This window comes from Vulpes vulpes, chromosome 10 (assembly GCF_048418805.1).
Source record: "Vulpes vulpes isolate BD-2025 chromosome 10, VulVul3, whole genome shotgun sequence".
NCBI classification, from domain to species: domain Eukaryota; kingdom Metazoa; phylum Chordata; class Mammalia; order Carnivora; family Canidae; genus Vulpes; species Vulpes vulpes.
In genome coordinates this window covers 43698285-43836470 of record NC_132789.1, presented here as the reverse complement: position 1 = coordinate 43836470, position 138186 = coordinate 43698285, and the positions used below count along the sequence as shown (strand labels likewise).

At 53.4% G+C, this 138186-nt stretch overlaps 5 protein-coding genes and 1 long non-coding RNA gene across 12 annotated transcripts in view; 1 reads left to right on the top strand and 5 right to left on the bottom strand.

Annotated features, from left to right (window-relative positions):
• STK40 (serine/threonine kinase 40) overlaps positions 1 to 28423 on the bottom strand; it is a 39730-nt gene extending 11307 nt beyond the window's left edge. The window contains exons 1-6 of one of the 2 annotated variants that reach the window (XM_025991741.2): positions 27539 to 28423; positions 6775 to 6894; positions 5228 to 5313; positions 4714 to 4857; positions 2453 to 2680; positions 1612 to 1664 (exon numbers count right to left, since the gene is read on the bottom strand). In XM_025991741.2, the coding sequence (XP_025847526.1) occupies positions 1612 to 1664; positions 2453 to 2680; positions 4714 to 4857; positions 5228 to 5313; positions 6775 to 6894; positions 27539 to 27545 (638 nt within the window). In that variant the 5' untranslated portion in view covers positions 27546 to 28423. Of the gene's footprint in view, positions 1 to 1611; positions 1665 to 2452; positions 2681 to 4713; positions 4858 to 5227; positions 5314 to 6774; positions 6895 to 27114; positions 27295 to 27538 lie in introns of those variants that run through there. The other variant, XM_025991742.2, reaches the window with a different exon arrangement.
• Positions 12547 to 13642, top strand: LOC112914676 (uncharacterized). Its single transcript, XR_003233914.2, has 2 exons — positions 12547 to 13150; positions 13481 to 13642. It is a non-coding gene; the product is annotated as an uncharacterized lncRNA (long non-coding RNA).
• A 5337-nt stretch (positions 28424 to 33760) lies between the features above and the next one.
• On the bottom strand, positions 33761 to 36505 carry LSM10 (LSM10, U7 small nuclear RNA associated). Of its 2 annotated transcripts, XM_025991740.2 has the most exons (3): positions 36275 to 36443; positions 34763 to 34867; positions 33761 to 34660 (listed from the first exon to the last, which is right to left on the bottom strand). In XM_025991740.2, the coding sequence occupies exon 3, from the start codon at positions 34634 to 34636 to the stop codon at positions 34265 to 34267; it is 372 nt and encodes a 123-aa protein (XP_025847525.1). In that variant the 5' UTR covers positions 34637 to 34660; positions 34763 to 34867; positions 36275 to 36443; the 3' UTR covers positions 33761 to 34264. The 2 variants fall into 2 exon arrangements, with proteins under 2 accessions (XP_025847525.1, XP_025847524.1); XM_025991739.2 differs by lacking the exon at positions 34763 to 34867 and having other exon boundaries at positions 36275 to 36505.
• Positions 36506 to 43504: 6999 nt separating this feature from the next.
• OSCP1 (organic solute carrier partner 1) lies at positions 43505 to 77442 on the bottom strand. 4 transcript variants are annotated; one of them, XM_072723810.1, is made up of 12 exons: positions 77037 to 77177; positions 72272 to 72492; positions 71022 to 71051; positions 65941 to 66095; positions 61422 to 61589; positions 60942 to 61022; positions 51611 to 51714; positions 51023 to 51151; positions 49942 to 50011; positions 47978 to 48117; positions 46951 to 47014; positions 43505 to 46730 (listed from the first exon to the last, which is right to left on the bottom strand). In XM_072723810.1, exons 4-12 carry the CDS (start codon positions 66070 to 66072, stop codon positions 46614 to 46616), a joined length of 1005 nt encoding a protein of 334 aa, XP_072579911.1. In that variant the 5' UTR covers positions 66073 to 66095; positions 71022 to 71051; positions 72272 to 72492; positions 77037 to 77177; the 3' UTR covers positions 43505 to 46613. The 4 variants fall into 4 exon arrangements, with proteins under 4 accessions (XP_072579911.1, XP_025847520.1, XP_025847521.1 ...); XM_025991735.2 differs by lacking the exon at positions 72272 to 72492 and having other exon boundaries at positions 77037 to 77442; XM_025991736.2 differs by lacking the exons at positions 71022 to 71051; positions 72272 to 72492 and having other exon boundaries at positions 77037 to 77292.
• A 2984-nt stretch (positions 77443 to 80426) lies between these two features.
• Positions 80427 to 88526, bottom strand: MRPS15 (mitochondrial ribosomal protein S15). Its single transcript, XM_072723809.1, has 8 exons — positions 88121 to 88526; positions 87963 to 88007; positions 86172 to 86244; positions 85340 to 85388; positions 84772 to 84856; positions 83561 to 83619; positions 82095 to 82286; positions 80427 to 81844 (listed from the first exon to the last, which is right to left on the bottom strand). Exons 1-8 carry the CDS (start codon positions 88509 to 88511, stop codon positions 81710 to 81712), a joined length of 1029 nt encoding a protein of 342 aa, XP_072579910.1. The 5' UTR covers positions 88512 to 88526; the 3' UTR covers positions 80427 to 81709.
• A 1381-nt stretch (positions 88527 to 89907) lies between these two features.
• On the bottom strand, positions 89908 to 103575 carry CSF3R (colony stimulating factor 3 receptor). 2 transcript variants are annotated; one of them, XM_072723808.1, is made up of 17 exons: positions 103438 to 103575; positions 102344 to 102398; positions 100429 to 100635; positions 97932 to 98228; positions 96897 to 97020; positions 96547 to 96734; positions 95688 to 95857; positions 95422 to 95575; positions 95251 to 95330; positions 94637 to 94844; positions 93746 to 93934; positions 93239 to 93340; positions 92502 to 92651; positions 92247 to 92387; positions 91917 to 92010; positions 91574 to 91655; positions 89908 to 91152 (listed from the first exon to the last, which is right to left on the bottom strand). In XM_072723808.1, exons 3-17 carry the CDS (start codon positions 100493 to 100495, stop codon positions 90673 to 90675), a joined length of 2526 nt encoding a protein of 841 aa, XP_072579909.1. In that variant the 5' UTR covers positions 100496 to 100635; positions 102344 to 102398; positions 103438 to 103575; the 3' UTR covers positions 89908 to 90672. The 2 variants fall into 2 exon arrangements, with proteins under 2 accessions (XP_072579909.1, XP_025847519.1); XM_025991734.2 differs by having other exon boundaries at positions 100429 to 100512.
• Positions 103576 to 138186: the final 34611 nt, after the last annotated feature.

The following is a 138186-nucleotide window of genomic DNA, read 5'->3' as shown; positions in this document are numbered from 1 at the left end:
AGGGGTCAGGTTTTCAGGGCTTCACTTTCTCCAGCTGGCAAATCTTGACTCACCCTTCAGGGAACTGACTCAGACGGCCAGTCTCTGCCCTCACCCGCGGGCCCCCAGCCAGGGCTTTCTGGTCGACACCCCGTCGCACGGGGGCTCTGGGAGACTGTGTCCACGGCACAGGTGCCAGGTGGTGTTGGCAGGAGGGTGGGGATGGGCCGAGCTGCTGGGTGGGGCGGCACCCTCCCCCTGGCATCTCAGGCTGGCCCCCCACACCCTCCCCAGGGCCTAGCTCCCTGCAGCTGCTTCTCCTCCCAGGCCCCTCCTGAGCCGGTGCCACATCATGGAGCAAGTCACTACCACACCACTTCTGCCGTGAGATGGGGGCCTGCCCTCCGCGAGCCCTTGGACCCACTTCTACACCTGGAGGCGAGGGGCTGGCAAGGGTGAGCGGGCCAGGGACGGGGGTTGGCGGCGAGCCTGTCCCAGCTCTGCATCCTAGGGTCGTGGGGGTGCTTGCTGGCTGTCCTGGGCCCCCTCCCCTGGGGGGGGGGGTGACCTGACTGTCTGAGGGTGCTAGGGTGAGCCGCCCAGAGCCCCTCCAAGATCAATGCACTGTCTCCCTCGTGTCACACTGATGGCTTCTGACCCCTCGCAGCCGCACCCTTTTCCAGGAAGCCTCCTTAGCCACAGGAAGCTGCCCTGGCCAAGACTACCCCACCCTGGCCCGGGCACAGCCTGCAGTCTGAGGCTGGTTGCAGTGGGGGGCCAGGGCCATGCGCCCCATTTGCCTCAATCTGGGACATGTGAAGGGCCCTCTGGCTCTCAGGTTTCCAGACCGAGGCCCCACTGTGGCTGCCCCACAGCTGCACTTCTCCCTTGGCCCGATCCCACCCTTCTCCCTGACAGCATTTCCTGGTCAACCTTTTCTTTCTTTTTTTCTTTTTTTAAAGATTTTACGTATTTATTCATGAGAGACAGAGAGAGAGAAAGGCAGAGACACAAGCAGAGAGAGAAGGGGGCTGGCTCTGTGCAGGGAGCCCGACGTGGGACTCGATCCCAGGACCCTGGGGTCATGCCCTGAGCCCAAGGCAGACGCTCAACCACGGAGCCACCCAGGTGCCCATGGTCAACCTTCTGCACACACACCTCAGAGTCTGGTTCCTGGAACCCGACCTCTGACGAGGCCTCATTTTGCTCACCCATCATTCCTTCACTCACTGAGCCCCCACCAGACACATCAAATGAGTGGCCCAAGGAGGGTCTCTGGAATCCTTCCCAGAGCTCCCTTTCTGCGGCCTGCGACCTTTAGGACTCCCCTTCTCCTTCTTCTTTTTCTAAATAGGCTCCTCACCCAGCATGGCACCCGACGTGGAGCATGAACTCATGACCCTGAGATCACAACGCGAGCCGAGCTCAAGAGTCAGACACTCAACTGACAGAGCCACTCAGAAGGCTCTAAGATGCCCCTTCTAAGCAAGCACCCTATTCCCATGCGGCAAAGGGCAGAGGCAGGCATCCCATCCCCCACCCCTGGGATTTCCGGGGGACCTGGGGGCGCTGGGTAGTTGTGGCAGGTAGCCTGTGCCAGCCCCGAGGTTACGTCGTCGAAGAGACTCTTACCTTTTATTGAGCACCATGTTCCCAAGCTTCAGGTCCCTGTGCACGATGTTTTTCTGGAAGAGCAACAGGCACATGGTTTGGACCGGGGAGGACAGAGCCCGGGTGGGGCCCAACCTGTCGCAAATGGGCTCTCCGGGTGTTTGGAAAGGCAGGGAAGGCTCTGTCTCGTCGGCTCAGGCCTGGACTGGTCAGCCACCCGAGGCCTCCCCAACCACAGCTAGGGATGGGGCAACAGGTGAGCCCAGGCGGTCTCCGCCCCTCCCGGGGTGGCTTCCCCAGCTTTCTCCCCTCAGGGCAGCAGCTGGTGGGGAAAACCAGTCCTCGCTCCGCCTCCAGCAAACATCCTGACAAAAAAGCCACTAGCATCTGCCTGGATCTGCTGTCAGAGAGGAACCGTCACAGCTCTGGTACCCGAGGAGTACAGGCTCTGCCCAAGGAGCCCCGTGCCCAGAAGAGGCCCCGGTTCTCCTCCCCTGTACCTTGGGATGCCTGACACCCCAACCCTAGGAGGAGCTCAGAGACAGGCGGGGGCTGCCCCGAGGCCTCACCGTCATCCCCTCTGCTGGGAGGCTATGGGGCAGCCTCTGGACAGCCGGGCAGCTGCCTCCTGGGCCCTGCTGGGCCACCTGGGCAGCCCTGTGCCTCAGGTCACCCAGCTACTTTCCTGCAGGCTGCTGCGGCTGCGCAGCACACCAGGAGAGGTTGCGGGGCCGGAGCTGCTTGCACTGAGCAGCAGCACAAGGGTGGCCTTCCACGGCCGCAGGGCCTGGAGGCCTCTCTGTCACCGGGAGCCGGGACAGGCCAGCCAGCGGTGGAGGACGTGCAGAAGGGCAGACGTCACCTGGTGCAGGGCCTCCACGACGCGCACCACGTCGTAAAAGATGACCACGGTCTCCCGCTCACTGAGCCGCTTCTCCTTGATGACATAGTGCTGCAGGTTGATCAGGTCGGCGGTCTTGTCGCTGAAGTCGTGGGCACAGAGGCAGTCGAGGACAAGGCAGATGCGCTTCTTCATCTTCTTAACCATCCGGCTGGATTCCGTGTCCTCAACAATTTCACAGGTGCGGTCCTGCGAGGCAGGGGGAAGACCAGGGCTTGGCTGGGGCCGGCGGCGCTGGGGGCTCAGGACGCCCCCCCCCCACCCAGGGAGTTGGAAGCCTGGGGCCTGGACCCGGGGTCCACTGCGGAACACCCCGCTTCCTCCGTGCCAGGGCCTGGCCCAGCCAGGGCCTCATGTTAAATGCCTCGTGATCTGGTCCTGATGCACGGGTTTTGGATTGGGGCTGAGCATGAAATGCCAAAGGGACCCCTGAGCCCAGGGTGCGGGTGGCAAGCCCAGAGCTTCCAGTCGTGACCCAGGTCCCGAGATAATAGAAGTCAGGTGTCCCATGGGTCCAAGACAACTGCTTTCACATGGACGCAGGACCCCTGGGCAGCCGCGAACCGTGGGTCTGTTGGGGTTCAGGCTCCGGCTTGTTCCAGCTGTGGGACAGGGGGCAGTTCACCTCACTTCTCTAAGTCTTTGGTCCCTCGTCTGTCAAAGGGAGCTAGCACCCTCCCTCACAGGCTGTCCAGAGAAGACAGCAACCCGTGCCTGTGCTCAGGATGTGGGTCCTGCCACCAGCATGTGCTGGACCCATTTTCCTTGCCAAAAAGATATTTCTTTTTCTTTTCTTTCTTTCATTCTTTTTTTTTTTTTAAATTTTATTTATTCATGAGAGACACACACAGAGAGAGAGGCAGAGACACAGGCAGAGGGAGGAACAGGCTCAATGCAGGGAGCATGATGTGGGACTTGATCCCCGGGACTCCAGGATCACGCCCTGGGCCAAAGGCAGGCGCTAAACCACTGAGCCACCCAGGGATCCCCATCTTTTTTTTTTTTTTAAGATTTTTAAGAAAGTAATCTCTACACCAAATGTGGGGCCTAAACCTACAACCCCTACTGATGAGCCAGCTCAGGGAGATGCTCAGTGTCATCCCCAGCAGACCGACGCTTGGCTCTGGGGGACTGCGGGGGGCTCTAACCACCCACGTTCTGTTATCCAAGATGATACGGGGGGCGGGGGGCAAGCTCTGGCAGGCGTCAGAGATGAAGCACTGTGGACTCCCCATCACCTTCGGTGTGGTTTCACGTGGAAGGGAAACACTGATTCTCAGAGTTGCCTCTAATCTCACACCTAACTATAAAGCCCTTGGTAGGGCGTGTGGGGTCGGGGTGGGTTGGGTTGCATTTTCCCTCAATTTTACCAAAGAACTCAAGCTGATGGGCAGGTAAGTGCAATGAGCACGTATGGACAGCTCGGGCCGCGCACAGGCCTGCTCACCCTCCCAAGCACCCTGGGAGTGAGCGAGGCAGGCATCTGTCACTGCCTCCATTCTACGGATGAGGAACCTGAGGCCTGGGGACCGGACGTGACTTGCCCCACGTCACACAGCCTGAATCTGGGGCCGCCGGCACTGAACCTCTGTGCCTCCTGAGTGCGGGTCCATCTGGCGAGAGTGGCCCTGGCCAGCAGGTTTAGCTGGGGGCCCCGTGGAAGCTCTGCTGGGGGCCTGAGCGGGAGGCCTCCCGGGCGCCCTGACGCGGGCCTTCCTCATTTCTGGAGACACCATGTCGGTTCAGCCCCAAGGAGGGCTCTTCAGGCTGGGAGTTATTCACTAGTGCCTTCCCTACGGGACCTGGGAATCCGGGCACACTGGGCAGGGGGCTCGGGGATACTTCTCAACAGCTGGTATGCCTGGGCAGGCCGGAGGATGGCTGGCACCCAAACCAGGGATCCACGGGTGGCCCTCAGGGCACGTCCCTCCTTATCACCCCTCCCACCCTGGCCTGGCCCACTCCTGACACGAAAGGAAAGGGCCCGGGGGTTGACATAACGTCATGCTTTCTCCCTTTCTGAGGAAAGTAGGGCCCAGGCATTGACATAACGTCATGCTTTCCCCCTTTCTGAGGAAAGTGGCCCTGCCAAGAAAGGGGCACTCCCGGCAGGCCTGACCTCCAGCCCCCCACCCAGGAGGTCCTGGTGTACCCGGACCCGGCATGCCGGGCGGGCTGCTGGAGGGACCCACCCCCCCGGGGATGGCCCCTCTGCCACTCACCTGGAAGAGCCCGTGGTGGTGAACCACGCCGTCCTGCGTGTGGAGGAGGGAGAGCAGAGAGTACTCGGTGTGTAACAGCATCTTGCCTTGCCTCTCCTCCTGGCTCTCTATTCCTTGGTCCCCCCTCTCCTCAAGGGTGAGGATCTTTAGGGAGGCACACACGCAAAAAGACCAAAAATCAAAAAAAAAAAAAAAAAATCCTGACTTTACAAAGCAGAATGACTAAAACAGGATGAGCCAGGGCGGCGGGAGGGGGGTGGTGCTCAGGTCTGGTATATGACACCTGCACGCACGCTCGCACGGGCACGCACAACGTGCAGGGCTTTTCTCAACGTGACAGCAGTGTGACTCTCGCTCATCGAGCTCTCGAAATCAGGCGTGTTCGCAGCGAGACTGCGTGAGCCCGAGCGAGCGCTTCCTGGGAAGAAATGCTGCTACTCTGGTTCGCAGGCGGTGTGGGTGTGAAGCTGGGGAGGGGAGAGCAGCCGGCGGCCACCCGGGGCGCCTCACTCACCTTCAGCTGATAGAAATCGTCCGTGCCGTCCTTCCTCGCCAAACACTGCACGATGCTGGGCACCGGGGAGTTGCCCAGGCGAGGGCCTACGGCACACAGAGCTGAGCTCACTTCTCCCCCCCGCGTCTCGTGGACTACGTGGTCTTTCTGCACCCCCCACAGCGGCTCACGGCCACCGAGCTGCCCCCACCCCCAGGTCTCCCGGGGGATCCCCACGGTCTACCCTCCAAACACGGAGGAGTGTGCACGACCCCCCAAGGTCCTCAAACATCGGGGTCTCCGACAGGGGTGTGCACCGGCACCTGAGGAGCACGTGTTCACAGAAGGAGGCCCAGCGGCCACCTGGAGCCTGAGTCGGCACCTCCAGGGCGGGGCGGGGGGGGCGGGGGTGCTACAGCTTTGGTGAGACCCCCCGCAGCGTGGGGTGGCCGCCGGGCGCCCCTTGGACAGGCCGGGGAGCTTCTGTACTTTGGAGATGTCTATGTTCCTTGTCCCTTGCCAGTGTCCCACCCGGGGCTCAGAGCAGAAGTCACGTGAGGTCACTATGTCACTTCACGGTGCATCACAGCTCTTAACATACAGCCAAGGGCCAGTAGGACTTGGTTCCTGCCCACCTCCCTGGTTACGTCCCCCCCGTGGCCATGCTCCACGGGGCACCTGCGTACTAACTTGGGAAGCGCTTTCCTGCCTCTGGGCCTTCGCCTTTGCGCTTCCTTCTGTGTGGAATGCTTTTCCCCTGCATTCCCCATGGCTGGCTGCTCTGCAGCTGTCAGCCCAAACCTCTGTCCTCGGACAGGCCTTCCGGGTCTCACATGGTCTTGTTTACCTCCTTCAAGGCCCTTACGGCCCTGCTGGTGACCCTGTGCGTTGTTTACCCTGTTCCTTTCCCCCACTAGCCTCTTAAGTTCTGTGCGGGCAGGAACTGGTCTGTCCCGTCCATGGCTGCACCCCTAGCGAACAGCCTAGGCCCGGCGCATGGCCGATGCCACCCTGTGTCCCTGAGTCTGAGACGCCGCCCCAGAGCAAAACTCACACCGGGTCTCCGGCTGATGGAAGGGTCAGGGTCCTCAGAGCCCACTTCACCCCTGCACCCTGAGCATAGCAACCCCGGTTCGTGGGGCCTCCAAGGCCTATGGCTCTTGTGGACCACGGGGCACACCCAACTCCACAGGGTTTCTGTGCCTTATATAAGAAGTCTGGAGGGTTGCACCAGACGCCGGGTGGAATGAACTGTGCCCTCCAAGGATGGCCAGAGGAGTGCCTTGGATTCTGATGCAGCTCGTGTGCCTCCCCTGTGCGGCATGGGGGGCGGGTGCAAACGGGGTGCTCTGGGGGAAGAAACAGCCTAGCTCTCGGCTGGAGCTGGTCGGGGCTGGGGAGGCTACAGCAACAACGGCCGCTCGGGCGCAGCAGGACCTTGAGGCTTCAGGTCCCCCACGGGCACAGCGGGACCACACTCAGAGCAGCAGGGCTCGGGCCACCCCACACTGGGGGCTGTGGCACTCCCCCTGCACCTGCCCCCCGCGCCCCAGCCCCCGGAGGCTTACCCAGGATGAACGGTCCAGCTCTCTTTGCATTATTTCCGGAAATGCCACCTCCTAGAGCCTTGGCCCTGGCCGACGTTTCCCCAGCTCCTCTGTCCGATGCTCTCCGCTTCATTCTCAGCTCTAGATAAGAAGAGGAGGCCTCCTCACTGAGCAAGGCAGCAAGTTTCCCCACGCGAACCCAGCCTGCGAGCCTCTGACTTGGGGATGCGTCACACAGCTGCGGCTGCTGTTCTCCACCTCCCCCTACTCCCGGAGGAGCATCGAAGGTTCCCAGTGACAAAGAGCCACAGCTCCTTTCCTGGCATTAATCAGGGGCTCGGGGTGGGGTGGGGGGCGTCCTTCCAGGCAGCATATACTGGCTACCGAGGTGGGCAGCCAGCCTGCGTTAACGGGGCCGGTCAAAGGCAGAGGGGACGACGCTGGCTTTGTGCAGAAGCAAACTGGGGTCCCCAAGGGACCACCCCAGAGACAGAGGAGACATGGCCGGGAAGCTGTTCCCAACGCGAGGCCTTCCCCCAAAGTACCTGCAGCTGCGTGGCCTGAAGTAGTGAATCCTGGGCCCTGTGCGCCCCCACTGATCCCTGGGGCACTGCAGGGAGGGGGCCGGGGACTTGTCTGCCCCCCGAGTGGGAGCGGATGGCTGCCTGAGGGTCTCCTCCCTCAAACTCCCCTGATGAACACCCATAAAGTGTCAGTGGGGGGGCGGATTTACTTTTTCTTCCCTTTCTCCTATTTTCAACTTTTTCTTTACTTTGAAAGAAGACACATTGTACATTTAAGAGCTGGTGAAAGGATGCTGATGGAGGTCACTGAGTGCCTGGGTCTCCCGGAAATCCCTGTCCCCTCCAGGGTTAAGATAAAAGATGGACACAGAAGCCAGGTTCTAAAACATAACCTCTGGATGTGGAGTAAATACGACAAGAGAGTTGCTCCTTTCAGTTACCTACAATTCAGGGCTCGCAGAGGCCGTGTCCTGGATGTGGGGCAGGGACACGGAGGGACACAGAGGAGATCCACACAGGGAAGGCAGAGGGCCACGGGGCTGCTGGGGGAAGGCCAGCTGCCCAGCCCTGAGGAGGGCCCTTGGGCTTCAGGCAGCTCAGGGAAAACTTCCCCGCGGAGGGGATGGTGGCGTGGGCCGTGGGAGGGGCAGGCCACTCCAGGCAGGAGGACCTGCTGAGCGAACCCGTCACAGGGAAGCAAAGGCAAGTAAGCAACAATCTCCAAGGACTTTGTGTTGCTGGCAGGAACAGCACGAAGCAGGGAGGGGTGGCAAGACGTGACCCAGAGGGAGGGACAAGGGTGGGATATAGGGGACCTGATGGCCAAGTTAGGAGTGTAGCTTGGGGACACTGAACCATAAACTTCTATAATTTTTTTTCTTTGTAGAGAAGTAACTAGCATTCCCTGCAGTAACATTAGAAAATGCAGATAAGCAAAAATAAGAACACAAGGTACCCATAATCTCAGCATTCAGATGTAGTCACTGTTAACATTCGGGCAGGCTTTCCTGTATGTCTACGTGTGCGCGCTTCTAGTGTTCATTATTACAAACATTTGGACCACACTGTGATACCATTTTGTAAGCTTCCTTTTCTCCCACCTAAAATACATGATGAGGGTGAATTTTACGGTAGGGGAAATATATCTCAGTAAGGCTGTAAAAAAAAAATCATTAACATCCCATCCCTACATGACAATATCCTGCAACATTACCTGAAATACCTACGCAGTCTCCCTGGTAAGAACAGATCATAATTTAATGGTCCACACACCTATCAGGGACACCCGGATTTTTTCTTTTTTTCATCCATCCATCCATTTTTTTTTTTTAAGTAGGTTCCATGCCCAGTGTGGGGCCCGATGTGGGGCTTGAACCCACGGCCCTGAGATCAAGGCCTGCGCTGAGATCAAGAGTCGGATGTTTAACTGACTGAGCCCCCAGGCACCCCTTTTCTATTCTTTATTAACTGTTACTCACAGACATCTTGACATACTTGTCTCCCTTCCTCAGGACAGATTCCAAGAAGGGAACCACCAGGTCAAATAGAACCCACACTTCCAAAGGTATCTGACATACACTGTGAAGCTGCGCTCAGAGAGGCTGTGCCCATTTATAACCCCTCTTCCTCATTTCTAGAAACTGCCAATTGATGGGTAATAAAAAGAATTATTGTGGTTTAAATACTCAATTCCTTCACTATTCATGATGCTGAACTTGTTTCACAGACTTACTGGTTGTATATATTATTTCTCTATGAATTTCCAGTTTATTTATTATTTTAAAAAGATTTTATATATTCATGACACAGAGAGAGGCAGAGACACAGGCAGAGAGAGAAGCAGGCTCCATGCACAGGGAGCCCGACGTGGGATTCGATCCCGGGTCTCCAGGATAGCGCCCTGGGCCAAAAGCAGGCGCCAAACCGCTGTACCACCCAGGGATCCCCGGATGAAGATTTTCTTAATGTTTTAATATTTTGTTAATTTATTATTATTATTAAATGTATTATTATTATTTTGGGGGGGGGATGGAGGGGCATAGGGAGAGAGAGAGAATCTTAAGCAGGTTCCACACCCAGAATGGAGCCTAACACAGGGCTCCATACAATCCTGAGATCATGACCTGAGCCAGAATCAAGAGTTGGATGCTGAGCAACCCGGGTGGCTCAGTGGTTTAGCGCCGCCTTCAGCCCAGGGCCTGAGCCTGGAGACCTGGGATCAAGTCCCACATCAGGATCCCTGCACGGACCCTGCTTCTCCCTCTGCCTGTGTCTCTGCCTCTCTCTCTCTCTGTGTCTCTCATGAATAAATGAATAAAATCTTAAAAAAAAAATAAAATAAAAAAATTAGAGTTGGATGCTCAACCGACTGAGCCACTGAGATATCCCCCTAATTTTTTAAAAAAATTATTTTTAAAAATAATGTCTACCCCCAAAGTGAGGCTTGAACCCATGACCCCGAGATCAAGAGTCACATGCTCTACTGACTGAGCCAGCCAGACACCCCAACATTTTGCTAATTAAGAAAAGGCTTAAGTGTTTACATCGTCAAATAGTTCTCTTTTCCTTTAGTTTTGCTGTTATTCCTGGGAGGTCGCCCCTTCCTACTCTGAGACAGGTGCATATTCGCTAGTTAGCTGAAGTCCCCACGGGCTGCCATCCTGGCGCTCATCCTCAGGCCGGGAGATGGGCTCCGGCGGTGACACGGCAAGCAGGAGAGCCGGCCTGGCACACCTCCGTCCCATCTCCCAGGCTCGCCTCTTGTTGAGACCCCATGCGTTCTCAGAATCGTGCCCCCGAGTTCACCTGAGAGTAACGAGGACCTTGTCCCTCAGTTGGCGTGACAGGCCCCATGACTTCTGCCAAAGGGGCTTACGGCGGAAGCGGTTCAAAGTCATTCATACAAAAGCAGGGAAGAAAAAAACTGCTTCTAGACAAATCTTAAGAAGCTGGGCAGCAATGTGTCCAGAACAGCGTTCCCTCCCTTTGCCTGCTTAGCTTCTACTCATCCTTCTCTATTTAAACATCCCCTCCTCAGAGCAGCCTGCCCTGATACCTCTCCCAGCGCTGGGTCCCAGTTACCCTCACTATCATGGAATTTCCACTCATAGCCCTTTCCGTGTTTTGTGACCATGTATTTGTGTGTTCACACGCTTAATGTCTTTCCCCACCACTAGACTAGAAGTCTCACGAGGAAAAAATATCATGTGTCTGAAGCCCCTGCACCCCCAGCTCCTGGCCCAGCAGGTGCTCCAGGAGCGGCTGGACGCCCCCACTCCGGGTGGCGGTGGTTCTCACCGAGTTGGCAGGCCTGGGCCCCTCCTGACACAGAAGCCAGTTTCTGACCCTGCTCGCCATCTTCCCTGGAGCACTACGCCCCCCTCGTGCTGGTTCCCTGGAGAGCACCATGGAGCCTCCAGCGTGTCTGTGTAGACGCTGCCTGGACGCCTCCGCGCAGGCATGGTCTAGACAACAGTTTGTCGGGAGCAGCTGCAGCACAGACAATGAGTGGGCTCGGCCTGACCCCACCCACCCCACTCAGGATTCAGCTCAAGCAAATGGCTCGGGAACTGCTCCAAAATGTAGGCTGACAGAAGGATGGGAGCAGACAGGCAGGGAGAGGGAGAGATGCTGGCAGGGGAAGCGGTAGCGAGGCTGTCTCCCTTCCTGAACACGCAGGGCTGGGGGAGCAAAGGAAGCAGAGTGAAGAGGCAGGCCTGGCAAGTGGAAGCTGCTACAGGCTCGCCAGAGGTGTGAGCAGAGACAAACCCCCAGGGGACAGGCCCTCCTGCCCCCCACCCCCTGCTGACGCACACGGAGGGGATGCCCCACCCTCAAACCATCCTGGTGGGTCCCCTTCCAGAGACACACCTGTAAGTGGTCCCCTAGTGCTCCCACAGGGGAGGCTGCTTGGAGGGATCCCGGCCTCATGGTGAGACCTGCCAAGGAAAAGGTCTGGCTACCCTGGTCTAGGAGGCCTTGGGGCCAGGCCCCTCCAAACACACTGGTCCTCAGGCTGAGATGAAGGGCCCTGGCCCAGTCTGGCTACAGGGCAGCCATGTGCCTGGGTGTTTCCTGGGCCTCCAGCTCAGCTCTGCAGGAACTCAGCCATCCTGGCTTGGAAGTCTCTGGAGCTTTAATCTGTCAACTACTCCGTGTGCTACCCTCCTAAGTTAGCACCAGCTCCCTTAGAACCTGCACTCACCAGGAAGCTCAGTGAGGCAACAATAGGGGTGAAGGGAGGAGGCTAGAACCAGCCTGGCGCCCCCCCCGCCCCCCATCTGCCAGCTGTGGGCCTCCATCCTCAAAGCTGAGGGTTCACTTGCTGGGCCCAGCTGGGGAGTGAGTCAAGGGCCTGGGCGCTGGAGGGCCAAAGCTCTGTGACAGCCACCGTGCCTGCCCAGAGGAGGGGGATGCCTGCCGTACTGTCAATTTGGGGTTAAGGTCACTTCAACCCAAAGCTGCTGGGCGATAGGAGCCCAGCTTTGCCAGATGGCAATGAAGGCTGGGCTGTTAGCAACACATAAGTTTCCAAGGCCTGTGATGCCTAATCCAGGGGTGCAGTGTGGCATGTACAGCACAGCTGGGCAGGGGAGGGCCACGCAGGACATGGTTCAACATGGTGGACGTACGTCAACCACGGAAGGAGGTGGGCAGCAAAGAGAGATGGTGCCGGGCCCCCAGCCCCACCCCGCCCAGCTCGGCCTTCCCTCTGATCCACCCCCTACAAAGCAGCTGGACCCTGGCCGGACCAAGGAGAGGCCCATAGCTGGCACCCAGGAGTATCTCCTCCACAGAGGTACCCGACGCCCCGGGCAAGGACACACATGCGGAGCCAGAGCGAGCCTCCCACCTCCATAGGCACGAGGGGCCGTGATGGAACCAGCCCTCTGTGCAGAAAGTTCTGCACTCAACCCCACCTGGGCTTCCTGCTGCAACCTCCGGGGTCCTGGAGAGGTGGGTGACCCTGTACACCGAACCAGGGAAGGCAGGGGGCAAGGTCAGTCTGCGCAAGGAGCCAGCAGCAGACCCCGGCCCGGTGCGCTGCTTGCTGTGTGTGTCTGCATGCGTACAATGACAGTGGCAGCTGGTAGCCACAAGGCGTCAGCAGCTTCCAATGGAGCCAAAGGACTGTGTCTACACTGCAGGGTCAGGCTGAGCCGATTGGGTCAAGATTCAAGCTGGCCCTGTCAGCAGCCCCAGCACCCACCCCCATGTTTCCTGGCTCTGTCAAGACAAAATAAAACCAACCAACCAACCAACAAAAAGTCCCCAAGTGGTGCAGACTCTGTCTTGTGGACTTTACCTCTGGCCGGGCCTCCTGAAGGCAGGGACCCTGCACCTCTGCTCAGCTCACATGCACCTGGAAGTGAGCACGGAGCTCCCCCCATCTCTGGCCTCGACATGAGGGGCCACACGCGTGGCCACACGTGTGTCCAGACCCACACCAGACCCCAGGAGGGAGCAAAGAGTCTCGGCTGAGAGGACACTGGACACTAAGGGAGCACAATGATATGGTTAGAAGAACTGGCCTCGGGCTTCTTCACAGCGCAACATAGACAAAACCGTTTGTACGACACTTGGGAGTACAGGAGCAGGGGCCCCCGGCCGTCCTGCGCTGGCCCTGTCACCTTCAGCCTGAAGGGATCACCATCTTGATCCACATAACCCACGCTGGCTGGGAACCTCTGAGTCAGAGCAAGCGTTCTGGAGCAAGCCAGTCCCGGTTCCAAGGCCAGCACCGTCACTTGGTGGTGATAAGATCTCGGGCAAGTTCCTTGTTCAGCATCTACAGAATACAGAGCACAACACCTACCTTCCGAGGCTGGGCCAAGGATGAAGTAATGACCCACGCAGAGCACCTACCGGCACACGTAAGCACTTGGTAGCTCATGCTACTACCAGCTTAATTAAACGCAGCAGCTATTTCTGCTGCCCACAGGGAAGGGGACTGTTACTCACTAGGCACTAAGGGGGGTGGGGGGAGGCAGACCAAAGAGGGCACCTGAACCTGCCACTGGGCTCTGGGCCTGGAGGCCAGGGGGCTCTGATGGCCAGCTTCAGCGACAAGCTCGGCTCAGTGTGGGGAGGGGAGGCGGCCCAGAGGGCTAGCCAGCGGGGCTGGGGAGGAGGGGGGGAGGGGGTACGGGGCGGCAGGAGAGGGCAGACGCACCCAGCATCTCACGCTCTTGCTCTGCTCACAGGTCTGGGGGAAAGCAGAGGCTGGAGCACCAGCTGGCAGCTATCGACCTGGGCCACAGCAAGGGACTGCCCGGGAGCCCGAGATGAAGACCTGGTGCCTCTAGGCCGGCATGTGCACTTGACAAAATGATTGAATTGTCTAATTAAAGGATCTGTGGAACTCACTGTATCGATAGCTCGATTTTTTTTTTTTTAAAAGCACATTGTGGCCTTAACCAAATGGTCCAAGTTACTATCACCAATAACAGAACTGACATCATATTACGCTGGATAGAACACTGACTTACGTTATTTGGCCCCAAGTACAGCCCGACTGTGGTCCTGAGACGAACACAAACTGAGGAACACAAAACAGGCCTGTACCCTTCAAACCAATAGAGACGGATGAAGACTGAGGAGCCAGTCCAGATTAATGGAGATCAAAGACGTAAGACAAGCAAATGCCGCGTGTGATCGTGGGGTGGGGGAGGCATAAAGGATATGGCTGGGCAGCTGACAAAATCTAGATACAGACCGTACGGATGTTACATTTCCTGGATTTGAAAACTGCACTGTGGCTACGTGGGGAGCAGCTGCTTGCTCTTAGGTGACAGGTGCTGAAGGGTTTGGGGGTGAAGGGTCACGATGCCTGCAATGGACTCAGGTCAGACGGGAGAAAGTGCAAGCTGCTGGGGAGAGCAGCTCCAAGGCCCTGGAGGAGTCACGGATTCAAAGGGACTCCTTGCGGGCGCCAGTGCACAGTGGCAGGATGGGGGGGGGGCTCATCCTTGTTGGGCGGAGCCAGGCCCACAGGACAGCAGTTGGGTCCTGAATGCCACCCCCCACCCCACAGGGGGCTGGAGAGCATCCGTGCAATGCCCAGGTCTGCCACCTGGTGGCGTCTTTCTGCAGCTCCCGTTCCAAGGGTTCTCCCTGACTCAGGTGTGTGGGGGCGACCTCGCTCTCCCTGGTTGATGGGGAAGGATGCAGGGCCACAGGACCACTCCGTAGAAGCCCCCAGCTCAGCTACCTTGGTAACTGGGGCCTGGACCTTGCACTTTCTCCTCTGCTCCGGGACCTGGGCCTGCAGTGGCTCCATCTGTCTCCGCGGTGGGGGTGCCTTTCTGGTCTACAGGGGGAAGCCCTAACCCCTCCGGGAGCCGGGCCGGACCCAGGCTACCTGTCCAGCCTCACCAAGTGACACAGTTCCCGGAGTGTGCCGGGAACACACTTGCCCTGCCCCCGCTCCTGGCTGGCTCATCTTCTTCCTCAGTCCTCACTGCAGCAAGGCCTTTCCTCCTCCAGCAGCCGGGACACCTGCGTGTACCTCTGTCCCCTCCCGTTGTCCCTGTCCGGGAACCACTGCTTTATCTGACTTCCCCAACGCCAAGGGAGCAACTCCAATTCACAGCTGCTTCCCTGCACCCTGCCCAGGGCCTGGCACACTGCTGAAGGGGAAGACCGAGTGTAGAACTGTTTATTAGGTACCCAGAATGCATTAAAGCCATACCGGCGGGGCGCCTGGGTGGCTCAGTCAGTTAAATGTCTGCCTTCAGCTCGGGTGCTCAGGTCATGATGTCACAGTCCTGGGAACCAGCCTGCTTCTCCCTCTCCCTCTGCGCACCCCACCCCCTCGGGTGCACAGTCTCTCTCCCCTTGTCAACTAAATAAAATCTTAAAAAAAAAAAAAAAAAAGAAGCCATATTGGGGCAGGGGACGGAGATCACCCAGGTAGAGGCCAGGGTTGGAGTGGGGTCCAGAAGGAAGGAGGGATGGACTACCACCAGCTCATGGCAGGAGACATAGTCCGGGATCAGAGAGACAGGAGATCACAGCTATAGGTCACTGGGCTGCAAGAATGCTGGGAATCATATGTCCAGGCAAAGTCCCATGTCAGAAATGCTGGGATGCCTGGGGCAGGGAGGGTTCCAGGCTGGCTGATCGCCAGGTGTTGTGTTTAGACAGTGTCTGCTGCCAGAGAGCAGCCTCCACGGAGGAGTGACTCTCATTCACAGTGCGCCTGAGGCTTGGGCCCAACCTCTCACTGGCAAAGGGGCAGGCTGGCCCCCTTTTGGCTGAATCTGGCAAAAAGATCTGCTTTCCTGCAGCAAGATGTGGGCACATGTGAATGATGGCGTGGCCTGCCCCCTCACGCCAGCGACGGGTCCTCTGGGTCACTCCAGGCTCATAGTGGGAAGGTCCTTCTACTGGTCAGATATAGTCCCAGCACTCCTGCTGCCCCCAGAGAAGAGGGGCTCTGGCTCAATTCCGAACGCTATCTGACTACCCCTGGAAAGAAGCGCCAAGGCCTGAAGTGAGCAGTGTGAAATCTGAATACATGACCCAACTGAGATCAGCTTTGTAGACCAGACCCCTCCATACTAGAGGTCTGCCAATTCCCCCGAAGATTCCCTAGACTCATTCCTGAACGGTGAATTTTGGACTCAGAGCCCCCAGAGGAGGCCCTGAGGCTTTTGCACACAGCTCTCTCGCTTACAAGGCACTTTCCAGGGGCACCTGGGTGGCTCAGTCAGCTGGGCATCTGCCTTTGGCTCAGGTCATGATCTCGGGGTCCTGGGATGGAGCCCCAGCATCAGACTCCTGGCTCAGCACGGAGTCTCCTTCTCCCTCCCCCTCTGCCATTCCCCCTGCTTGAGCTCATCGGCTTGATCTCTCTGTCAAATAAACAAATAAAATCTAAAACAAAGCACTTTCCAAGACATGATTGTAACTGATCCCCCTACCCTCACCCCACCGCTACCACTACCAAACATAGCATTTTCTAGAAAAAGAAACTGAGACTCGAAGATACTGAGAACTGCCTAAAGTTACCTGACCAGTTGCACAAAGAGGGGGGATGTGGACACAGGTTTCCCATATTTTTTCTACTTGACCACACTGCTTCGACTGCTCCTTCCCACCTGATGATGGCTACGGTCCTAGGAAAGTCAACCGCAGAGAGGACCCTCTGAATTTCCTTATAAGCAATCATTCTCCTGGAATCGAGGAGCTGCTTCAGCCCCCAAGCAGGTCTCTTTGGAGAGAGGGGCCGACTTGAGGCGGGGTCACTGACATATCCTGCCACCACCCAAGTTAGTGACCCAGTGACTCACATGCAGGTGTTTCTGACAGTGCTCCCACCTTCCCTATAGACCTGCTCTCCAACCACAAAGTCAAGTCAGGGAGCCACGAGGGATTAGCAGCCCAGGGAACCAAGTGTTTCAGACCACAGACCGGTGACCCAGATGCCAGTTGGGAGAGCAGGATGGATTTGGAGGTCAAGGAGGTCTGGGTTCAAAGTCCAGCTTCTATCACTCACTTGCTCTGCTTCCCTGAACGAGTCACCTACCCTCTGTGAGAGCGAAGCCTAGGCACCCTGGCCAGCTTACCAGGCCCAGAGGAGGCTGCCTGAGGCCTGTTCTCTTCTACTCCTGCCAGCTGGAGGGAAGGGGGCTGTTTGTCAGCTTTTCCTTTTAGTTTTCATGACAACCACCCCCAAAGTAGGCCCGAACCTTGTCCCTGGGAGCCTGAAGGCTATAAGGAGCCTCTCCAGGAGCCCACTAGAAGCCATTTGCTTCTGAGCTCAGGATAGAGCTGGGGGATGGGGAGGCGGATTAGTAATCCCTTGGCTTCAGCCAGGACTCCCTGATGACAAAGATTCATGCATGCGCTGTCATCTTCACTGTTCCAAAACAGTGTGATGATTTTGCTCATTTTTAAAATGCAGGATATGTATAGCTCCAATTTGTCAAGAATACATAACATCACATCATTCCCTAAACGTCGTGCTTTACTGCCTCGGGGGTACCGAGTGAAGCGGCTGCTTCTAACCGAGCCAGCATTGCCCAGGGTGAACCCCACCCCCTGGAGCCCTTCTGCGCTCAGGCATGTGGGAGAGTACCTGCAGCAGCCAGAGAGGAAGTGACTCAGCCCAGTGGGAAGTGGGAGGGGCGGTCAGAGAGAGGGCCCTGGGCCCAGCCTGCTCCCCCTCAGCACATCCGCCCCAGACCCGTCCTCTGTCCCCGCCTCTCCCCAGCAGGCCTACAGTGTGGCCAGCACAGCAGTCCTGGGGGCCCCAGGGGCTCTGTGACCCCAAGGCTCGGCTCGCGGGAAGCCCAGCGCGTCTGCAGTTCGGAGGTCTAGCTCTGGTCTCCTTTAGGAGGCAAGATTCACATACAAGGAGATTATGTAATCAGTGATGTCCCTCTTCACCCCGCTGCCCTAAGGAAGTCCCCACAGGGCTCCTCTGTGGCCTCCATGTGGCTTGTGGGGGAGGGGCAGGGGAGGGGGGGAGAGCCTGGAGGCCAGAGGCCCCTGGCCAGAAGCATGTGTTCCCCAGTGGCTCTGGGAGAGAGGGCTCCAGGGTTGTGCACAGAGGTGGGCCCGGGGCCCCTCTGGAGAAAAGACAAGTGGAAGAGAAACCAGTCCCTGCAGATGAGACGAAGGGCTTCACCAGCAGCTCCTCTGAAAGCCACCAGAGCAGAATCCAGGGCAGCAGCGCCAGCCCCGCCACCAGCTCACCCCTCCCAAAGGCCTCCGGAAGCAGCTGATGTGACAACAAATAATCCGTCACTGTGTGTGGGTGTCAGAGGAGGAAGGGACAGACTTAATAGCTCTTTCTTGGGCCATGCTGCTCTGGTATCTCCCATCCAGAGAAGGAGCCTAGGGATGCAGCCAAGCACCCTGGCCTGGGAGAGATTCCTGGTGGCCCCGCAGCTCTGTGGGGGTGGGGGGTGGGGGGGGCCTCTGCCTCGTGCAGTGAGCCCAGACCAAGTCACCAACAGCCCTCCCCGGTCATGCCAGCCTGCCCTGCTCTAAGGGGACCCCCCCCCAATCAAACCATCAGTGACTGCCTTGCGCAGTGACTCAGCCAGGGAACCAGGCCTGCTGCAGAGTCCCACATGGGGATCGGGTTCTTGCCGCCCACGATGGCCCAAATCACGCAAGGAGAAAAGAGCAAGTAACTGAAGAAAGGCTGGCGGAGTGTGAGAGCCGTGTTTGTATCCACCGTGCAACCTGAACACGTTTCTCCGGCCGCTCACCTAGTGGGGAGGGACTGCGCGGCCCCACGCGGGGTTCCCTGAGGACTGCTGGGAGCCTGCGTGGGGGAGGCGCTAGACAAATGCTGAGTTTCCTTCCTTCCACCCCAGATTTCCAGAGCGACAGACAGGAAAGCCTGAGCCAGGCCCAGGTACATGTGATTCCTCTCGCTTTATACTGTTGTTGTTGTCGTCATTGTTGCTTTGCAGGGAGCGGGTGTGCAGAGGGAGATGGAGAATCTTAAGCAGGCCCCATGCCCAGCCCGGAGCTCAATTTCATGACCCTTGAGACCATGACCTGAGCCGAAGTCAAGAGTCGGATGCTTAACCGACTGAGCCACCCAGGCACCCCTCTCTTTTTATACTGTTTTTAACAGCAAAAATCACTATACCACCATCCCGTAAGAAAGGTAAAAGGTAATTTTTTTAAAAGATTTTATTAAAAAAAAAAAAGATTTTATTTATACACGAGAGACACAGAGAGAGAGACAGAGACACAGGCAGAGGGAGAAGCAGGCTCCATGCAGGGAGCCCGATGTGGGACTCGATCCCGGGTCTTCAGGACCATGCCCTGGGCTGAAGGCAGGGGCTCAACTGTGGAGCCACCCAGGAATCCCAAGAAAGGTAATTTGGACTGGGGTCAGCAAACTGCCTTTCCTTAACTGCCTCTATAAGAAATTAAATTCAATTAAATTTCACAATTTTGACAATGAACAATACAGTTCACAAAGGCTGCTGGCTGGGGCTGCTCGGAGAGACAGGACTGCAGACGCTGATGGCAGGCACGGCAGGCACAGAGCCCCTCGGGGAGCCATTCAGAGGGTAGGCCTACACCAGGATCTCACCTGTTCTGAGCCTCCAAGAGGCCAGTCAGGGCCAATGCTGAGGTCCACGAGCCACCAACGACAGACACTCGGGGCATGCAAAAGCATGCTCATCACATGCCTGTGTCTCTTGAGAGGGTTAGCTCCTAGGAGCAAGGCCTGGGCCTGGGCCATTTCAGAATCCCCTGCACAGGCTTGGCAGGTATGCAGAAAGTATCTGTTGAGAGCTACCAAAAGCCAATAAAGTAAAAGAAAACACAGGCCTCGAGCCCAGCCCTTCATTTCTAGGGACTTACCCGACACATATACCCACACAAGTTCACAAAGATAAATGTGCTCAACAAGGGTCCCTGTAGAACCATGTGTAGCCGCAAAAAACCACAAAAGATAAAACCTCAAAAATCAAAACTCTCTCTCTCTCACACACACACACAGATATCCAGAGAGGAAACACTCTAAATGTCCACCAAGAAAGGACTGGTTCACTACATCACGTTCCATCCCATGGAATACTGTGCAGCCTAGAATTTGAGGTCAGCACCTATGACAAAGATGCCTAGGATATATTACGGTTAAAAAAAAAAAAAGCAAACCAGTACTATTTGTATAATATGATCCCATTTGGGTAAAGGAAAAAAGACAATACACACCCTCAAATAGGCAAAGGAAATTTCTAGAAGAAACTCAACGGTGGATACCTCCAGGCAGGATGCGGGGCCCAAGGAGGGGAGGGAGAGTTTTATTTTATATTCTTCTAAAATTTTTTTTTTTTTTTTTTTTTTTTTTTTATTTATGATAGTCACACAGAGAGAGAGAGAGAGAGGCAGAGACACAGGCGGAGGGAGAAGCAGGCTCCATGCACAGGGAGCCCGATGTGGGATTCGATCCCGGGTCTCCAGGATCGCGCCGTGGGCCAAAGGCAGGCGCCAAACCGCTGCGCCACCCAGGGATCCCTTATATTCTTCTATATGCTTAACTATCTCACCATACACTACTATAACAATACACATTTTTTTAAATCTAAAATTTAAAAAAAAAAAAATAAAATAAAATAAAAATTTTTTTAACCCACTAGAATTGTTAAGAGTAGTAACGGGCTCAAGGGAAGACTCAGGTGAGGGAGCACGACACGAGACACGTGTGGAAGTGGAGGTGTCCCGAGTGTCCCAGCCTGGCCACCTCTGCGAGGCTGCGTCAGCAGAGTCTGGCAAAGGGACAAGACCACCGCTCCTGGTCCTCCTAGGCTGTCTCAGGGAGCTCGCAGACATGCCTATAAGGAACCTCCTGCTTGCCAGCAGGTACCCACATAGGCTGGGGGGACCACCAAAACGTTCACCCTGGAGACCTGGAAGCTGGCTCTGGACACCTCTTTCAGAACACGCACAGACCCGCTAGCAAAGAGGTTACAGGACCTGGATCCTGACAGTACACCAGGCACTAGGCTGGACCTGCCACAGACAATAGCACCTGCTGTCTCACCCCATTACTATCTGAGGGGCAAGGAGCATTGTGTTCATTTTACAGAGGCGACAAGATGAAGACAGGCAGTGACTTGCTCAAGGTCACTCAGCTAGCGAGTGGCGGACGTGGGTTGAAGCCAGGTATGATCGGAGCTTAGGCCCTTCACTTCTAGGTCTTATGGCTGAAGGTCTCCTTCCCCACTACCCACAGGGCAGGAGGGCGGGGGACCTGCCTCCCAGAAGCGGCAGTTCCATTCTTCTGGCAATGAAGGGACTGCTTCAGCTTTGCCAAAGACCCTTCCAGCTCCACAACGCCGTGAGTCCAAGATTCCATGTGGGCTGGACTCCTCGGGGCCAGAGCTGGCCCAGCATGAACGGCATGACCCGGACTCCAGAGTGACACAAGTGTAGGCTGGAAGTCTGGCTCTGCTCCTGCTGGTTGTGAAGCAGCGGGCAGGTTACATAGCCCCTCTGGGCCTGGGGGTCCTCCTCTATAAAACAGAGGCAGCCCTGAGAACTCCTTCAATTCTGAGAAATATTCAGCATGTACTGCGCAGTACTTAGCAAAGGACCTGGAAGGTGGTGGTAATCTGCCTTTTCTGGCTGGTTTCCTTCCTGTTCCTTCAGGAGGGACGTTGGGAGAGCGGTCAGGAGAGAACGCACCCTGTAGAACTCACTCCCTACACGTAACTCCAGGAGCTCCAAACCTACTGCAAAAAGTAGCTGGACTCTTCCTCTCTGGAGCTGGAAGATGCCAGAAACGGGGTTCCAAAAGCTCCTCAGGATTTTGGGCTAGCTGGCCAGTCCTAAGGTCTCCCAAGGACCCAAGCTTCTCCTAGAAGTACCTGCTGTTCCCTCATCACACCCCAAACTAGCTCTGGCCCAAATCCAAAGACAAATGACATGACAGGCCCATCAGTCCTGCTCTTGCCAATCTCCGCTACAATGTCGAGGCCCCCTTTCCTTCCTCCTGGTTGCTTGGGTCACAGACTTCTCAAAAGCTAAACATCTTCTCTTTTGCCAAGTAGGTGGCAGTCTGTAAACATACTTAGAGGGGATGGCTTCATTCTGAATGACAAGAGCCCTTCTCAGTTTTCTCTGGGGCTTTCCAACAAACAGTTCCTCTGAAATCGTCAGGTCTGTGTATTACTGGGCTGTGTGAGCTCTGGGGAGCCTGAACTCATTCCCAGGGCAGACTGCCATGAAGAGGATGCCCACCACGGGGCTGTGGCCTCTTCAGGGGTCAGGGGTCCTCAGTGCCCCCTCAGGAAGGGGCACCTCAACCCAAAAGGATACCTTTGTTTGCTGGAGCAAAATCAGAGTGCTCCAGGTTACTAAAAGGGGACTTATAAATTCTTTAACAAGTAAAAATAATAAAATGTACTCTCTTTGAAGCAGCAGCCTCTCTTCTAGAATCCAGCAGATTCCCAAAGATCCCTAAGGTGGGCAAAATCATACGCATGCAGATGGTCACTACAGCTCTGTTTGGAGAGCAAAAGACAGAATGACCGAAGTTCATTCGAAGTTCATTCAGAGCTTGCTGAATAAATCATACACGCTCATAATGAAAAATGACCCAAACATCCACGGGCCAGAATGGAATCACCTCTAGGGCAGTAAGTAAATCAGAGTAAGCAGTACCATCCTCTCCCCTCCCAGATCTTATTACTGATCCTGGGAGGATATGCAGGGTTGCTGTGGGTCCTGGGCCACCCACAAGGCTCCAGTCTCACCTGAGCAGGTGCAGGAGGAAGAAATGCTCTTGTTTCAGGCCACTTTCTCTTCTACCTTCTTTACCCCACAAACCCAAGGACAAATCCTGTGAAAATCTCCGCAAGTTCCAAAGGGCTTGTTTGGAACCCCATCCCCCAGCACATCCTCTCCACAGCAAGTCAGATTCCGGTCTAGCTCTGTATTCCCACTGGGCTCGAGGGGACAAAGCCATGGGGGCAGCTCCTTCTCACCTCTCTGGTGGCTCTGAGTCCTAGCTGGCCTCTGGCAGACACCTCTCCTTGAGAAGAGGGATGAAGTGCCAACCCACCTTAGGAAGTCAGCTCAATCTCAAGTTCTCCTCTCAGATAAGATCTCCAGGGAGCACTGGGACAGCCCTCTCTCCCTCCCCTGAGGGTGAGCTGCCCTCCAGGACCCCATCAGCTCCAGCAGCGTGGAGGAGAGCCGCTCTGTAGGGCCGTCTGAAGACTGCAGAAATCATAGGAGCTTTCCAGTTGAGTTTCTGAAGCAGTGCACAAGGTCACCTTCCTGGGCAAATCTGGGCAGAGGACAGGTGAGGGAAGGGAAGCTGCCTTTCCCCCAGGTGCTGACTCAGGCATCTGGGAGGGAAGCCTGGCCCGAAGCTGGACAGGGTGCCACAGACTCAGTAATTGATCCTCTCCCGTGAGACGCGCTCAGGTCTTACTGAATGGAGCCGGCAGATGTGACTGGCCACTGTCTTCTAAGCCACCCTACCTCTGCACTGTCATTCGCTGTCACCCAAACCAGAAACCTCCCGGTCACCTGCCATCGCTGCTCCTCCATCAACCATCACTTCCAAATGTTGCCGGAGTCCAGCTGATTCCTCCCCAAGCAGCTCCGATCTCCACCCTTCCTCTCCATCCCAACGGCCTCTGCCCTGACCCAGGCCTGTTCTAGCATTCGCTCTGATTATCACAACAGCCTCCCACTGGACTCCAGACTCACTCTCTCTAGCCCACCCTTCCCCTGCAGCTAGAGGGCTCTTGGGAAGATGCAGATCTTCTCAAGATGCAGAATGAGAAGTTCAAGCATCTTAGACTGGCACCTGCCTCCCCAGCACATCATGCGGCCAGGTCCCTTCACTCTGTGCTAGAGCCCCTGTGGCTCCTAAAGCTGCACACACACCAGCACGCACCCAGGCCTGTGCCAGGCTGCTCCCCTGCCTGGGGTGCCTTGGGGGCGCTCGGAAAACTCTACTCACTCTTTGGGAGCCAGTTAAGCTCTAAGTACCCTCCAAAGTTCTCCCCAATCTGCTCCTCCCTCTTGGCCCCACTACCTGCTACGCGGACTTCTGCAAGAGACTTGCCAAACTTTGCAAGTGTTAAGTGGTTAGGAGGCTGCTTCATCCCTGCTGGACCACAAGTTCCTCTGGGGCAGGGGCTGCCTCCCCGTTCTCCTTCTGCCTCTGGCACCCAGCACACCCCCAGCCACAGATGGGGGCTCATGTGTGTGCAACGCGGGGCTCCGGATCTCGAGCTACTACACACATCAATGTGTGTGATGCTTCTCGATGATACTGATTCAAACACCAGGCAAGGGTCACTAATAGGGGACATACACAGAAGAAACTCAATACCTTCTCTCTTGTGAATACTTTAAAATATGATTTTTTTTTTCTCAGCACTCCTTCTATTTAAAAAAAAAAAATGGTTCTTTTAAAGAGCTGAGCTGAATCATCCACATGGCTCCCATACAGACTGGGTAAACTCCCCACAGATTTCCTTTTCAGAAAGAATACAATAAAATGCTGTGATCTTGTGATCCCTCAGGACACTTCTCTGACAGCTCAATGGGATGCAGTTCCAGTTGAGACTAATTGCTTCAGGTCTTTCTTGGAAGTTCTTTCTTACAGTCTGTAATAACACTTAGCAAGTGTTTCTTGCTCAGTGTGTGCTAGATGTTCAACCTGCAGCATCTTGCTCAATCCTCCCCACTGCCCTTCTAGGGAGGGACCTTACTGGCCCCACTTTACAGAGGAGAAAGCTGGGCATGGAGAGAAGTCACTCTAGTGACCAGTGGGGCTGGGACTGGAACTCAGACGTGTCTTACTGCAGAGCCAGACAGGCTCTTAATGACAAGTCTGCTGCCTTCCCAGGTTGAATGAAGGACATGGGGGAGCAAGCGCAGCACCCCCGAAGACAAGCCTGCTGAGAGGGTAGCAGCCTTACCTCCCCAGCTGCTCAAGTGACCTGCGACCCCAGGAAGAGAGAGGCATGCACACCAAGCACTTCTGTGTTAGGCTGAGGAGCTCAGAGCCACGCAGGGAGCTCGACACCTGCCACCCTTTGCATACGGTGCTTGCTCAGCAAAGGTCCACCACCTTGGCACCAACTCTCCCCGCTCAGGGGCCCGCAGTGGCCTCTTGAGAGGACTCCAGTCCTTTAGCTCCCCCCTCCTCTTCCCTCCTCTGCTGGAGTTGACTCCAGATGGAACATTTGAAAATACGGATCCAGTCATATCACTCCTCTGCTTGAAAACCTTTTCACTGCCCTTGGCATAAAGTCCTAACTTGTTAACGCGGCATTTCCTCATCAGCCTAGATTGTCTTACCTTGCACCAGGCTGACTTGCATACCACCACACAGTACAGTCTGAGGTTTCTGGAATAAACTACGGGTGTACTCAGGGGTGCCTGGTCAGCTCTGTCGGTGGAGCCCACAACTGTTGATCTTGGAGTCCTGAGTTTGAGCCCCATACTGGGTGCAGAGATTACTTACATAAAACTAATTAAAACTTTCAATCTAAAAAACAAACTATGCGTGTAGTTGTCTCTAAGCAGAACACCTTACCCCTTCATTCCTATTGGCTAAGCCTTCCCCTCCTTCTAGACACAGCTCCAGCGTCATCACTCTTGCCAAGCCTTCCCAGGACCCCCCCCCGCCCCCCGCACCCAGGCTGGGCTCCCACAGCCCTCTGTGCCTGCTGCTTCTAGCTTTTTTAGCTTCCTTACACCTTATTTCCACTACTTGTTTATAGGTCAGTCTCCTTTAAGCAGACCACAGGCTTCTTGAAATAAGAATAATAGGGATCTCTGGGCGGCTCAGCGGTTTAGCACCTGCCTTCAGTCCAGGCCCTGATCCTGGAGACCCAGGATCGAGTTCCGCGTCGGGCTCCCTGCAAGGAGCCTGCATCTCCCTCTGCCTGTGTCTCTGCCCCCCCCCCCATGTCTATCATGAATAAATAAATAAAATCATTAAAAAAATAATAGCTAACATGTATCATGTGACCGACATGGTTCTGTGTGTTTGGAATGTATTAACTTTTTTTTTTTTTTTAAGATTTTATTTTAAAGTGATCTCTACATCCAGTGTGGGGCTTGAACTCACAACCCTGAGATCAGGAGCCATGAGCTCAGGGTGCCTCGATGAAGCATCTGCCTTCGGCTCAGGTCACGATCCCAGGGTCCTGGGATGGAGCCCCTTGCATGGGACTCCCTGCTCAGCGTGGCAGCCTGCTTCTCCCTGTCCCTCCACCTGCCGCTCCCCCTACTTGCTCACACACATTCTCTCTTTCAAATAAAATAAAATCATTAAAAAAAAAAAACAACTCTTTAAAAAAAAAGAGTTGCAAGCTCCACTGACCAAGCCAGCCAGGCACCCCTACCTGTATTAACCTACTCTTCCGCAAAAACTCTTGTGTTATTACCCCCGTTTGACCCATGAGGACGCGGCGGCACAGAGAGGTCCTACCAGGCGCCTACTGTCACACAGCTAGAAGGCTGCAGCGCCAGGATCTGAACTCAGGGAGTCAAGGCTCCAAAATCCACTCTTCAGCACCGTAGCAGGGGGTACCTGCCTCTCCAGGCGAGGACACCGTTGCTGTCATGTGCGGGAATGAATGAATAAATGAGGCCTACCTCCACAAACCACCGGCCTGGCAGGGGGGTCCGGGGCCCTGCAGCGGCTCACCGGCACTGTTTACAAACAGGGTTCCATGTGGCCTTACAATGGCAGACGCTGCTCCCCCTTCCCTCCTGCACAACCACGCCAGGGGGGAAAGAAATGTGCGCAGCCCCGAGCGCCTACCTTCTTCCCCACGGCTCTCGCCGCCGCCCAGCGAAGCCAACCGGGTTCTCCCGTGACTTAGAGCAAAGTCTATCCCGCCGCCAAAGGGCAGCTGTCATCTCTCTTCCTTCCGCCAACAAACGGGCATCGAACCTCGGGAGTGGGGGGTTGGCAGCGGCTGCGGCGGCGGGGATGGGAGAGATGGGAGACGCCAAGCTCTCACCTGCCGGCCCCACGGGGTGGCCCAGCCAGCGGCGCGGAGATGGGCGGGCCCGGGCGGGCTCGGCAAGTGAGGCTGCCCCCGCGGCGTGGCCCCTCCCGGCCCCGGCCGCACCTGAGCGCCTCCCCCATGCCAGGTGCCCCCGGCGACCGCGGGAAGCCCCGGGAGCCCCGGGGTGTCTTCTGGGGGAAACCCGGCTGAGCCCGAAGGCCGAGCCCTGGCGCACCTGCCGAGCGGCCCCGGGCGAGGCTGGCAGGCGGCACCCGGGTCCCCGCGGCCCGAGACGCGCAGCCCCAGCAGACCGGGCGGCGCTCGGGCTGCCCCGGGGCCCCCGCCCGCCCCGCGACCCCCGCCCTCACCTTCCCCCGGTGCTCAGCGCTGCTCGCCCATAGTCCGTAGCCCGGAGCCGGGACTGCTCGGCGCTCCGTCCCGGGGGGGCCGGGGCCGGGCCGGGGGCGTGGGAGCCGCTCACCGCCGCCTCCCAGCGCAGCCGCCGGAGCCGCCGCCGCCGCCGCCTCCCTCCATGGCTGCGGCGCCGCCACCTGACAACGGAAGTGACGCACCGCCCCCTCCTCTCGGGCCGGAGCCGCAGCCCCACCCCTCGCCGCGGGCCCCGCCCCCTCGCCCGGGGCTGCGGCCTCCGGATTGGGGCGCCATCTTGAGGCCGGGCGGAAGCCTTCGGGCGGGAGGCCGGAATCCGGAGCGCCGATTGGCTTGGGGCGGGGCCTGGGCCAAACACTGCGAAACGATTGGAGGTCGAGACCCTGGGGGGGCGGTACTCACCGCTCATCTGTGTCTGCCGCGAGGCTGGGACGCACACACCGCCCCCGCCCAGACTCCGCGGGACCTCGCGCGCCCTACGCCCGCCCCGCCGGCCTGGGAGAAGCCTCCCGCTGTTGGCGGGTCGGCCGGTTGCGGCGTATTTGTTAGAAAAGTGGCTCCTCCTCGATCCCCATTTCTCGGTTTCTGGAGCTCTGGGCGGAAAGCGCTGCAGCTGGGGGTCAATAAAGCGACAGGGATTCCTGTCCCAGCCCCTCACAGTGTGTTTCGCGCTGGACCCCTCTCGCCCGTGTAGCGACCCCGCTTCCACTCGAAGATCCCTGCAGCCTCGCCCGAGGAGGTTTACAGTCGGGAGGTCCCATTAACGATTCCAGCCCTGTAACCTCTCAGCCCCTCCTGCGGCAGTTTCGGTCCCTTTCTCCTCCTCCTCCTCCAGCAACCACGCCCTCCATGAATCAGCTTCTTGCACCAGCAGATGAGCCCTTTAAAGGGATTGCATCAGGCGGGTGACTCACTGGGGCCCTCTGAGCCTGGCTTCCCTCCTCTGGCATCCAGAAGCAGCTAGAAGGGCTCGGTGGCAGCGGCGCCGGTGACCGTGGCCCCACTCCTTTGTCTCGGGGTGTGCGCCAGTGTGCGGGCCGCGTGCGACTGTAACTCTCGGGTGTCCTTCCAGCTGCCGCCTGCGTCACGCGGTATCCGAGTGTGGGCGCCCGTCCCCGAGCCTCTGTGCGCTGCTGGGTTTTCCTAGGGGCGTGTGGCCCGGTGCTTCCGTGTCTGTGCACTTGTCATCCCCACGCAGGCAGTGCCAGGGCAGGAGGATGGGTGTGAGTTAAGTCTGGCTGCCTCCTCCCGTGTCCACCTCTTTGTCTCTCTGAATGCCTGGTGGGTGAGCTGCTAAGTGACTTCAGGAATCAGAACGGCTCCCTGCTGTTGTGTCACATGCTGCGTTCCGCACTCGAGAGGCCTCAGTGTTGGGAGTCTGTTTGCAGAAGCAGCAGCCGACAGAGCTCTGAGAGGGGAGGTGTCCTCTCCTGAGACACACAGCCAGTGACCGCGGGGCTGCGATCTGAACCAAGTCTGGCAGATGCCAGGAAGGTTAGATCTGAGTCCTTGCTGTGTCTCTCACAAGCCGAGTGGCTCTGAGTAAGTTCCCTGACCTGGCCATTGGGTCAAAATAGGGATCCCTTTTTGGGATCACTGCGAGGACCCCGTGGGGATGCAAACAGCTTCTCGAAGGCCGGCCAGACAGAGTGCTCACTTGCACTCTTGTTCAGGGCTTCAGGAAAGCTCGGCGCTGGAAGGCAGGGACAAAGCAACCAGGCCGCGCGGCCCCCCAGCTTCTGTCTCTGACAAAGGGAAAAGCCTAGGGATTCCGGAAGCCCCGACGCTGCCAGGAACGGGTTTTGGGTTTTCCAGAGCTCTCTAATTGTCAGCTAGATGAATCACTTGGAGCTGACACCACCATCCCCGGCCCCCAGACACTTTTAGTTGCTTCACAATATAGGATTTTAACAAAGAAGAGGAGGAGGGAGAAAAAGAGGGGAGAAGAGGTAATGAATAGAAACAAAAGGTGCCAGCCAGAGGAAGTGGAAGACTGTCGTCCTGACACCAACCCGAGGAGACTGGCTGCACCGCACACACACACACACGCGCACACACACACACACACACACGCGCGCGCTTGCGCACACACGGTGACACATGTTCCTGCTGCCGGCTGGCTCTCCAACTTCGGGCACCCTGGCAGATGGCACTGCCATAACAAAGTGACGCCTGTCACAACAGCAGGGATGCTTGCTTGATGAGGTCTAGGCAGATCCACCTGTCACAGAAGGAGAGGGAGAAACCTTCAGCCCTGAGTTGCTTCCTCCGGCGTCTGTAACCAGCACGCGGGCCTTCCTGCTGCCTCTGGCTTCTCCTTGTGGCCAAGCCCCTGGCCCGGCACGGCCAAGTTTTGGGTGCCAGCCCCACACCCAGGGGTACCGCCACCGAGATGCGCCGCTGTGGGGCGTCGGGAGCACTGGGAAGCAGGGCAGTGCAGTCGCAAAGGTTTGAGTCCTGCACACTTGGGTTCAGATCCTTACTGCGCTGTCCCCTCCCTGGCTCCTGGGTCTTGAGGTCTTGAGCAAGTCACTTAGCCTCTCTGGGCCTGGTGGCCCCTGTAACATGAGGCTCCCTTCCCTTTCTCCTTTCCTTCCCCTTCCCCTCCCCTCCTCTCCCTTTCCCCTTCCCTTCCCTTCCCCTCCCTTTTTACTTCCCCTCCCCTTCCCTCCCATTCCCCTTCCCTTCCCTTTCTCCTTCCCCTCTCTTTCTCCTTCCCTTTCCCTCCCCTCCCCTCCCCTTCCCTTCCCCTTCTGTTTCCTCAGCTGTAGAATGTGGAGTTAGATTGGATCAGTGGTTCCCAATCTTCTCCCTGTCAAAGCTTCTCTTAGTATTTCCCTCCACACAAGCCTCGTGTTTGGTAAGATTTTGTCTCCCATACAACCTACATCAAGTCATTTCTTCCTTTTTATTGACTATAAGCCTCGTTTTATTGATGCTAGGGCTTGCGATAGGAGCAAGCCAGCATGACCTCTGACGGCTCTGCTAGTGTAATTCCAGCCCGAGGCAGAGGACACACCGGCTTGGTCACCCTTCACGTGCGTTGCCGTGTGCGGTTTCTCTGGGTCCTTTCTGCAACATTGACGGGAGCTCAAGGGACCTCAGCTGCCCTTGGGCAGGGGCCCTTCAACTGGGAATGCCAGACTAGAACTCCGCGGGCTGGATGCTCTTGTCCCTGTCCCCCAGGGAGCTCTGAACTTGGAGCTGTGCACCCACCCTGGCTGTCCTCTCGCCTGAGTGAAAGACACCCCCTGCGCTCTACTCTCTAGGAGGGCAGGCCAAGATGGGACCCACCGGGGCCACCTGAGCCATCAGAATTTCTGGGGGCTCTCTTATCAACAGGGCCACCCATGTCGGCATACACTTGTGCTTGAGCAAAGGCCACGGCCACGAGCAGCAAAACCCCACGTCCAGCGGGGCGTTAACATTTGGAAATATGTTTTTGGGCAGCCTGGGTGGCTCAGCGATTTAGCACCACCTTTGGCCCAGTGTGTGATCCTGGGATGGAGTCCCATGTCAGGCTCCCTGCATGGAGCCTGCTTCTGCCTGTGTCTGTTCCTCTATGTGTATGTGTGTGTGTGTCTCATGAATAAATAAATAAATAGAAAATTTTTTTAAAGGAAATGTTTTCATCTTTCCCTGGGTGTCCCTCCCTTCCCTTATGCGGACAGTCAGGTTACTCTGCCTTTGCGACTTTGACTTTGGGAAATAAACCATACAGCAGAACACAGAGCTCATTTTTAGCTTCTGAATTCCAAAAAGCCTAGTCTTCAGGGAGGAATGGAAAGAATTTCTGTGCACCTACAAATTGAGAAAACTGTGCCACAAGGGGGATCCGGGAGACTGAGACTTGGGGTGGGGGAATGGGGTGGTCCCTGAGAATAGATGGGCTTCTCCTCAGCCTGGGGGCTAGAGGGGGTCAGCCGGGTCTCGGGCCTGGGCAGCACCAGGGCTGGGCTCCTGCCCCAGGGGTGCCAGCAAGTAACAAAACCCTGTGAAGAAACAGCTGCATGCTGCATTTGGGCGCACACGGCCTAACCAGGCCAGGAGCCAAAGAGTTTCCTGGGCCAAATACGGGCTGGAAAAGTAGGCTAAACATCTGAACGCCGAGAGGGGCGTGGGTTACTCCTGCAGAGGTGTCAGGTCAGGACACCTCAGCGGCAGCCTGGGCAGGCTGACCACAAAAGGCCAGACCACCAGGCGACCACCTTCCCCACGCAGGCCCCCTGGAAGGGATATGCGCTAGAATCTAGGGAAGGGGCGAGCTCCGCATGGGCAGCATTGAGTTTCCGCTACTCTGGCTGAATGGGCTGAAGCAGGAGCTCGGTGGAGTTACGACGAATTCAAGTTCTATTTCTCATGCACTGGAAACTGGGACCAGCTACACTCCTCATCCTCAAGGCCTGGTATCGTTTGCCCCAGCCCCATCCCCTTCCCTAGCCTCATCTGCCTCTCTCCCCTCCCATGGTCACAGTGGTCCACCCCCAGGGCTCCCACCCCAGGACCTTTGCACTGGCAGTTTCTTTTTGCCTTCTCTTGGCTCTTTAAACGGCAGCCTCCTCCTCGGTTTACATTTTGCTTCTTCAGACCACACTTTCCAGAATAAAACCACCTCTGTGTTCTCTCTCAGGTACCTTGTTTATTTCCTTCACGACATCTGGAAGAATTACCTTTTTTTTTTTTTCCACTTAAAAAAAAAAATTGTCCGTTTCCCCCCGTGAAACGCCAGCTTCGCACGGGCAGGACTCTGGTCCATCCAGATGTTCTGGGACTAGAGATGCATAGTGGAGTGGACGGTGGGCAGCAGTTGGGGAAATCGGCTCGCCCCCGGCTGGTGGGCGCTGTGCGCCCCCACTCTTCCTGGGCCCCGGCAGCCTGTGCCAGCAATCTAGGACCAGGTGCCAAAAGACCTGATCTCTAGGGCTTGAAGATTTGGCTGCGCTCTATGCCGGGGGTTCACCGTCAGTGTGTCTCAGGCGGCCTGTCTTCCCTCCTCCTACTCCATCCTTCCGATGCGTCACGTAGGGAGGACTGTGGGCCTGTGGGGCCTGCCGCGCGGTGCTTATGGAATCAGGACTCGGTGCTGGGGTCTCAGCCGTCCACGCTAGCCTGACGGCTTCCCTCCCCGGGCGGGGGCGGGGTTCCCTCCCCGGCCGGGGGCGGGGTTCCCTCCTGCTCCACTGAGGCTGCAGAAGCCGCTGGCACACCATTGACAGGAGCTGAACCTCTGCTTCAGCTCCAGACCAAACCCCCAGCATAAGCCCTCTGCAAGTTCGGAAACATCTGCAGGCAGTAGGGGGGGGAACGCCTGCAGTGGGTGCCGCTGTGGGACTCACTCCAGACAGGGTGGCCCTCCCTGCCTCTTGCAAGTGTGCCGACCTCTCCACGGCGGGGACCTCTTTTCCGTGTCTGCCCTCTGGTCTCTCTGAGCGGCCGTCACCTTGTGGTGTCGCTGCCCTGAACTGTGGCTGTCAGAGGGGCCTGGAAATTCCAGACTTGGTTTGTTTTTTTTTTCATACTTGTTTTCACCCCGCGAGGACCCACTGTTCTCTCCTAAAGGCAAAGGCCAAGTCTCAGGGACTTTGGGGACCTCTAGGCCGGGACATCAGCAGCATACAACAGAATCGTGGGGTGTGGGAGGGTGCATGGGGGTTAGCGAGGCAGGTTCCTGGGGTGATTCTGCATCACATCTAGGGAAGGGGGAGCCAGCAAAGAGGCGCTTCCAGACACATCCTGGTTGGTTCTGATGAGGTGGCCCAAGGACAACACTCGGACAAAGACCAGGAGGGAAGGTGACCTTTTGGGCAGCTGGTGCCCAAGCGGACAATCCTCTCAAGTCTCCCCGGAGAGGTGAAAGGCCTGCCTTACTCAGGACTCTAGGGCGGCAATTCTCAGGCTGGATTTCAGCTCGTTGGTCCTTGACCACCTCCTCTGCTAGACCGTAAGCCCCCCTCCGAAGGGACCAATCTAACTCGACAGCATGTGCTCCGCAGGCCTGGCACACGGCCACCAGGCCACTGCTCTGTGGATGTTCGAAGAGGGCACAGCCGCTTTCGTTGAGATGGTTGTTGCCCAAGGCAGGACTCGTATGGCAGCAAGGCAGCGATGACAGGGACTTGAGTCCTACCCCCGAGAGCCCCTTCTCTGAGGACCCCCAAACTCCTCAGAACCAAAGCCAGGTTTCTGGCTGTTGGGTGGCCCCCTGGAGGGCCCAGGATCAGCTCAAGCTCTCTGGTTCCGGAAAGAGCAGGGAGGCGAGCAGCCTCTTCACCAGGGAATCTGAACAGAAGGGCCACTTCCCATCCGGCCAGACTGATGCACTCACAATTCTCAAACTTTTGCTGCCTATTAGTATCACCTGAGAGACTTACGAGAATCCCAATGCCCAGGCGACACCCCATACCGATGAAATCTGAACGGCTGATGGCGGGGCAGGCAGACTGCAACGTGCGGCCAAGTCTGCGCACCACTGCGCTTCTGCGGAGGACCCACACGGAGCCCAGCACGCATCAGGGAAAGCATGAGGCATGGACTTGTTTGCATCCAAGTTTTATCAGAAAGCAAACACAATTAGAGACAGCACGACACTCCAGGGTGGCTTCAGTGGAGCACACTTAAAAAAAATTTTTTTTAAAGATTTTATTTATTTATTTAAGACGGAGAGAGAGACAGAGAGAAAGGGTACACAGAGGGAGAGGGAGAAGCAGACTCCCAGATGAGCAGGGAGCCCCAACGTGAGGCTTGATCCCAGGACCCCGGGGATCATGACCTGAGCTGAAGGCAGACGCTCAACCAACTGAGCCACCCAGGCACCCCACGCTGGATACACTTGATAATCCTCACTGGGAGAGGGCTGAAGACTATTTGGCAGAGTCCCTAAATCAGTAAATCAGATTCCGACGTAAACGATCAAGGCCACGGATAGGTAAGTAGGATCCCAGAGACAGTCTAGGAGATGGGACCCGGTGAAAGGCAGCTGTGACAGGGGGTGTCTGTGGGAGACACCGGTTTCTGGGCTGGCCCCGCTCACTCTCTCTCTGGGCTCAGAACAGGGAGGGTAGCAGGCAGTTGACTCAGTAGAACTCTGGGGAAACCTGTGCGGGGACAGGGGCTCGCTGGGGAAGAGGCTCATTTATACTTTTTGGAGGGAAATTCGCGCCGGCCTTGGCCCTTGCTGCCGAAGTTGCGCACCCGGTGGATGACCTGCAGCTGCTGCTCAATTGTCGCCGTGATGTTCACATCATCGGGGATGTGGACATAACGGACATTACGGCCCGTCACGAAGAGGTCGTCCAGCTCGACCTGGTGGCCCCAGCGGTCCGTGTAGGTGACGTTGGCCAGGCGGATGTTCATGAAGGCATCGACGTTGTCTATGCGGCCGCGGGCCACGCTCTCGTCCCGCAAGTCCACGGTGGTCACCTGGCCCTGAAGGCCCTGCAGCAGGATAATGAGGCTGTTCTCGGAGATGGTCCGCTCCTTCACGGAGTGGCTCACGGCCATTCTTCCACACCAAAGGGCCGGCAGCTGTGGGAGAAGGAGCACACAGATGGGGGCTGGAGCAGGTCGGGGGCAAGGGCCAAGTCACCTCCGCCAGGCTCTAGCACAGACTTCTCCAAGTCGGCCTACCTCCCCAGTTTCTGCGTCTGTAGAACACCCTTTGGTGCCAGCTGATTCGGGTACACATGGCACAGAATCCTTACGCTACGCGGCAAGGCAAGAATTATAGTCATTCTATAAATGAGGAAAACATGACCAAGAGATGTTAAGGGACTTGCCCATGGTCACACAGTTGACAAGTGGAGCTGCCGGGCTTCAAACCTACCGCTGCTACCCAACCCTCAACCCTCACTGCACAGTCAGAGTCACCTGGTGAGTTTCTACCCGCCGCCACCGCCCCCCCACCCCGCCCCAGAGGTTCTGATTCATTTGGTCAGGGGTGGGGCCCGGCTGCCTGACTTTCAGTTCCCCCAAGTAATTCTGATGTGTGTCCAAGTATGAGAACTGCCGCTCTACAGGGCGTAGCTTACACCCTGGCGACTCAAAGTCCGGTCCGAGGGGCAGCGCCTTCACCGGGGCACCTGTCAGGAATGCAGAATCTCGGCTCTCACCCTGCATGGGCCGCAGAATCTTGCACTTTATCGTGACCCCTGCATCAATCACTAGTTGCCCTCCGACCTTAGTGGGCCTTGGAATCACCGGAGCACCTGTCAAAGTGCAGGATGCTGGGCCTCCGACCCAGATGCAAACTTGGTAAGGGTGTGGTGGAGCCCAATCATGCTCGTCTCTAACGTGTTCTCTGTTAACACGGATACTGCTGGCCTAGGGCCCATGCTCCCAGGATGACTGGTTTACACCAGGCGGCTGTCATCCATGTAAGTGCAAATTCTGGTGAATTGAGAGAAACCCCCGTCACCACCCACCAGGGCAGCGTATCCAGCACACAGGTTTTGAGGGCAGAGAGAAATCGGTTGGACTCCTCACTCCACCCACAAAGTCGGCCAACTGCAGGACAGTTAGTTAACATCTCTGAACCGGTTTGCACGGACGGAGATCAAGAGAGTCTCCCCACACGCAATGCCCTCGCTTTCACTACCTCCCCGGGCTGCATCAAAACGACTGGTCCCGGAAGACCTCGCCCAGTCGCTGCGCAGGGCAGGGCGGCGTGAAGCCTGGGGCACCGCAGGGATCTCACCCCCGCTTCGCCCGAAGGCGCACCGGCCGAGGTCCGGGTCAGGGTTGCCCGGTGGCTGCACAGGGGCCCACCCGGCTTGAGGCCAGGCTGTGCCCCACTCCCCAGGAGGGTGGCCTGGGCGAGCTGCTCAGCTCCCTCAAGCCACGGGGAGGGGGGAGGACCCCGTGCTCCCAGGGCGGTGGGGGTGGACGCGGGGAGATGAGAAGGGGGAGGCCCCCATGCTCCGGGGGGTGGGGTGGGGCGGGGAGGGGGAGGCTCCCGTGCTCCCGGGAGGTGGGGTGGGGCGGGGAGGGGGAGGCTCCCGTGCTCCCGGGGGGTGGGGCGGGGAGGGGGAGGCCCCCGTGCTCCGGGGGGGTGGTGTGGGCGCGGGGAGACGGGCTTCCCCACACACCCGGCGCCCCGCGCGCGCCCCGCCGCTCTCCCGGACTCGGGGCTCCAGGACCCACCGGCACCGCAATCCCTCCGCTTCCCGGGCCGCCTCGCCGCCCGAGCTAGCAGCCGCCTGGCGAGGCCGCCAGCTGCTGGCCGCGGGCTCCGGAAGCCATGGCAACAGCTGCGCCGCGCAGGCCTCTCGGAGCACAGGGAGCGTGGCCGACGCAGGCCCGCGGCCGCCGCGGCGCGCCCGGAACTACAATCCCCAGAATGCCTCGCGGGCGGCGTGCTCACGCTCGGGCGACCGCGCGCCTGCGCCGTGCGCGGGTGGGGTGGGGAGGGGGCGGTCCTCCCGGGCCGGAGTGGTCCATCCTCCCGGAGCCTCCGCCGCCCTGCGCGGCCCGGTGGGCTCCCGACTCCCTGCGGCGGCCCAGGACGCTGGCTTCCGGATCTGGGGACCCGTACGTCTACTTGGGGGCGGGCGTCCGTGAGAAAACCAGCAGGAAAGTGAAGATACGTGAACAGTCCTTCGGAGCATTAAAATAGGGAGGTTAGGGGGCGTGACCCCTGAGGCCCGGGTCGAGTCCCGCGTCGGGCTCCCTGCATGGAGCCTGCTTCTCCCTCTGCCTGGGTCTCTGTATCTCTCATGAATAAATAAATAAAATCTTTAAAAAAATAAAATAGGGAGATGAGGGTGATGGGATGGGTGGCTTTTTATGGGATGACCAGGAGTGTCCTGAGGAGGTGACAGCTGAGCTGAGGTCGATGGCATGGAGACAACCTTGTGCAAACCAGGGGAGGAGCAGGTGATCAGAGGGGACGGGGTGTGCAAAGGCCCGGGTTGCACGTGCGCTCGCCCATCTCGGAAAGCGGAGAAGCCGGTAAGCACGCTGGCAAGCCGGGAGGTGGGCGGGCAGGTGAGAGCCCGAGCACCTGCGGCCCCGCCAGCCCGGCTGCGGGCTTTGGATCTCCCGGTTAGGGACGCCGGGCCCGGCTGCGGATCTCCCTGCTAACGGACTTTCCACGGGTGACTCGTCTATTACTAGAAAAGTGCAAAGATGGGTTATTAAGGGGTGGGGAGAGGGTTGACGTCACCTGATTTACCTTTTTTTTTTTTTTTTTTAAGATTTTAATTATTTATTCATTGGACATACACACAGAGAGGCAGAGGCCCAGGCAGAGGGAGGCTCCCGTGCAGGGAGCCGAACACAGGCCTCGATCCCGTGTCTCCAGGGTCAGGACCTGAACCCAAGGCAGAGGCTTAACCACTGAGCCACCCCGGCATCCCCGATTTCCATTTTTCAAAGGTCACTCTACAGCCTTGGTGAAAGCCTCAATTTCCTGTTTTCGTTTTCTTTTCTTTTCTTTTTTTTTTTTTTAAAGGTAATGTCTGTCTCAGAGAATTGACCTTCATTCCTATGTGAAAGCACCTGGCTCCACAAAGAGGAAGGCTTGTTTCATTCCTTCACTCTCTCCTTCATTGATTTCCAGTTCCTCCAGGAGCCTTTACCTTTTCCAGAGGATCATAGTTGGTCTCTTCGCATCCTACAAATAGAAACTGCCTCTGTCCTCCCTGCAAGCTGCCCTTGTGGTTCTCCTTTTTCTGACTTCATATCTGTGCGAGGCTGGGTTTTCTTTTACTTCAACCAAAACAGTAGGTCACAAGGGCTGAATGCAGAAGCAGATATGATAATCTGGCTGACTTCCATTATGACAGGCATTACAGAGATTTGCAAAAACATAAAACAGTGTCACTCTTCTCATCAAATTTTTTCTTTTGGAAAAAAAAGTATTTTTAAAAGATTTTATTAAAAAAATAAAAGATTTTATTTATTTATTCATGAGAGACAGAGAGAGGCAGAGACACAGGCAGAGGGGAAAGCAGGCTCCATGCAGGGAGCTTGATGCGGGACTCGATCCCGGGTCTCCAGGACCATGCTCTGGGCTGAAGGCGGCGCTAAACTGCTGAGCTACCCAGGCTGCCCTGGAAAAAATATTTTTATATAAAAATATGTTAATGGGTCTATTATTGTTATTGTTGTTATTTTATTTTATTTTTTCAGGATTTTATTTGAGAGAGCATGTGGGGGTAGAGGGACACAGGGAGAAGGAGACTCCCCACTGAGCAGGGAGCCCAATGTGGGGCTGGATCCCAGGACCCTGAGATCGTGACTTGAGCTGAAGGCAGATACTTAACTGATTAAGCCATCCAGGGGCCCCTATTGTTATCATTTAAAAATGAATTAATATTAAAATTTTATTTCAACTTAATGTATGTGTGAGATATATATCATAACAAATGCTTTTTGGGTTTTTCTGTAATTTTCAAGAGTTTAAGGGATTTCTGAGATCAGAAAGTTTGAGAACTGTTAGTCTATCCTGAGGGCTCTCATCTACTCACCTCACTATAATCTGGCTTCTGCTCCCAACACCCCACTAACTTCTCTGGCAGGGGTAACTGATGGTCCTTGCTCATAAGGAAACCTCTCTCTCCCCTCAGTCCTTCATTATCCTTCTTAGTGCTTGACTATATTGACCATTTTCCTCCTTGGTAGTTTTTTTTTTCCCCTGGGGCATTGTATCATTTGGCTTCACAGATTTCTGATTGTGTCTTCATCTCCCTCCCTCTTTCTCTCTCTCAGCCCCATTTCATTCTCCTGCTCACTAACATGTGTGCCTTCTCTGGGGCTCTGTTCCCAGCCTCGAGCTCTACTTGGTCAAATCTCCACTGCCTGCTACTACATACTGAGCTCCATGTCTAACTTACCAGCCCAGACTGATCTATGGAACTCTGTTTTCCAACTCTCTGTTGCTTATTCCCACACGTCTTAGTGCTTGAAAGTCAGCATGTCTACGAGGCAGATTAGGTCCTTCCTAAATTTGTCATTGCTCTAAATTTTCCCATTCTGTAGCTGCTACCATTTTTCAGCTACTCAAATAGGGCATCTTGAATAAGCATAGCTCTGATTGTTTCTTGATTCCCTACACCCGTCAGTCACGGAGCCCTGCAAATTCTTGGAAGAAGGGCCTCCCACCCTTCACTTGCCTTTTCTTTCTGACTGCCGCCAAACCAGTTGAGACCTTCTCTCAGTTGATTCATTATAAAAACCATATTACTGGTCTTTGTGTCTCACGATCCTTAGCCAACAGATTCAAAGTATAGTTATGATATTATTTACCTGCTAAGAAAACTTTTGATTCACAAGTAGAATAAAGGTTCCAGTGCTGACATTGATCTGATTCCAACTCACATTCCAGCTGGATCTCTTTCAGGTTCTCTACTCTTCCAACCAGCATTTCTTAAATCATGGCATGGGAACAAGTTGCTTTAACGAAAGGCTTTGTTTCACAGAATCAAAAGTGGAGCTCGGAAATCTGCACATCCAATCATGAACGCTCAATTTTGAGATCCAGTGCCCTCCTCTCTAGTTAGACCTACCTGCTCAAAAACTCAGACAAGTCCCGCACTCTTGCCTCTGCCTTTGCTGTCTTGCTGCAAAGGCTTGGATCCTCTCTTGTTTATCTTTGGATGTTAAGTCCAATCCCTCTGTCAAAGCCTGCCTCAATTGCCATACCTTTCTGAAGTCTTCACTGATTATCCCATTTGGGAGGGATGTCTCTCCCTTAACCCCATAACATACTGCTCGCTGTATTTTTGCTTGTCCTCTGCAGATTCAGCATCCAGTGAGAGGGATCTGAATGAAGATGGTGGCAGTAGGAAGGGAAAGAAGGGCTGAATATTAAAAGAAGGAAACAAGCTAATCAGACTCCCTGAAGACTGATTAGATCTCGAGTTGGAATGGGAGGAGGAGGAATCAATGACTAACATTTTTTTTTTAAGGTTTATTTACTGGGGCAGCTGGGTGACTCAGTCGGTTGAGTGTCTGCCTTCGGCTCAGGTCATGATCCTGGGGTCCAGGCTCCCTGCTCAGTGGGGAGTCTGCTTCTCCCTTTTCCCTCTGTTGCTCCCCCTGCTTGTGCTCTCTCTCTCAAATAAATGGATAGATTTATTTATTCGAGAGAAAGAGTGTACACGCTCGAGAAAGAGTGTACACGCTCGAGGGCAGGGGCAGATGGAGAGGAAGAGAGAAAAACCTCAAGCAGATTCCCCACTGAGATCATGACCTGAGATGAAATCAAGAGTTAGATGCTTAACTGACTGAGCCACCCAGACATACCTAAAATAGTTTTTTAATTTTTTTTATTTAAAAAAAATTTTTTTTATTTATTTATGATAGAGAGAGAGAGAGAGAGAGGCAGAGACACAGGCAGAGGGAGAAGCAGGCTCCATGCACCGGGAGCCCAATGTGGGATTCGATCCCGGGTCTCCAGGATCGCGCCCCGGGCCAAAGGCAGGCGCCAAACCGCTGCGCCACCCAGGGATCCCCTAAAATAGTTTTTTAAAAAAGATTTTACTTATCTGAGAGAGAGAGAGAGAGAGAGGGCAGAGAGAGGGAGAAGCAGGCGCCCCACTGAGCAGAAAGCCCCTCGATCCCAGCCACTCAGATGCCCCAAGAATTTTTTTTAAGTTCATTTTTTTAGTAACATCTATACCCAGCGTGGGGCTCAAACTCACAACCCCCAGATCAAGAGCCAGCCAGGAGCCCCTCAGTGATTTAAATTTTTTTAACTCTGGGTATTTAGAGAGATAGTGGAATGACCCTGTGGGGGATATCTCATTTTTTTGGCTACTCAGCCACATTTGGGGAAGTCTGACATTCTATGCATTTCAGTGGGAAGTGGGGGTTCTGCTTTGGATGATTTAAGGGCCAGATATGATCTCTGATGCATGTCAGCTATGGCTGTGGGCTTGTGACCTAAACTCAGGCATTATCGGGCCCTAAATCCAGAGCAAGTGACACAAACCAGCAGGGACTGTTTAGGTTCCATCCTGGTGTCTGCACCGCTGAGGCCTCATGGCTGGGGCTGCTGCTGGGGCTGGAGTCCTCTGCGGTGCTGTCAGCCTCCCTTGGCTCCTGGCTGTTCTCCCACATTTCCTGTCTTCCTGACAACTGTGAATTGCCTGAAGCCCTTTTAAGTAGATTTTCTCTAGTTAAGTAGCCAGAATTGGTTTCTTTCTTTTTTTTTTTTCAACCAAAAACCTCACCTAGTACTGGGCCCACTTGAACTGTTTTGATTTCAGGAGCCTGGCATTTTCCTGGTCACTTTAGATGAGCGGTTATGGCTCAGTTTCCAATCATCAGAGGATCACAGAATCCCAAGAGGGTAATTCCCAGGTCACTTGCTCCAACTCGGCACCCAGGGCCCAAGCCCCGCTCCAGTCACTTGCTCCCAGGCGTTTGACTCCATCGTTAGCATGTTTTTGGTGACTCTTACCCATTGCTTCTAGTTCCTTTCTATGGAAAACTATCCCAGTCTGCATTATATTTAAAGATTTCTGGGGGATCCCTGGGTGGCTCAGCAGTTTGGTGCCTGCCTTCGGCTCAGGGCTTGACCCTGGAGTCCCGGGATCAATTCCCGCATTGGGCTCCCTGCATGGAGTCTGTTTCTGTCTCCCTCTGTCTCTCTCCGTGTCTCTCATGAGTGAAAAATAAAATCTTTAAAAAAATTAAAAAAAATAATAAAGATTTCTTTATGTTAGAGAGACAGGGAGAGAGAGCATGCTTGAGCTGGGTGGGGGGCAGAGGGAGAGGGGAGGCAGCCTCCTTGCTGAGCACGGAGCCCCACTCAGGGCTCCATGTCATGACCCTGAGATCCCGACTGGAGCCGAAACCAGAAGTCAGATGTTAACTGACTGAGCCACCCAGGTGCCCCTGTGTTATATTTAATTTTAGAAGTTTAGGACAGCTCGGGTGGCTCAGTAGTTTAGTGCCACCTTCGGCCCAGGGTGTGATCCTGGAGACCCAGGATTGAGTCCCACGTCAGGCTCCCTGCATGGAGCCTGCTTCTCCCTCTGCCTGTGTCTCTGCCTCTCTGTCTCTCTCATGAATAAATAAAATCTTAAAAAAAAAAAAAAAAAGTTTAGCCTTTTGAAAGCGAAGAAAATGTACCAAATAAGTAAAAATGTTGTGGGTGTTGGACATGGAGTAATGAGGTGATGCAGGTGATCGCAAGGAAACTGAGCCTGCAGTCCCGGTGAGGAGGGGCCATAGTAATAGTTGAAAAGAACAGTCTGTTGGGAAGAAAGTGATGCCAACACTTCTGGGTGCTGCAGGGCGCATGAGGGCCTGTGGTCTGTGGGGAGAGAAGCCAGGGGCGAAATAGGGACCAGGTGGCAACTGACTGGCCATTTTTAAAAAGATTTTATTTACTTGAGAGAGATTGAGAGAGAGTGAGCATGGGATGGGGGTGAAGGGAGAGGGGGAGCAGACTCCCTGCTGAGCGTGGAGCCTGCCCTGGGGCTCCAACCCAGGGCCCTGGGGTCGTGACCCGAGCCGCAGGCAGACGCCCAACCGATTGAGCCACCCAGGCCGCCCCTTGACAAGACTTCTAAAACTGGCTACAGCACCATCTGCACCACGCAGGGCACTTCTCAGTCAAGAGCCACTGAGGCAGGGAGGGGAGACGTGGTCAGAAGGGAGGAGGGGAGCCACCGTGGTCACGGGGGAGAGGGAGAGAGTTTTAGGCAGAAAATGGACTTAGGCCGGGCCAGGAGCTTTCCAAAGGCCCAGGGGCCTGGGGAGGAGAGCAGGCCTTTGCGTGGGGCCGAGTTGCACAGCCCGCACAGCCCACAGAGAAGGCAGCAGGGGCCTGCGTAGTGACTCTAGTGACCGGAGCTGGAGGAGGGGCTGGGGGCAGGCGGCCAGGAAGCCGACGGAGAGGAGCAAGGACGGCCTGTAGAAGCGGAGGCCCCAGCTGTGGGAGGAGTGGGTGGGCTGGGAGTTCGTCCTCCGCAGGTTGGGATTCAAGTCTCAGGTGCAGAAGGAAGGTGTGACGGAGGGGAGGAAGGGTACAGGTAAGCGGTGTGCTGAAGTGGGCAGGGGATGAGGGCAAGCACACGAAGAAGCTGTACCTGAAGCTGAGAGGTAGGTCTTCAGGACAGGACATCTAGGGGCAGCCCAGGTGGCTCAGCGGTTTGGTGCCGCCTTCGGCCCAGGGCATGATCCTGGAGACCCGGGATCGAGTCTCACGTCAGGCTCCCTGCATGGAGCCTGTTTCTCCCTCTGCCTGTGTCTCTGCCTGTCTCTCTCTCTCTGTCTCGCGTGAATAAATAAATAAGACCTTTAAAAAAAGAAAAAAAAAAGGACAGGACATCTAGGACGACCACCTGCTGCAGGTCGGGGGGTCCTTGGCTGACACCATGGCTCCCCCTTGAAGACCCGAGAAAACAATGGCCCCAAAGCTTCAAAAGGAAGTTAGAGAGCTTTATAAAGACAACCGAGGGCAGAGTGATCAGAGGCTAACGAGGGCAGAGTGATCAGAGGCTAACGTGGGCCTCTAGGATTTAGGAGTCCTGGGTCTGTGCTGGCGGTGTGGCTTCCTCATGACTGATGCAGTTGGGGTTTCGTGGAATTTGGGGAACTGACAAAGGAGGTAATGCTGTTTGTGTCAGCAGAGGCACTGCTGGTAGTGCGTGTGTGCGTGTGCGTGTGCGCGAGTACTGGATGGGGTTGTTGATCAAATCATCCAGAGTAATTTCCGTTGGCGCTGGATTCCAAGGATTTTGACATTCACATTTGAAAAGGGGGAGTTCGGATCTGAGAACTCGCTTCACACCCAGTCACAAAGCTATTAGGGGAGGATCCAACTGTGATGGGGTTTCCTTAATGCAACCCCCCCTCCCAACACCTCCTCTAACCCCCTCTACCGCCAGCTGTCTAGGAACCCGGCCTGAAGAGCCAAGGCCTTGTTACCCAAGGCTCAACACAAAGGGAGTGAAGGTGAAGTAGAGGTTGTAGGAATTTTCAGAGCTTAACTCGGGTCTTTAGGATGAGGTACTATGGCAAATCAGTATGTTTTCTGAAGTTTGCGCTTCTCTTTCTGTGGTTTCCCGTGGCTTCGGTTGGCCTCTGTCCTGGATAAGCCAGGGATAAGCCAGTACAAGTGGCTGAGGGAGTGTGACCCTGTTTAGACCTGGGGATCTCCAGGACCTGGTTACCGCGCTGGGGCGGGGGCGGAAAGTGAGTTCACCTTTAAGAATCCCTAGATACCTATGTGGACGAGGGTGGGAGTGGCTTTCCTCTTAAAACTGAGGGCTAAATACACTTTCCCCGCCTTTTCTTTTTCTCCTCCACTCTCACTTTTTATACCTTTCGTCTGGGAGCCACTAAAGAACTTCCATCCAGAAGACTTTTCTAGAACTTTGCCTCCCATAATCTGTAGGGCACGCTGACACTTTATGAACACAGTGGAACGTTTTGAAACTCAGTGGAGAAGACGTTAGTCAGTCCCAGGAGAGCTGGAAGACAGCCGATGTACCCCCAAAGCATGGAGTGGGGTGGTGGTGGCATGGGTATAAATCCCAGTTCTCAGCCCCCACTGGGGCAGGGCCTGCAAACTCAGTGTCGTATCCGGGTGAGCTGGCTCTGAGCCCATGAACTAGTTGTCGTTCTTCCAGATGAGGGAACTGAGGCTTGGGGAGAGTGACTGCCCTCAAGGCCGCGGGGTCCGGGCCCAGGGGCCTGACTCTGACACTGACGCGGCCTTCATCCCCAGCCCACGTTCTTGCCAGAGCCACCCCCCCCTTCTTCTGTTTTCCTTGCCTCCTCCTGCCTCCCCTCCTTTCTCTCCGTGCCCTCAACCACTGGGCAGGTACACTTGTTTTTCTCAATATGTGTGCAAGTCTAGAGACATGAAAGTCAAAGGTTGCTTCATCACAAGGCGGCCCTACGGGAGATCTGTATCTTGTTTGTTTACGGAGGGAACCGAGACACGTTTGAAATCATCCGCAGGGCTCTGGGATAGGCAAAGGGAGGAGGCTGCTTCTCGGCAGCTGGGGGCCCACGTCCAGGGCCCTAGGACGGGCTCGGAGCAGGCCATGAGGTCTTGGTTTGCAGCGGCGCGGTGGGAGCTGACTTAGCACAGGACTGAGCCTTTCCCTTCATCTGTCACCCTTTCAGATCACCCCAGCTGGTGGCCAGATTGCTCACAGGAGACCAAGACAGAGGGCCCTTTGTAAGCTGTGAGAGGAGCACACCGCGCCACGGGCCTCTCCTCTCCAAGAGACCTTCTGGGGGGTTCTGCGGGTGAGGAAATGACAAGTGACTTTCCTTGGTAGGAAGCAACATAAGTTCATCTGCTCATTTCTCTTTCCGCATCCAAATGCCCTGACTCGGGCAGGCTAAGGACGGCTTCCTTGGCTCTCGCCTTCCAGAACCATGTCTGCCACCACTCTTGCTGCCGTGTGAGGGGCCACAGTGGTTGCTGGGGTTGGCTCATTCTCGGGCAATGGCCAGCTCAGCTCCGTTTCTCTTGTGCCTTCTGCCACTCGGGATATTCCTTCCGTGGGACTCAGTGGACCTTGGCCTCTAGACGTTGGCCGGCTCTGAGCCTGCCAGTTACTCAGTCCATGGTGAGCATGTGGTGGGGGGCTAATGCTCCTTCCTGAAGTAATTAGGACAGCCTTGGCCTGAGATATTTTACGTGGATCTTAATTAGACGTGGCACCCTGCCAAGGGAAGTACCTCCTCTGGTTCGTGGAAGGGAAAGTGGCACACCACGCATGCCGCCTACGTATGCCCCTCGCTTAAGGCTCTGCCTGCCACTGAGGATGAAGTAGAGCTGGAGGAGGGTCTCTAGAGGCAGGAACTCTAAGTGGCAGAGGAAGACTCTGGGGGTGAGGAGTCTGTATCAAGCAAACTATTTCCTCGGTACACGTTTCCATGTGGGATAAGCGTGGGCTTATGGAACCACATATGGAACCAGCCAGAGGTGCAGAGGACGCCAGACCCCCGCTTGCTCTGCGTGGAGCCCAGCTGCGTGTTCCCTGTCACGGCTTTGCTTGCTCCGCCCCTGCGGTTACAATTTCCAGGGTGCTAGGCCGAGGAGGACTGTCTGAACTGGGCCCCGACCACCTTCCCCACCTGTTTCAAACTCACTCACAGGGCCGCGTATATCCCAGGAAGCTCTGAAGTATCGTGATGATTCACAGACGGGCATCTGTGGGCTACATGTGTCCACGGGAAAGCTACAGGTGAAAGCAGCAATGAGGGCACCCCCTTAGTGACTCTGGGGCTTGAACCTGTGGCCCGGGAGGCCTTGGATGGTTGCTGTAAAGCCAGAAGAAAATGGAGAAGGTCCAGTTGAAAAGCTGAAAACATGTATATGTGTGCGCCTTCCAGACTGGAAGGAGCCTTGCGTGGTTCTTTACAACACAAACAGGAATGGGAGGTAACCACTCACTCAGTAGAAAACTAACATCAGCCTCGGTTTGCTGCCTGGGGCATCCCCGGGGTCCTTATGGGGCGGCCCACCCCACAGGGGCCGCGGGGTGGGGGTGCTCGGCCGGCACAGCTATAACTCATCCATCATGGCCAGCAAGTCATCCCCCTTGCTGGTGCTCGGCCTTGGCTGCTCGGTGACCTCAAACTCCCCCATGATGCGAGCCAGCTCCTTGTGCCTTTGCTGGTCCTGGTGGAGAAACGAGAGGGCAAGGCAGTGAAGGGGACAGGTGGGCACAGCTGCTTCTCCGCGCAGGGGGTGTCGAAGGTTTGTCCCCCGCGGTGCCGCGTGTCAGAGCAGGGGCTCTGGGTACGGGCTGATTAGAGAGAAGGGGGGCCTGGGGAGTTCAAAGTTAGCAGATAAGGAGGGGACCGACACGTGGCTTGTGGGGTCACCCACCCACACCCACCTGAGTAGCCTGTATGTTGATCACCTCGTAGGATAGCTCCTCCGGCCTGGTGAGCGCCGCTTGTCTGCAGGAGGCGGTAGAGAAACGGGTCGAAGGTCAGGGCTGTCTCCCTGCCAGCGTGGCAAGCTGGCACATCCAACAATTTGGAAGCCTACTTTTTGTGCCTCGCCTCCTGCCCCTTCCCTTCAGCTTTCTGTTCTCTCCCCAAGCAGCGCACCCTATGCTCCAGAAAGTCAAGTCCTTCTACATCTCTGCACCTTTTCATGTAACTGCACTTGGCCAAGACTGTTTTTCCCCCTTCCTCTCCTTGGCAGCCTCCGAGACCAAGCCCAGATGCCAGCTGCCTCCATCTGCTGGTGCAAAGTCAATCCCCGCGTCCTCCGTCGGAGCATTTAGGACCCGGCACTGAAGGGACTTGTGTCCGTGTGCGTTCCCTGCCTCCTACCCTACGAGCTCCTGGGCACAGGCTCTAGGTCTTACCCTCCATCTCTGTGTCCCCAGCACTTACCATGGCACCTGTCGCACAGAAGTGCACAAAAGAAGTTAGTTCCATGGATACGGAAGCAGAAGGCGGCCCTCGCTGCAAATATTTGGTTGCAAGGAGGATCACAGGAGACCATGGTGTAAAAGTGCTCTACGAACCATCAGGCTCTGGACAAATCGGGGTGGATTACTCTCCCCGTTGGTTTTGGGGGAAACTGGTTTATCCCAAAGTCATCATGCTCTGGCTTCCCTCTGGTTTCTTAACAGACTTTTCTCACTATGATTATCTTGACTTCTAATACTTTCTTGTTCAGCTCTGCTTTGCTAAAGTAAAACCCTAGAACTATCTCTTGAATGAACCCAGAAGGTTCAGGCCATTTAATACTGGTGGATTCCTCTTTAACTAGGTTATTGAATTTGCTGGGTTTTCCTCTGTGACCTTTACATCTATATAAGTGTTACTGGCTTATCACGGCCATTTTTGGGTTCTTTTCACGGTTAGGATTTTTACATATGCCTCGTAAGAAACAGGTTTAAAACGTACTCCTCCTCTTCATCGGTGGTGAAGAGATTCAACCGGAATCCTGGCTCGGGGCCACTGGCTTTCTTAATCTCCATCCCTCCCATCAGCCTGGCCAAGAGATTCAGCTCTTCCTTAGCAAGAGGGTTTGGAACAATGCTTTCCTGCAGAAACAATTTCAGGATTTTTAGCCAGGTGCAGGTGATCACATTTCCTGCTGAGACCCCAGAGCCCCAGGGTGGCATTGCAGAACAAGGCAAAAACAACAACCGTTTAAGTTCTCCTGGGCAGGACTGTGTCCAGATAAAAGTATTAGAAAACAGGCTTAACTCAAACAGAAACCATCCACAATCAGAAGCAGAAGGGCTCTTAGCAAACCCGAGATTCTCACACTTTCAGGATGAGTGGAGGGCCCCAGGCATCCCCATTCTCAGGAGAGCTTCCTCCTTGGAGGGGAACACTGCTTCCTCTTCCAGGAGTCTAGGTCCCCAGGCCACTGCAAGCAGCCTCAGCAAATGCCCCAGGGCCAGGGGCACAGCTTCCACAGGAGCTACCACACTGCCCTCAGGTGGTGCCTGTGGCGAACACACCGGGGAACCTGCCTCCCAGGGGTCTGGCTCCACTCAGCCTCCACTCCTCCCCTGGACCCCACCTCCAACCCAGCCGCCCCCTGCCCTCCCCTCCGCTCCTGCCATCTTGTTCGGTCACTCTGCCACCAGTTATCTTTTTTTTTTTTTTTAATTTTAAAAATTTTTTTATTTATTTATGATAGTCAGAGAGAGAGAGAGAGAGAGGCAGAGACACAGGCAGAGGGAGAAACAGGCTCCATGCACCGGGAGCCCAACATGGGATTCGATCCCAGGTCTCCAGGATCGCGCCCTGGGCCAAAGGCAGGCACTAAACTGCTGCGCCACCCAGGGATCCCTGCTACCAGTTATCTAAAGTAGAGTCCTTCTCTCCTTCCTTCCTCGCTTGGGATAAAAGCCCTCTGACACTTGCCTAAATGGCGAAGTCTAAATTGCTTAAGCTTCTTTGGAATCAGGCCCCAGGGTCCTGGTGTGGGCAAATCTGGCCACCGGGCCTCAGTGACTACGGTCTAGTGGTGTGGAGAGAAGCTGCCTCCCTGCTTCCCGCAAATGCCACCATGCTCTTCCATCCCTTGGTGCCTTTTGCTTCTACTGACGCTTGGGTCTGCGTGCCCACCTCTCCTTGTAAGCCAAGCTTTGTGTCCCTGGGTTCCCAGCCCATAGAAGTAGTTCGATCAACGTATGCCAAATCACTGAATATTTCCTGGTCTGTCCTATAGCTAGCTGCCACTAATTCTGTGTGAATTTAAAAGATGGAATTCAAAAAATAGAGATCCCTGGGTGGCTCAGCGGTTTAGTGCCTGCCTTTGGCCCAGGGCGTGATCCTGGAGTCCCGAGATCGAGTCCCACGTTGGGCTCCCTGCATGGAGCCTGCTTCTCCCTCTCCCTCTGCCTGTCTCTCTGCCTCTCTTTCTCTCTCTATGTCTATCATAAATAAATAAATAAATAAATAAATAAATCTTTAAAAAATAAAAATAATAAATAAAAGATGGAATTCAGAGAATCTAAACCCCCCTTGTGACCTTAGCTAGCACGTCGTTGTTCGGGTAGCAGTGTAAAGGGATGCTGTAAGCATCACGATGCACAGGAGTCCTAGACTCAGCAACCGCAGGCCTAAGTGGTGCTGGCGCAGCGCTGTTTCACGTGTCCTGGTGTGAGGTTCCAGCTTAATTATGGTGGTTGAGCCAAGCCTAAAATTACCTAATTAGTCAGATCGCTGCAAGTCTTCATGAGAAACTACAATTAAAAACCTTTGTACTTGTAAGGCCGAACTAAGAAAATTGCAAACAATGAGGGAAGCGCTGGCTGCCTTTGAAGTCTAGAGTTTCCACCCTCCTCTCCATCTAGATTTCTGTGTCTAGAAATAAGCTCTGAAGATGCAGAAGGGAGGCAGAGGCTCACCTGTGTCCGTGAAGCCAAGTTTTTTGATGCTCCAGACATATGCGTTTCCACGGGCCGGTTAATGCTGTACCTGGTATCAATGGAAAACTGTGAAAACACCATCTAGGGGATCCCTGGGTGGCTCAGCAGTTTAGTGCCTGCCTTTGGCCCAGGGCGTGATCCTGGGGTTCTGGGATTGAGTCTGGAGTCGGGCTCCCTGCATGGGGCCTGTTTCTCCCTCTGCCTGTGTCTCTGCCTCTCTTTCTCTCTCTCTCTCATGAATAAATAAATAAAATCTTTAAAAATAAAATAAAATCCCAAAAAAGAAAAATCAGTAGTAGAAACATTAAAAAAAAAAAAAAAGAAAAGAAAAGAAAACACTGTCTAGCCTTTTTACACACAGACTTCCTCTAACTCACAACTACAGCACCTAACTTTTATTTTGAGACGTTAAAAAGCATCCAGAAATGTGCTGGGAGTACAAAATTTAACTAAGTGAGTGTGAGCATTCAGATTTCACGTTTTCCCAAAGAAAAATACCTGTGAAGCTGTGTGGCAAAGGCTCTTCTCGCAAAGTAGTTACTGAAGAAACTGTGAGCGATGCGTGAAGGCCACGCCTTCCTGTGTCTCCACCGCGACAGAGCTTTCGGCTAGTTCTCGTCCATGGTTAGTTAAAATGATTTATCTTTTCAGCCTGGTGAGTTGCCTTATGTTTGGAAATCTTGGGGGCCCTTTGAAAATGTCAGGGCTCACTAGAAGCCTGGGTGGCTCAGCGGTTTAGCGCCACCTTCAGCCCAGGGCCTGATCCTGGGGACCGGGGATCGAGTCCTGTGTTGGGCTCCATGCATGGAGCCTGCTTCTCCCTCTGCCTGTCTCTCTCTCTCTCTCTCTCTCTCTCTCTCTCTCTGTGTCTCATGAATAAATAAATAAAATCTTAAAAAAAAATAAAAGAAAATGTCAGGGCTCTGCATGCCTTCTACCTAAGGGGAAGTGATTCCCCTTGTCTGTAGAGGTTTCCGTAGAGGAGGACGTCAAGCTGGTTTTTTAAATAAAGTGACCGCCCTTGGACTTGAATTCATTCAGAGAGGGAGGATTTGCTTACATATTGGTTCCCAGTTTCAGGACTCGGTCTCCACAAAGCTCAAAAGAACCTTCTTTGGGGGCAGTGACATAGTGTCCACCGTGCTTGAATTCCACCTTCTTCACTTCTTTGCCTTTGTTGTTGAACATCCTAGAATACAAATATAACATGATGGGACGTTCTCCAAGCTCAGGGGAGTCCCGGAGGCTTCTTTATTCTTTGTACTAGGGGACAAAAAGGAATCCGTGCACTCCTTCAAGGTAAAGATGCTGGTTGAGGCAATAATAATAATAATAATAATAATAATAATATTTACTAACTACATGTTATGTGCCAGGCACTGAATGAGCACTTCAGAGCATTAGTATCTTATTCATCCTCACAGCAGTCATTTAATAGATGAGGAAGAGAATCCTGAAGAACTGGGTGGTTGGCCTCAAGTGTCTGCTAAGCGGCACAGCTGGGATGAGAACCTGGCCTTCTAACTGCTGTGCTTTACTGAAGGAAGGGGGGGGGGAACCCAGCAGTGCCACATTCTCTCTGGTGGCCCACATGGTGGTTTCCTGGCACCCCCGAATGCTGGTCTGACAATTACAGTTGAGAATTCACCTGATGAGTCCAGGAACTTCAGTTCCCCAGGGAACAGGCCCAGACACCGGCAACACAAAGCGACCATTAGAATTCTGAACTCTGTCCTTTAGAAATATGGATACCTGGAAAAAATATATATACTTATTGTTATTTTTTGGGGGTATATTTTCCTAGACACAAGCACTCTGAGGATGGAAAATGTGTAATGGCTTCGGGATACTATCTAGTAAGTCTATCATAATGAGAGAGAAAGGGATGCCTGGGTGGCTCAACAGTTGAGCATCTGCCTTTGAATCAGGGCTTGACCCTGGGTCCTGGGATCGAGTCCCCACATCGGGCTCCCTGCATGGAGCCTGCTTCTCCCTCTGCCTGTGTCTCTGCCTCTCTGTGTGTCTCTCATAAATAAATAAATAAATAAACAAATAAATAAATTAAAAAATAAATCTTTAAAAAACAATGAGAGAAAGACTCAGCATAACTAGCCCAGCAGAGCTACAATGTTTTCACAAACATACCTTCTTTTGAAGAAGCAAGCCTTCCAGGTGAACTGTATTACCCCCATTTACTTCTATCTATCTCCATCTATCCATCTATTTATCTAAATTAAAACAATTTCTAACATTTAAGTTCAATTTGCCAACATAGAGAATAACACCCAGTGCTTTTCCCATCAAGTGCCCTCCTCAGTGCCCATCACCCAGTGACCCCATCCCCCCGCCCACCTCCCTTTCCGCACCCCTTATTGTGTTTCCCAGGGTCAGGAGTCTCTCATGGTTTGTCTCCCTCTCTAATTCTTCCCCACTCAGTTTCCCCTCCTTCCCTTATGGTCCCTTTCACTATTTCTTATATTCCACATACAAGTGAAACCATATGATGATTGTCTTTCTCTAACTGACTTATTGCACTCAACATAACATCCTCCAGTTCCATCCACGTCAATGTGAATTATTACTCCTATTTTAAAGATGAGGAAGCCAAGGCTCCCACAGTGAGGTGACTTGTCCAGAGAGAACAGTAAGAGACGGGGCCTGGATTCAAAACCAAGGCTGAGGGGATCCCTGGGTGGCTCAGTGGTTGGGTCCTGCCTTTGGCCCAGAGCATGGTCCCAGAGTCCCGGGATCAAGTCCCACATCGGGCTCCTTGCATGGAGCCTGCTTCTCCCTCTGCCTGTGTCTCTGCCTCTCTCTCTCTCTCCGTTTCTCTCATGAATAAATGAATAAAATCTTAAAAACAAAACAAAAACAAAAACAAAAAAAAAACAAAACCAAGGCTGACTCCAAATTCCACACCATCCCTAGGTTCCCTGCTGATTTTCCATACAGCTGTGAGGCCTATCAGAACGTCCATTTTACAGATGAAGAATTGGTAGCTCAGAGGTTGAGATACTTTCTTAAGGGCAGCTAGTTCCTAAGGGGCAGAGCTGAAGGTTCAACCCTTGTGTTTCTGGCTCTGCAGCCCAAGCTGAAGGCCATGTGCTAGACAGGTTGGTGGGAAGGGGCCACAGCAGGTGGATCTGGTTGGTACTAGAGTTTGAAAGTCTTCTAGGTGACTGCAAACACCACATTATGCTTATTTCTACTCCCTGGTTTACGTACTTTTTTTTTTTTTTTTAAGTAATCTCTATATCTATACCCAACTTGGGCCTCAAGCTCAAAACCCGGAGATCAAGAGTCACATGCTTTACCAGCTGAGCTAGACGGGTACCACTGGTTTGTATACTTTGTGTGGAGATCCAGGGTCTGATTAAATCTCCTACAGGTTGTAGCAGTTAATCAGTTTGATTGGCTCTTAGCTTCCTCATCTGTAAAATGAGATAAATTTGAAGATCCCTTCAAACTCGAAAATTCTACAAGATTATATTCGTAATATCCTCAAAAAGAAGCATCTGTTGGGCAGCCCCGGTGGCGCAGCGGTTTAGCGCCGCCTGCAGCCCAGGGTGTGATCTGGAGACCCTGGATCGAGTCCCATGTCAGGCTCTCTGCATGGAGCCTGCTTCTCCCTCTGCCTGTGTCTCTGCCTCTCTCTCTCTCTGCATCTCTATGAATAAATAAATAAAATCTTAAAAAAAAAACCCTCAAACTTAAAAAAAAAAAAGAAGCATCTGTTGTGTGCAAACAAGTGACAATGCAAACCAGTAGGAATCCATAAGCTGGCAGCTTGGCATGCTGATGTGAGACTGTCTCAGCTCATGCTCCAGCTGGGCCACTTCTTGGCTCTGGGTTTAGGGGCAAGTTACACAACCATTCTGTGCAATTAGTTTTCTCTTTGGTAAACTAGGGGTAATAATCGCATCTATTCAATGGACGAGCGTTACCTGTTAAATCAGATAATGAAAAAGTAGTTATCACAGAGCCTGACACATAGTAAGGGCTCAGTACCCGGCAGCTAATACTCTCAGGATTTACGTTCTAATTGGACACAGGAACCAAGCATGAGACGGGAAAAAGGAACAGGATAAAGCAGGAGATGCTGGTAGCAGACACATTGTTGAGTAACCCATTGAAGAGAATGACCAAGGCATGGGGGTAGGTAGGTAGGGGTTTGGAGCTGGGCCTAGAGGGAGGTGGGTATGGAGACACTTTAGAAGCAGAGACGGAAGGGCACAAGGCATGTTTTGGGGGGAATGTGTAAGCTGAAGCATAAACGGATTTGATTGGACGGTTTGGCCGGACAACGCTTAAGGAATTTTTAACCTTGAGATTCTGTGACCAAGGGATGTAAATGCAAGCACGGAGAAAGAAATCCGAAGTGGGAATATGTATATGTATGCCGGACCCTCTGTGAGCCTACTTCTAACAAGGCTGACTATGTCACAGCTGGTCTGAAATGTCCACACTTCAGTTGAGTGTGTGGTTGTGTTTCGCTCAACAACCTGCCCTTGGCTGGACAGGACTGTGGGTCTGTCTGCTCGCCCTCTGCTGTAAGCATGACTCTCCCCTTCCTTCTCCTCTGACTCCCCACTCTTTTCTCCCAGGTGATCTCGTCTGTTCCCAGTGTTCACCTCTGTGCTGATGGCTCTCAGATCTCGAGTTGCCACTTAGCCTTCTTCCCCGGGCATCCGATGCATCTATTCCATTGCCTATTAGACAGGTGCACTCAGAGGTTCCATGGGATGCACCTCAAGTTCACCCTGCTCAGAACAGGGGTTGTCATTTGTCTTCCCAAACCTGATCCTCCTCTAGTGTTCCTTTTTTTTTCTAATTTTTAAAATTTATTTATGATAGTCACAGAGAGAGAGGGAGAGGCAGAGACACAGGCAGAGGGAGAAGCAGGCTCCATGCACCGGGAGCCCAATGTGGGATTCGATCCCGGGTCTCCAGGATCGCGCCCTGGGCCAAAGGCAGGCGCCAAACCGCTGCGCCACCCAGGGATCCCCTCCTCTAGTGTTCCTGATTGATTGTAGTGGAGGACACAACCAGGGCACCAAGCCAGTGATCAGAGTTTCCCTGACCCCCACTTTCCCATTGCCCAGCACCACCTCGCCAGTGATCACTTCTTTTATCTGGCCCCTTGTCTCCACCCTGGTCCCTAGTGCAGACCTTTGTCATCTCTAACTTGGCCACTGCAGGTGCCTCCTAACTGGCCTGCCTGCCTCCCCTCTCACTGGCTGTGATGCATCCTCCAATCTGCTGCTGAAGAGACTCTTCTCAACTTATATCTGACCATGTCCCTCTCCTGCTTCAAGGACCTGCCAGATAATGTCCAGTGGGCCCTTGTTCTTCTCTGCAGCCATGTTCCTCCTTAAGTCCTATGTTCCAGCCATACCCAAACGCTTGCAGCCTTCCGCATCCCCTGCACCACAAAATACACTAGGTGGTTATGTACCTCATGCCTTTATTGAGATGGTGTCCTCCACCCAGGTGTCCAGGTAACCCTTCCCTTTATTTCCCTTGGGCCTGGTAAAACCCATTTTTTAAAAAAAGATATCAGGCCCTCTATGAAGACATTTTTTCTTTTTTAAAAATTTTATTTAAATAATCTCTACACCCAATGTGGGGCTTGAACTCACGACTTGGAGATCAAGAGTCACACACTCCACTGACTGAACCCGCCAAGCACCCTGACTTTTCTTTTTCTTTTTTTTTTAATTTTATTTATTTATGATAGTCATACAGAGAGAAAGAGAGAGAGGCAGAGACACAGGCAGAGGGAGAAGCAGGCTCCATGCGCCAGGAGCCTGATGTGGGATTCGATCCCGGGTCTCCAGGATCGCGCCCTGGGCCAAAGGCAGGCGCCAAACCGCTGCGCCACCCAGGGATCCCCACCCTGACTTTTCTAATTCTCTTAGGTAGAACTGACCACCCTCCCCCTTTGTGTCCTCTCTTTTTATACTCTTCTGTTTTTAAAATCAAACATCTGGGGGCACCTGGGTGGCCCAGTGGTTGAGCATCTGCCTTTGGCTCAGGTCATGTCCCCGGGGTCCCGGGATGGAGTCCCCACATTGTGCTCCCTGCAGGGAGCCTGCTCCTCCCTCCACCTGCATCTCTGCCTCTCTCTGTGTGTCTCTCATGAATAAATAAATAACATCTTTGAAAAAAATCTGTAAGGCACTTGGTGCATTCTCCCCTCCTCTAATGAGTTCCTGAGGGTAGGAATCATGTGTCCTATGGAAAGAGGAAATGAAGGTCATAGAGCTGTGTGGGGCCGGAGAGCTGGATGAGGCAAGGGGGTCCTAGAGCATTCACGTTCCCCAGGGTGGTGGCAATTCTCTGGTGGCCAGGAGGAGAGTGAGCCCAGGATATAAATGCTGCAGGAACACGGGCGAGGGGCTTGGCAGTCAGTTTTAGCAGTGAGTGATGAGCGCAGGGCTTTGCGCGGTGCTTGGTTGCTGGTCTGGGCTCACTAGAAGAGGGCCACGTTGACGAGGGCAGGAGAATAATGATCTGAAAGTGAGGGGGGAGGTGGCAAAATGCTGATGGTGCTTCAAACACCCCACCTGGGGATGAGGGAGAGTACCCAGCCTCCACCAAGAGGCCAGAAGACCTCAAATGCCATCTCTGTCATGTGTGCAGATAATCGCTCCCCTGGACTCTTGGTTTGCATATTCAGTTGCTTATTTGACATCGCTACTTGGACATTTAATAGTCAAATCAATGAATTTTTCTACCCAAATATATTTCCCTTGGTCCTTCTCCTCTCGGCCAATGGCACTGGGCACCAGCAGCTGCTCAGGCCAGAAGCATAGGAGCCCTTCTCCATTCTTTTCCTTCCTCCCCACGTTCAGTGTCTCAGTAAGTCTTCTGCTCTTGCCCTGAAGGGATTCCCCAGACGTGGCAACTTCTCACTCTCTACTGGCAGCACCTACACCAAGAACTTTCATTTTCTACCTAGATTTCTACAGTCATGTCCTGACTGCTGTCCTACCTCCACCCTTGCCCCATACTGTTCATCTTCCAGATACACATCAGATCATGTTACCGCTCACCTTAGGATGCCTAAGATGTTTTCTTTACTCTTAGAACCAATGCTCACTAGGCATGGAGCTAAGTCAGTGGGTAGGTAGCAGTCTGCTTATGACTGGCATCTGTTCTGGTTGGTTAGTGCCCGTGCTGCACTGCTTGTCAATTGCATCACTCCTGCCTAGGCAGGCTTCACCCACACCGGTTTCCTCTCTGTCCAAGGAACGCATCATGCCTTTTCCATCTCAGGGCCTTTGAACTTGCTCTCCCTTCTGTTTAGATGCGCTTCCCCGAGATCTTCGTTAGTCACATTCTCAATAAAAGGTCTATCCTCAGAAAGGCTGCCCCATGGGATGCCTGGGTGGCTCAGCGGTTTAGCGCCTGTGATCCCACAGTCCTGGGATCAAGTCCCACATTGGGCTCCCTATAGGGAGCCTGCTTCTCCCTCTGCCTATGTCTCTGCCTCTCTGTGTCTTTCATGAATAAATAAAATCTTGAAAGAAAGAAAGAAAGAAAGAAAGAAAGAAAGAAAGAAAGAAAGAAAGACCGCCCCTGACTCAACTCTAACCCTCTCATCTAATTCCATCCAGTAGCTACTAGTCAAGGGTGGAGATTAAAATTAAATTACAAATTCAGTTTCTCAGTCACTCTAGCCATATTTAGAGTGCTCCATAGTCACATGTGGCTGGTGGCTATCATATTGGACAGCACAGATATAGAAGATTTCCATAGACAGAAAGTGCTATTGGACAGCGCTGGTCTAATGCAATATCCCCTCCCTGTTGCCCTTTATAATTTTACCTAATCTTGCCATCTTCCTAGAGTTAACAGAACAAGAACATGACTTACTTATCCTCCCTGTCTCTTCCTCCTAGTGTAGAAAAACCTCCTTAAGGCAGGGCCTCGGTCTTGTTCACTTATGCATCTCAAGTGCTGAAAACAGTGCCTGGAATGTTTTCATGGCACACAATAAACATGTGTTAGACTGACCGAGTCTTACGGGTTGAAATATTTCCAGGCGGAGCAGATGATGGAGGGGAGGTATAGGGAACATTCCATGGAGAGGTGAAGATGGAATGATGTTTTCCAACAATGGAAACAATGGGAAGGACATGAGGGCAGTCCATGAGGGAAGGTGGGAGAGAGAGTACAGGAGAAGGTGGGGGACCAATTGGAAGAGCTCGGGAGGGCTGAAGGCGCTGTAAAGAGCACTCAGGATCCCAAGGGGAATGGGTTTTCAGGCAGTCTCTGGCCAGGCCTGAGGCAGGTCAGGGCCTTGAGCCCATTAAAACCATGTCAGGTTGTTTCTTGATACCACAGAAAACTCTGGATATCCAGATGAGGCGTTTTGTATTTGCTTTGGCTAAACAATAAGCAAGGGAGTGTTAGATCAGACCTATGCTTTCTTGATTGAATTAGTTGGTTTTACTAACTAATCTAAAAACTGTTAAGGCTCTTTTGAACACAGAGAAAATCCACATAGGCAATCACAAACTGCGGTTGAGTGGAATTACCATTAAAGACCAGACTCGAAGCCCAGCCAAGCGTGACGGAACAGTGGCTGAGTATCGTCAGGATATGTGATTCCTATTTTTCTTCATGAACATCCTGATGTTTCACTGCTGACCTATGTAGCAATTAAGGCTTAATATATTTTGTAGTTTAATATATTTTAATGATTTTGTTATGAACTTATTATTGGGAGTGTCTTTTCATTATAATGAATTTTATCTGGTCAGAACTGGGAAATCAATATAGCTGCTCCTATCACTACAACCCATAAAACAATGTCCAGATAGTCATCGTCTTGATAAGAATCTGATGCCGAGTTTTCAATATTTTAAAGCAATACAAAACTTGATGTCATTTGTACTTTCATATATTTTATTTAATCAATGTCTATTAGAGATCCTAATTTATACTGGTGTTATTATTACTTGATCCATAGCAAATCAAATTATTCATGAGGGTTAAAAATAAAATTGGCCTCCTAGTTGAAATCTATTTGTCTTCCCTGGCCCATGAAAGGGAAATAATAATCAGGTACTAAGCGCATCCTACTGCTTCCTTTTTTTTTGAATTTTATTTTACTTTATTTTTTAAGATTTTATTTATTTATTCATGAGAAACAGAGAGAGAGAGAGAGAGAGAGGCAGAGACACAGGCAGAGGGAGAAGCAGGCTCCCTATGGGGAGCTCGAAGTGGGACTCTATCCCGGGACCTCGGGGTCATGCCCTGAGCCGAAGGCAGATGCTCAACCACTGAGCCTCCCAGGTGTTGCTGTTTTGAATTTTATTGTGTGAATATGTTACACCTGCACAAGTACAAGATTTAAAAGGTTCAGAGGGTATACAATGGAACACAAGTCTCTGTCCTATTCCCATCCTCCTTGCAGTTGTCTACAGACAGGAGGTAATCACTGGGACCAACTGCTGGAAGGAAGCACTCTCGCCTGTACACATACAAGCAAATACACACGTATTACACACGCTGCATTAGCTATTACTCGGGATTAGGCATTATCATGTCCAGTTTTCAGATGAAGAAGTAAGGTTCAAGAGCGGTAATCTGTCCCAGGTCACAGAGCTGTGCTGGAGCTGGGATTCAAATGCCAGGATGTCTGACTCCAGAGCCTGGGCTTATTTTGCCCTATTACCCATCCTTCCCATAGCAGGGAGTTAAATTATGCAGAGGAACAAAGTGCTGTCCAAGAGAGACGGGTCCCACATTCAGAAGCTCAGCAGTTAGGTGGAGAATTGTCCCGAGAAGGCCTGAAGGGAGGAGGCAGGGTCAGTTGGGAGCAAGAGCCGATAAGCAGCGGAGGGCCCGAGCCAGGCTGGGGCCAGCAAGCAGGGAAAGGAGGACGTGGGCCCTGGCAAGGCAGCCTTGGTAAGGCCGTCAGATGAAGATCAGAGAAGGAGAATCAAACTGAGTGAGTGAAGACGCGGTGGCGCCTTCAAAAGCAATCGGGAAGTCGGCAGTGGGGCAGGACTGGAATTTTGGAGATGATTTTCACTGCAGACCTGGCGCCTCCTCATGGAAAGCTCAGCAAGCAGGTGGAGCTGTGGGTCTCGGTGGCAGGGCTGGGGCAAGGGGAGGGCGTAGGTTAGACTCCAAAGTCCCAGGTGGAGGTGAAGGGGGGAAGGAGTGAGGGGCGCAGAGCCAGGAGGCTGTAGGGCAAGGCCAGAAAGGTCTGGGGCCACAAAAGGCCAGGAGAGGGGCTTTGTGGGGCGGGAGGGCAGCCTCCCAACATTGTCCGCTACTGGAGAGGTCAAGGGTGCTAAGGTTTGAGAGAAGGCCTTATAACTGAGATCAGGTTGGGAGCCTTGGGACCCCATTTCCTCCAGAGAAGAGAATAAATCATATTTTAAAGAAACATGGGACTCCTAGGTGGCTCAGAGGTTTAGCGCCCGCCTTCAGCTCAGGGCGTGATCCTGGGGTCCTGGGATCGAGTCCCACATCGAGCTCCCGGCATGGACCCTGCTTCTCCCTCTACTGGTGTCTCTGCCTCTCTCTGTGTCTCTCGTGAATGAATAAAATCTTTTAAAATGGGTCAGCCCGGGTGGCTCAGCAGTTTAGCGCCGCCTTCAGCCCAGGCCATGATCCTGGAGACCCGGGATCAAGTCCCACGTCGAGGTCCCTGCATGGAGCCTGCTTCTCCCTCTGCCTGGTCTCTGCCAATCTCTCTCTGTCTCTCATGAATAAATGAATAAAATCTTTAAAAAAAAAAGTAGAGAAACATAACGTAACCGGGAAGGAATGGTGGCATTGTTGTCTTCCTTGGTCCATTTACCAACTGCTGAGATTTGTTATTGGGAAGTTTATGGTCATGGAGCCAAACTCAGGGGAGTCACTCCCTGGGCACCCTCAGTCCTCTTCTGCTGGCCGCTTGGCCCCCCCTCGCCCCAGGACAGCGGTGCAGAGTGCTCCTGGGATGCCCATTCACTCACCCGGATGTGCAGGTCCTGAAAAAAGCTGAGGAGCGTCTGGCGGATCAGCTGGAACTCCCCCGCCGAGAGGCCCCCGTATGTCTGCCGAGACAGGGAGAGGCTTCAGCGACAGGCAGGGCCAGGCGGGCACCCGGGGGACAGGGCAGCAGGACAGCCAGCGTGTCTCCCTCCCCAGGGGACAAAGCCCCAGCGTGCCCCACAAGAGCAGGGGACACAACCACCACTAAGTCCCTTTCAGAAAAGTCAGGAAGAAATGGCTGGGCTCCGTGTCTATGCTTTCCTGACGCCAAGGTTGACAGTAGGAGGGTAGATCCATTATGTGGCCAAAAGGGATACTTGGAGATTTCTAGAATTTTGGAGGAGAGTGGCAGGCTTTGCCATCCCTCGGCCTGTTCTATCTGTCATGGAATCTGGCTGCTGTCAGCAGGGGAATGAGAACAAGAATGGGGCTGGGAGCTCATGGGCTGGTGACCCTCTTACTTCAGTCAGCTGCCGGAAGGTCTCCTCCACCTGATGCAGGATGGTTGGGGAGTCTTGGATGAAACCTTTGATGGTGTCTAAATGATTGAAGGTGACCAGTAACACATCCTTGGGGCGGGGACACAGCAAGACTTGGTACTTGAAAGCCATAGTCATCAGGTCATAGAGCTGAACAAAATAAACAGAAGCAGACATCAGCACTTCCATAGGATCGATCTGCCAAGCGTTTCCGGAAGACCAGTTCGGGGCATCTCCTACAGCTCGCGTGACCATGTCAGTTATCCCTCAACCCAAGAGTGTAAAAGGGGATGATATGAATAAATAAGCCAGGACAGCAAGAATAAACCAGGGTATTCCAGGGAAAACCAGGATTTCTGGTCAGCTTACATGTGTTGCTAACGGAACATGTTTGGAACGGTGTCGGCAACCGTGGGGTCCTGGACTGGGTGCTGGTCTCACAGAGCAGAAATTCAAAAACCAGCCCTCCGCTGCTGCGGCTGTCGTGTTGTGGATGGCCCTGGCCATGTCCCTTTGCCTCTCTGAGCCTGAGTCTTCTCATCTGTAAAAAACTCTCCCTGGGGCGGCTGGTGGCTCAGTTGGTTGAGTGTCCAACTCTTGATTTTGGCTCAGGTCATGATCTCAGGGTCATGGAATCGAGCCCCATGTCGGGCTCGGTGCCCTAGCAGTGTGGAGTCTGCTAGAGGTTCTTCTCTCTTCTCCGTCCCCCTGTTTGAGCTCTCTCTCTTTCTCTCTCTCTCAAATAAGTAAGCAAATAAATATAATCTTAAAGAAAAAAAAAAAACCTCCCTAACTACCTGTCATTGCTTAACTGCTAAGAGGAGTCAAGGAGAGAGTATGTGTGTAAGTGGCAAGTGTGAAGTCCTACAACTGTGTAAGAGCAATTTTAAATGCTGAACCATACTTAATGAGCTATCAGCAAGCCCCACGTGTGGTCTGACTGTCCACAAATGATCAAAGACACTGGTGAGGACTGAAGAGGTCAGGATAGGTTTTGTGGGAGCAGAAGGCTGCAGTCATGGGCTCATACTGACTGAAGGAGGGGAAAGGCGTTCTAGTTGAGGGGAACAGCATGCAGAGGCCTGCAGGCAGCAGTGAGCAGGCTATTTTCCTGGGACAATGAGGAGAACAGCCTGATTAGAGAGGGTGGCTTGTGTTGGGGTGTGTGGGAAATATGGTTGGATACGTATGGCACGGTTAGAATATTAAAGGTTTTAGAAAGACAGGCAAGGGCAGTCCAGGTGGCTCAGTGGTTTAGCACTGCCTTCAGCCCAGGGTGTGATCCTGGAGCCCCGGGATCGAGTCCCATGTCCGGCTCCCTGCATGGAGCTGCTTCTCCCTCTGCCTGTGTCTCTCATGAATAAATAAATAAAACCTTTAGAAAAAAAAAAGAAAGACAGGCAAAATAATTTAGACTAGATGTGGTGGGGTTTGGAGGGGCTACTAAAGTTTTCTGAGCTGCCGTGATGAAGTGGTGGTTAAGCCAGATTAGTGAGTCTGGCAATGATGAGGTGGGATGGAAGGGAGACTGGAGGTGGGGAGATTAGCTGGTACCTGGCTCCTGACAGGTGTGTAATGACATCTAGTGACTATGAGAATCAGAGAAACTCTGCTGGAGTAATCCAGAAGTAAGGCCAGGAATGAAGACGGAGGGCAGGGAAAAGGCAGGGAAAAGAAGAGCATGTGATTCTTCGAATGAACAACTGTCACATATGGCATCTGCTGGACTAGGTTTGGGGCCGAGGATGAGAGCTGTCCAAAATGATCAGTGTTTTCCACCTAGGGCATGGGAGAGGGCTGACACTCTCAGTGGCAGGCCAGCCTGGGGGTGGAGGGACATGAGGAATCAGTCTGGCACAGAAGCTGTGGGCACATCCGAGGCAGGATGGAGACTATGACCACGGATGTAGTGCTGAGCACCACTCACGTAGATCACCTGGTCTGGTCCCATGTAATGTTGACGGGGACTCTATGATGAAGATGCTCTATGATGAAGATGCCTCAGTTTAAGAATGAAGAGACTTGCCTAATTCCACATAGCTTGTAGTAAGTGGCAGGGTGAGCTCTGACCTCAGGATGGTCAGATCCTAAGGCATTTGCTAGAACCTCCTACATGATCCCACTTCTCCAACATGCAGCTAAACATTCCGTTTAGAAAGTGGCATACCCAGGACCTGGTGTGTGTGTGTGTGTGTGTGTGTGTGTGTGTGTGTGTGTGTGAACATATAATACTAAAAATTTAGATCTGGGACTCTGCCACCTTTATCACACGCTAGGCACTTGATGTGGATAGGACACCGTGAGAGGAGTAAAGGATAAAACCAGGTAAAAGATAAAGACAGGAAAGTTCAGAATTAGTAAATTGAGTCTGCAGCTAATAACCGGTAGAGCTAAGACCTGAATCTGTTTTATTTTTTATTCTGAATTCTGTGTCCTTTCTCCCTGGAAACCTAAGCCTTCTTAAAGGTAGAGGGAGGAGAGGGCAGAGATGATTAATGTTGACTGAACATCTACTATGGATTAGGCCCTGGTGTACTATGTTTTCTCACTTAATTCTCCCAGAACTGATGAAAAACTGTTATTATCCTCATTTTATAGATGAGAACATGGAGGCTCAGAGAAATAAAGTAACTTTCCAGAAGTCAGTGAGAGGAGGTAAGGGCAGAGTTAAAGGCAGCCCATCTCCCTGAGGTTGTCGGGCACCAGCTGGAAGGGAGTATGGATTTTGAGTGCTTCCGTTTGGCTCATGGCGTGATCCCGGGGTCCTGGGATGAGTCCCACATCGGGCTCCTGCATGGACCCTGCATCTCCCTCTGCCTATGTCTCTGCCTCTCTCTGTGCGTCTCTCATGAATAAATTAAACCTTAAAAATATTTATTTTAAATTCCTTTAAAATGATTATTATTATTAAAAGTAACTGAAGTCTATATTTTATTCAGAGTTCATTAATTTTCCCGTACATACGATCGACATGACCGTTGATGTTGACCCTGTAGTGTTTGTCATTTCTCCACTCTAAGTTAGCTGTTCTCTCCCCTTCCATACTGTCCCTTTGGAAGGAAGTCACTGACTGCCGCCCCACACAGGGAGGGGGGAAGTAACTATATTCTGAACAGGAGAATCTTCTGAACAGGAGATTTGTCTATTCTGCATAGTGATTATTATTTTTAAAAGATCTTATTTATTTATTCATGAGAGACACAGAGAGGAGAGAGAGAGAGAGGCAGAGACACAGGCAGAGGGAGAAGCAGCCTCCATGCAGGGAGCCTGACGTAGGACTCGATCCCGGGTCTCCAGGATCATGTCCTGGGCTGAAGGTGGCGCCAAACCGCTGAGCCGCCCGGGCTGCCCCATAATTATTTTTTTAAAAAGATTTTTATTTATTTATTCATGAGAGACACACACAGAGAGAGGCAGAGACACAGGCAGAGGGAGGAGCAGGCTCCCTGCAGGGAGCCCAATGTGGGACTCGATCCCAGGACCCCGGGGATCACGCCTAGAGCTGAAGGCAGATGTTCAACTGCTGAGCTACCCAGGAGTCCCTATTCTCCACCATTATTTATTTGGACTCATTATTTTAAAAATCAGAGTGGTCCAATCATTTGTTTCTCAAAGAAATAGGTATGTTCACGTTCTAAGTAAAGACTGAGCAGTTTTGAATTTGCTTTTAAAATTCATCACACGGGCAGCCCGGGTGGCTCAGCGGTTTAGCGCCGCCTTCAGCCCAGGGCCTGATCCTGGAGACCCGGGATCGAGTCCTACGTCAGGCTCCCTGCATGGAGGCTGCTTCTCCCTCTGCCTGTGTCTCTGCCTCTCCCTCTCTCTCTCTCTCTCTCTCTCTCTCTCTGTGTGTGTGTGTCTCATGAATAAATAAATAAAATCTTAAAAAAAAAATTCATCACAGGAGAGCAGCCCGAGTGGCTCAGCAGTTTAGTGCTGCCTTCGGCCCAGGGTGTGATCCTGGAGACCCAGGATCTAGTCCCATGTCGGGCTCCCTGCATGGAGCCTGCTTCTTCCTCTGCCTGTGTCTCTGCCTCTCCCTCCCTCTCTCTCTCTCTCTCTCTCTCTGTGTGTGTGTGTGTGTGTGTGTCTCTCATGAATAAATAAATAATCTTCAAAAAAATAAAAATAAAATTCATGACACAGCTGTGTTTAAGAATGAAGTAGAATTAAAAGTTTTTAAGGGTTTGGCACTTGCATTGGTTTGAGGTGTGTGTTTCTACATGTGGGCACGAACGCCAGCTGCCCATATGGGCAGGTGGAATGACACAAACATCAGAGGGGCTGGGATGCACGACTTGAGGTCCCTTCCAACTCCGAAACTCAGCACCAAGAACTGCTACCTACAAGTGCCTTTTTCTGGGAAGGCAGAGACAGTTTAAGAATGAAGAGACTGGACTCTTCATTCCAGTACATTCGTCATCTCATTTGACCCAGTCTGTGCTCATGTGCCAAAGGGACAAGAAATGCAACCGAGGGGAGGAGGCAGCAGTCTACTCACCTTATCCATGCTGGCCTGGTTCAGTCTCATAATGGAGGCATGAGCCAGGCGGTCATAGACCGTCCGCAGGGCCTTCTTGGAGTAGAGCTCTTGGGGTTTGAACAATTCCTCCATAAACTTTCGATTGAACATGGTGGAGATGATGTCATTCAGAACTGTAGGGACAAGAGAGAACAGAGCTGAGCAAGGGACCGAAGGAAGCTTGGATCAGGAGATGCGGGCTATGAATGGAATGGAGGAGCTGGGTCCACGTGCAGTGGGGATGCTGACGTGCCGGTGAGATCTGCTCCCTCGGGAGAACCCACACAGGTGTCCCCAGAGAAGGCAGGGTCCAGGGTGCTTTATGAGGCTGTCTCAGAGCAGACAAATTTGACAATGTATGAATGTGTTGTGCTCCAGAGGTTATTTATTTATTATTTATTTATTTATTTATTTATTTATTTATATTTTTTAATTTATTTTTGCTCCAGAGGTTATAAACCACTTTTATACATACGTTATCTCACTTGATGATAGGGGAAAGGTGTCTTTAAAAAATATTTCTATGAACATTCTAGATTAGATCTCCTCTTTAAAATGAGAAACAGCAAAATAATAATAATAATAATAATAAAAATAAAAAAAATGAGAAACAGCACTGCTCTTTTTGTGGTCTTTTTAGCTAATCTATAACGTTTTTACACACAATTTCATAAAAATGGGACCATTAATGGTAACTGATTCTTTTTAAAGAAAAAAAAATTTTTTTAAAGATTTTATTTGAGAGAGGGAGAGAGAAAGAGTGAGAGCATGAGCTGGGGGGAAGGACAGAGGGAGAAGCAGGCTCTTCACTGAACAGGGAGCCCAATCCCAGGACTCATGACCTGAGCCAAAGGCAGACGCTTAATTGACTGAGCCACCCAGGCGCCCCAAGAAAAAAACATTTTATGAAAATAGACAAGTTTACCCACTGATTAGAGATGAAAACATTTCTAATGTTTCTACAAGACATGTACTTCAGATTAGCACCATTTTAGAATGCCTTAATTTCTATACTTGATCTATAATATCGATGTTACTCTGTGGTGATATGTCTCATATTGTTGTTCGAATGGAAAATTTCCATCTGGTGAGAATAAAAATCCTAAGGCGTGTGCAAACCCAAGTGTCTGTAATTCTAGTTCTCCATTCACTCACTCATTCAGACATTTTGTGCTACTCAAATAACATTAGTTGAAGGCTAGGAAAGCTCTTTGGTACAAGAAATAGGAAGAGGTATGTATGAACACAGATTATGCTTTTAAAAAAAAATATTTTATTTATTCATTTGAGAGAGAGGGAGGGAGAGGATGAGTTGAGGGAGGGGCAGAGGGAGAGGGAGAAGCAGGCTCCCTGCTGAGCAGGACCCTGGGATCATGACCTGAGCCGAAAGGCAGATGCTTAACTGGCTGAGCCACCCAGGCGCCCCAAACACAGATTATTCTTAATTAAGCCAGATATATCCTGGCCTAAGGGTGACAGTATATGGACGCGGAGAATATACATTCATAGTTAATTAAAACTTGAAAGAAAACGGGTGACTTACAATAATTATACAAAATCAATCATGGTTTAATGAATGACTCATGTTTATGAGTGGCTATCACCAAAGGATTCAAATGCCCCTTTCTCTTGCCAGAGGTTGCTGGCACCAGGTGATTGGTTGTGACGGTGTATTTTAGAGATGGAAGACAAGGTAGCTCATTCAGGTCATGGTTTCAGGCACCCTCTCCAGCTTTAAATAATTGACAGAAGTAGAAGTACCCTGGGGTCAGGCCAGCATCAGGGTGCCTGGCTGGCTCAGTTTGTAGAGCATGTGGCTCTTGATATTGGGGTTGTAAGTTTGAGCCCTACTTTGGGTGTAGAGATTACTTAAAAAAATAAAATCTTGGGGTTCCTGGGTGGCTCAGTCAGTTAAGCATCTGACTCTTGATCTCAACTCAGGTCTCATGAGTTCAAGCCCCAAGTTGGGCTCCATGCTGGATGCAGAGCCTACTTAAAACAAACAAACAAATAAATAAAATCTTAAAAAAAAAAAAAAAGGCATCTCAAAGAGCATTTTGGTAGAGAAGGGCGAGCTGAGGGCTCGTTGTATTTAAATCTTACATGGGGGACACCTGGGTGGCTCGGCGGTTGAGCATCCGCCTTTGGGTCAGGGCAGGATCCTGGAGACCCGGGATCAAGTCCCACATTGGGCTACCTGCATGGAGCCTGCCTCCCCCTCTGCCTATGCCTCTGTGTCTCTCATGAATACATAAATAAATGAAATCTTAAAAAAAAAGTCTATCTTATAAACAAATAAAAAATAAATCTTAGGGATCCCTGGGTGGCTCAGCGGTTTAGCGTCTGCCTTTGGCCCAGGGCATGATCCTGGAGTCCCGGGATAGAGACCCACCTAGCGCTCCCTGCATGGAGCCTGCTTCTCCCTCTGCCTGTGTCTCTGCCTCTCTCTCTGTGTGTGTCTTTCATGAATAAATAAATAAAAATCTTAAAAAAATAAAAATAAAAATAAATCTTACATGGAAGGGCTATGGAGCGAGGGGAGGGGATCCCCCACATTTAGACACAAAAGAACTAAATGACTGACTCCTTATAGAAGTGTTGAACTCACACTTGCCCTTTTAACTTTACCTGAGGCTCCATCCTCTTTGTGAGCAAGAACCAAATCCATTACCAACCCAGGGTACCTCTCACATCTGACAATTTGAACCCATTGCAGCTTGCCATTAATGTTCACTAACATTTCCCCAGTGTGGACAGCTTGGAGACATATGAGCTTCTCTGGGTTTGTTTCATGAATAGTCTTTTGTCTCTGAACTAAGCAAGCAGGTGGGTTTTCTCCCTTTGTCTTAGGATAGCCTGTATCAAATGCAGAACTTGCAAGGAAGTAGGTACAAACGAAAAGCCACGCATAAGGCCTTGAGAAAAAGAATTTGAAGAATTTTCCATGGATTTATATAGGGCAAGGAGGAGTGCCAAAGAGGAAGGGCTCTAGTGGAAGGATCGCATCAGCTCCCATTATGTCAATGCTTAAGGAAGCATTTGCCTGGGTGCTGAGCCATTTCTCCAGGTCTTTGAGTCCCTAGCAGTATCAAGGAAAATAGCTTAGACCCAAATACATCAATTCTAAGAGAAAGAAAATTGCAGGGTGATTGTTAGTCACTCTGGCAAAGTTAAAAAGGAAAACAAAGCCTTTCCCCCTGGGAAGTGAACAGGCTATATCACCACGGCTCCTTGCCCCCTGACAACCAGGAAGCTTACCTGTTGTTAAGAGTACAGCACGCCCTGTCCCTGTGGGCAGAGCAGTGACACAAGTGACCCCAAAGAGAAAAGTGGTGGTTTTATGATTGGACCCTGGTACCCAGAGCTCCCATCTCTCGAATGTGAGTCTGTGGAAGGAACATGGGGGCAAATGCTGACAGGTGTACATCTCACATCGTGCTTTACTTAGCACTTGGTTGAGGTGGCCTAAGTCTCTACTAGACGGGAGATAGACACCAAGGCACAAAGAGGACGTGACGGCTGTCCCTGCCCTGCAGAAAGCATCCCACTTCGTATTTCAGTTCAACCCGAGAAATGATTTTAAGCAGACCTGCTGGTCAGCCTTGGGGTTAGTTTTTGGCACTCATGGGAGCTTTGCATGATTTCATGAGGCAGGGATGCACTGGGAGCCAGGTTTCTGCGGGCAGAGACTAAGGGCAGGGAAGGATGTAGTTTTTCAGGGGTGCATCAGAGGTGTTAGTAACTGAGTTCTTAACATACCACGTTGCTCGTCCTGGTCCTGACTACCAAGTCGGTTTCTGCTCATTATTTTGTAGTGTCTAAGTTCAAATAAATTCCAATGATTCAATTATGTCTGCGAACAGCCTTCATAATCCACACTTCTTGCCTGAAATTCTACCCTGCGTCAGGAGGTGGGCCAGACGTTGCTCACAAGAGGTGATAAAATATAGTTAAGGGTGTATCAGGCACTTCGGTTGGGTTTTCCTTTGAGCCTGGCCTGATGAAAGGATTCTCTTGATGCAGGCAACTGAGTTTTTACCAACTACCTCTGCTATACGTTTGTTTCTTGGGAACATACAACTTGGAACCAAGGGTAAAAGGGAGAAGCTACTACTTCTGGATGGTTACTACTTTTGAATCTTTACTATGTTCCAGGCACAAGGCTTAGAACTTTCCACGCATTCTCTCATTTAAATCCCTCGACAACTTTGATTTACTCTCCTTATCCTGGTCAAGGAGGAACACTGGGTTTTAGAGAGGTTAAAGTCCAGGGTCACACGGCAGGTGGTGGAACTGAAATTAGGATGGGGTATTGGATTTTAATGCCCATGCTCTTAAATATTACATACGTCATCTCCCCAGCATACTTGGTATACCGAGAGCATGGAAAATATTGAGGACGATGGCTGGTGACATGTGTAAACGGTACCCAAATGTCAAGTGATGGAAGGAACTTGTGGCATTGAAGGGTAAGAAAGGCTAAGGTTTTATTCTGAGGAACTGGCCAAATTTTCAGGTTTGCTGCTAGTTGTGGGTAAAGGGGAAACTGAAGATTTGGCACAATAAGGCCACAGTGCATGCATGCTTCGGCCCACAGGTCTGGCAGCCAGGCAGCCACAGGCTTCTAGTTTTCTCCACTGCTCAATAGAGATCTCTGTGTGCTAAGGAGAATGGCTCAGGGAGGAGCACTGGTGTTGGAGCACAATTCTTTGGCTGCATGGTACTGTCTCAGAATTGTTTGGACTACCAAAGAGGATGGCTGACCCAGAAGTGTAGCTGTTAACCCCGGCGGTCCCTGCAAAACTTGGAACTGATGAAGAGACAGATACCTTAGGTGCCATATGATCCTTTGGCCAAAGTTGGCTTGGTTTTCATCCTATATGCTGCATTTATTTAAGTAAGAGATTCCAATGTATAACCAGTCTCTAGGCTAAAGAGAAACTCAATGCCTAGGTTTTTCCTTGGAAATACTTAGAGAGGTCCCTCAGTAAGCCCAATGATGAAGGACCGAGTGAGCCTGTGGATGCAGACTGAACGCATGCAGCCCAAAGATAGCATACCTCGTTTTCTGTCCACCTCTGTCCATTCATCTACATGAAGCATATAAAAAGAAAACACCAGTTCATGAAGCAAGAACATTCTATTCAAGAAGGCTTTAAAAAACACCAAACCCAATGACCTGGGCTATGGTACTCCACTTTGCATGTTTGCATTAATGTCTAATGCAAATCCTCTGCCTTCCACGTGAAGCTTTGAAGAGGATGATGCGTAAATAACAATTTCCAAAAAAGCCCTGGAGAGGCTATACCTTCCAGAGAGGGGCCTTGTGGGAGGGAAATGCAGGACTAGCTCCCCTGCGGTTTATCCCGAAAGTCCCGAGAAGCTATGAGAACACACATCATTCAAAATAAGGCTTTACAAGGGGACCCCGGGGGGGGGGCAGGGTCAGTTGACCATCTGACTCTTGGTTTCAGCTCAGGTCATGATCTCAGAGTCTTGAGGTCGAGTCCTGCATCGGGCTCCACGCTCAGTGTAGAGTCTGCCTGAGTTTCTCCTGCCTTCTCTCTCTGCCCCTCCTGCTCCTGCTCTCTAAAATAAATGAATAAATCTTAAAAAAAAAAAAAAAGACTTTACAAACACTGACTTCCTTGAGGAAGACTCCCAAGAGCAGGGAGAGAGAGGATTTTCTTTTTGTACCACCTGGATTTTTATTAATGTTAGGATTTCCCTTTCTAGAGTACAGATTGAACTGCTCCAGTTAGAAAACCTGAATTTTTTTGAAAGATTTTATTTATTTACAGGAGAGAGAGAGTGAGAAAGCAGGTGAGAGAGAGCAGGAGCAGGGGGGAAGGGCAGAGGGATAAGCAGACTCCCAGCGGACAGGTACAAGGGAGCCTGATGCGGGGGCTTGATCCCCAGGACTCCAGGATGGAAACCCGAGTGGAAGGCAGGCGCTTAGCTGACTGAGCACCTATCGCCCAGAAAACTTGAAACTTGAAATAAAAGGAAAAAAAAAAGTTCATTTGTTTCTGACTTACTTTTCTGATATGCTGATCACTGTAAAGAAAGCCCGTGAGGACAGAGGCAGCGAAGAGGAGAGCAAATGAAGGAAAATGTGCTAGGCTGGAGGAATCTGTGAGAACCAAGACCCTTTGTGGTTTGGGACCTGGCTCTAACCTTTTCCTAGCTATGTAACTTCCAGCAACTTGTTGGACCTCAATTTCTTCATCCGTAAAATGGGGATCATCACTGCATCTCTCTCATGGGGTTGCTGTGGGGAGGAAATGGATGACACACACTGAGCACTTACTTAGCTGGCCTCACTTAGCTGGCTCCGCTTTCTCTACATCACAGCTTTGGACCCCATCCATAAAGGTTGAAATATGGCCTTTCTCTTTTCTTTTCTTTTCTTTTTTTTCTTTTCTTTTCTTTCTTCTTTCTTTCTTTCTTTCTTTCTTTCTTTCTTTCTTTCTTTCTTTCTTCTTTCCTTCTTTCTTTTTTCTTTTATTGGAGGCGGGGAGAGATTTCAACCTAGAACACCAACCCAACCCCATAAACAGGGTTCTAAACACAGCCACATTTTAAAAACATTTTGGGGCAGGGCAGCCCAGGTGGGTCAGTGGTTTAGCACCACTTTTGGCCCAGGTCAGGATCCTGGAGACCTGGGATCAAGTCCCACGTCGGGCTCCCTGTGTGGAACCTGCTTGTGTCTCTGCCTCTCTCTCTCTCTCTCTCTCTTTATGTGTGTGTGTGTCTCTGTCATGGATAAATAAATAAAAATCTTAAAAAAAAATAAAAACATTTTGTAGCTAACGGTCCCTGGAAGCAACTGCCCTGGATTGTTTCGGAGGGGGGTTTCTGAGGTTGTAACCAGGTCAGGCATTCGGGCGCCTTCAGTACACCTGAGACACCTGTCTGAAAGCCCTGCCCTGCCCTAGCTGGCGGCAAAGGCTTCCCGTTGCCAGGTCAGGGGCTTTTGGAGAGGGAGCCCTGGGGAAGCTGCAGCAAGGGCCAGGCCTTCTTAGAGCAGGTGCTGGCTTCTTTGGCATAAAGTCCACACTTCTGATTCGGGTGGCGTTTATTTTACAGGCGGGTCCGTGGGAATTCAGAGGGGTGCTGCCACAAGGGGCTCCCGGCGTGGGGTGGGGGGGCAGGAGCTCCCCGCCAACGACCGAGGTCCCCCAACGCGCTCCTGCGGGCAGTGACGCTCAGCTCCGGCAGAGGGCGCCGCAGCGCCGCGCGGTCCTCCCGGGGCTCCGGGGCTCCCGGGGCAGGGAACCAGGTCCCGCCCTTCTGTGCTGGTGTCCTGGGGGACTTGCCTAGGCCAGCGTCGCTTTAGTTATATTCCGAGTGGGAGGAAGGCCCAAGGCTGCCCAGAGCTGCCTGTGAAGCTGGAACTAGAAAAATAAAAACTGAACCTCACCACCGTGTTTGGGGGCGTTCAGGGCTTCACCGTGATGTGCTCGTCCTGGGGCGGGGGCGGGGCGGGGGGATATAAATCACTTACCGGCTGGGTGTCTCAGGTTCCCCTTCTGTAAAATGAGGAATGTAAATGGAATGTAATAGGGTCTTATTTAGGAGGATTTCTGAGAGGCCACAAGTGAGGCCTGAGTGAGGCAAAGGCCGCTCTTATTATTCTTGCTATTGCTTAAAAAAAGGTGGGGGGGGGGGGGGGGGAAGACATTTCTATGCAACACTCAAAAGTTGCCCCACGCGGAGAGCACTTCCTTTCTGTTGAATGCTAAACTAGAGGCTGCACTGTGGTGGAAACGGCAGGATCCTCATTGGCCTTGTGGGACAGGCCTGGCCTCCAGGAGACCAATTAGTCCTGTAAGATAATGAAAACACCTAGAAGAGATATGATTTCCATTCACAGCATCGACAAGGACTTGCTTACCCTGTTTGGTGTTTTATAGGCCTCTGGGCACACTAGCAATTGTCACAGTGACTCCTGCAGCTACGCCAGCTCTCAGGGGTGGGATAGACGGGGGTTTCTCAGCTTTCTGAAGCCTACACCCTCGACCCTGTTTTCTGTCTTCTGCAAGTCCCCATGAGCCGCTTACTTTCTGTCATTTCTTTCCTGAAATCAGTGGGTCCACTGGACGATGTTTTTTCAGAGCTCTCCCTCTCTTTCTGACCTCCCATCCCCCTCACCCTCAAAGATTCTGATACAGTCCCCCCAAATATGGAAGTAGGGTCCAGTGGTGAAGGACATATCTGCTAAGAGGATGAGTTCTGGAGCCTGATGACCTGGGTTCAAATCCTTTACTCTTCTTCTCTCTCTGGCTATGTAACCCCAGGCAAATTAACTTCAGTATCCCCATCTGTAAATTGGGGATAGTATGACCCACATGATAGTATGACCCACATGATAGTATAGTTGTGGGGATTAAGGTTGTCAGAGGAGTCCTTGGTACACATTAAGTGCTTAATAGGTTTGTTGTTGTTGTTGTTAGGAAGGTATGTCCCCCACCTTGAGAATCATTACTAGATGAGATGGATCCAGAGCCCTACTTCCAGTGAATGCACAGAAGGGCTGCAGCAGGCTCCACCCAGCATCTCACATCATGTCTCACACTCACCTACACTGAGGAAGGGAGGAATGAGTGTGTGAATGTGAATTTCTAAAAATGGTCGAAACTCCCTAAAGCGGCATTTAGCAAACCCAGAAGGACTATAGCTCCTGAAGACAAGGGAAGCCAGTCCTTTCGTATTCACAGGGTCTTGCTCAGATCCCCTCTTGAAAGCCAACACCTCCTCATCGTGTTAAACATGGTGAATACATTATCTCATTCAATTCTTACAACTTTGCTGTCTGTATGATGCCCATGTTATGAAAAAAGAAGCAGGCTTATAGAGGGTTTACACTCCAAGGTCCCACAACTAGTAAAATGGCAAAGCTGGAATTGGGACCCAATGATACGACTGCAGAGTATGCTCTTAATGGCTAACTTAACGCCGCTTTCCAAGATGCAGACCGCTGGTGCAAGGACTACCTGCTGGCTCACTGGTGCCGGCCGTTCGCCTGAATGAAATCACAGAACATATGTACCAAGGAAAACAGAACCCTCTTGAGGACGAAATGGCAACATCATAAAAGACAGCCAGTTTGGATCATCAGTTGAACAGACATTGACTGAACATCAATTTATTCTGGTCTAGGCACTGTGTTAGGTGCAGGAGGATGAAGCTGAGTAAGAGAATCATGAGTGGGGGAGACACCCACAGACCAGGGAAAGGTAGGGAGAGGCAAGCATGGGGTGCTATGGGAGTATTCTCAGACTCTTTCCTGGTGTGGGGAGGCTTTCTTGAAGGAGCTGATTCTCAAGCTGAATAATGCAGGATGGAACGGGAACTATTAGCACCGAAATGGGACATTTGGGGTAGAATGGGGATTATTAGCACGGAAACGTGAATGAACATGCTTTACATGTAGACCTACAAGCCGTTTGGTGTTATTATGATACAGAGCAGGAGGCAGGCAGTGGTGGGAGGTGGGACTGCAGAGGTGGGGAGAGATCAGGTCATCAGGGGCCCTTAAACGTCCTGCCAAAGACTTGGTCTACATCCAAACAGCAGTGAGAGCTGACAAAGGGTTTTGAGTAGTGGGGAGTATGGACAGATTTGCATTTTAGAAAGCTCGGGGGCAGCGCTGTGCAGAACGGGGATGGTGGGGGCATGCTACAGGGAGTTCTTTTCAACTCTGTGCGTGGACTTGGGCTCCACCGCACAGACACAGCAGTGATTATCTGAATATGTATGCTTAACATCTGAATGTGTTCGTTTAACATCAGCTGAGCGTGCGGACTGCTGGAGAGGATTAAAAGTTTAATGTGGGGTTGTATTAGTTTCCTTTATACCAAGTTCTCTTTCTCTACCTTGGAATACATAGTTCTGGGGCACCTGGGTGGGGGGGGGCTCAGCGGTTGGGCGTCCGCCTGCAGCTCAGGTCCTGATCTGGGGGTCCTGGGATTGAGTCTTGCATGGGGCTCTCTGCAGGGAACCCAGTTCTCCCTCTGCCTCTCTCTCTCTCTCTCTGTGTGTCTCTCATGAATAAATAAATAAAATCTTAGAAAGAAATAAAGAAAGAAGAAAGAAAGAAAGAAAGAAAGAAAGAAAGAAAGAAAGAAAGAAATGTAAGTAGTTCTTTCCTACTTCATTCATCCCAGGAGGCTTGGAGGAGGAAAAGGCGGCAGAGTTCTGGGTTGTCATTTGTTTTTGTTTTTTTTTTTAATTTTTTTTTTTTATTATTATCTATTTATGTAGTCATACAGAGAGAGAGAGAGAGAGAGAGAGAGAGAGAGAGAGAGAGAGGCAGAGACATAGGCAGAGGGAGAAGCAGGCTCCATGCACCGGGAGCCCGACGTGGGATTCGATCCCGGTCTCCAGGATCGTGCCCTGGGCCAAAGGCAGGCGCCAAACCGCTGCGCCACCCAGGGATCCCTGGGTTGTCATTTGAACCGAGGGTTAGGTGCGGGGTAGAGGGGGGGACATATCTTGCGTTTTGGAAACTCTCAGAGAATTATCTCTAGAACTGCCTTCTCTTCCAACCACTATGAAGGGAATAATGTGACTTTCGTATGTTTTCTTATTAATCTGTTATTTCAGAGCCCCATCTTTCTAGAAATAGCTTCTGAGATCAGCAAGCCTGGCCTCCAGCTCGGGAGGAGGGAGGAGAGGGGAGGAGGACGGGGGGGGGGGGGGGGGGGGGGGCTCGGCACCTGCTGGGGGGTGTGGGCGGCGGAGGCTGCTTGCACTAGCAGTGCGGGCCGCCCGGGGGTGGGTAGCTCGGTCTCCTACACCGGGGGGGGGGGGGGATCGGTGGTCGAGGTGGGGGGTCATCCCTCCAATGCGAGGCGATGGGGAAATAGACGGGGTGGTGGTCAGGTCCCCTAATGACACACCCCAGAGCGGGCATTAAATCCTTCTGCTGTGAAAAAACAATCTTTTGGGAGCATTTGAGCCCCGAGGGGCCCGCGGCTTTGTGAGAGGTCCCCGGCTGCGGGCGCGCGGGCGCAGGGGTGCCGGCCGGTCCGGGGGGCCGGGGGTGGGGGCGGGGGCCGGGCGCCTCTCACCTTTGTGGGCCTTGTCTCCCGGGATGTTCTGGGCCCGCAGCCGCTGGTCCAGGATGTAAAGCATCTCCCCGCCCAAGTTCAGGAAGAGCAGCGGTAGTGTCCGCACCGACATGGTGCCAGACGCCGGCGGAGCCCGGGACCGGGGGCGAGGCGGGGGAGCTGGGGGCCTGGATGCCCCGCCGCCCCGCCGTCGCGTCCGATTGTCTGGTTGCCGGGACGACGCGGCCGGCGCCAAAAACAGCCAATCAGCGGGCCGTTTGTTGGGAGGCGCTCGGGGGCGGACGCTGATTGGGCGGGCGGGAGGGGGCGTGGCCTCCGCCGGGGCTGGGGCCGCTGGTGGGAGCGCTGCTTGTGCCTCCTGCGCTGGCTGCAGGGCCAGGTCCGGGCCTCGGCTCCGGACCCCGGACCCCCGCCCCCCCAGGCCCCGGCCCTGGCCCCCCGCCCCACCAGTCCCCGATCCCCCGGCCCAGGCCCCCCAGTCCCCCGACCCCCATCCCCGGCCCCCCAGACCCCCCATCCCCAGCCCCCCAGACCCCCGAGTCCCCCGCCCCCCCATCCCCGGCCCCCCAGTCCCCCGGCCGAGAGCGGGGAAGCCGGAGCAGGACTCCGCCCGTCCCTAGCGGCGCGGCCCTGGGGCCCTGGGCAGGTGTTGGAGGCCGGTCCTCCCGCGCACGTAGGTGGAGAGTCCCCCGCCCCTCCCCCGGACTGCGCGAAATGCCCCGATATGCTCCATAAATTGGTAACGGACGTTTCTTTGGAACCGGGAAAGGGCCCGAAGCCCTTGACCTTGCGTTTCCGCCCCAAGAGCTGCTTGGGGTGAAGCAAAGCCGGCGGGGGGCTGCGGGCGCCCCTTACTGCTCGGTTACTGCCCTGCTCGAGGGCGGCGGCCCCTCCCTCGCCGCCCGAAGCCCCGCGTCCCGTCCCGGCTGTGCGGTTCTCCTTGGATGAGCAACCATTTCTGCGGATTTCAGTACTTCTGAAACCTGCGAATCCTCCCCTCCGGGCATCAGGCGACACCTGGGCCTTGGCTCCCCGGGCGCTGTTACCAGTCACCACTGCTCCTCCCCCAAATCGTTCTCACATCCATCTCTTCTTCTGCCTGCGTTAGGATGCTCCTCCCTGCTCCTGCCCTTTCCCTCCAGCACTGGCTGCTCGGATGAATTTTAGCAGTTGCCATGGTCGATGGGACGCATCCCTTGGGTGGCTCCCAGCTGTCTGCGGGGTCATAGTCTAAATGCCTCAGTGTGGCATTCGACGCACTCTACTCGGCCTCCAACTCCCCTTCTATTTACTTTTTCTTTCTTTTTTAAAATTTTTATTTATTTATGATAGTCACACACACACACACACACACACACACACACACACACACACACAGAGGCAGAGACATAGGTGGAGGGAGAAGCAGGCTCCATGCACCAGGAGCCCTACGTGGGATTCGATCCTGGGTCTCCAGGATCACGCCCTGGGCCAAAGGCAGGCGCTAAACCGCTGCGCCACCCAGGGATCCCTATTTATTTTTTCTTTAACGTTGCTTCCGCAGCTATTGTGGAGCCCAACGTGGGGCCTGAACTCACAACCCTGAGATCAAGACCTGAGCTGAAAGTTGGATCGCTTAATCAGCTGAGCCATGCAGGCGCCCCTCCAACTACCTTTCTGGAGATCATTGCCCCTAATCCAGCAAAACTCCTCTGCCTCGTGGGCTCTGCCTCCTCAGTGGCACATCACCTCTTCCTCCCCACCTTGCCTACCTCGGCAGTTTTGCCCTGACGTTGTCCAAGCTCAAGTCCTAGCACACCCTCTCTGGTCCCCTCTCCTTCCCAGCCAAGTTTTTAAGGGCAGTCTACTGTCACCACCTGCGTTTCCTTAACACCTTCACTTCCTACCTCACTGCAACTAGGAGTCAGCGCACTCCATCCCACCGAAACTGCTTTACCACAAAGACCATTTGGTCCTTAACCATCTCAGCGTTAGATGCTATACAGTAGTTGAAGGCCGGCAGTCCAGGGCTTTAACTTGATTTTGCCTGGTCCATGTGGTTTCGAAAGGGGCAATAATGGGGATCCCTGCGTGGCTCAGCGGTTTGGCACGTGCCATCGGCCCAGGGCGTGATTCTGGAGTCCCGGGATCGAGTCCCACATTGGACTCCTGCATGGAGCCTGCTTCTCCCTCTGCCTCTGTCTCTCATGAATGAATAAAATCTTAAAAAAAGAAAAGAAAGGGACAATAACTAGGATAGGAATGTATCGAGCAGCCCGGGTTCACACGTTAGGTTAAGCTGCCTAAGCTGCCGATAGCTCGTTGCTATGCTATAGCAGGACTCCTCCCATAGCCGCTCAGGCCGCTTGTTGCCCCCAGGCAGTGTGGTAGGATGAGCAGAATGCAGGCTTGGAGTAAAGACAAGTGCGGCCCGGATTCCTAGGTCTGTCTCTAACCAGCTGTGTGAACTTGGACAAGTTACCTAACCTGTGAGCCTCAGTTCTCACACGGTAAACTGAGGATAACCATGCCAAGAGGTGGTGGATGGGGGAGGAAGGTGGCTGTAAGGATTAGAGATGTGCCTAAGGCAGCCCTTACGATGCCTTTCCTTTAGGGCCTGCTCCATGGGATCCCTTTTCTCACCTTCCCTAGCACCCACCCCCCCACCCCATGATGGCACCTGGCCCTCCAGTGTGGGATCTCCACATAGCTGCGTCCACTCAAAGTCCTGCCCCATAGGCCTTCCCTACTGTTCCTGGAGGTGACATCTGAACAGCGAGGCTGCAGTTTTGAGCCGTTCATCTCACTTCTGATTCCACAGGCCCCCAGGCTCTGTTCTGTCACATCACCTCCCCCGCCCCCAGCTGCTCCAGAGGCAGAATATGCCTGGAGATCATCCTACCCATTCTGACATGGCCCTTTCTTCCTTTACATGTTCTCCCTGGGCAACTTCACTCAACACCCGTGGCTTCAATCACCATGTAAACCCAAGCCCTGAGCCTGTCTCCAGCTTAGGCCTTGCTGCAGTCCTGGATGTTTCCAACTGCTCTTTGGATGCCACTTTAACACATCTTCCCCTTATTTACTGTTTGTATACATCCTCAAATTCATGAATGGAAGCTCTACACCCCAACACGATGGTATTTAGAGGGGAGGCCTTTAGAAGGTATTAGGAATTAGGGGAGGTCATGAGGGTAGGATCCTCATGATGGGATTAGTGCCCTTATAAAGGGAAGAGATCTTGTCTCCCCTTGCATGTTGAGGACATAGAAAGCAGCCACCTGCAAACCAGAAGATTCCTCACCAGAAACCGAATTGACAAGCACCTAGACCTCGGACTTCCTAGCCTCCTTAAGCCAGTTCTTTTTTTTTTTAAAGGTCCTGGAGCAGACTGCACATGTGTGAATTGTCTTTTTTTTTTTAAGATTTTATTTATTCATGAGACAGAGAGACACAGGCAGAGGGAGAAGCAGGCTCTCTGCATGGAGCCTGATGGGCTCAATGGATCATGCCCTCAGCTGAACAGGGCACTAAACCGCTGAGCCACCCAGGGATTCCGCCCCCTCCACCCTTTTAAAATATTTTATTTATTCATGAGACACACAGAAAGGCAGAAACATAGGTAGAGGGAGAAGCAGGCTCCCCACAGGGAGCCCCATGCAGGACTTGATCCCAGGACCCTGGGATCACGACCTGAGCCAAAGGTAGACACTCAACCATTGAGCCACCCAGGTTCCTCGCCAGTTTATGGTTTCTAATGGCAGCCTGAGCAGTCTAATACATCCAGAAAACTCTATATTCCGGTGTCTGCTTTCCCCTCTGACTTCATCTCTTCCTAACTCTTCTCTTGTTCACTCAGCTTTAGACACACTGTCTTCTTTGGGTTCTTCAAACACGCCAAGCATACTCAGACACCAAGGCTTGGACACTTGGTGTGAACGGGTGAGCTTTGCAAGAAAAGAGGCATCCGGAACTCCCCAGAATTTATAAGGAATGTTTTATGTGTGTGCAGTTTCTTGTGGATAGGACTTGTAGCTTTTTATCAGATTCTCAACCTGAACATCAGTACCCCTGAACCCAAAACAATGTCTGCCCCTCCCATCTACCCTACACTGTTGCTGCTTAACCATCTAAAACAGAGACTTGGTGCAGTCATCACTCCTTCTGGAAGGTCTCCCCACTCCCTAGAGGACAGCCAGCACATCGAGCCTCTCGCACCCAGCTTCGGCTTACCCATCAAGCTTTATTTCCTCTTCCCTCTGCCCCTTGGATGTGCACCTGTTGACTTCTTTGCCTTTGCACTTGCAATGCCCTCTGCCCAGGTTGCTTTCCCATCCCATTTCTGCCTGCTGAACTTCTACTCGTTCTTCAGGGCCCAGTCCAGAAGGCAACTCTTCCAGCTGGCCTTGTCACCCGGCAGCCAGGCCACCAGCCGGCCATCTTCCTCCGTGCTGCTAGGTGCTCAAGCTTACTTCTGCAGGAATGTCACTTGGACGACAGCGTGTTTATGCGTGTGTAAGGTGTGTTGTGAGAGTGTGTCCTCTGGTGGGAGAGGGCAGAGGCTCTGCCTCCCACAGCCTCAGACCCCAGAGCTGAGTGAAAGAACGAGTTCCTCTTCCTCCTCCTCAGGCCACACAGAGCCCCACCTGCTCTCCTATTATCTTTCAAGGCCGGAAGACAGGACTCTAATCAATTTATTGGTTTTCTTTGACTGCTTCTGGTTCAGCTTTGGAAGGGCTCTCTGGGTTCTTCTGGCCTTGTTTCTGGGCTGCTGCTTTAGCTTTTAAGGCCCTTTTTTGCTTCTTGAGCTTCTGTGCCTCCTGGAAAACCTGGAGATGAAAAGGGAGCAGGAAGAGACTATAATCTTGTGCAAAAACTTCAGGTTTGGAGCAGGTGGGGTGGGACGAGACCTCCCTGGGTGGTCAGGCCAGCCTGTCTCTGTGAGGGTGATGGCCTGTGAGCCTCCTCAAGGCCTTGGGGCTAGATCCTTGCCTAGGCAGGAACAGACAACCCTCCTTTTCCCTCTCCCTACCACAGTCCCAGAGCGGAGCCAACCAAAGCAGCAATTCTGACTCGTACCCGAATGCACAGGGCCTTCTTGGTCACCCAGCGTTGGTGGCCTTTCCGGTGGTACAGAGGGGGGAAGGTGTACTCAATCCCTAGCTCCTTGCATGTCTTCTCGAAGACGCTGTAGTTGGTCTTACGGAGGTTTTTGAGCAACTTTTTCCTTTGGTCGATGCTCATCAGCAGATAGCGCTTGTGCACTTTGTCCTGCGAGAGAGCTGGTGTTACTTTCAGTGTTATACACAAATAAGCGGTGTGCCACTTTACAGCAAAGGATGGTCGCTCTATCATCTCACCGAAACCTTCCAACAATCTTATACAAATATTAGTGCAATTCTGAGGTGGGTATTGTCATTGTTATCCCATTTTATAGATGGTGGGGGGAAAGGCTCAAACATGTCACTGAATCATAGAAGGCTCTAGAACTGTATAGGGTAGGACCTTGTGTGAGGTCAGGTCTTGAATCTGTATCTAAGGGTCTCACTCCAAATCTCATGCTCTTTCCCCTACACGTTCAGCCTCCCCAGAGCTCAGCACACTGTCAGCTGGGGTGGAGAAAAGGGAAGGCCTTGGGCTTCTCTGGGAGGATTCTCTGCAGTGGGACTGCTGTTCCACAGGCCGAATGAGCGAAAATCTTATCTCCGAAGAACAGGCTCAACCGGCTCCAGGAACACTGGGGTGCCACCCCTGCATAGTACTGGACCAGTCTGTATTTACCATGATGTGTTTATATTAAGAATACCCGCAGTTGCCTAATTACGGCAGCTCCGTGCCCAGTGCTGTGCTGGGATATGGCATCATGGTTGAGAGTATGGGCCCCGGAGCAAGACCACCTCATTTCAAGTCCTAGCACATCATTTCCTAGTGCTGTGCCCTGAGGAATAACTTAATTACCCCCTGCCTGGATCATTCTTCTGCACAACGGAACAGAAAGATGGCTAGAAGGGCTAAATGAGCTGATGTATGTGAAGAATTCAGCATAAGGCCTAGTACTTCACATGACCGCGCTATGCTGGTACTTTCGTATTTTAGGTGGTCCTTGCTATCCTGCCAGCGAGTCCTGCTATGATCCCCACTTTATAGACAGGAGAACTGAGGCGTGGGCACGTAAAGCAACTTCCCCAAAGTCACACATCTGTCGGTGGAAATGGCAAAGCTGAGGTTTGAACCGAGGCCAACGTGACCCCATTCATGCATTCAAGAGATATCTACTGAACACCCGCTATGTGTCAGACACCGGGGGCACGCCTGAGGTTTGTGTTCGTGCCCCCTGGTGACCAGTCAGCGCAGCCCTGTAAGGCTCCCATTTTTCTATTGGAGGCAGGAGGGAAAGGTTTTTCCCACTGCAGCTGAGGGGTGGACACCCTGGTGTTGTAGCCACTTGGCTTCTCCAGCTGCTCCTCTGGATGCAGAGCCCTTCACCCCTCAGATTCCTGTCCCCTCCGCTGCTGTAGTAGCTGTGAGCGACGCCCAGGGTTTACCTTTCGGTGTTTCTGCATGTGTTCTTCAAAATTGCGGATCTTGACAGTCAAGGCAACAACTGAAACCACAAACCACAGAGGATGAGAGCTGGCACAGAGGAAGGAAGGGCCTGGGGCCTGGGTTATGTTTTAAGACCTCAAGGAATAACAATCATCAATGCTGTGGTGCAGCTCTCTACAATTCCCAGAGCACTTGGAGTCCAAGATCTTAAAATACTTTGGATTATCTTTCCTTCAGTAGGCAAAACCTAAGGAAGGCACGTTCCTGAATCTTCTAAAGGAATCCTGTCCAAACCATAGCAAGTAGCCTTCTTTTTTGTTGTTGTTAATAAAAGCTTTTACAGTGTTATTTATTAAAAACAAATACCTGCTTATTGAAATTTTATAAAATATACATCATCATGATAGAGAAAAAATACACCAAGTGTCGCCTTTGAGGAAAAAATAACTAAATTCTTCCTAATGCGCGTTTTCATGTATTTGTGCTTTCACAAGAATGGAGTTCATACTACAGCAAACGGCATTCTTAATGGCAAAACTTCAGAACGTTCCTATTAAATTCAAGGATTAGTCTAGATACACACCGTCATTGTTAATGGTTCAACACGGCGCTGGCAGTCCTAGCCAATGCAGGAAGATTAGATTCTAGAACTGTCAAGGGTCTACCCCTTCCTCTCCCTTTCCAGCTGCCACCCTTAACTCTGTGTTTTCCCTAATAAGTTTTCAGAATATCAGCTCCCACTCATCTCCCAAAGCCCTGCAACATCCTTCCTGGGGAAGCCTCTTGTTTGATTCCTGCCTGTGTTGCAGACATGGGGGCAAAGAAGAGGCCGGTGGCCCCAGGGAGACACTCGCCCCACTGCAGGCCCTTCCTGCACACACAGAGTTCTGGCAGCATTGCAGAGAGCGAGGTGGAACCTTGGCCCTGACCTCCTGGCCCCTTCATACCACCTTAGCTGCAGAGTAGAGACATGGAGATAAGCTTTGGTTCCTGAGGACACTTGCCTGGGCTCACCACAGAGGTATGAGGTGGGACCTGGATGCCGACTCCAGCCTCACAGAGTCCAGTTTTTATTATCCTGGGTCCTTTTTGCCTCTTGCTTCATCAAACCACATCTAATACCCAGTACCCTTGTAGACAAGGCCCCTGGGCCAAGTACCAGCTAGCTGACTCCCTTGCACTCCCACTCCCCAAGGGCCCCCTGACCAACTTCGAGCCTCCAGGGAGCTGGTGTCCTCAGGGTTTGCCACAATCTTGCTCATCAGCTGCTGGTGCTTGATTTTTAGCTTCTCCTTCTGTCGAAGATAGAGACAGAGAATCCGTAAGGTCTGCTGTTCCCTAAGAACTAGCCTTTATACCTCGAAGGCCCTGGCTGCAGCCATAGAAATGAAGCCATAAAGCTCGGCACCTGGCTTCACTCTGTTCACCGGGCCTTGGCCATTGGTCAGCATATGGCCATTCATATCTAGGTGAGCCTAAGGCCAATGACAGGTGACACAGCTTGTTAGATGAGTGTCCCCAAACCGTGCTCATTCATTCAGGCATTAGATCATTACTGAGTACCTACTGTTTGTTGGGTGCTAGGGATACAGTGAGAGAGCAAGACTGTCCCTGCCCTAGAGATAGATGCTCGGTCTGGGGGATGGACAAGTGGACACAGAATGACAGCGGGATAAATACTGTAACTTGAGAAGCACAGGATGAAGTGTTACCATAGTAGGAGGGCATCCCAGAGGAGAGGACTGGGAGGGGCTGAGGGGTTTGGCACAGGTACTCACCTGGCTGGCCATTTCTAAAGACAAGAGTCTTCTCACGACATCGTCAACCCTGTGGGAAAACCAGAGCAATGAGACCGGTGTGGGGGAGAGGGAAAGGGGAATCAGCGCTGTTTCCATTTGTTTGAAAAGCAAGGATGACTGAAAATTTCTGTTATAACACAAGAGTCTCTGTGGAAGTGGGAGCCCCTTCCCAGGACTTAGAAGTCAGCACGAATCGGATTTGCCGTGCCAAGAACATGGGAGTGATGTGACAACTGCACAGAACAGGGGCTGTCAGCCTGACTGTTCCAGGCTCCTCACAGGGAGGGCAGGGGGAGGATTTTCATTTTGGCTAGAATATGGTTCAGTCTGTCTTGAGACATTTCAATTCTAGAATCATTGTTTTTTTTCTCTCCTGACACTGTACAGTGGAAGGGACTGCCCAGTTCCCGCTATACAGGGCAGGGGCTGAGCAGAAGGATCCTGGTTTTGGTGTCTTTCAGCCCCGGCCCCTAGGACCCATATGACATTGTGCAGACATTAGTCATCTATAAAATGGGGACACTGTTTCTTCTCTCACAGGCCTTTTGTGAAGATCAAAAGATGAGACATCTTCAAAGACCTGTGAGGCACGTTACCTCCGTATAAAAACAAAACAAAACAAAACAAAACAAAAAAAGGCAAGCTGTTGAGCTCCACGAACTCCATTCTGTCCCTGCTGCCCCGCACCAAGCCTGGGCTTGGGTAGCCCTCAGCCCGATTCTATCACCAAGCTCCAGATACAGCGCACCAGGCCTCGGAAGCCGCTATCTTCCCTCTCTCCTTCCCAATCCTCCTATGGCCCCCTGCTTACTTCTCAATATCAGGAACATTCTGGTAGTCTTTGAGCAGCGTCGAAGGAGGTGGGTCATCTTGGGTGGGCTGGACTGTCAAGCGTAGGGAAGGAAAACACCCAGAGTCAACTCTCACTGCCCATCCTCCCTGTCCTGGCTCTTGTCACCAACTGTCACAGACACCCAGAGCCTCAAGCAAGGCACTAGAGATCTCTGCGCTCTGCCTCTCCTCTGCAAATCCTGCAGGCAAGGTCTTGATAGTTCACGTTGGGAGTAGATGACTCTCCTAAAAGCCTGTAATTTGTCTTTAAACTTCTCACACCTCTTAAGATCCCCGCATTGTGATGGGTGCTCTTGTGGATGGCCTGACTTATCCCCTACCCACCCCCCAATATGATCCATGGCCTCTCAAAAAACACTCAACAAACACTTGCTGGCTGACAGCATGAATGAAATAAGGGGTTGAGGAGGGACCCCTAGTTTTAGGACATGGTAAGCACCGAGCAGAGACCCCATATAGGAAACCCTCAGCCTTGGGACGCCCGGGTGGCTCAGCGTGTGAGCGTCTGCCTTCGGCTCAGGGCGTGATCCTGGAGTCCTGGGATTGAGTCCCACATCGGGCTCCCTGCATGGAGCCTGCTTCTCCCTCTGCCTCTCTCTGTGTCTCTCATGAATAAATAAAATCTTAAAAAAAAAGGGTGTGCGTCATACTCCCTTGGAAGTGAGAAGAGGCACGAGCGGAGGGATCAACTGGTCCTCTCCACGATGACCCTGCTTTGCCTTTAGGGAAATCACAGCAATACCCGCTGATAGACACACGTGTGGCACCCGGTGCTGAGCGTGCTCCCTTCACAGGTTATCACTGATTCCTAACCCCCAGGCTCTCTAGGAGACACGTGTAGTGTTTAGAAGAGACTCAAAAAAAAAAAAAGAGACTCTAAGGTAGGATGTAATCTGCCCCCCATCATTACTCAGGAAGCCGCGCTTCCACCACGCAGGAGGCCCTGGAAGGGAAACCAGACCCCCCAGCTCGGAGCAAGTGTCCCCCTGAACCCCGGGTCAGCCTGCACATCACACCCAGTGCGCAGGCTCTAGCGCCCCCCCCTCAAGCTCCAGCACCCCCCCCTGCAGGCTCCAGCTCCTCCCCCCCCCGTAGGCTCCAGCTCCCCCCCAGCAGGCTCCAGCTCCTCCCCCCGTAGGCTCCAGCTCCCCCCCAGCAGGCTCCAGCTTCTCCCTCCCCCGCAGGCTCCAGCTCCCCCCCAGCAGCCTCCAGCTCCTCCCCCCGTAGGCTCCAGCTCCCCCCCAGCAGGCTCCAGCTTCTCCCCTCCCCCCGTAGGCTCCAGCTCCCCCTCAGCAGGCTCCAGCTTCTCCCTCCCCCGCAGGCTCCAGCTCCCCCCCAGCAGCCTCCAGCTCCTCCCCCCGTAGGCTCCAGCTCCCCCCCAGCAGCCTCCAGCTCCTCCCCCCGTAGGCTCCAGCTCCCCCCCAGCAGGCTCCAGCTTCTCCCCTCCCCCCGTAGGCTCCAGCTCCCCCTCAGCAGGCTCCAGCTTCTCCCTCCCCCGCAGGCTCCAGCTCCCCCCCAGCAGCCTCCAGCTCCTCCCCCCGTAGGCTCCAGCTCCCCCCCAGCAGGCTCCAGCTTCTCCCCTCCCCCCGTAGGCTCCAGCTCCCCCTCAGCAGGCTCCAGCTTCTCCCTCCCCCGCAGGCTCCAGCTCCTCCCCCGTAGGCTCCAGCTCCCCCCCAGCAGGCTCCAGCTCCCCCCTCCACCCCCCCCAGGCAGGCCCTCTCCGCCGTCCGTCCCCCCCGAGGGCTCCTACCTGCCTTCTGGGTGGCATATCCGTGCCCGGCCGGGACGATGACACCTGCGCAGAAGAGCGAGGGCCGAGCCCCGAGTCCTTAGAGCCCCGGCTCCCGCCCCCCCCTCCTCCACCGCCGGATCCCCCGCGTCCGCCCGCCCCGCTTCCCGACGCCCCACCTCGAGGACAGGGAAGGCCCCAGCGGCGGGAGGGAGGCCTGGGCGCTCCGCCCGGCAGCCCGGGGACTGAGGCCCGGGCCACTGCCGGGGCCGCAAGCGACCGCAGGGCCCTCCACGCCGTCCTCAGCATGGCGACTCGCGCCCCGCGGCCCGGGCCCGGCTCCCAAGGGCGCCGCCATGCTGCCCCAGGCTCGACCAATGGAGCGCGGCGGCGAGGCCGGAGCAGCCGATGGCCGAGAGAATGGATCGGGAGCGCGAGCCGCGGCGTGGGGGCGGCTGGGGCTGCTCCGGCTGCGCTGGCCGGGGTCCGGGGGCTGCGCCCGGGTTCGCGGCGTGCGGGGCTGCATACCTTCTCAGAGGTCGTTATTTTCGTGGGCCCGCGCCCCCCCATTACTCCCACTCTGTGCTCCTGGCCTGGAGCCCTGACCTTTTGGAGGCTTTTTGCAGGGCCTGCAGTAGCCTTCCCCCCTACCTCCTCTTCCTCCATCCTCCAGGATGAGGCTGCCCTGAGAGCTGCTGGGTGTCAGCCCCGTAAGCCTCGAGCTGAAGGTCGAGGATCTTGGAGTGGGACAGCCCTGGGCTGGGATGGAAGCTCAGCCATTCATTTACTCACTGTGACCGTGGGCAAAGCCAGTCCCACCTTTCTGGGCCGCGTGTACTCGTTCATCAAATGGGTGTGGTAATAGCAGTATGTGCTTTTTTTGTTTTTTGTTTTAATATTTTATGTATTTATTCATGAGAGACAGAGAAAGAGGCAGAGACACAGGCCTAGAGAGAAGCAGGCTCCATGCAGGGAGCCTGATGCAGGACTTGATCCTGGGACCCCAGGGTCACGACCTGGGCCAAAGGCAGATGCTCAACCACTGAGCCACCCAGGTGTCCCCAGTATCTGCCTTTTAGGTTGTTGGAGGATGAATCGAGGTGAAGGATGTGCTATATGGTACACACTCAACAAATATTTGCTGTGATGATTTTTGCAAAATGGGATGTAAGGACAAGGACAAATGCAAAGCAGGAAAAGTACATTTTTAATGAAATAAAAATAAAATTTTAATTTTCCCTTGGTGCAAAAAGGGAAAAAAGTTCTCCTCCCCCTCACTCTTCTTAAAGCATATACTTTTGTAAAGTTGTCATTGTGAATTCTTTCTCTGCCCTTTTGAGACAGATGTAAATCTTTTCAAAAAGCTAAATATGCCTCTTGCCAGTTTTGCAGCACGGGATATTCTCAGGAATCTAGGATCTAGGAGCCATCTCTTGAAATGCAGTGATTAAGGAAGACAGTTTCTGCCTCACTCTAAGATGTGAACCTACCTCTTCTCATAAAGAGAAATTTAGTTTTCTTTGGGATAAAGACAATTAGCAAACAGGTGTCTACCCGTTTACCTCAGAAAAGACTAATCCTTGCTGTGTTGGAGAAATACAAATAAAACCATCTACTGGGGCGCCTGGCTGGCTCAGTGTGTGGAACATGCAAATCCATGGATGAACTCTGTGTGACGGATGGTGCCGTGATGTCCTCTTGCTTGAGGACTAGGTATCATTTATCTTGAGAAAATGTGTGCAGTAACCTGTATCTGCTTGGCGGTAAACAAGGGTAAAGTTTCTTTCTGTCTTTTCAAGCTTTTAGGAAGGTTGGTGATGATGCCCATCACATTCTGGTTAATGTTCATTCAGTAATAAAACTGATTTCATCCTCTTCCACCCTGGTGGAGAGGTTTTCTAGGTTGGCAGGAGATTTTGTTTTTTAATGTTTTATTTATTTATTTATTTAAAATTTATTTAAAAAATTTTTCTAATGTTTTATTTTTAAGTAATCTTTACAACCAGTGTGGGGCTCAAACTCACAACTCCAAGATCAAGATTTGCATGCTTCACACACTGAGCCAGCCAGGCGCCCCAGTAGATGGTTTTATTTGTATTTCTCCAACACAGCAAGGATTTGTCTTTTCTGAGGTCTCTTCTCCTGTCCCACTTTGTGGGACACTTTGTGATCCCCGCCTCAGTCCTGGCCACTCTGCCCTAAAGGGCAGTCTTCAAGTCTCTACCACTAGAATGCGAACCCTTTGAGGGCAGACTGAGCCAAGTCGTTTTTGAATCCCCGCTGCCAGCACAGGGCCTACATCCTAGGTGAGGGCTGGGGGGATTAATGAGCAAAGGAAGGAATATGCAAGCGAACACTTCTGATAAGTACCCCCATCACTGCTAGGGCCCTAAAAAGGAAAAGGACAGAGGTGCAGGCCTACTCAAGAGTTTCTCAAAATCAAACCAAACCAAACCATGAACCAGTTTAAGAGACTGAGATTACAGGAAATAAGCACAAGAGGCTAGTGGGCAGGGTTGGACGAAGCATTCCGTGGCCACTAAATTAAGGGCCCAGCCTGTGGGGACTGGAGAGAGAGACGAAGGATGCTGGGGGCCAGAGATGGGGAGGAGACCCTGTAGCCTTACTGCCCTTCTGGGACTAGGTGGTTTTTTGCATGATGGGCTTACTAATACTCTCCTCTCCTCTGGATGGCCCAGACCTCTCAAGAGACAGGCCCAAGTGGGGGATGCTAGATGCCCCCCAGCCCTTCCACCCCATGGACCTGGAGCCCTTGCAGGAGGGGGAAGTCAAGCAGTGGCCCAAAGACACAGTCATCCTCCTGGTTTGGGACAAGGGGCTCTGGGGTGCCCAGGGGGCTGGTCTGGAACCAGAGGTTCTCATAAAACTTGGGACTGGGAGTAAGACCCCCTAAGAGGGGCTGAGTAGAGTCACAACGGAGGTAGTGCCCTGGACCTGGGCTGGTGGGGCTGCCCAACACCTTCCCGTAGAGGACCTGGTCACTGGTGCCAGACTGGGGCTGGGGCTGGGTGGAACATGCTCTTGGGTCCCCCTGGAGCACGTAGGCCTGGACCAGGGTGGGGAGGCCACAGGTCCCTGAGCTGTCATTGGACTCCCAGGGCCCTGGCTTCTTCTCCTCTTCCTCCAGCACTGTGATCTTGGTGATGGGTGGCATGCCGGTGTCCCGAAGGCTGGGCAGCTGGAAGGTCTCCTGGACACAAGGACAAGGGGTGAGGACATGATTCATCTGAGACATTCGTCCCAACCAGTGTCCCTTCCTGAGTTGCGGACAGTTGAGATATTCCTGCTGCGCTCTGCTGGAACCCCTGAGGATGATGCTTGTGAAGCACCTCATGCTTTTCTGACACCTGCTCTGCACTTCAGACTTAGCTTAAGGTGCTTGTCCCCAAGGATTGTGTGGGAGATATGTCCCATTTCACAGTGAGATGGCTGAGGCTTTGAAATGGGTAGAGTTGGGATCCAAAGTGAGATTTGCTTTACTCCGGAGGGAGGGGACCTTGCTAGGAAGTGATGGGAAGGCCTGAGTCCTCATCCTTGGAGGGGTTTCCTTTCACTTGGATCCTGGACCAGCACCCCCCGGCCCCATTTCCCTCTCCCTCTGGGGTTCTCACCTCCACCATGATGCTCGGCACCCAGGAGCCCAGGCTGCTGTGGGCTGGGTCTGGGACACTTGGCCAGAGAGGATTCTTTCTGCTGCAAAAGAGGACAGGAGAGGGCCAGGTCAGGCTTGCCCTCCATCTTTCCATCCTTTCTCTCACCCATTCCCAGCAGCAGAAGGCCCCTTGGGCAGAGAGGAGATGGTGCAGGGCCTGATCTAGACGTGGGCCCTGAGGCCTGCGAGGGCGAGGAGGGACTTGGATTGGCCCACCCCAGCCTGCAGTTCCCTGTGGGCAGGGGCAGATAGGTATTAATTCTCTTAAAAGGACTCACCTGGATAAAAAAAAAAGGACTTACCTGGGTCTGCAGCAGAGCCGGGCAGCCCCGCAGAGACAGATGAACAAGAGCAGGAAGCCAAAGAGGCCCAGGAGGACATGCAGCTCAGACTCCTCTGGGGTGAAGGGAAAGCCAGAAGGGGTTAGAGTGCGCACAAGGAAGGCTGAGCCTCTTCCGTCACACTGGGCTCTGAGGGCAGGATTGGGCCTCCTCCCTCAGGCTGAGCTTCATGGGCAGGTCTGGGTCTCCTCCCTCAGACCAGCGGATCCAGGCAAGGCCTCAAAATGAGAGATCCATTGGCCGAGGAACCTTCCCAACAACCTTGTCTGGCTGGCCCCCTTCTCGCCTTACCTAGGGCCAAGGTCATCAGGGTAAGGCTTGTGCTGTTGGTGGCGCCGGCCTTACTGGTAGCCCTGAGGAGGACGTGGTACAAGCTGGCGGGCTCCAAGCCGTGGAGGACCAAGCCGTGGGAGGAGGCATTGAGCACAGTGGCTGGGAGTAGAAGAGAATGGTCAGCCTGGGCCCAGATGCCGAGGCTCCCTCCGCGGCTGCTGAGCGCTCCCCTTGAGGCCTTCTGGGCCTGTGGGGTACTGAGGATAGACTCACAGAAGGACTGGCCCCGAGCAGAAGACATCCAGAAGACGGTATAGTGGGTAAGGGGGCTCTTCCCCAGCTCAGGGGGCAGGGGCACCCACTCCAGCTGGGCCCAGGTCTTGCCAATGTGCTTTAGATGCAGCTCTGGGGCGCGGGAGGGGGCTGCCGGGAGAGAGAGAGAGGTACAGGGGCTGCCGGGGAGCTGGGCAGAGTGGGGAGCCCAGCTGGACACCTCGCGACTCCCCAGACCCAGAACTGAGACACACTGTGCTGAGGAGTAAGGAAACGGCCCCCCTGGTGTTGCCGGGACCTTCAGCTGCATTCCATCGACTGCTAATAAGTGGCCGGGTCGGGACTGGAACCCGCTTCTCTTTGCTTCCGAAGCCTCGCCACCCTATATCCACCGGCTTGGTTTAGTTGTGCTCGCTGTCTGATTTCTGCCCCTCGTCCTCTGACTTTATGCCAGGCCCTCCGTCTAATTTCTGCCGCAGCTTACACTTGATTTCTTTCAAGGGTGATTGATGGGCTTTTGCCAGACCCGCTGCCAAACTCACTCCCTAGTTTCTGTCACCCGGCCGCCTGACCTGTCCGGCTGCAGAGGTCTGGGGCTAGCCAGGGGTAATGTTGGGGTTGGGAGAGAGCTTCTTTGGGGCCAGGGGTGGGGGGATGTTCCCTCATAGTCCCGATGGCCGGGGCCCCAGCAGGCACTGAGAGGAGAGGGTTCTGGGGAGGCCTGGTGGCTGACGCACCCATCTCTTGGGAGTAGGCATAGATGTGTCGGGAGGGCCCCACGCTGTCCTGGTATAGGGGGGTCACAGTGATCTCGTAGAGCTGAAAGGGCCTGATGTTCTCTGTGGAGAGAAAATGGGGTAGGGCACCCCGGTGAGGGCCTAACCCCCCCGCGGATGATCAGGAGCTGACCCCAGACCCCTGGTGGCGGATAACCCAGGCCTCAGGCTGCAGAGCTAGCTGCTTCTATCTCTTCTGCAGATCATTTGATGGGAGGGAGGGCAGAAAAGTGGGGAGAGCTAGAAGGGTGGGAGGGTCAGGGCTGTGAAAAGAGAAGATCGGGTTAGGGTGGGAGAAGAACTTCCTGATTCTGGGGATGGGAGAGGACAGTAAAGGATCAAGAAAGAGTGAGGAGTCTGCTTCTCTAGGGTGTTTCGGGTGGCCCCTCGCTTCCTGTCAGACAAGCGTTGCCTCCCTGCTTCCCAGGCCCTGCTCACCGCCTGCTCCATCCCCCCGGCCTGTCTCACCCTGCAGTAGGGTCCCAGAAATGCTTCCGTTATGCTCCATCTTCCAGGTCTTATTGCTGCCGCTGGGGCTGGGGGGACCCAGGCCCCACTCAATCACATAGCCGTGAGGTCGAGGACTGGGGGGCTCCCAGCCCACCCAGAGCCTGTGGGGATCTTGAGCCATGGTGTGGAGTCTGGCCAGGGGCGGACCTGGAGACCGAGTGGGAGGCGAAAGAACAAAGCGAGAAGAATGCAGGTGCCAGAGCCTGGAGCCTGGGTTCAAATCCTTACTTTGTTACTTACAAGCTGGGTGGCCTTGAGTGAGTCAACCTTGAGACCTCAGTTTGCTCATCTGGATGGGTTCTCTGGTGCAGATCAAATGAGATTATGTATAGGACAAGCCTAGCACAGTGCCTGGGCAGAGGAGTGCCTGACAGTGATAGAACGAGTGCCTCTCTCGGGCCTCTTGGTGGACCCAGTAAGGTAACACGCACCAAGGACCACGACGGCACATGCCACAAACCACATGACGTTAGCATTGATCGCCGTCAGGCTTTCTTCCCGTCTTCCCGGCAGAATGGGCTGTGTGTGTGTGTGTGTGTGTGTGTGTGTGTGTGTGTGTGGTTCCTCCACCAGCTTAACTTGGTTCTGGCTCAGATGATAATAGGAGCTGATATTCTGCCTGTTGAGCAGGAACTTGGTGCCAGGCCCCGTCTGAACGCACATACAAACCTCATAACAATGCCTCCAGCTCAGCAGCGTATTGTCCCCCTTTGCTAGGCCAGGGAGGTTCGGTCACTGGCCCTGGTCGTGCCGTCAGCAAGTGACAGGACTAGATGTGAACCCGGGCAGTCTAGCTTCTGAATTTACATGCTTACCCACCGTGCTCTGCTAGTCACCGGCCCCCCTTACCTCTGCTCTCCAGGAAGACCACTGGGGTGGGATGGGAGGTCCCGGCTGTGTTATAGGCCACAAGGACCACCTCCCGGGCTTCTGAGGGCAAGCGGAAGGTGCAGCTCAGCTCCGAGGTGTTGCAGAGGGGTGGGCCTGCCCCTGCCGGGCCTGCTGGTCTGACCAGGTATCCCTGGATCTGCCCGCTGTATCTGTCCAAGGGCGTTGGCTGTAGTGGGCACGGGAAGAAGGTGGTCAGAGGGATGGACAGCTCGTCCTAAGTGGGGGAGGGCTTCTAGATGGCGGATGGGTCACACGAGCTGAGCCCCACAGGCTGGGGGCCAGCCTTCCTCCCTCCCTCCCTTCTTTCCCTATGCCAGGTCCTAGGAGGGAGGAAAGGAAGAATCCAGTTGGCACTTAACTATTCCCTGAACCGACCCTTTGCCTTAGGCGAGGCCTCCCTGTCGTCTCTCCCGAAGGGCACTACTCAGCGGCCTGCACATGCAAGGTGCATGCAAATCACCTACAAATGCATCCACACCTCCCAGACCCGTCGGAGTCCTGAGCCCCAGACCACAGGCATGTGTCTGGGTTGGAAGAAGTGTCAGGGGTGGAGGGAGGTCAGGATGGGTCACCTTCCAGAAGAGCTGTATGTCTGCCGTCCTGGGGTCCAGCTGCCTCTGCCGCCACCACGTGTCCAGTCTGACGATGGGGGCTGTGGAGGGAGCGAGAAGAGGGTCAGGGGGAGCCCCGGATGCTGGGCTTTGTCCTGATCGCTGCTCCCGGCCCCTCGCCCCCCTGCTTACCCCGTTGTGCGGTGGTCAGCGTCAGGCTAGGGCTCCAGTTGCTCCACTGGCCAGGCAGGGGCCAGCGGGTGCAGCGCATCTGCAGGGCGTAGGCCGTGGATGGGAGGAGCCCGCAGAGCTCGTACTGGAGGGTTTGGGAGAGCAGGGGGCCCACCTGGTGGGGCGGCCGTGGCTCTGAGCCTGTACCCTGTGGCCTTGAGGCCGGCCCAGCCGCCCTCCCCTCAGCCACCCCCACCCCAGGCTCTCGGGCTTGCCCTCCGTCTTACCAGGGCCCAGCTCGCTTCACCCAGCCGTGGCTGGTGGCGCAGCTCGCACTTCTGCTCTATGTACAGGCTTGGCTTCCATGGCTCCCAGCGCAGCAGCAGGCAGCCAGGCTGGGGTGGGGCCGCCTCAGGACTGGGGGGCAGGGCCCACAGCGTGGGAGGCTCCAGCTTCACTGCAAGGAGAGGGGCTCTCAGAAACCTGCCCTGCCCCGTCCCGGAGGGGCCTGCCTTACTCCTGCTTTTTTCCCAGTTTCTGCCCTGGGTCGCCATCCCTGTGGGTCTCTGTCAGTCTGTCTTTCTCTGTCTCTGTCTCTCTGTCTCTTCATCTCCACGTCATCATGTCATGTTTCTGCAGGCCTGTCTCTAGGTCTGGGTCTCTGTTTCATCCTCTTGTCCCAAGGCCTTTGCACTTCCAGTTCCCTCTGCCTGGTGCTCTCACCCTGCAGGTACCCAGGTAACCTCCCCCCCTTTGCTCCCCCATCACCCTTGCCATCGCCTGACATCCTATTTTATCTTTTCTGCCGGCTGGAACGTAAAGCTCCAGGGGCAGGACTTTTGCTCGTGCATTTAGTGCTGCATCTCCGGCACCTGGAGCAGTGCCTGGTGGTTAGCGGGCGCTGCAGGAAGCTTGCCGGAAGAATGAATGAGTGAATGTGCCTCCTTGGCTCTGTGTCTCTTCCGTGTCTGTGTGTCTGTGTCTCTGTCCCCACCTGCAGTCCATCTTGTCCCTGTTGCTCTTGTCTGCCTGGGTCTTCCAGTGTCTCTTTGTCTGACCCTGGGTGTGTGATTTCCTCTCTGTGATGCTCTGAGTTTGCCCCTTGTGGGGGGGCCTGTCCTGTCCCCCAGGCCTGGCATCACGCACCGACATCCATGGGAACGAGGCACAGCTGTGGGGACTTTGTGGTCCCTAGCGCATTCTCCGCCTGCACCCAGATGCCCATGTTCTGGTACAACTGCAGGTGTCTACGTGGGATGGAGCAGTGGTTCTGGCCGTCGCTAGGCACGCAGTCGAGGATAGAGTCCTCCTGGGTCTGGCAGTTGCCACGGCTCCTGCCAGGCAATACCAGGCTTGGGTGTCTAGCAGCAGTGGAAGAGAGCGAGGCTCCCTTCTCCCTCCTGTGCTTGCCTCTGGCTCCCCCACCCCCACAGTCCCGCCCCCGCCCCCACCCCGGGACCCAAAAGAACGGGGCTAGCACACAGACCCTTACTTACTTGAAGCTCTTTAGGGTGAAGTTGGTGGGCAGGTGGTTGTTGGGTCCCGGCTCCCACTGACAGATGAGGCTGTTGGTTGTGAGGTTCATGAGGCAGGACAGGTTGTGGGGTGCGGCAGGAGGGTCTGCACATCGGGTGGGGAGAGTGCGGGCTTTGAGTAGGACCTCTCTGGAAGCTCTGATTGGAACCAGTTAGCTTCATTTCCTTCCTCTGGGTTGTTCCTCCCCGGAGCTACCCTATTTGCTCGTCTCCATATATATATATATAGGGTGACCCTGCGGGGGCAGCCCTGGGGAAAGTCAAATGCTGGCCTGCACGGGGGCGGGGGGGCAGCATCACAGAGTCTCTGACACTGATGGTGTAGACCTGGCTTTCCAACCTGGTTCTGACAGGGATTCACCGTTGTGATCTTGAAGTCACTGAACTGCCCTGTGCCTCAGTCTCTTCATCTGTGAAACGGGGTGATGGCCACATGCTTACTCCCCGGGGTTGAGAGGGCTGAGTGGCTTACTGTGCACACAGTGCTCAGAGCAATGCCCGGCACCTACTAAGTGCATTAGCTCTACTGGCGACTCTTAGACTCTTAACAAAGAAACCTCGTCTTAAGGGTTTTTCTTAGGCGTTGGCTTGGCATAAAGCCTGGCCCCTCGGTTTGAAAGAAGGCTGAGACTGGGGTGGAGAGAAGCTAGGAGCAGGCCCAGCGGGTGAAGGGTCCTCCCCGGGGACACCCCCCAGTGGCTGGGTTGTTGGGCTTGACTCAGGAGCCCTATGGAGTGATGGTTACGACGCTGCCTGATATAAACCTCGGCTACACCCTCAGTTTGTGACCTTCACCGTATCATGTAGTCTCTTGAGCCTCAGTTTCCTCGTCTGCAACATGGGGCTAAGTAGCATGATCCACTGGTAGGGCGGATGGTCTGATAACCAACCGTGCCCAAGACGAGCTTACGGAGCACGAGCTCAGTAAATAACAACAGGTCTTATCGGTGTTGGCAGGAGGGCAAGGACAGCGGGTGGCTGGCGGCCGGGACTTACAGCCTGCCTGCACCTCGGCCTGGTCCAGCATCTGCAGGCTGTGGCCCCAGCGCAGGTAGCAGGAGAGCAGGACCCGTGGGCTGCTGAGGCGGGGCACCGTGACCGTGAATTCCTGGCTTCCGTCTTCCAGCCGCTGTGGCCTCTTTCCGGATTGAGACTCTCTTCCCAGTTTCCAGACAATCTGTGCCTCGGGGCCCAGGTGGCTGCAGTTGGGGCTGACGATGCAGGAGGCTGTGAGGGGATCCCCCAGGTGGACGGTGGGGGTTGGGAGGCTGATGCGTCCGCACTCCTCCCGGCCTGGGGTGGAAGAGAAGGGGCGGCGGAGCTGAGCTCTGCACCTCGGCCTATGTGCTCCTAGCTCGAGCTCGAGGCCCTTACCTTCCCACCAAGACTGGTTTTCAAGCTACACCAGTGGGACATGAACGTGACCTTGGGAAGACAGGTGTGCACCAAGGTCTCACGAGCCAGCCCCAGCACCCCGCCAGACAGAGCCCAGTCCCCGCCGTGGAGCCCTCCCCCGGGGTGGCAAAAGCAATGGTTGGCATGATAAGAACCCTGTGGCCACAACCCTCAGAGTTCAAATCTGATTGCGTTACCCCATCTGGACCACAGCCCTCCAGCACGTCGGCTGTGTGGTGCATAAGGCTCGGATGTTGGAACAGACAGCTTGGGTTTACAGCCTGGTTCTATTGCTTATTATTATTATTTTTAAAATTCTATGTGTTTGAGAGAGAGAGAGAGAGAGGGAGGGAGGGAGGGAGGGAGGGAGGGAGGGAGAAGCAGACTCTGCACTGAGCAGGGAGCCCGATATGGGACTCGATCCCAGAACCCCGGGATCATGACCTGAGCTGAAGGCAGACAGTCACCTGACTGGGCTACCCCGGCGCCCCGGCACCCTGGTTCTATTGCTTATTAATCACGTGACCCTGGTATGTTAGTGAGGCTTCCTGTGCCTCGATTTTCTCATCTGTACGTGGAGGAGGGATGAGAACTAGTCCCCGCCTTCCTGTGGCGGGAGGTATTAGATGTGCTAGTGCGGGTAAGGCACTTAGTACAATGCCCGGCATGTTAAGTATCTGCTGCCCTAAGATAACGACCCGGGTCTGGAGCCCTTGTGACCTTGCCCACGCTGCCCCTCCCAGTTCTAGCTCAGATCATCCTTTCCCAGCTGCGCTTGCTCTGGCCCTCTTACCAGTCCTTGAAAATGCTGTGATCTCTCCAACCTCCAGGTCCTTGGACCTGCTGCTCTCCCTTTTCCAGGGGCTCCTTTTCCCGGGGTGCCTGGTTAACATTTAGCATCTTGGGGGAACCAGACCGGACCCTGATCAACCAGACCCAAGCCAAGTGCCCCGAACTTTCCCAAAGCTTTTATTATCCCTCATCATTACAGGCTCATGTGACCAGGTGCTTGTCTGCCTCCCCAGCAAGACCAGAGGTTCCGTGGGGCTGGAGACCTTGGCTGTGTGCCTCCTACTGTCTTCCCCAGAGCCTAGCGTGGACTAGGCCCTTGGCGTGTGTTTAGTGTGTAAACACGTAAGTAAGCGGTGCACTTTGCCCCCCGCGCCTCCTTTCCTCTGTCTCCTGTGTTCTGAGGCCTGTTTTGCTGAGGCTGAGGCCCCAAGAGGAGAAGGAATTTGCCTAGGATCACAGGGCGGGGTTCATGGCTTTCAATGTGGGGCTCCTGTCGCTTCCCAGACTCAGAATTTCCGACTGGAGGGAACCTCGCAAAACTGTTTACTTCAAGACTCCCCCCTAATCCTGCATCCTCTTCAGCCAGGCCTGGGATGGCCCGTTTTTCGTACGGCCTGCCGGCTAAGAATGGGTTTTAGATTTTTATTTTTTATTTTTTTATTTTTATTTTTTTTTAAATTTTATTTTTTTTAATTTATTTACGAGAGTCACAGAGAGAGAGAGAGGCAGAGACACAGGCAGAGGGAGAAGCAGGCTCCATGCACCGGGAGCCCGACGTGGGATTCGATCCCGGGTCTCCAGGATCGCGCCCTGAGCCAAAGGCAAGCGCTAAACCGCTGCGCCACCCAGGGATCCCCTGGTTTTAGATTTTTAAAGGGTGACCGCGGAACAGAAAATAGGTAAGAACACACAGCAGAAACCGCAGGTGGCCCGCACAGCCTAAATGTGACTATATCAGGCCGTGTTTGCTGACCCCGGCTATGCAGCATCCCTGTCCGCCCCGGCCTCAGCTTGCATGCTCCCAAAAATGGGACGCTCGGCTCGAGCTTCCTTATTCCGGGATGAAGCCTGCCTCCCTGAGACCTGCGGACAAGACCTGGGTCCCCCGGCCTTTCCCAGGCTGAGCAGCCCAGGCCCTCCCGCATTCCTCCCGGGTGGTGCTGTGCCCGCAGAGGTGTGCGGGCAGGGGCCCGGCGACCCAGCCACCCCTCATATGTGGCCCAGGAGCAGTGAGGCAGGGCAAATGGTTCCCTCCTCCCCCCGCTCTCTCTCCCTCTCCCCCCAGCACCCCTATGGCCATACTCACTTCCGGGGAGCAGCAGGGTGATCAGGGCAGCTACGCTCAGACTCCAGGATCCTAGCCCTGCCATCATGCCTGTTTGGTGTTCACCTGGAGGCAGAGGGGGATGGTGAAGGTCATGGGCTTTGGAACCAGAGCTGAGCTTAGCCCTTGCTCTGCCTCAGTGTGGCTTTGGCCAGGTTACTTGATCTCGCTGAGCCTCAGTTTCTTTGTCTGCAAAACGGAGGCAACGAGAGTCGATACTGCACAGGACTTTGGGAAGAAGACACAAAATGATGCAAGGCACACAGGAAATGACTCTGTAAGTGACGGCCACTGTTGTTATGTTTGCCTTCCAGGAGAGAGCAGGGGCATCAAGGAACGGCCTTCTTCCCCCTTCCCTTCTATCCTAGCCGGGCTAGCATGCAGGCTAGGATCTTAGAATCTTATTTTGGAAAGATCCCAGGAACAGACTGAAGGGGTTGGACGGAATGGAACAGGTGAGGGAGGAGGGAAAGCCAACAAGGGTGCGTCATGGAGTTGGTCATCTCTATGGACAGCTTGGGCTCCCTCCTTCTGGAACCTTCCAAGGAGCTGTGAGAAACATGCCTCAGGACACTTGATCCCTTGAACAGGAGGGAGGACGGCAACGTTTATCTACCGACTTCCGTTCCCCATGGGTCAAGGGATGTTCTTTGGGGGTACTAGCTTCCTGACACATCCAGGTTACACACGCATGCCTGTGAGGCAAGTTCTCTGGGATGAGCAGGGCCTGAAGGGTCAGAGACGCTCCCTGGCAGAAAGGGATAGCTCCATGGGGTAGCTGGGCCAAGGGGCTCGGGCAGCCGGCCTCCATGGTGATGGCGGGAATGGGAGGGCGCAAGGGGTCTGACACCCCATCCCTGCCCCCCTGTTCAGGGCTCAGGCCTCCAGAGGTTTTTCTGGGGCCAGGTCCTGTAGTCATGGTGACAGCATCTGGATGTGGAGAGCAGTAGTTCCTGCCTCAACACTGATGCAAAATTGTCCCACTGGGGTGGGCTTCTGGCCTAAGCCCGCTTCCTGCTCCCACCGGGGTCTTGGGGACGAGGCACCAGGGTCTCTGGCACTGATTGGCAGTCTTGGCAGCTGATAAGTGTACACAGGAGCACGACATGTACCGGTGCCCTGTGCTTGGATGGGGAAGGCTGCTCTCCCTTTTCTCCCCGGGCTATACACAGGTGTGAACAAGAACTGCCCGACATACAACCACCGTTCCCTCCCACGGGGGCCGGACCCCAAGCCCTGGGCGATGATCCATCTACATTTCCGGATCAGGATGCCAGGGGACTGCTCGCCTGTGAGTCACATTTTGGCAAATCAGGAAAAAAGTGCTCCTTCCTCTGGGCAGACGCAGCCCCACACCAAGACCTGGCAGCTGAAGAATAGGTTGGTTTCAGCCTCCACTTGCTCCTCAGCTGGGCAGCTTTGTGCAGTGAGATGGGGCATCCCCATCTACCAATCAGTGGTTGACAACTGTCTTACTGCCGCGTACCAGTTTGATTGTCCCCCATGCACACTGGGTGGGGAAGATGTGGACTCCTAGGCTCAGGTTTTGGGGCATTGGTTTCTATTCCCATGTGCTTTGGATCATACCCCAGCCCTGCTGCCCCAGCGAGGGTCAGCATGGGGCCCAGCCTGTGCCCTGCAAGGTACTGCTTCATCCCTCTCCTCCGGCTCCTGTCCGGAATGGGCAACCAGACCCCCCACTCGAGAGGCCCCTGCGTCCTCCCCCTGGGATGCTGAGCGATGGCATGTTTGGCACCAGTTCCTGGTCGCCCACAGCAGCCCGGGGCGCCCCCCACCCCAGCTGGGTGTGCTCGGGGGGAACGTGTGGGAGCAGGGCCTCGCTGCGGGCTGGCTCTGAGCCAGACCACCTGCTCTGAAGCCTGGCTCCACGACTCACCAGCTTCGTGACCTTGGATGAGTTACTTCATCGTTCTGAACCTCGGTTTCCCCATCTGTGAAAGAGAGAGGACGTAAGCACCCAGTTCCCGGGATCGTAGTGAGGAGGCACCCAGGTGGGCTGGGACGGAGGCGCTCAGCACGGAGCCTGCACGGCAGGAGCTCTCAGTGACCATGAGTGCTTTCCACGCATGACGATGTGGGTCACCGTGTCATGGGATCCATCATATGGCCTCATCCCCTGCTCCTGGCCTCCTGGGACAGCCACCTTGCTTCTGTCTGTGTCACGCTTCATGGCTTCAAAGCCCCGTTCTGGGGTCCCCTGCTTGCAGCTCCTTGCCCCCCACCCCGGGTCCCCTTGGCTCTGGCCATCTGCTCGGTTCTCCTGCTTGGTCCCAGTGGAACCTGCTGCCTCCAGGAGGCCGTCGCAGGCCTCTTCCTCTCTCCTCTCTCCCTGCACTCTCCCCCGCTCTCCCTGCCCCAGCTCGCACCCTCTCTGCCCTGTCGGGTCTCCTCTTCCATGGGGGGGGGGGCGCCCACCTCACCGATGTGGGGCCGTGAAAGGGGGCGCACAGCTGCACAATGAGGGAGAAAGTAAAATAGGTGTGCGGGCGGAGAAGGCTGGGCAGGACAGGTGCATAGGGAAGAGCCCAGGGGGAGACGCAGGTGCTCAAGGCCGAGAAGCCAGAGGTCCCCAGGAGAGTTTAGGATTCAAGAGAGGGAAACGTGAGAGACGTAGAAAGGCACAGAAAGATTCAGACGCAGGAGAGGGAGACCCGGAGTCCGGACTGGCCAGGGAGAAACGGGCATGGGGGTGGGGGACACAGAGAGGGTTGGTGATTATGCCCATCCCACAGTCCAGCTCCATGTCCCCAAGGAGATGGCTGGCCGTTTGTGACCTCCTCGGTGCGTACCCCCCAAAGTGGGAGCAGCCCTGCAAAGGAACCTCCATGTCCCGGGCTCCTGGTTCCCAGGGACCAAGGCTAAAGGCAGGAGCCCTGGTCCTGGGCCTGCACATGGGCACTCGGCGGAGCTGGGGCAGTGGATGTGGGGTCGAGGCCCTGGTGCAGCCCCCCCCGCGGATCCCCTACTCACGCTGGAGGCTGGAGCCCGTGGGGCCCCTGCCTGGCCTCCCTGGCCTCCGCTCTCCTCTCTGGGCCAGTTCCTGAAAACAGCCGCCGTCGGGCTTCTCTCCCCAGCCCTGTCGTTGATGGCTCTGGCTCAGCCTGTGACAGGCCCAGGGGCTGCGGATTGCAACACCTGCCCAGCCTCCTTCCCTCCCTCGGGCTGTCACTCAGGCGCCAGGCACAGGGCAGCCCCTTCCTCCCAGGAAGGAGCCTCAGAGGGAAGCCCGTGAGGGGTGAGGCCGGGCAGCCTTCCTGCCTCTGGGGTCTCATCAGGGCTGGGGGATGTGGCAACGGTGTCCCTCTCGCCCGTCTCTGGATTTCCTGACCTCAGAGCTTTTGAGTCTGGCCAGGGCCCAGGCCTCAGGGCACCGGGGTGCCATTCCGTGCCCCCACCCCTGGGACAGCATCGGTGGGACATGGATCCTGGCTCGAGTAGCCTCGGGGCCCTGACCTCACGGGTCTCAGGGGGCAGCCTCCAGGTCAGGGGAAGGTTTATAACACGTACCTACTCGCCGGGCCCCTCATCACCGCATGTCTTCCACCATTGACAGGCGATGGAGAAATGGGGACTCTGGGAACAAGCCCCGGGGATGACCTGGGAGGCTCGGGGTCTTCAAAAGCAGCCTTGAAGTTGCTTAACTCACAGTGCTTCTGCTACCCTGACCATGTTCTGACTGAGCGCACTAGGCTACATTGTGTGTCTCTCCTTGTCTGTATCCATGAGTCCCCTGGAACGGTTTATAAATAATTTCTTGTGCATTTTTTTCTTTTTCTGAAGATTTTATTTATTCACGACACACACACACACACACACACACACACACACACACACAGAGGCAGAGACACAGGCAGAGGGAGAAGCAGGCTCCCTGCAGGGAGCCTGATGCGGGACTTGATCCCAGGACCCCGGGGTCACACCCTGGGCCGAAGGCAGACACTCAACTACAGAGTCACCCGGGTGCCTCTGTGCCTCTGCCTATTTTTTTCTGAAGAAGGTTCAGACTGTCCATAGTCTGTTGGATTAATGACCTACTAAGGTTAGGTACCAACCAACTAGCAAAGTGTCCATAACATACGATCCTTTTTAGTGAGAGAGGGCTTCCGAGTCTGGTATGAGGGGCAGACCTGGGTTGCCCTTGAGGGTCCAGATGCAGATATCCACCTGTTTGTGACGACCTCCCCAAGGTGTCCCATAGGCCCTGCATGCTCAGCAAATCCCGTTTCAAAATATAACCAGAATCTTGGGTAGGCAGGTATTCCCCTTATAGTTCAACTTGGTTGGCTCTGGGTTTCAATGTTTTCATGATAAAAAGTTAAGAAAATAGAAATATCACTTAAATCAATACCAGTCGGGGCTACACCATCATTATCTCGTACCTAGATGCTTGCAGTCGTCTGCTTCCTGGTCTCCTACTTCATTCATCCCGGTCCCCCCGCCCATCTGTCTATTGTACCTTCAGGGGCCAGTGTGATGCTGACCAAAAAAAGTGAGTTCATGTCAAGTCAATTCATGTCATCCTCTGTCCCAAACCCCCAATGGTTCCCATTTCACTCAGAGTCAAAGTCAAGGCTCTTTGGGATGCCTGGGTGGCTCAGTGGTTGAGCGTCTGCCTTTGGCTCAGGGCGTGACCCTGGGGTCCTGGGATCGAGTCCCCACTGGGCTCCTTGCAGGGAGCCTGCTTCTCCCTCTGCCTGGGTCTCTGCCTCTGTGTGTCTCTCATAAATAAATAAATAAAATCTTTAAAAAAAAACCCCCAAAAACCAAAGTCAAGGCTCTTTGGATGATCTACAAGGCCCCACTCAACACCGGGGCCCCATTTCCCCCCCACCCCTCTCCTATTGTTCTCCCCCTGGCTGCTCTCTTTCTCTCTCTCTCTCTCTTTTTTTTTTTGTTGTTGTTTCTCAAATTTGTTAAGCTCCCTCCTGCCTCAGGGCCTTTGCACTTGCTGTTTCTTTAGCCTGGATACTCCGCCTGCCCCCCAGCCCCAAATAATAACATGGGTCCCTCCCTCTCCTTCTTTAGGTCTTTGCTCAACTATCCACTTCTCATTGAGGCTTTCTCTGCTCACCCTTTACAAAAATTGCTCCCCCTACCCCCATCTCGCTTTTTCCCCCATATCCCTTTTCACCATCTGTCACTGCTTTCCCTACCCCCCTACCTCCCACCAGAATGGAAGCTCCAGGAGGGCGAGGGTTTTAGTCTGTTCTGTTCAAAACTTTATCTCCGCTGCCTACAGCACTGCCTGCCACGGAATGAGCCCTTGGCACCTACCGAATGAAGGATCGAATGGATGAATCTTCCCCCCACTTTGCCAGACTTGTCCCCGATCCTCACAGTCCTCATCTGGTAAAGGATATCACCATCCACATTCCCCCCCGAGCTCCCCCATTGCAGGGGCCCAGGAGTCCTTCCTCACACCCCCTTCTCCACTCCCACATCCAACCAGTCCACGATGAAGGAGAATGGGCCTTGGGTTCATCCTGCAGAGAACATGTTCCCAGAGCAGGTACAAGGGTGCCATGGTAACCAAAAGCAGTTTTCTTTTTCTTTCTAAAGGTTTTATTTATTCATTCATGAGACAGAGACAGAGACACAGGAGGAGGGAGAAGCAGGTTCCATGCAGGGAGCCCGATGCGGGACTTAATCCCGGGACCCCAGGATCATGCCCTGAGCCGAAGGCAGATGCTCCACCGCTGAGCCACCCGGGCTGCCCCCCAAAAGCAGCTTTCATTCCTGTCTTTGTGGAGCTCTCCGTCTTGTCCACAGCTCTGAGATTCATCTGCTCTTTGTCAGGTCTCCCCTCTGTCGCGGGCTCCCCGTGGGCTCCCCGCCCGGGGCTCTCTCCCTCCAGCCTCTGTCACCACCCGGCAGCATGAGCTTCCCTACACGCAGGCATGGCTGACCACGCCAGTCCCCTTTCTTCAGCAGCCCTAGGATGCACCCCAATCCCTTAACAGCACAATCAAGGTACCCCACCAGCTCCCCCGCCTCCCTGTCCTGCCTTGTCTGCCTCTACTTCCCCAGACACACTTCTTCAGGCTGCAGTCACGCAGGCGGCTTATGTGTGCCCGCCAGCCCCAGCCTCTGAACACTGACCCCAGTGCCTCTGGCTGGCCGGTCCTGCCTCGGGCCCGGCTCAGATCTCCAGCCTGCCCTGAGCATCTTTCCGGGGGGCCAGGCGCCCCCCACCCTTGCGATCCTGGACTCCCACAGCGGGCTGTTGGCTGCCTGCCTCCTCTGTTGGCCTGTGGACTCCTCGAGGGCAGAAACCACGTTCTCCTCGCTGCCTCCAGCCTCTGTGTGGAGGACCTCCGGGGCCACCGAATCTCCCTCGCAGGCCTCCGTCCAGTGCCCTGTGGGTCACAGGGCTAGTCACCCCTCCCAGGGCTCGTGGGGACCCTGTGAACTCTGGGAGGTATGAAACAGCGTGGTAGGTGCTCCATAAAATTCCTTTCCTTCCCCCTGCACCTCCCAGTGAGTAGTTCAGCATTTCTTTTTTTTTTTTTTTTTAAGATTTTATTTATTTATTCATCACAGACAGAGGGAGAGAGAGAGAGGCAGAGACACAGGCAGAGGGAGAAGCAGGCCCCATGCAGGGCCTGATGGTGGACTCGATCCCGGGTCTCTAGGATCACACCCTGGGCCGAAGGCAGTGCTAAACCGCTGAGCCATCCCGGCTGTCCAAGTTCAGCATTTCAGAGCGAGATTTTACTGATCTCCATTCTCCCCTGAGGACCTGCTCCAGGAAGCCAACCTGCAGCGGCTGACATGACAGATTTAAGAAAGGACTCTCTTTGTGTGTGTGGGGAGACGTTAGAGACCTTATATTGGTGTTGAGAGGTTAAGAGTGGGGCTGAGCGGTCAGGCTGCTTGGGTTCGCTGTTTACTCGCCGTGGGCCGCTGGGCAAGTTGCTGGGCAAGTTGCTGGGCCTCCCTGAGCCTCGGTGTCGTCATCTTTCAAATGGTGATAGTAGTGTTCGCCTTACGATGTTTTTGGAGAAATCGGTGAAATAATGCGTGTGGGGTGTGTGGCACTGAGCCAGGCACAGAGTAGATGCTCACTAAGTGTTTACTCCGGTGAGCTGGGAAGCACGAGGCAGATGTGGTCACCCCCTCCATCACACCTGGTGTCTGCCCCGCGGGGACTTCCTCCTACATCTCTCCTGCCCCCGGCCCCCTGCTCCAGCCCATGGAGTGCCTCCGTGGGCTGGAGGGCCGGGTCAGGGAGCCCGGGTTGGGGGGAGCCCCTTGCTGCGGGCTGGGCCGTGTGAGCCTCTGTTGCGGCCTGTGGGGCTCCCGCGGGGCTCAGGGCCTGCCGCCTCCCAGGGGGGCCGGGGGTGGGTGGGCCAGCCGGGGCCGGTGTCCGGAAGCCCAGGCTGTGCTCATCTGCTGCGGGCTGGTTTGGCTGGAATATAGCAGTCGGCTGAGATTGTGCAAACGGGTCATTGTGCAAACACGTCCCTGTGTGTGACCTCGATTGTGCAAATAGGTGTTTACTGGAGGCTGCCCGGGTTGGACGGCCGCTTACAAAAAGTGCCTGAGCTGTTGACTCAGAAAGAAACCAGAATCTGGACACTCCTTCTTCTTTGAACACACCCTGAACTGCGTGCCTCCCGGCCTTTGCGGGGTCCTTCCCGCTGCCCGTTCCCGCTGCCCGTTCCTGCTGCCCGGACGGCCCCCTCCGGCCTTGGCTCCGTGGGCTCGGGCTGTCCCCAGTCTTCAGGGCTCAAAGGAAAAGACCCTATGCCTTTCCCCATAAGCTTGGTCCTGGTCTGCGTGCTCAGGGGCTTCGATACACCTCGAGATCAATGGTCCTGTTTTACCTTGTGGCTGTTTCTAGACCTTGAGCTCCCTGGGGACTTGTTCACCTCAGACAGGTTAGGAAACTGGCGCCCAGAGAGGGAAAGTGACCTGCCCCGTGTCACACAGCCACCGGGTGGCAGAGCTGGGCTCTGAGTCTGCTCTCTGAACTTTTTGTCAATCTCCATCGGTCCCTTTTTTAAAAGATTTTATTTATTTATTTATGAGAGACACAGGCAGCCTCCCTGCGGGGAGCCCGATGTGGGACTTGATCCCAGGACCCCGGGGTCACGCCCTGAGCCCAAGGCAGGTTGAGCATCTGCTCAACCATTGGGCTGAGCCACCCAGGCGCCCCATCATTGCTCTTTTGAACTGCACTCACCTCTGAGGAAGGGGTGCTTGGGGCAAGGGAATGGCAGGACCAAGACACGGAGGCCGGAATGGGAGGAGGGTGCATGGAGGCCATCAGCGAGCAGCGGGAGGCAGCGGTGGCCCAGGGACAGTGGCAGGGCAGGCTCTCACTCTGGACACCGAGGGGGATCGCCTCTGTCCACCCCGGGGCAGCCCCTGACGGACCAGTCCCCTTGGCACTGCCCCCCGCGCAGCGCCTTCACTTTCCCCTGACCACCTGCTTCCCTGTCCTGGTGAACGGCGTGCAGACACCTGGCCCTGGCCGGGAGCCCTCGCTGTCCCTTTGGCCCCACATGTAGCCCGGCAGCCCCTAGTGCGGGTCGGCCCCTTCCCTCCGGCCCCCCCACCACTGCGGGGTCAGGACCCCCACCTCCAGAGTGTGGCTGTCCGCCTGTGCATCCCCGTCCCTGTCCTGCCCTGCTGCCCTTGCCATCATTGGCTGGAGGGCTGCTTCCAAAACACAGCCCTGGCTGGCCACTGTCCAAGTGAAAACCTGCCACTGGGGCCTCCTTGCCCGTGGGATAAAGTCCCAAGCCCTCCTCGTGATCCCTGAGGCCCTGCAAAACCCGCCTCTAACCCTTCCTGGTGCTGGAGCCTCATGTCTTCATGCTCCCTTCCTTTTCTTTTCTTTTTCTAAATATTTTATTTATTTATTTTATTATTTTATTATTTTATTATTTTTAATTTTTAAAATTTATTTATGATAGTCACAGAGAGAGAGAGAGAGAGAGAGAGAGAGAGAGGCAGAGACATAGGCAGAGGGAGAAGCAGGCTCCATGCACCAGGAGCCCGACGTGGGATTCGATCCTGGGTCTCCAGGATCGCGCCCTGGGCCAAAGGCAGGCGCTAAACCGTTGCGCCACCCAGGGATCCCCTATTTATTTATTTTAAAGATTTTATTTATTCATGAGAGACAGAGAGAGAGAGAGGCAGAGACACAGGCAGAGGGAGAAGCAGGCTCCATGCAGGGAGCCCGATGCGGGACTCGATCCTGGGTCTCCAGGATCATGCCCTGGACTGAAGGCAGGTGCTAAACCGCTGAGCCCCCTGGGCTGCCCTAATTTATTTATTTTAGAGACTGAGAATGTGTGAGCGAGGGCAGGAGTAGAGGGAGAAGGAGAGAATCTCAAGCGGATTCTATGCTGAGCCTGGAGCCTGACGTGGGTCTCGATCTCACACCCTGAGATCATGACCTGAGCTGAAATGGAGAGCTGGACGCTTAGCTGACTGAGCCACCCAGGCGCCTCCTTCATGTCTCCACCCCACCCATCTTATTTTTAAAAATATTTCATTTATTTGTGTGAGGAAGAAAGTGAATGAGCGAGAGCACAGGAGTGAGGGGGAGAGGCAGAGGGAGAAACAGCCCCCCCACCCAGCAGGGAGCCGGTCACGGGGCTTGGGCCCAGGACTCCAGGATCATGACCTGGGCCGAAGGCAGCCACTTAACCAACCAAGCCACCCAGGGGCCCCTCATGCTCCCCTTCTAAACCTCCTTTTCCCCTTCACGGACCTGACCCCCCACCCCCCGCTGCCTCAGTTATCAACACTGTCCACTCTTGTGCTGTTTCCTTCAGCTCCCAGACTTCTCCACGCTGTTCCTTCTGCTTGGAATGCCCTCCCCCTTATTTCTGTATCTGAAGAAATCCTTTGCATCCTTTAAAACCCCGTGGAGGGGGAACCTGGGTGGCGCAGCGGTTTAGCACCGCCTTCAGCCCAGGGCGTGATCCTGGAGACCCAGGATCGAGTCCCACATCGGGCTCCCTGCATGGAGCCTGCTTCTCCCTCTGCCTGTGTCTCTGCCTCTCTCTCTCTCTGTCTCTCATGAATAAATAAAATCTTTAAAATAAATAAATAGGGGATCCCTGGGTGGCGCAACGGTTTAGCGCCTGCCTTTGGCCCAGGGCGTGATCCTGGAGACCCAGGATCGAGTCCCACATCGGGCTCCCTGCATGGAGCCTGCTTCTCCCTCTGCCTGTGTCTTTGCCCCGCACCCCCGTGTCTCTCATGAATAAATAAACAAAATCTTAAAAAAAACCCAACCCTGTGGAAATGCCACTTCCTCTTCGAAGCCTCCCTGGATTTCCCAGGCCGGGTGAGCTGCTGCTCACCTGGGCTCCGGATGTTCTGTGGGGGCAGGGGGTTTGATCTGTGGGAACTCCAGTGCCCGGTGAGGGACTCGGCATAGGGGAGGCATCTGTGAAAAGATGCCAGATGATTCGGATGCTGGACCTGGGTCTTCAGGTCTGAGGGCTCCCCAACAGCTATCAGGTTTCCTGCCAAGAATCCAGAGGAGTCTTTTCCACTCGGTGGTCGCCAGCACCCCACTCTCCTGCTTCCCTGGGTGCTCAGATTCACAGAATTGTCTCCCTCTGACCGGTGCCCCCCCCAAAGGAGAAAGAAGTCAACTGGACGTAACCAGCACTGGATGCAGGAGGGAAAATTGCGGGGCACGGGCTGTGGAGCGGCTGGGGTGGCTGGCCAGGAGCTCCCCTGGGGCCCGCCTCTAGGGAAGGAAGCGGGGACTCAAGCTCTGGGTGGGCCAAGGGGAAGAGCTCCCCCAACCCCCGTTGTGGTCTGCTGGCCAGGACGGCTTATCTCTGCTCTCCACAGTGTGGCTGGGGAGAGGGTACAGTCCTGGGGGCTGCATGTGGGGGGTTCAGAGGCTGAGGAGAGCTAAAGCTCAGATACTTATCTTGGCCTGGAGGAAACCTATTCCTTTTGCAACCCTGTGGCTGGCAGGCCAGGTGGGGGGGGGGGCAGCCAGGCCCCAGGCTGGCCCAGCAGCGGCCCTCGTCGTGGGCTTCCTTGGGTGGGGGAGCCGGATCAGGCCGTTGGGGTGGGCCCGTGGGAAGGACGAGACAGGGGCATTTGTCCTAAACATCTTGCTGGGAAGGGTGTCCAGGAGAAACCGGATGACTTGTTCCAGGCGAGAGAGAAGAGAGGTGAAGGGGGGGTCTATAACTTCTGATGAGAACTGGGGTCTGCATCCTCCCCTGCTTCTTGGGGCGCGAGAGCTGGATCGCGAGAGGGAAGAGGGGTCCCCAGCGATATCCTGTGCTCTCGTGTGCCGTGGCCCCTGCCCCACCGGCCTAGATGCAGGGGGCCACCGATGGGGGCTTCCGGCCACGGATAAGCCTTTGGGCTGGGGGGGCACTAGGGAGCAGAGGGATGGTGGCTTTTGCGACCTCCCTGTGCTTATGACTGTTCTTAGGAGGAGTTTGGACTGCTGGGGAAGGGCCTGATGGGTCACCCCTGTCACCTTTCTGACCTCCCAGGCTGGCCTCCGCTGTTTCCTAAAATGCCCAGTTTATTCAATCCGTGCATTTGTTGATTCACTCACCCCCGTGCCCCACCTTCTCACTCTTTTTTCTGTTCATCCCCTTACTCACCGACCCACCCACTCGCCCGGCTCTCCACTCACCTCTCGCACTTACCTATCCACCACCCACCCATCCGTCCATCTGCTTGTCCGTCCAGCCGTCTATCCATCATACTCCCATTCATTTGCTCATTTGCCACCCATGCGCTCACCCGTCTATTCGGCAAATATTTTTCAGCACTTACTACCAGCCAGGCCCTGCACTTGGGCCTGAGGATAGTGTAGGAGTAAGAGGCCAGGTTGTGTGGTCTCTGACAAGCAAGCTTCCCGTACCCACAAGCTCTTCACCGAGCTTGTCCTCCCATGCCGAGGACACCGCCCTGCAGCCCTCGCGAACGGAGGCAGATCCTTCTATCAGCTCCAGGTGTGATAGGAGCCAGAAGCACGGTCGAATTCCCTCTTGATCCCAGTGATGGATCTAGACATGACCTCAGGGTCCTCATTTGAAGCCCTCGCCCATGAGGCTGTGGCGCCCTTTCCTGTCCTGTCACTCTCTTCTACTGGTCTCCAGTCACTTGGCCCTATTCTTTTGACTTGGGTGCCTGCCTCATCATCATCCTCTCCACCACCATCCTGCCACCATTGGGGAGTCCTCTCAGCCACATGGATGATGCCCCCACACCCTAGTTGTTCAGTTTCTTGACCTGTCATCTCCGGGGTCTTTGTCACTTTAGCCACCAATACAGTGGTCACATTGTGATCCTTACTGTCACCTGGAACTGCTCAACTTCTAAGACTTTGCACCTTTCGCCTCCCTCTTTGACTATCACACTCCCTCTGTCCGGGTTCTCCCCTCGGCCACCCCCACAGCTCCTGCTCTCTCTGAGCTCAAGGAGAGCTCCGGGGCCCAGTTCCCATTTCCTTGTCTTCAGCCTTGACCTCGCCTCTTTCCTTCCTCCTGCTTCAGGAGCCCAGCCCGAACTCATTGGTGCTTCTCTCACCTGTACGCTCAGTACTTTGCAGCCTTGTGCTCCCACCTCCCGGGCCAGAAGGGCCTCCCGGACCGGGCTGTCATCAGCTATTACCCTTCCCCACCCCACCCAGGCCTGCCATGGGGCCCGTGAAGACCCTCCTGGAAGATCAGACAGGGGCCTGGGCCTGGCTCCAGTTTTTCCTGGGCCTTCAAGCCTCCCCTCAAAGTCTCTTCTTGTCCTTTGTCCTCAAACTGTCCCTTCAGTGCTTTTGAGACACCTGAGGCCCCTTCTCGAGAGTTTCCCCCACCAATCCCTAATTGGCTAGGAAGAGAGACTACTCTTGGTTTTCCATCATCAAAGCATGGCATCCTGACATTTCCCAAGGATGAGGGGTCCCTCTCATGGTCCAACTTCACTCTCCACTGCTCTTCCGAGTTCCTCTACTTCCCCACCATCTTCCCCACCACTCCCCCTGCCTCTGTGCTGATAGTGTCTACCATAACTTCCTTCAGGTGCTTTATATTTATTCATTTATTTAGTGTTTACGACTGCTCTAAGGGTAGGGTCTGTTATCACATCAACCCATACTACAGATGGAAAAACTGAGAGAGCTGGCAAGTAGCCGAGTCAGGGTCTGGTCCCAAACCATGCAGCTTGACTCCATTGTGGGTGTACCATGGGCTTCTAGGCTTTTCCTGCTCTGTGGCTTTGCCAGCACATTCCACCACGATCCAGTTTCTTCCATTCAACATAATCTCCTTTGGATACTACTCTATCTTTTCCCTTTCATTCAAGCCAAAATATGGCTTGAAACTTTCCATCTCCTTACTGCCCAATCTAATCTGGTTTCCACCCCATCAGTCCAGAAGAATGTCTTTCTCCAGATCACCCCAACCTTCTGGTGACTGGTGTCTTTCCAGTCCTCTCCTTGCTCAGCTGGGTTGCTGGCTTTGCCAGTGTCAACTTCCTATTCCTTTTTACCTGATGGATTTTTGTTGGAGGAATGACATATATGCACCATTGCAAAATTGTAGGTGTATTTTTTGGCTTATTATAAGTGTTTATAACTATATAGGTATGTACTTTTAAGCTCTTAATTTTGAGATCATTTCAGGTTTGTAGAAAAGTTCTAAGAATAGTATAGAAAACGTTCATCTACCCTTCACCCAGATTCTTAACATTTTTTTCTCTTTCTTTCTTTCTTTCTTTCTTTCTTTCTTTCTTTCTTTCTTTCTTTCCTTTCTTTCTTATCTATCTATCTATCTATCTATCTATCTATCTATCTATCATCTATCTACCATCTATCTACCATTTATCTATCATGGGTTGTGTTGTGTGCCCCACCCTCTCAAGTCATATGTTAAAGTCCCAAACCCCAGCAGAATGTGGCTTCATTTGGAAATAAGGTGTTGATGGAGGTGATTAAGTTAGTATGAGGCCTTTCATATAGGGCCCTAATTCAATATGACTGGTGTCCTTATAAGAAGAGGAAGAGACCCTAGGGGTGTCCACATACATTGAAAAGACCTCACTGTGAGGACATAGCGAGAAGGTGGCTGTCTGTAAGTGGGGGAGAGAGACCTCAGAGGAAATCAACCCTGCTGACATCTTGATCTTAGACTTCTAGCTTCTAGAACTATGAGAAAATAAACTTCTGTGGTTTAGGCCACTTGAACTGTGGTATTTTGTTATGGCAGCCCTACCGAACTAATAGTGTGTGTGTGTGTGTGTGTGTGTGTGTGTACATATATGAAGACGATTTATTTCCAAACGATTTGACAGTAAGTTGCACGTGTGATCCTCCATTACCCTTAAGTGCTTTCATTGTGTGTTTCCTAATAACAAGGACACAAGGTCATATAAGATGTGGGACTCGATCCTGGGTCTTATATGACCACAGTACAATGATAAAAATCAGGAAATTAGTAATACTGTCTAATCTATGGATCTTATTCAGATGTCACCAGCTGTCCCTAGATATAGTCGAAAAATTTATTAAAGAATTCTCTACTATTTGATATGGAATGCTTAAAAATTACAAAGCATTATGATGAAATGACCATCTGCCTATCACCCGACTTAAGATCTAGAGTAGGGGTTCATGAACTATGGCCTGTGGGCCGAATCCAACCCATTGCCCGTTTTCCTAAATAAGGATTTGTTGGAACACAGCCATACCCATGCATTTACTTTGTCTGATCGAGTCCCACATTGGGCTCCCTGCAGGGAGCCTGCTTCTCCCTCTGCGGGTGTCTCTGCCTCTCGCTCTCTGTCTCTCATGAATAAATAAATAAAAATCTTTAAACAAAATAACAAGCAAATAAATAAATAAACAAAAAAAACCCAAAGCCAGCTGTGGCCACAAGGACCATTTACCATGTGGCCCTTTACAAAAAGGTTTGCCAACCTTTGGTCTATGTCAGAGCTGTCCAGTAGAACTTTCTGCAGCGAGGGAAATGTCCTATAAGTTTATGCTGCTCGAGAGAGTAGCCACTGGCCACATGCAGCTACTTAGCACTTGAGATTTGGCAAATGTGACTGATTATATTTAATGTAATTTTAATTAATTTAAATATCAATCAAAATAGGGGCAGTGTGGCTAACAGATACTATATTGGAAAGCATAGCCCACACCTTCTTATCCACTTTTTTTTAAAGTTTTCCTTTTTTTTTTTTTTAAGGATTTTATTTATTTTTTCCTGAGAGACACGCACAGAGAGGCAGAGACACAGGCAGAGGGAGAAGCAGGCTCCCTGCAGGGAGCCCGATGTGGGACTCGATCCTGGGTCTCTAGGGTCACACCCTGATCTGGAGGCAGCTGCTCCACCTCTGAGCCCCCCAGGTTCCCCCTTTTATCCACCTGTAAACTCCTTCCTGTTCCACCTCCCAGTGTCTTCAGTGCTCCCAGCGGTAACTATCTTGAATCTTGTATTTCTTATTCTCTTCTTATTAAAAAACATATATTAAAATACAGTTACCACATATTTATGTTTCTGTAAGCAACATATTGTTTGGTTTTCTTGTTTTCCAACCTTATAAAAATGGTGTCGTAGTGACTGCAGTCTTTGGCTCCTTGATTTTTTATTCTCAGCGTTATGTTTCTGGCATGTCAGGTGATTGGAGCTTTCTCACTTTATCTCTGTAGAGTTCATTGTGTAGCCACACCAAACATTATTTTTATGCATTTCTTATTAATAGAGGTTGAGGTAGTTTCTTTTTTTCTTTTCTTTTCTTTCTTTTCTTTCTTTCTTTCTTTCTTTTTGCTCCTGGGACATTCTTGCAGTTTCCCTGATCATGAATTCTTTTTTTTTTTTTTTTTTTTGACTGAGCTACCCAGGTGCCCTGTTCATGAATTCTTGAGTTTCTTTGGAGAAATGACCAGGCAAGTAGGCTATGCAAACGTTCAAAGTTGCAAACAGCACCATCTTGTCTTCCAACAGCTTGCGCTCATTTGCGTCCTTACCAGCTGAGTGTAAGAGCTCCTCTTGATCTAGAGCCTTAGCAACCCTTGGCAGTTGTCAGGCTTCTTCATTTTTGCCGACGTGGTTTAAAGTTGTAGCTCATGTTGTCTTAATTTGCATTTCACTAATGAAGTTGATCTTTTTGTAAGTTGATCGTCTTTCATGTCCTACTTCTGAGAAAGGCCTGTTCCTGTCTTTTGCTCATGCGTCCAACCGGGACCTGTAAGTTGTGTGTTGCAAATAACTACTCCCCAGCTGGTGGCTTAGGTCTTTTCATTTTTCTTTTTTTTTTTCTTTTTTTTTTTTTTTATTTACTTATGATAGTCACAGAGAGAGAGAGAGAGGCAGAGACACAGGCAGAGGGAGAAGCAGGCTCCATGCACCGGGAGCCTGATGTGGGACTCGATCCCGGGTCTCCAGGATCGCGCCCTGGGCCAAAGGCAGGCGCCAAACCGCTGCGCCACCCAGGGATCCCCGGTCTTTTCATTTTTCTTTGTGATGTCTTGATGAGTAAAAGTTCTTCATTTTAAGTTAATTGAATTTAGGAATGTTCTCTTTCACGATTGGTGCTTTTAATTTTGTTAGGGGAAAGCCTTTCCTGTTCCGAAGTCATAAAGATATTCTCCTGGATTTTTTCTTAGGAGTTTAAAAGTTTTCGCTTTCATATTTAAAGCTTTAATCCACCTGGGACTAATATCATTTACGGTTTGGGGTAAGGATGCAATTTCATTTTTTTCTGTGTGGATACCCAGTTACTCACATATATAATAGTTCTTGCTTTTCCCAGTGAACTGCAGTGCTACTTCTATCTATGTAATATATAAAATTTCCATATATTCATGGTTTGGGGCTCTGTATTTTTTTTTTCCTTTGGTCTGCTTGACCATCCCTATGTCAATGCCATATTATCTTGATTACTTGACCTTTATAAGTCTTAATAGTTGGTAAAGCAACTCCCCTCGCCTTTGTTTTTTTTCTTCACCAGCAGTATTCTTGGGTGTTTGCTCTTCTAAGTTAGAGTTAGCTTGTCTAGATCCACAAAAATTTTGTTATAAATTTCACTGGAGCTACATTGATTCTATAGAGCAATTTAGAAAGAATTGATATCTTTAAATACTAAATTTCCCTGTCCATGAAGGACTTTAAAAAAAATTACTGTTTTTAAGTTTTAGGATTATTTCCATCCAGGTTTTACACATCTTTTATTAGATTTACTCCTGGTGGGGCACCTGGGTGGCTCAGTGATTGAGCGTCTGCCTTTGGCTTTGGTTGTGATCCCTGAGTCCTGTATGGGCTCCCAGTGGGGGGCCTGCTTCTCTCTCTGCTTCTTTGTGTGTCTCAGGAGTAAATAAATAAAATCATTAAAAAATAGGTTTACTCCTGGTTACCTTATGGTTTTGTTGCAATTGTAAATGATACATATTTAAAAATTACATCTCCTAAATGCAGTTGATATTTTTCCCCTACAGGAAAAAATACCTTTCTCTTTCCCTTTTATACATTGTTTTAAAAAACTAGCAACGTTGAGGGGGGGCCTGGCTGGCTCAGTCTGTCCTTAGGAGCCTGCAACTCTTGATCTTGGGTCCTGAGTTCAAGTCCCATGTTGGGCATAGGGATTACTTAAAAAAAAGAAAAAGATGTAGCAACTTTGTTACATCTCTTATCCTACCCACCACTTTCTTTGTAGATTTTTGGGCTTTCTATGTAAATAAATATGTAATCTGTGAATGACTTGCATTTCTTTCCCTCTGATCTTTACATTTTTTATTTCATTTTTTTGTTTCACTGTGCTGTCTAGGACTACCAGTTTGGCCTGAAGAGAAATCTTGGTAGTAGCATCTTTGTTTTGTTTATTATTTGAAAGGAGATGCTAATGTTTCCCATCAAGAATAAAGTTTTCTAAAGGTTTTGGATAGGTAACGTTATTTAAGAATTTTCTCCTCCAGTTCTAGTTTAAGAGTCAAAAAAAAATCATGAATAAAATGTTAAGGCATATCAAATGCTTCTGCATCTAATGAAAAGATAATGTGGTTTTTCTCAATTGATTTATTAATGTGATGAATAATATTTGTAGGTTTAAAATATTAAAACATCCTTGTAATTCTAGGATAAACCCAGCCTAGCCATCGTATATTATCATTTTTATACATGGCTGGGTTCAGGTTATTACCTTGTTTAGGATTTTTTGTGTGTGTGTCTATGCTCTTGAGTGAAATTGGCCTGTAATTTTTCCTTTCTCATATTCTCCTTGTTAGATTTTGGAATCAAGGTTATACTGTCCTCGTGAAATGGGCTCAGAAGTGCTTATTTTCTAGTTTCCATTAAGAGTTTGTATAAGTTAGAATGACATAGAGTCGTTCATAGTGTTCACTTTCTGTCCTTCTCATCTCTTCTGGATATATACATATGTTCCTTTAAAAGTTCTTTTTTCATACAGAATTTTGGATCAATCTCACCAGAGGTTTGTCTACTTATTTTTCTTTTCAGGAGGCCAGTTTTTGACTTTGTTGATTGTTTTCCCTTTGCTTTGCAATAATTCAATTTGCTTGGTGTTGTTAATTTCTCTTCTCAGCTTTATTTTTAAAGGTCTCTTTATTTATTTCTGTGGTTTTTATAAATTCTTGTTTTATTTAAAGATCATATTTATGTATGTGACAGAGAGAGAGAGTGCGCATGTGCATGTGTGCAAATGAGCAGAAGGAGGGGCAGAAGGAGAGGGAGAAGCAGATTCCCTGGTGAGCAGGGAGTGGGATGTAGGGGCTTCATGGGGGGGCTTCTTGTAGGGGCTTCAAGAGGTGGGAGGGTGAGAGGGTGGGGGCTCCATCCCAGGACCCCAGGGATCCTAACCTCAGCTAAGGCAGATGCTCAACTAACTGAGCCACCCAGGCACCTCTTTTTATAAATTCTTTTTTTTTCTTTTTATAAATTCTTAAGTTGGGTGCTTAGTTCATTAATTTTTTTGGCTTTTCATCTTTTCAAATAGAAGCTTCCAAGTCTCTCTGTTTTACTAGAAATACTACTTTGGCTCCACCCCACAGTTCTGACAGGCACTATTTTCATTTCATCATTCTGTTCTAAGTGTTTTTAGATCTTCATTTGGATTTCTTCTTTAATTTATGAATTACTTAGAAGAAAACTTTAAACTATCTGAATGTATGGGGGTATTTTAAATGGATCTGTTTCTTCCTGACTTCTACTTTCAATGCACTGCAGTGATAGAACATGGATCTGTATGACATTTCTTTGGAATTGAGACCTGCTTTATAACCTAGTATATGACCAATTAAAATAACCTAAAAAATAGATACTTGAGAAGTGTAATCTATAATTGTTGGATGCAGAATTCCAGAAACTTCCATCAAATCTAGCTGAATTATATTGTTCATGTCCTCTGACTAATTTTCTGTCTGCTTAGCCTACCAGTGATGGAGAGGTGAATATTCAAATTTACCCCCATGAAGTGAGTTTTTCTATCTTCCCCTGTGCTTCCATCGCTCTACTTGATGAGGGAACAGAGGATTAGCTGAGGACAAAGCACAAGCCAGGCAGTGCACTGACAGGTCCTTGAAACAGGCAGAGGGACCTTCCTCTAGGGACTCAACTGCCTCAATGTTCATACTTGGCAAAGGGCAAAAGACAATCTTAGCCTGATCCCCAGGACCCTGTGAATCTCCTCCAATATATAAAAATTCCTTTAGAAATTTCCTTTATTTCTAACCACCCCCCACCCCCAAGATACATGTTGGGGATCATCCCCCAAGCACATGGCCCACTGATACACATCTGAAGGGTCTCATGAGTCGGGTTTAGTTTTTATTTTATTTATTTATCTATTTACTTATTTATTTATTTAAAATATTTTATTTATTCATGAGAACACACACAAAGAGAGAGGCAGAGACACAGGCAGAGGGAGAAGCAGGCCCCATGCAGGGAGCCCGATGTGGGACTCGATCCCAGGACTCCAGGATCACACCCTGGGCTGAAGGTGGTGCTAAACCACTGAGCCACCCAGGCTGCCCATGAGTCGGGTTTTATTAGATAGTAATAAATGACCTTTTCCCAATAATGACCAGCCCTCTCAAGGTCCTGGAAACCTTGCTTCCAAAATTCCTTAGAGAGGACACTATACCCAAACCCCTCCCAACTCCCAGGTGTATAATCAGCCTCCCTTCATGGGCCTGGGGCAGCCGCTCTTTCTGCCCAGGGGTCCCATCCCCGGGGCTTTAATAAAACCATTTTGCACCAAAGATGTCTCAAGAATTCTTTCTTGGTCATCAGCTCTGGACCTCACCCCACCAAACCTCGCTATATTCCAAAACTTCGTTGTACTTCCTAATTTTTGAGGCTGTTTTATTAGGTACATGCAGATTGAGAATTACTATCTTCTGGGAAAAGTGAATTTTTTAATAATAATGCTTTAAAAATTTTTTTTTAAATTTATGATAGTCACACAGAGAGAGAGAGAGAGGCAGAGACATAGGCAGAGGGAGAAGCAGGCTCCATGCACCGGGAGCCCGACATGGGATTCGATCCCGGATCTCCAGGATCGCACCCTGGGCCAAAGGCAGGCGCCAAACCGCTGCGCCACCCAGGGATCCCTAATAATGCTTTTTGTAAGCAGCTTTCATAAAGTGTAAGCAGCAAAGAGCTGGATTTTAAAAAACCCAACCCAACACTTTTTGATGGCCCATTTAGGACATTTAAGTTTACTGTGATTATTGCTGTCTTTTGACTTACATTTGTTTTCTTACTTATTCTATTTTTTCCCTATCCTTTCTCCCCACTTTAGAATTTTCATTTGCTTATTATTATTATTATTATTTTTAAATATTTTATTTATTTGACTGAGAGAGTGCAGGTATGCAGGGCAGCAGGCAGAGGTAGGAGAAGCAGGTCCCCTGCTGCACAGAGGGCCAGACACGGGGGCTCCATCCTGAGACCCTGAGCTGAAGGCACACTCTTCACCAATGCTGAACTACCCAGGCGCCCCGTTTGCTTATTTTCTTAATCTATCCTTTTCTACTCCCTTTATTGATTTGAAAAGTATAGGCTCTTCTGTATTTCTAGTGAAGTATATGGAATTTCAAATTCCATCCCACATACCCTAATGAAGTCTAAGGCTTATTAGGATCTTAAAACCTCTTCCTAAGGAACATAGTGAGCTTTGAACCCTTGAACTTTGATCGCCTGCAGATTCTCATACCACTTACACACAGCGTTTTAGTTCTTTCTGTTCCCATTTGTTCTTATTATTTTACACAATGTTTGTGGAGATGTAGTTACACATTTATCAACGTCTTTGCTCACCATTCTTTCCTGCACACCCGATCTTTCTTCTGGGATAATTTCCCTTTTTCTTACAGCACATCCTTCAGAGGCTCCTTTAATAAAGACTTGCCGATGGCCTTTTTTATTTATCTGAAAAAAAAAAAAATCTCCATTTCAGCCTCAGCCTTGAAAGATAGTTTGGCTAAGCTCACAATTCTAGGTTGATGGTTATTTACTCTCAGTGCTTTGAAGCTGTTCCCTGTCTTCTGGTTTCCACGGTTTCTTTTGAGAAGTGTGCTGTCATCTAATTATCCTTTCTTTGTAGGTGGTGTTGCTTTTCCGCTAGCTGCTTTTAAGATCTTTGTCTTAGGGTGCACTTTGCTATGTGCCGTTTCACCACGTGTGGCTAGACGTGGGTTCCTTCTCATCTGTCTCCTTAGATGTATGTTTTGCTCTCCATAGCTCTGGAGGCGTGCCTTTCCGCAAGTTCTGGAAAATTCTCAGCTGCGATCTCTTCAGATAGTCCCCCTCCCCCTTCCTCTTGCCTCTTTCTGGGACCTTGGTTGGGGCCACCCTGGCAGTCCCCTTGTCTTTCTCATTTTCCATCTGCTTGTGTCTGTGCTGTGGCTCTGTGTGATTTCTTTGGGTCTTTTAGCCTTTGTCCCTTCCATCATGTCCGATCTCCTGTGGGACCCATTTGTTGGCTCTCAGTGGCAAGTTAACCATTCTCCATTTTTAAAAGATCTAGTGTATTCTTTTCCAGAGCTGGCTAGTCACTTTTTAAATCGTCTCTTGTTACTTGATGACACTAAGGATTTCATCTTTCATTTTTTGGAATATTGCAATCCCTTATCTAACATACTATAATTATACCAGTTACACTCTCTGACATCCTTGGGGATCTTGAGCTATTGTTTGCTACATCTGCTCACTCTTGCCTCTAGATGTATTTGAGTTTTCGAAAAACTGTGGGTCTCCGTGGATATTCTTAGGGAATCCCGAGGGCCTAAGTTGGAGATGCTGTCCTCCAGCGAGGATTTGTTCGCTTCTGTTAGGGGTCCAGGGACACGTCTGCCTGGGGTCCCATCAGGCTCTGTTGCGTTGCAGGTCCTGGGTTAGTGTTAAGGTGATGGCTGGTACCTTCCTTCTGGCCTAGTCTTGGGACCCTGACGGTATAACCTGTTCTTACTCCCTTGTTTTCCTATTGTGCTCTTCCCATGTAGATGTCAACTCTCAGTTTTCCTATTTCTCCGCTGATGGTGCTGCTGTGCTCAGAGCAGTCCCTTATCCCTGCACGGCTGGCAACTCCTTAAAAGGCACTTTCTTTCAAGGATTATAGTTTGAGGGCCCGACAGCCACACTGTTGCTGGGAGAGGACTCCTCTCTTTTGTGCACCTCCTTCCCCTCTCTCTCTTCTGTCTCCAGGCTGTTAGCCGTCCTCCATACTGATGCCAGAGAATCCCCAGAGCACGCATGGGATCATGCCACTTCCTTGGGGAAAACCTTCCAGTGGTCCCACTGCCCACATGATGGAGTCCATGCTCCTTAAGACTTGGCCCCTGGTAGTCTTTCTAGACTCATCCCCATGGCTTCTAGCTTCAGACTGTATGCTCTACTAATTCCTAACTTTTCTGTGGCTCCCACCCTCTCCCTGGGGTCCCCCCCTGTGTTATTTGTCTATTTCCTTGCTGGAGTCCAAGCTTTTTCGACTGCCTAAAATTCCCTTTCCACCTGGCTCACCCGCCACCGTTTATCTGCTTGGATAAATCTTACTCATCCTATAAAATGTATTGCTTGTGCCACCTCCTCCAGGAAGCCTTCCTTGATCCTCCTCCAGGTTGGAGGACTCTTCTTTTTCTTTAGAAAGAGAGAAAACAGGTTGGAGGATTCCTCTGTCCTCTGGGTAGACTCCTCTGTCTTCCCCCAACCCCCTGGGCTTGCCTCACTCTCAGCAGGCACCAACTCATGTTGAAAGTTACCATTTATGCATTTGCTCCTCCACTAAACCGGGGGTGCCTCTTGACATCAGGGATGGTCTCACACTGCTTGGCACAGTCCTGGCGTGGACAAGTTGCTCCATAACATCCGTTAGAGGGAACCCAGACCCTTTTTCCCATCCTGAGATTTCTCTTGCTTGAAATTATTTGATTAGAAGCATTTTTACCTATGAGGACATCATCTGATGTTGATGTGAGGCTCCCTACCAGGGGTTAGGATAAGAAGGTTCCTTCAAGTAGATGAGGTCTGTTGGACACGCAGAGACAACTGGGTCTCTGGCTTCCTTATTGGGGTGTGCCGTGGTAGGATCCAGCACTTGCAGTTTCCGTGTGGTCCTGTGCTGTGGCTAGCCACGATGATACTTATTCTATAGGTTTGTTCGAGATACTAAATTAGGTGCTATCTGCAAAGCACATAGCTCAGTGCTTGGTGCACAGTAGGTACTAAAAAAATCTAGGTCCTTTTTTTTCCTGTTAATGATTGAATTCCTTGAGGTGGGGAACCCTGTGTTACTTCTTTTATTGGTTCCACTCTGCGTAGCGCACAACCTGCCACAACAGGGATAGAATATATGTCTGATAAGGACATAGGTGCACGAAACCTCAGTTTTCAGAATGGAACTACCCTTCTTGGGGTGTTTCTGGTTTCCATAGCCTGTGGCACTGCCCCCACCCCCACCTGGGGATCTGTCAAAACCAGTTACAGCTTTCTGTTCTCAGAAGACAAAATCCGGGGGTGCCTGGGTGGCTCAGTGGGTTAAGCATCTGCCTTTGGCTCAGGTCATGATCCTGGGGTCCTGGGATTGAGCCCCACATTGGGCTCAGTGGAGTCTGCTTCTCCCTCTCCCCCTCCCCCTGCTCCTGCTCTCTCTCTTACCCCACTCTCTCTCTCTCTCTCTAAATTTTTATTTATTTATTCATGAGAGACAGAGAGAGAGAGAGAGAGAGAGAGAGAGAGAGAGGCAGAGACACAGGCAGAGGGAGAAGCAGGCTCCATGCAGGGAGCCCGACGTGGGACTCAATCCCAGGACTCCAGGATCACACCCTGGGCCGAAGACAGGCACTAAACCTCTGAGCCACCCAGGGATCCCCCCACCCCTCAAATAAATGAATAAAATCTTAAAAAGAAATGACAAAACCCAGCAGAAGGTAAGACACATGGGGAAAAATTCTAGTGTTTCTGAGCTTTCACCTACAGGCAGTGCACACGCTGGGGGCCCCTGGATCTTGTTTCCAAGATTGCGTGGTGTTCTCTATGCTTACACCGAGATTCTCGCTCGGCTCTTGCTGTAAAGTGTTAAGAAGCTTGCTCTCTTCTTATGTCACACCGTGTGCCCAACACGAGGCCCTGTGTGAGAAGTCTCTTTCAGAATTAGTTCCTGGAAATACTTGTACCTGTGGAGGAACTGATGGGCTTCCTCCTTTCTGATCGTCCGTGTCAGAACTCAGTGTTTCAGTTTTTGCCTTGACTACCTGGAAGCTCAATGCCGAATTCCAGGATCGCTTACAACAACGATGCAACCCTTCGGATTGCTATTTTTATTCTTGAGCAATGCGACTCTGTTGAATGAATTCATCTTTCCTGTTGTAAGCCGTCGCGTGTCCTTTTGGGAAAGAGATGCTGAGCATGCAAGGGTTTCAAAACTGTGACAGTGGCAACAGAGCAGGTAGCCACTGCAACACCACCAGGGGATGGTGCTGGGGGTAGCAGGGGAGGAATGGGTGGGATGCTGGCGTGGCCAGGCTGCCCCTTTGCAGATCCTAGCTCTGCCCGCCACACATCCCAGGCTCTCGTGCACATTTGACGACTTTCCTGAGTGTCCTCATTTGTGAACTGGGATCGTGACTGTATCTCCTTGAAAGGTCACCATTGAGGATCAACGAATATCGATCCTGTAACCTACTTAGCATGGGGTCTGCTGCAGAATAGACCTGTTTTGAAGGTATTGAGCTCAACACTTGAGCCTCAGTGGCTGGACAAGACAAGAAGCAGGAAAGAAGCATCTGTTTTGTTTTGTTTTGTTTTTTTAGAGATTTTATTTATTCATGAGAGACACAGAGAAAGAGGCAGGGGGAGAAGCAGGCTCCATGTGGGGAGCCTGATGTGGGACTCGATCCCGGGACCCCAGGATCAAGACCTGACCCAAAGGCAGATGCTCAACCGCTGAGCCACCCAGGTGTCCCAAGGATTCGGTTTTAAGAGAACCTCGATGGTGGTGGCTGGGCACATGCACTTTGTTTAGAGTTCCCCCCAAGGCCTCAGCAGCCTGGGAAGGGTACCAGCGGAGTCACATTACCAGTCATGATCTGTCCTTGGCTGGCTTCTAGCCCCATCTGTTCACCAGGATTTCCGGAAGCCTGCTGGTCTCATCCAGTTATTTCTGGGAGCCTCCAGGGGGGTTTTGCACGGTGTTCAGGGAAAGATCCGACCCACTTGAGTGGCCGCGTGGCATCGGCCACGTCCTCTGGCCCCGGCTCTCACTCCCTGTCTCCCGTGGTGTCCAGTGTCTGTGAGGTTGCCTGAGGTGGCCTCACCACCTTGCAGCTGCTAGGGCCCTCTGTGGGGCGCCTACGTCCTTGGGACAGAGAAGGCTTTTCTAAGCAAAGGCACACAACTCGGAAGCTATGGAGGAAAACACTGTCGAGCTTGACCTCATAAAAATAAAAATCTGTAAGACAAATGGCACCATAAATGAAGTTAAAAGACAAGCAGCAGACTGAGTTCTGGTGGGAAAGGCCTTCCCAAGGGCCCCCGGTGTTAGGGTCGGGACTGGGCAGACGCACCCACCAGGGAGAAACCGCCAAGGCCTGTGGAAACAGAGCGGCAAGTCCTGGTTGCCCCCGAGAGCTGCTCTGTGACCTCGGGCACTTGGCCAGCCCGTCTTTTGGGGGGTGTCAAGTAAAAGCGTGAATCCTGACCTGTCCTGCAAGGAGCCACGGGCGGGCCTTACCTGGCTATCGGTCCCTCTAGACACTGGGCCTCAGAAGTGAATGTACCGACATTCCTGGTCTTTTTTTTTTTTTTTTTCAAGATTTTACTTATTTATTTGTGAGAGACAGAGAGAGACAGAGACACAGGCAGAGGCAGAAGCAGGCTCCATGCAGAGAGCCCGATGTGGGACTCTATCCCGAGACTCCAGGATCACACCCTGGGCCAAAGGCAGGTGCCCAACTGCTGAACCACCCAGGCGTCCCCTGACATTTCTGGTCTTTGAGAGTCAAAACCTTGTAGCTGGGATTAATCAGCTGCCCACAATGCCCCCGGACTGTCGTGCTGGGTGGGGGTCAGAGAGCACCCACAGTGGCCTCAGTGGTGTGAGCGAGGTATCCGTCAGCAATGGGTTCCCTCTGGAATTGGCTTGAAGGGGACATTTTTGCAGGTTTTTGACTGTGGGAAATGCTTCTCTACGTCCCAGGCCAGCGTTTCCATTCACATGGCCACGGGGAAGGTGTATTTGTTTGAGGGCTTAGACGACAGAGGCTTTTTCTCTCCATCATGTGGAGGGGCTCTGGGATGTTCATGGACCCTGGCTCCTTGAAGCTTACTGCTCCCCATCCCCAGGGTGTGCCTCTCGTCCTCATGGTCCCAGATGGGAGACCCACATCTTAAGAAACAGCTTAGAGGGTGAGATGAAGAAAGCGTGCAAGGCAAGCTCCACCTTCCATCCAAATAAGGGCCCAGGAGCTGCCACATACCACCCCGGAGCCAGGGCTGCCAGGGAGGCTGCAGCGTGTGGAGCCTGGGCACCTATGTGGAGGGGACTCCAATGTGAACACAAATGGAGCCGATTGGCAGCATTTTAATCTTATTTAAGAAATTGATTTTTAAAAATATTTTATTTATTTATTCACGAGACACACACACACACACACACACAGAGAGAGAGAGAGAGAGAGGCAGAGACACAGGCAGAGGGAGAAGCAGGCTCCATGCAGGGAGCCCGACGCGGGACTCGATCCCGAGTCTCTGGGATCACGCCCTGGCTGAAGGCGGCTCTAAACCGCCGAGCCACCTGGACTGCCCAATAAATTGATTTATTAAAAAAAATTGATTTATTTTTTAAGGAAGCTCTATGCGGGGCTCAAACTCAGGACCCCGAGATCAAGAGTTGCACAAGCCAGCCAACTGCCCCCGACAGCATTTTTGATTCATGTGATATTCATCTAGACCTGCTAGGGGCCGGTCACTCTTCTAACTAAACATTTTCCATGTGTTAATTCTGTTAGTTCTTGTAAGAATCGACTCGGCAGTACAAGCAGCACCCCCATTTCACAGATGAACAGGAGAGGTGTGGTAACCCACTCGATGGTGCCCAGTAAGTGTCTAAGCAGGGCTGGGGCCCAGGAACCTAGCGCTGACGTTTGTGTGCTCACCTGCTACGCTGTCTCCTTAGTGGCTAAGTCCCTGCTGCCCCGAGAGCCACCTGCTGCTGCCCTTCACTAGGCTCCGCCAACCTCGGGGGAATGTTCAGGAACGGAGCCAGCTGCTGCAGGTGCCCTTTGCTGCAACAGCACAGGACAAGCCCCAAGCGATGCTGGACCCGTCACCTGGGAGCAAGGGCGGGGCTCGGAGGGCTCCCATCTGGGACTGACACCATGAGAAACCCAGGGGCGAAGCCAGCCAGAAGAGAAGGGGTGCAGGGTGGGCTCCTGGGCTGGGAGCTCCTGGGTCCGGCTGCCGGTAGTGGGGCTTGGGAGCAGGGCCTCCTGCTGCTGATGCCTGGGACCCGAGAACACCCCCAGCGCTCTGGTGGGATGCCTTGTTGGAGTGCTCTGCTCCCAGGGGAGGGGACAATCAGCCTGCTGTCTTGTGTCCTCGGTGGGGGAGTTGGGGGGGACAGAGGCAGCATTTTAATCTTATTTAAGAAATTGATTTTTAAAAATATTTTATTTATTTATTCACGAGACACACACACACACACACACACACACACAGAGAGAGAGAGAGGCAGAGACACAGGCAGAGGGAGAAGCAGGCTCCATGCAGGGAGCCCGACGCGGGACTCGATCCCGAGTCTCTGGGATCACGCCCTGGCTGAAGGCGGCTCTAAACCGCCGAGCCACCTGGACAGCTACAGCAGACGTGCTCCTGTAGCTGTCCTTTGTGGCTGGGAGGGACACACGGGTTGGAGGGTCCTGCCCATGGTAGCCATGTGAGGGAGATTGGGGGGTGCCAGCAGAGGCCGCGGGGTGCGGGGTGCCCAGGCCACGGGGGTAAGAGAACAGCATGGATTTGCGGAATTTCAGGGATGGAGAGTCAAGAGGCTTTGAACACACTTTGGATGTGATCAGGGGCACGTGACGCAGGACACATTTTCCCCTCTGATCGGAGGAGGAAGTACAGACAGTCCTGGCTGCTTTGGAGTGATGCCGGTGGCCATGCCCTGTGGGGGCCTCTCCTGGGCCAGAGGAGGCTTCTGGGCAGAGGCAAGAAGTGAGCAGGCCTGCGGGAGGTCAAGCGGGGCCATGGAGACCGTGGAGACTGCCTGCTGCCCTGCGGTCGGGGGGCTGCGGGGACAGCCCGAGGAGCCCCACACCACGTGCAAAGCTGTGGGGAGTCCCTGGAGCTCGGGGGCCCACGTTTGATCGGGTGAGGCCTCCCTCTCAAGTCCACATGTGAGCACGAAGGCCTCAGCTAGCCACAGGCCCGTCCCTCAGGCTGGTCCTGGAAGGTCTCCAGGGTCCTGGGACACCCTGTCCTGTGCTCATCGGCCACAGAGACAGAGCTGGCTGGTCTGTGGGCTGTGAGACTTTGCTTCCCCCGCTCAGGATGTGCGGTCAGTCCTTCCCTGCTCCAGGCCTGGCCTGGACATCAGTGCCCTCTCTGCCCGCCCAGGCTCTGAGCTCACCACTGGGCTCGCCTGCCATTCCTGGGAAAGAGGAATTACCGGCAGGTCTCAGAAGAGCATGGCTTCCTCCTGGACATGAGAAAGCAGAAATCAGAGGTGGCACTGTTGGGCTGAAAGCTTGGGCTCAGGTCAAAGACCTTGTCCCCCTTCTTTGTCCCATTTCACAGATGGGGAAGCACAGAGGTCCAGAAAGGAGATGACTGTAAACACAGTCACTGGACAGAAATGGGAATAACCCTGTCCGTGGGCCTGGCCCTTGGAGGAGCTGAGTCTCCCTGAGTTAATGACAGTCATGACGGGGTTCCTCTTACTTCCAGGACCTCTAAATGCACCCCACGCTGCCCCACAGCCCAGGTTCCTTCTCCCCTGCAGACCTTTGTGCATCCCTGTAGAGGGCAAGGCCTGCGGCCCCGACCCATGATGGCCTCTGCTTTCAGCCCCTTCACCCCAACCAGACTGTGGCTCCTCTGGGACAAGAACTGGATCCTCTCTCCTCTGAGACCCCCGCCCCCCCCGCCCGAGGCCACTACAACGTCTGAATTGAGGATGTTCCTTTTTCTGTGATGGGCCCCAGCCCCTGGGCTTGGAGGGAAATGAGCCGTTGAGATGATGGAGCTGCTGTTGCTGTCACCCCCAACTTGGAGAGCTGTGACCTGGCCGCCGCCTGCGCCTGGGCCTGCTCAGGGGATCTGAGGCGGCTCTGAGGTGGGGGGAAGGACCCAGGGGCCGAGTCTGGTGCCTTCCTGGGTGGACCCCCCCAGCCCGACCCCCTGAAAGCAGAGACCCCGGCTTCCCCTCCGGAGGCTGCTGCATCGTTCCCCCAGTGGCCGGCAGGTGGTGCTGTGTCCCCGGCGTGTTCGTCCTCCCGGCTTGGAAGGTGCTGGAAGCTGGCCTGCAGCCCCGAGACACCGGAATCCTGCCAAGGCCCCGTTGTGGCTGTCCTCCTGCCTCTGCTAGTGGCTTCTGTCGGGGACAGGACGCCCCCTAGTCCTGGCAGAGCCGCACCAGGTCATGGCCTGCCGCTTATGTCCCAGCTCCTTGCGAGCTGAGCAGCTTCTCTGCTGCCCAGGGGCCTGTTCCCTGCGGCCTGGGGGTTTCATCCTCCCCCACCCCCCACTTCTCTGGCTGTGGGTGCAGCACGCCCATCAGGTCAGGTGTTCCCAGCACAGCTGTGCAAAGCAGGCTCCCGTCCTGCAGGTGAGAACACCACGGCCAGGGGCCTCCGCGGACTGGGGCAGTGCCGGGCCTGCAGCCTGTCTGCCCCACGGCCGGGGGTCAGCCCCTGCCCTAGACCGCAGCCGCGCTGGAGGGACTCGGGCTTTCAGGCCGTCGGCCCCGAATCTGGGCCCATCCTTCCCTCTTCCCCCTCCACCCTGGGGGGCTTTGATCCTCCATGCAGGACCCCCAGCTGAACTGGAGGGGACAGTTTTTTTTTTAAATTTTTTTTATTTTTTATTTTTTTTAAATTTATTTAAAAAAATTTTTAAAAATTTATTTATGATAGTCACACACACACACACACACACACACAGAGAGAGAGAGAGAGAGAGAGAGAGAGAGACATAGGCAGAGGGAGAAGCAGGCTCCATGCCCCGGGAGCCCGATGTGGGATTTGATCCCGGGTCTCCAGGATTGCGCCCTGGGCCAAAGGCAGGCGCTAAACCGCTGCGCCACCCAGGGATCCCCAGTTTTTTTTTTTTTTAAGATTTTATTTATTTATTCATGAGAGACACACAGAGAGAGTCAGAGACACAGGCAGAGGGAGAAGCAGGCTCCACGCAGGGAGCCCGACGTGGGACTCGATCCTGGGTCTCTAGGGTCACGCCCTAGGTCAGAGGCTGCGCTAAACCGCTGAGCCACCCAGGTGCCCCGGAAGGTTAAGGGAATGGCCTGGGCCTGCCTGCTTGGGGTGGCGTCTGGCAGGATGAGGGAGCGCCAGCGGGCACCCCAGGGCGGAGAGGGTGCCTGTCCCGCCCCACTCCGTCTCCCTGACCTCCATCCCAGCTCCCCGATCTAGGTGCCCCCCCCTCCCCGCCGCTCTGGCCCCGCTTCTCCCTTTCACCCCGTCTCTGCGGCCCTGTCAGCTCGCCTTTCTCTCCTTTTTGTGTCTCCCTCTCTCTCCAACAGACCCGGAGTTAAGTGACAAAAGAAAAATGATCCCCTCCTGCCAGGGTTATTAAAATCATGTTCTACAATTGAGCCGCCAGAAGGGCCCCAGTTAATGACGGATGATGAAGCCACAGCTTCCCCCCAGCTGGGAGTGAGGCGCTGGGCCCTGCCGTGGGGGAGCCACCAGTTAGTCCGGGTGGACACCGCGTGGCCAGCTCCTCGCCTTCCAGATCGTCACCCTCCTGCTCTGCGATAAAGCCTCCTTCCTGGTGGGGAGGCCGGTGCCAGGGGCCCAGAGCGCGGGGACAGGTCCCTGGGAGCCAGGCAGCTGTCAGGTTTGCCGGCATGATCACAGCTCACCCAAGGCCTCCCCACCTCGGGGTGGGAGGGTGGGGTGGTGGCTCAGACAGTGACCTTGGAGGCAGGCGAGGCGGGATTGGGAACCCCGCGGAGATCGGGGCTCAGAGGAGTTAGGTCACTTGTCCAAGGTCGCACAGCCAGAAGTGGCGGAGCTGCTACTCGAACTCCAAATTCTGATCTTTTTTCTTTCTCAGTTGGCCCCCGAGCCCACGAAAGGAGCGTTGGAAGAGAAAAATTTCGTTTGGCAGAAAATGATAGACCTTGGCGGACCAGGTTTTGATCCCATGGTGCCTGGAGTAAGAGTAAGCAAGTACAGGAGCCCGGATGGCCCAGTCGGTTAAGTGTCCGACTCTTTTTTTTTTTTTAAAGAGGGTGTTCAAAATTTTTAAAAATATTTTTTAAAATTTTTATTTATTTATGATAGAGAGAGAGAGAGAGAGAGAGAGAGGCAGAGACACAGGCAGAGGGAGAAGCAGGCTCCATGCCGGGAGCCCGACTCGGGACTCGACCCTGGGACTCCAGGATCGTGCCCTGGGCCAAAGGCAGGCTCTAAACCGCTGAGCCACCCAGGGATCCCCTAAATAAATAAATTCTTAAAAAGGAAAAAGCAAAGGGTAAGCAACGATGTTGCAGCAAAGTCGGTTTGCGTTAGTGGGAAGGACTTCCCGAGGAAGCAGGCACTAACTTAGACAAGAGTCTGGCTTTGCCTTGGCTGGTGTCCTTTCAGAACCAGAGGGAGCACGTCGCCCGTCTTTCCAAGCCAAACAGGGCCCTGGAGCTGCAGAAACTCACCCAATCCAAGGGCCAGAGGGTCTAGGGATGGGATGTGCCAGAGGCAGGGAGACCAAATGGGGTAAATTGCAGAAGAGAGGAGGAGGCCAGTTTGTTAGGCCCAGAGCCCTGGGAGTGTGGGTGGGGGGCACCAGGACCCCCAGGGCGTGTGTGGGGTGGGGTCGAATCTCAGGAAGCCCTCCTGTGGCAGCTCATTCAAGTTTCTCATCCTCTCCCCACGCAGACAACTGAGGAATTAGCATCCTGATTTTGCACGTGAAGAAAGAGCACTTCGTGTTCCAAGAGGGGAGTGGGTTAGATCAGGTCATATAACAGGGTAAGACCCTAATGTCCCAGCTCCATACTCTGGTTCTTTCCATGCTACCAGGCTGGGAGGAGGCCAGTGGGGGTGTAGCGGCCCAGGGGGCCATGTGCCCCCCCATCCCACATCCCACATTCTGCACTAGACTGACCGCTTGCTCCCCAGTGGCCCTCCCAGGGGTTGGGGGTGGGGGGTGGCTAGTGCCAGCACCACAGTCTGTGCAGAATGAATGACTATCTCTTTCCCATCTGGATTCTATTATTTTTTAGTTTATCCCGGTCAAAAAGCACAAGATGAACATCTAGAAGGAAAAAAAAAATAATCTTTGAGAAAATTGAAAATATGTATCATGGTTTGGGCCTGGGGACCCCGCAGGCCAGTTCCCTCTGACTGATTGCTGGGGTTATAGGCCTGGCTCAGCCCATGTCTGCACACGTGGCTCCCCCCACCCCCTGGGGATCCCCCGGGCATCTCCTTCCCACTCTTCGGTCTCAGCTCAGGACCTGGTCTCCCTGGTGTGTGTGGTGGGGGCTGGTAGGGACGAGAAGAAGTTCCCTTCCCTGGGAACACGGGCCTGTTCTGGATATTTAGGGGATGTCCAGATTGTTCCCTGTAGGAGAGAAACCCGTCCCAGCACTATTAGCTGGGACGTAGTGACGTTTCCTGTGCACCAGTCATCTTCCAACCACCCTCCTTGATCCCGGGGACGGTTCGTCTTTGGTGTTCCCCACGCCAGCCCTCTAGGCTACAGCACCCTCGTCCCCCTGGCAGGGGAGGAAATAGGTGCGCGGGGGTGCAGGAGCACACCCAGGTTCCCACGGCGGGGCAATGGCAGCACTGTTCCCGTCCAAGCCGTTGAGCTCCAGGGGCCCCTGTGCAGCCGTGAAGCCAGAGAGCCTCCTTTCTTGGCCGGAGACGGGGAGGAGGAAGCGAGAGCATGCACCTCCGTGAGCATGAGTTATACCGTGTATGTGCCGTGGAGCACGGCGTGGAGCACGGAGCACTGCGTCCTGTGCCCTTGCCTGTGCACAGCTGCATTTGGTCCGCTGGCCTGGCATCCTCCTGCCCACTCACATCCGTCCATCTCTCTCCCTGTCACCTACCGCCCGGTATCTGTTTATTTATCCATCCCTTACCCATCCATCCATCGTCTCTCTGTTCCCCCCGTGCACCCCTCATCCAGCCATCCATGCATCTCCGTAGCCATCATCTAGCCACACATCTGTGGGGACAGCACCGAGTATGTCGGTGCAACGCGTGCGTACATCTCAGCGCACATCGTAGGTGTCGGTCCAGATCCACTGCCCAGACCTGTGACTCTTCCGCTGCCCCCACACCTGGAAAGCTACCCGAGGGAGGGGACGGGGCCCAGCCTTGGGAGCCTGCCCTGGCCCTGGCTCCCCTCCGAGGCCTCAGTGGAGAGTTAATTAAATCCTTTCCCCAACAAGCGTGGTAATTAGTGCTAATGGCCGGCTGCTCCTCGCTCGGCAGCTGAAGAGGTCCTGCTGGGTGTGTGTGCGGTTGCGCGTGCGTGCCTGCTGCGGGGGAGCAGGGCCTTCTCAGCTTGGGGAGCCCATGGGGCAGAGGGCCCTGGAGAGCTGCTGCTCGCCTCTCTCAGAGCTCCCCTGCACGAGACCTGGAGGGCTGGGCATGGGCCGGGCGTACTGCCAGCCCGTTGGGGCAGGGCCTGCCTTAGTGCCCTGGGCCTGCGGACTCTGGATCTCCGGGGTCTGTGTGCCCGGAGCATGTGCTTCTGCGTATGCACACGTGACCATGTGTGAAGGGACAGTGACTGGCAAAGTGCTGGCCGTGCCCCAAGTTTGCGTGTCCACGACTGTGTGTGTCTGGGGGTTGTGTGTCTCGTGGTTGTGCTCCTAGAGGTTGTGCGCCTCGGGTGGTGCGTCTGGAGGTCCTGAGCCTGGAGGTTGCGCACCTGGAGGTTGTGTGCCTCGTGTTGTGTGTTGTGTGTCTGGAGGTCGTGTGCCTGGGGGTCGTGCATCTGGAGGTTTTGGGTCTCAGTAGTGTGCCCTGGGTCATGTGCCCCGGGTCGTGCGCCCGAGGTCCCAGCCGGGGTTCCGCGAACGCGCCTCCGTGCGTAGGTAAGAGTGAGGAGCCGCCGGGCCCGACCTCCGGGGCTGATGGATGTGCCTTGCAAACAAAGGTGACAATGAAGTGTGGTCCTGGAATTGCTTTGGACGCTCCGTCAAGCCGGTGATGCGGAAGAGGTGAAGTTGTAAAGTGTCCTGGGGAGCCAGCGGAGTGACAGCGGGGGGGGGGGGGGCCCCCGCCCCGTGGCCACCCCTCGGGGGACCAGATCCCGCCCAGCGGCCTGTTGGTGGAGGCGGAGGCCTGGCTGCAGGCGGCTCCCTGACCCGGCGACACGGGCAGCGGGGTGGGCATCAGGCGGAACCCCCAGGGGCTCGGCGCCCGGACCGAAGTTGCGCGTCCAGCCCGTGCCCCGTGACCCCGAGACGCGCTTGCTGGCCGAGCGCCGGGGAGCCCGTGTGGGCCCTGCGCGGAGACCGGGTTTGAACCTGTGTGGACTTGCAGCTGCAGCTGCAGGGCCGTGGCCCTCACGCCCTGTCCCTCGTCCCTCAGGGAGTTGCAGCTTCCAGAAACCGTGGTGCTGCTGCAGGTGCCTCGCTGGGGAGCCCGGGGGGCGGCCCCCTGGGGGTCACCGTGGTCTCGTGCTCAGCAGCGAGTGTCGTGGTCACCTCTGGGCCTGAGGGCTTCCAGGGGGCATGTGGCTTTCTTGGCTTCACCTCTTTGTGGGGGTGGCCCTGTGCCTGGAGAGGCAGAGGGTACGCGTGCCCGGGAGAGAAGGAACGGGAGGGAGGGAGGGAGAAGTGGTGGTAAAAGAAGAGGGGGGGTGGGGGGTGCCGGGGGTGGCCCAATGGTTTAGCGCCTGCCTCCAGCCCAGGGTGTGACCCCGGGGTCCCGGGATCGAGTCCCACGTTCCGCTCCCTGCATGGAGCCTGCTTCTCCCTCTGCCTGTGTCTCTGCCTCTCTCTGTGTGTCTCTCGTGAATAAATAAATAAAATCTTAAAAAAGGGGGGTTGGGTAGGGTGGGGTGGGGTGGGGCAGGGCAGGTGCATGATAGGGAGGCTGCTCCTTGCCCCCAGTCTGGGGCCTCTCAGTCTTGGGTCAAGACATCCCCGGGGTCCCTTTCTGGGAACTTCTTGCATCTGTGCCCAGGGAATTCTAGGCCATGTGTCGGGACTGTGAGGAGGGACTTGCTGTCTGCCCTGCCTCTCCCACAGCAGGTCCAGGAGGGCAGTGGCCTGGGTCGGAGCTGTTCCCCGCTGCTGAGCAGGCCATAGCCTGTCCCTGGGCACTGGGACGGCCCCTGTTCAGAGCCGACACCACCACGCACCTCACGAGGGCCTGGACCCTGGCTTCTTCCAGCGGCATCCTCAGCTCCTGGCACGCACTAGCGGCTCCGTAAGTATTGCTCCCACACCCGTGTTTTAATATCAGGATCCGTCCTTCCAGAGCTGTGGCTTCTAGCACCGTGCACAGCAGGACAAAAATTAAGACCCAAGTTTGCTTGGCTGGCGGAATGTTCTGGAAGTTTTTTTTTTTTTTTAAGATTTTTATTTATTCACGAGAGACACAGGCAGAGGGAGAAACAGGCTCCCCGTGTGGAGCCCGATGTACGACGTGATCCCAGGACCTGAGCTGAAGGCAGACGCTCCACCGCTGAGCCCCCTGGTGCCCCTGTTCTGGAAGTTTTATCGACAGGTAGCGTGTTCCACGGGATGAGGGTCAGCGAGGTCTTGGAGTCTTGAGTCTGAGAGAAAAATTTCCTCTTAGCCTTTATATGAAAGCCCTAAGGGGACAATAACTTCTGAATCTCCTTCTACCAATTTCGTCTCCATCTCCATATGACACCTGGACCTTGGGAGGAGGAGAGATTTGCGGCTGTGACTTTTGCTCTTCGTCCTGGAGGCTCTTCGCCCCACCTTTAATCTTCCAAATAGGCCACCAGTTGAGCCCCCTGGTGCCCTCCGCCGAACTTGAAAATTCTGGGGTTCTAGACCGCAGACCAGACAGGACGGGAAAGGACATTTGCACCTTTCGCACCTGAACACTTGTTTACAGGCGGCTGCCGTCCGACCGCGACTCACCCAGGTGCGCGTTCTGGCCAGTTCCACCAGGAAGAAAAAGAACAAAGGGAAAAGCCATTATTCAGAGATGTGTGATCGCGTAAAACCACTCTGGCTTTCCCTGGGAAGAGAATGGGGGAGGGAGCCAAGTTGCAAAGCATCTACCCACGCCTGGGTCGCTGCTAATTTCATTTTAATATTAGACCGTGGCACGATGGATGATTATATACCTGCGCGGAGCGAAAGAAAGACGGAAGGGAGGTGCGCGCTGGGAGTCACAGGGCAGGTGGGTCAAAAGCTCAGGTTTGGCTCTTCTGCTCAACAGCAGTGACCGAGCAGAGGTCACTTAGTGACTCTGTGCCTCAGTTTCCTTTTCTGTAAGAGAAGAATGGCACCTGATTTACAGGGTGGGTGTCAGTATGACGTGAGGTCATGCATGTGAGGTGCTAAGTCCATTGCCAGGCAAAATAGGGGCTGTTATCATGTTACCATTAGGTGTCTGCTTGCCTGTGTGTGTGTGTGTGTGGGTGGGTGCGCTGGACGCCCCTGACTGTGTATGTCACGGACACTGAGTACGTGTGTGGGTGATGGACACCTGCGCACGTCAGTCTGTGTGAAAGGTGGAATGTAGGGAAAGAAAGCGTAGCGGGGGAATTCAGCTCCGTGAGTTGTTTCTCTTTCTACCGTGTACGTGTTACATGTGGTATAGAGCAGGGCTGTTTTTCCTGTTTCCTCGTCTGTAAAATTAAAAAGAAAAAATTTTAAAGATTTTATTTAGTTATTTGACATAGAGAGAGCGTGAGTGCACGCACAGGTAGGCAAAACAGCAGGAAGAGGGAGATGGAGAAACAGGCCCTGAGCAGAGAGCCTGACGTGGGGGCTCCATCCCAGGACCCCAGGATCATGATGTGAGCCGAACGCAGACGCTTAACTGATTGAAGTACTCAGGTGTCACCTCCTCCCATT

Excerpts from the sequence above, each read along its gene's own strand:
- MRPS15 (XM_072723809.1), bottom strand. The coding sequence starts at position 88,511 with ATGGGGGGGCGCGGGCCCACGAAAATAACGACCTCTGAGAAGGTATGC. Across the intron at positions 85,389-86,171 it reads AATGTTCCTGATATTGAGAA|GGTTGACGATGTCGTGAGAA; the intron begins GTAAGCAGGGGG and ends GTTTTCCCACAG. Across the intron at positions 82,287-83,560 it reads ACATGCAGAAACACCGAAAG|GACAAAGTGCACAAGCGCTA; the intron begins GTAAACCCTGGG and ends GCTCTCTCGCAG.
- OSCP1 (XM_025991735.2), bottom strand. The coding sequence starts at position 77,148 with ATGTCGGTGCGGACACTACCGCTGCTCTTCCTGAACTTGGGCGGGGAG. Across the intron at positions 66,096-71,021 it reads AGAGGTGGACAGAAAACGAG|TTCTGAATGACATCATCTCC; the intron begins GTATGCTATCTT and ends TTGTCCCTACAG. Across the intron at positions 50,012-51,022 it reads CTGAAACTGGGAACCAATAT|GTACAGCATTAACCGGCCCG; the intron begins GTAAGCAAATCC and ends CATTGATACCAG.
- CSF3R (XM_072723808.1), bottom strand. The coding sequence starts at position 100,495 with ATGATGGCAGGGCTAGGATCCTGGAGTCTGAGCGTAGCTGCCCTGATC. Across the intron at positions 95,858-96,546 it reads CCTCGTTCCCATGGATGTCG|TGAAGCTGGAGCCTCCCACG; the intron begins GTGCGTGATGCC and ends CTCTCCTTGCAG. Across the intron at positions 93,341-93,745 it reads TTCTGGGACCCTACTGCAGG|AGAACATCAGGCCCTTTCAG; the intron begins GTGAGACAGGCC and ends TTCTCTCCACAG.
- LSM10 (XM_025991739.2), bottom strand. The coding sequence starts at position 34,636 with ATGGCCGTGAGCCACTCCGTGAAGGAGCGGACCATCTCCGAGAACAGC.